At 44.9% G+C, this 144179-nt stretch overlaps 2 protein-coding genes across 3 annotated transcripts in view; one reads left to right on the forward strand and one right to left on the reverse strand.

Moving 5' to 3' along the window:
• The first annotated feature begins 1975 nt into the window (after positions 1-1975).
• On the forward strand, positions 1976-120832 carry LOC126525630 (nucleoprotein TPR-like). Of its 2 annotated transcripts, none has more exons than XM_055067771.1 (49): positions 1976-2212; positions 4526-4630; positions 6632-6705; positions 8283-8379; positions 12076-12179; positions 13717-13881; positions 18109-18282; positions 19595-19814; positions 23018-23229; positions 24399-24569; positions 29411-29556; positions 30517-30618; positions 38096-38267; positions 39974-40152; positions 45779-46001; positions 50252-50392; positions 51152-51235; positions 56860-57060; positions 57251-57293; positions 58210-58272; positions 59169-59306; positions 61073-61170; positions 63715-63849; positions 64138-64212; positions 64666-64866; positions 66253-66507; positions 67854-68176; positions 69694-70006; positions 72703-72912; positions 75584-75686; positions 77899-77991; positions 78982-79115; positions 80298-80362; positions 83564-83775; positions 85420-85761; positions 92483-92578; positions 92974-93088; positions 97238-97377; positions 97660-97775; positions 98482-98559; positions 102084-102192; positions 103033-103262; positions 106547-106650; positions 107280-107380; positions 110974-111069; positions 111569-111752; positions 112862-112998; positions 115168-115275; positions 117732-120832. In XM_055067771.1, exons 1-49 carry the CDS (start codon positions 2071-2073, stop codon positions 118349-118351), a joined length of 7749 nt encoding a protein of 2582 aa, XP_054923746.1. In that variant the 5' UTR covers positions 1976-2070; the 3' UTR covers positions 118352-120832. The 2 variants fall into 2 exon arrangements, with proteins under 2 accessions (XP_054923746.1, XP_054923747.1); XM_055067772.1 differs by having other exon boundaries at positions 92977-93088.
• Positions 120833-130428: 9596 nt separating this feature from the next.
• LOC126525631 (uncharacterized) overlaps positions 130429-144179 on the reverse strand; it is a 13777-nt gene continuing 26 nt past the window's right edge. Inside the window, exons 1-2 of the mRNA XM_072289909.1 lie at positions 144100-144179; positions 130429-136463 (exon numbers count right to left, since the gene is read on the reverse strand). The exon at positions 144100-144179 is cut by the window's right edge and continues 26 nt beyond it. Of these exons, the coding sequence (XP_072146010.1) occupies positions 136234-136463; positions 144100-144179 (310 nt within the window). The 3' untranslated portion in view covers positions 130429-136233. The remainder of the gene's footprint in view (positions 136464-144099) is intronic.

The following is a 144179-nucleotide window of genomic DNA, read 5'->3' on the forward strand; positions in this document are numbered from 1 at the left end:
GCTAATTCCACGGACTCTGCAGGAAGAGGTAGCGGTTTCGATTAAGTATGCCTGTTACAGAACTTAGCTTCCTTGCGAGATAATTTATGTGGTCAGCCCATCGTAAGTAACAAGAAATGAACATCGAGCATTTGTATACTTTTATCTATTTCGACCTTCACAGATCTTCACAGGATATATTGTCCTATGGTTGTTTCTTTGCTTCTGGGGTAAAACGTTGCCGCCTTTGTCATTTTCATGTTAACATACGTCTAATGACTTAGATATTCTAACACCATATCGGTCAAGTCAAATAGTCAGTACAGGAATAAGCTGGGACAAATCTATATGCTGGTGTCGTCTGCATACACAATAAATTTAGCACCGCGCGAACAGTTGACTTTATCATTTAAGCCTAGATTAAACCATATTGGGCTCTGAATACTTCCTTGCGAAACGCCTGAAATAGTGGTTTTAGTTGTCAAATAATATATTGTGAGTGATATAACCAAAGGCTTGTGCAAAATCGGTGGTGTCAAAATGTTTGATATCAGTCAATGCGGGGGCATGCTCTTCTGCTGTTAACGGAACGAAACATTGAGGACGCGTCCTTTCAACGTTCGCGCTGGATGGAGGAAAAAAACCAGTGCAACTGTTGGCGCTTTTTATGTGGGCTGAGCAGATGGAACTTGAAGACGATGAGCGACACGAGAACAAGGTGAAAGCAGGAGCCAACGTTTCGACAAGTGGACTTGTCTTCTTCAAGACCTTAAAGAAGACAAGTCCACTTGTCGAAACGTTGGCTCTTGCTTTCACCTTGTTCTCGTTTTGCTCATCGTCTGCTCACAGACCTGACAGATAGGGGACTCAACCATATATGAGTGCACGGAAGGCTCGCGCAGCGCAGGGCAGCTTCGGCTGCCATGCACCAGTAGTGAGGTCATTTATTTACCCTAATGCCTAAACACTCTCTGGATAACAAAACAAACGTGCTCACTACGAACAGAGAGCGAGCATGACTGCATAATCAGACCATAAGACTTGAACTGTGGCTGTAACATAAGTTAGGCACGTGAGCTTTCTAATGCGTGAATAAACGTAATGTGCAATTGGTTGCGTCATTTCTCTAGCCTGTGCAGCACGAACAAGATGTTCCATGTATACCCACTGCGGCTGCATTCCTGATACAGCGATATTTTTGTTTAAATGTCATCACGGCGTGGTCACATGACCACAATTAACAGAGGGTCCCTCAAAATTTAATGCCTTTCGGATAATCGAAGTCGTGTTTCTAGTTTCTTTAGTTGTCGAGTGTTTTTTCTGATTTTATTGGATTAATCTGAAAACGTACAATCCTATAGCTATAGCTAACTGATCTTATTTAATTGAGATAGGTGAAGAAAAGAAAGGCAGGCAGGTTAACCAGAACAAAATCTGCGATTAGTAAAATGTCATAACTAGCATGTACGTGTGCCATATCTCTATATTACAGTGTCATCTTCTTTACCGCCTCACTTTATTATTGGTATTATTTATTTATTTATAAATTTATTGCTTTTTTTTTTTTACTGCGGCAGCAGTTAAATACCCGAAACTGGGTTTGCCTTCTACGGCCGTCCATCCATACATTCCGTTACGCTGACGACGACCGTTCTATACTTTAATGACACGTCTTGCCATCACACCAACAACATGAGTCACGCACGTAAGGAGCATGGCTGGCACAGCCGACAAGGCTAACCTTTGTTAACTCACTTACTCTCTCTCACTCGCACACACACAAAGACAATCGCACGGTTATCGCGCTGGTAGAGATTACTTTATCGACTGCGATGTCCATACGTATCTGACCGGTGTCGTATAATCCTGCTTAGAGCAGAAAAACTTCGCGTACCATAACCAATTGCCGGGATTGCACCCAAAGCAAATTCAAATTTCGCGCCTCTACGATCCGCGTGATATTTTCCCCTTCTGCGCTTCCGTTTCCGCTCACCATTTGATCATCGCGAAGCCGGCGTCGCAGCACATGGCGGGCATTTCTCGCCGTTATTGTTAGTCGTTGCCGGCACTGGTGCCGTTGGTGTCGGCGTTATGTTGACAGATATTCTCGACGTCGAGGAGATAGAGCTCCTCGCGGAAGCCAGCAGGGCGAAGCTTGAGAGCTATGTCTCCCTGAGCACCAAAACCACCGAAGAGCTCCGTGAAGAAAATGCTCAGCTCAAGGCTCGATGTGGTAAGCCGGCGTCTCGTGAACGAAATAGTTCAATTGTCCATTTCGTAAGATAACGGCAGCTGTGTTTTTGTCTCACGAAGATAACTCGCACTTACAGAGTTTGACGAAGTTGACAACCGTCTTGGTGACAGCTAGCTTGTTGACAAGTGAAACACACACTGGCGTTACAATGTTTTCGGACTAGATTTGAAATTCTTGTGCAAAGATTGTCCATTACTTGTATTCGGAACTGGCATCCTCTGCGTTGTACTTGTTGAGTTAAGTGGTTAGATAAAAATAGAAGAGCATTGTTTGCTTTCCTCGATGCTTGCACTTTATTTAGTGAAACCGTTGACCTGTAACCGAACCACAATCCTGCCGCCAGTGACATTTTGCGCGTGACTCTTGTAGATTTTACGTAATGCTTTTGGCATATTCGCCGTGCTGCAAAAATGAAAACACGCTTTGATTGACTATGGTGCGTGGGTGGTCGCATGTGCGCGTCTGTAACTTCATTGAGAGATTGTAGCTTATGCTTACTGTCACTTTGGACTTAAAAAACACTTTTTTTTTTTTTGTTGCGTCGAGGTCATAGTCACCGGAAAAGGTCACATTTACACGAGCTCTTCCAGCCTATGCGTCACGGAACTTAAGGAAGGCAGTTGTCGATAAAATATTTGCAACCCGTCCACATTGGTTACTGTCTGGGAATAAAACGATACGGTCCCGAACCTCTTTTACGAAGTCCTCCGAACATTTCAAACCCGGCTAAAGTTCGCCTGTGTATTTTAAGCTTGTTAACTAGCTGCAGTTGAGCTAGCTAATCAGGCCACAACTGCCTAAATGAACCATTTTAACATCCTTTTTAGTGGACTTGTAGATACCTTTGATTTGTTTGTGCAGTGTTATTGAATGCTGTGATTGCCATACACACCATGAAGATTGCTGGCAAATTTTCTTGACCCGAAAGGTGCTGACCTGCGAACCCTTATATGGCAGTGGTTTCATCAGGCCACCGTTTCCACGCTTGTCATTTTCTCTTGAATGATTGCGACAACCCACCATTTATAAAACTTTTTTAATGGACTTGTGGGGGCTTTAGATTTACTTTTGCAGTGTTACGTGCTCGTGCGATTGCTGTAGAAACCATGACAATTGCCGGCTCATTTTCTTAACACGACAGATGCTGCAGGGACATGAGAATATTTTAGTAGAACAATCATGTTTATGTTATTGACTTTCGAGGTGACGTTTAAACGAGTATGAACTTTTAGTAAAGTCTGTGCTTTACGCAAACTTTGTGTGAGCACACACACCAGTGTATGAAGTCCGTGGAGACTTTCTTTTTTTTGAGATTGGCGATTGGTGGTAAATCTGAACATGGATGAAAAAAATAAATCCATTCACGGTTTGTGTGTTATCACACAAAATTTAAAAAGCATGTCAAAGGTCCGAAAGTGTTCATTGACTGCAATATAGTGGACTTAATTGTTGCTGAGTTCAGTTCTAACTGGTGACCTGCATCATAGAAATGCTGTTCGCTCTAAGTTAGCTGATTTTCTTCTGACTATATAGTTTATTTGTGTTTAGTTAACATGCTTAAAACACACATTTGCCTTGCTCTCATAATACCCTACACAGAACCTTCACTCGATATACACCCCAGTATGTGAAATTGATTAGTCTGATGTTTCTGTGCTATCCGTGTACCAACTGCTTTTTACTACTGTTGACAAACTTTCCAGCAGACCATTTTAAGAATACTTGCACCTTCTTTCTATCAGTGTTCAACACAACATTGTTGGTAATGCAACTAGATAAAGGATATGATGCAAAAAGAACTTTGAAACACAGCTGTTTTGTTTCTTTGTGTGTGTCTTACAGCATGACTCAGCATCTGTGATGTTCTTTGTTCCTCAAGTCCTCTCTTGCACTATTGTTTTACTATGTCAAACATTGTTACTGTGTATGAACTTTTAAAGTTGTCCCTACCTTCCATGAAACCCATGGCCTCATACTTCCAGCCGCCTTGGCTGCATTCTGATTTGCATGGAATGCAGACATGATCAAGTACTTAGATTTAAGTTCACATTAATGAACACCAGGTGGTCAAAACTAATCTAAAGCTTTCTGTTGGGGGCATGTGTTGTTTTGGAATAGTAAACACAAGCAGTCAGTCATTGAGTGAACCTGATTTTTCTTTTTTCACCAGTCCTTGTGCATCGTAGGTTTTTGAGTTGTGAACTGATTCACCTGTATAAGACTGGTTCCCTTGGTTGTTGGCATTGACTTTACTGCATGGCTCATTGGTGTTTTGCGTTTTGATTTGTGCAGAGCGCAGCTCCTTCCAGCTGGAAGTGGCTCTGTCTGAGCACCGAGCTCAAATCACTGCACTCGAGGATGCATGTGAGAAGGCCAAGCAACAGGCAGCACAGCTCGGTACAGACATTATTTTTTCCTTTTTTTAATTTTTAGCTTTGTGATGCTTGTGCATCAACTGCAGCATAAATGTAAGCCTGATGCTCAAACATAGAAGAGACATGGTACAATTTGGCATCCAGTCTGATCTGTGACTAACTGTACCAACAGCTGCATCCAAGTTTCCAGCAAGTTCCATCAGGTTACATTTGTTTGAGCAACCCATCTTTCACACATATCGCATCTCGTATTGAATGCCATGTTGTACCATGTGTCTCATGCCTAAGCCTCATAAAACAGGTGTCTCATGCCTAAGCTTAAATATAAAATGGGTTACTTACCACTGGAAAAAAATATACAGTCAAACACCTTCATAACAAAGTGCCTGAGTGTTAAAGGTTGCACACCACTCAGATTGCAATAGAACCAGAACAGAAGTGTTCCTTCATTATACAGGTAATTTCATTGTAGAGGTGCTCGACTGTACATTGCTGTTTTAGGATGTGTGTAATCATTTCTTTACAGTTATCTGGCCATTGTATGATTTGTTTATTTTTGGGAAATCATCTGATCATTCAAGTTGACAGCTTGGTCATGCTGCCTTGCTTGCAATTAAGCAGATATTTTTGTACACTTCATTATCAAACTAGCCGATAACCATTGCTTACAGCAATAGAGGCTGGTTTCGTAGGGATGCAGCATCCTTATGAGAGAGTGTTTCGTAGGACTCAGCTACATAACATTTAAGCATTACTGGCTTGCATAGTGTCGCTGTCCTTAACTGATAATGCAAAAGGTTCTTCTCAGACAATCGAAGCATGGCCATCTGACTCAGCTTAATGAACCAGTGATGATATTGCCATCTGAGCATTGGTTTCTGTACTTCATTTCTTAGGTACAAGTGTGTAATTAGAGCTCAAAAGGAATAACTACTCATGAAAATTTGTTGGCAAGACAGCCTATGTGCAGTCTTCTGCATGTTCAGCGTGTTAATGAATATTGTGCAAATTAGGTAGAAAATAAATGTAGCTTGGTCACATGAAGCAAGTGCACTGGCACGGGAACCAGCAAGGGTGTAAAAGATGAAGTACAGCATGAAACCATGATGGTTGCATATTTATGTAAGAGCCCGAAATCTCCCGTAAACTTTGTCAACTCATTACGCAAAACTTTCTACATTTTGGCATACTGGTCACCACGTTTTTGCATCAACGGAGTATACTGACACTTCATTTCGAAGTTGTAGAAGTTCTACTGTGCACTTCTTGCACATAATAGAATGGTACTTTGCTGGTACGAAAATTAGGAAACACTTGTACATTTCAATTGAATACTAAAGTTGGTCCCAAAATGCTCGACTTGGCATCATCAACATTATCCTGTCATCATGACACGCAGTAAAAGTTACTGACATTGCATAGCGATAAGGCTAGGTATGATGACGTGTCTCATAAGGAAATACATGAGAGTGCCACACACATTACTTCTGGGGATGTATTCTCGGACGATCACTTTCGGAGATAGTTTCACTATTGTGAGAACCGACATTGGACGCATGTGCACAAGGGTCAGGCAAATACGGGAAAGAAGCTCTCACTGGCTCTCATGGGCCAAATCTCCACAAAGTGAAACTAACATTAAAAGTGATATCCCGAGAGTACTTCTCCTGGTTGCGCTTGCATGTGGCAGCCATTGCGATTGCAAGAAAGAAGTGAAATCATGTATGATGACGTCACATTTTGTACACCTCCTGGGTATCAAAACCAAAACTGATTGGTAGAAACAACTATTACAGTAAAGTATTTAAGGTGCTGGCTCTGACTGATGTTTGCCAGTATTTTTCCTATGGCTTAGCAGTTCTGGATTTTCATTTAATGAAGAAAGAAAAACATTGAAAATGGCCTGTCAAATCTCCTTCAAGGTAGAAAAAAGAATTATTAAGTCCATCAATGACCCAGGAGTGAGTCTAGGAGTCCTTGTTTGTTAAGTATTTGAGAACCGCTGTTTTTGTTGTTCCTGCAGCATCTGAGCTGGGCACCTGCCGAGTGGAACTGGAAGGTTCCAAGGCAGCGACTGCGGCCACCAAGGCTGATATGGTGAGAATCTGGTTATTGCATTGAGGGCTATTCCTTTTCAAGTGTTGTGTCCCTTCTTTGGCAGGTGTGGTGTAGGCATCCTGCATTTACTCAGACATAAGCATATCCTGTTCTTTTTAATGGGCTTCGCTGTTAATTCAGGGGGTGCATAAAGGTCTTAAGCAAACATAGCATTAGAAGATTCGGCAAGAAATACATTTTTTTAATAAACTCAGAAATAGACACCTGGAAAGCTAGTTACGTATGTGAGAAAACAAACATGCATAGTCGACTGGGCAAATTTAAAAGATTTCAGTAATTCAGTTAACAAAAGTTTTGACTAAAAAGTATTAAGAAGCATTGAAATGTTAACAGAAGTGACATCTTGTAAGAATGTTTTGTTCATAGCTGCAGAGTGCACAGATTGTGGCATACGTTGTGCCATCTAGTAAAAAGTAGCACACATAAGAAATTGGGGCTGATTTTCATGCGTTTTAACCATTACTGTGTGAATTGGTACCTTTCGTATTGCTTGGAAATTGCTGGCTCGTTTGAGTCCCCATAGGCCAGTGTGTGTGTGTGTGTGCGTGTGTGTGCATGCACGTGTGTGTTGTAACTGCCACTGCAAGAAACATTCTTCCTAAACTATGAAGCCAGCTTTCCCACAAAACTGTTTGTCCAGCTAATGGCTGCAGCCAATCCTTAAATCGGTATGTACAGGCTGCGTGTGTGCGTTTTACAAGGCGGAAGTGCTAGCAGCAATGATATGACCAAGCGATAGCATGTGATTTGCACTGATTTGCACGTGATTTGCACCACCACCATAAGTTGGGAAATTATGGAACGTGTTGTAAATTAGAAAAGAAGTCCTGCTGCATGTATGCTGAATAGCTTAGCTTGTGCATTGCGCAAGTGGAGGAAGTTGAGTGTCTTCAAACTCGAGTTGTGAAGGATGCTTTTCACTCGACGAAGCTCAAAGTCCTTTTGAACAAAACTAGGCATGGGCTGGACTTTCATCTCTGCTAAAATGACAATGCTGACAGCACTGCTTTTGTATTCTAATGGCATACCTGCCAGCTGTCCCAGATTTCTCATGATGTTTAGGAATTTGGGCTTGTTTTGTGATATTACGAATGTTGCATCAAGTTCTATGAAAAATTTTAATCACAAAGAAGTTTTGCTCATGAATCACTGAACCTTCCATTGGAAGTCTTCTGATGGTGGAAGGATTCAAAACAAATGCTTGTTTCTAGCAAGCTTATGCAGAAAAGTTCCGGAAGCAGGTGAAATCAGCCACTACAAGTCGCTTAAAAACTCACTGTGATATAAAAGCCGTGCTGCGCTTGTCAGGATTTGCTGTGCCAAGTTTTTTGTTGCTTGTTTGCTGCCGTGTCTAAAGAAGGTAAATCACGTTTAATAATATGTGTATGCTTGCCTTGTAAAGGTATGTGCTTGGGGCGAGCTTCTACAAAAATGTTTGCTAACCCCCCTCCCTTTGGTGCTGTGTCTGTGTGATTTTACGAGTTTCAACGTTCACAGGTTGGCATGTATGTAATTGGGAATAATGCATCATTGTGTTTCTTTTTTGTGTCTCTCAGGAACTGAGCAAAAGAAACCTGGAGCAGGTGACAAAGGAGAAGCTGGAATTGCTACAGGCCATGGAGAAGCGAACTCAGGAGCTGTCGTCACTCAATGGTATGTTGGCCTGAACCTGCCTTTCCGAAGTCTCGCAATTACTGTGGTTCCAGCTAAGGGAACATCGACATGTTGTCCCAGGGGAATCCGGCAACATTACCACCATTGTTTAAGGCAGCAAGCTGGTTTTGCTACAAGAAAAAGTGGGCTGTACTAGTGATAACAAAGCCAGTTTTGTTGCTGCTTATGTTGGGTCACCCAACTATGGGGCTTTGTAGTTAGCGCTGAATGTGTTCCCGGTTCCGCACTTTTTGTGAAAACACGTCAGTAATATTGAAGCTAGTACATATAATGCTATGCTGGAAAAGAAGTGTCCGATATGAGATTACACGGAGGCACCTTTAATGAAAGGTTAGTACTGTATTCAGGCCGTGACCTACACTGACTTTCACATCACTTTGACCTTGACATCAAAATTGAAGGGCCATCACTGGCTTTAGGAACCTGTTCGTCTTATCAAAAGTTTATCTCAACAGATGTTCACTGACTAACAAGGAATTAAACAAATGACGATGAACTATTCAGCTTATCACAGAGTTCATCTATTTGTCTTAACAGAGGTTGTCTGGAAGGGAGTCCTCTGTAATCCAATTTTAGCCAAGTCGAAGAGCCACTTGGACAGCGTAGGTCAAGGACGGCCAAACCGTGGCTCACGAGCTTTACCCTACTCTTCTTGGTTTTACTTGCATATTGTGGCTGGCCACTGTGTAAGGCAATCAGTGCGATACAGTGATATTCTGCTAATATTTTCAAAACTGAAAGCTCTTGTGAACTAATGCTCTATGCCAATTTTTGAAACTAGCGCTGTGTTTATTAGCAGGGAGAGCAAGCTGTTGGAAGGCAGCCACTGGAATTGAAGAAACATTAAAGAGAAACAACAAATCAGTTTAGTTTAACAAAGTATTCTCTCAAAACTCTTTTTTTGCCAATTTTACAGTAGTAGTATGTTGACTGTTAGGAGAGAAAATGAGGGTTAGAATGTCAGTCACAAGATCATGAGAAGGAGGGCAGAACCTAGAATGTAGAGAAACAGCACAGCAATTGGTCATGACCTCAGAGACCTGGCAGTGGCCGTAGCTCACTGAACATTTGAGACCATCTTCTTCCATTTGCATTACATTTGCTAACCACCAGGTGTCTGTGTAGTCTGTAAAGGGGCCGGCCATTTCAAGGCTTAATAAGGAAATTAGGCAGTTACTATCCTCGAAAAAACTCAGAGCGCAGGAAAGACAAGACACAGAGAAGATGACATACAACACATTGCCTTCTGTGTATTATGTCATTGCTGCACAATTTTACTGCAATTACAATTCTATTGCTTTGCCAGGAATCCTTGGCTGTATGTTACTACTTATAACTAATTTAGACAAAGTGAACTTTCGTTGTTGGCCTTCAAGGTCTCACTCTCTCGCATTTTGCCACAGCTCATAATCCATGTGGGGAACTTTTTTGTGGCCCCAAATACGTCCTGCGACTCTTGCTGTGAAATAATTTGCATGCCTGTTGGCAGCGTCATTGCTGTTGAGTTGTTCTAACGCTGCATTAAACAGCTCTCCCCTTCCAGTTGTGTCTGGACTGTAGACTTGCGTGGATGAGACCTTGCAGTGTTCGTTGCATGGCTGCATGCTCATACCTACAAACACTCCGAAATTTTTCATAAAGCTCACGAATTTGGGCTTTTTCTACGTTTTTATCAATGTTGTGCCAATTTTATGAAAATCCTGTTTGCTAAAAAGCTTTTGCTCGCTGGTTTCTGAAGACAGTCTTTGAATTTTCTGATGGTGGAAGGACATTGGAAAGATGCTCGCCTTGAGCAAATTCCTAAAACAGGCAAAGTCAGGATCAGAAAAGTTGCTGCAAAAGACGCTGTTAACCCTTTGAGAATCAATGCCATTAATATACGACGCTGCAAACAAGTCTCAGATGGTTGATGCCTTTTATTTATGGCGCCATCTGTATGTTTGTAAAACACACCAATTTTTCAACTCTTTGTTGCCCTGCGAGTGCTGCCACCCTTTGTGGATACAAGAAATTCTTTTCGTTCCGTAAGCTCTTGGTTGTCATTCCATGCTGGCGTTTGAGCAAGTGCACGCGCGATGACGTGTGGTGACTAGTTGAGATTTCGTCTCGCAGGCTATTTTCATTTGTTGCACCCGTAAAAACTAATGTCTTATGTGGTTTCTGATATCTCAATGGGTCACCGCTAGATTCTCACTAGTCTGTTTGCTCACAGGGCTGCGATTGCATCTGCTCACAGGCGGGTGCTGGCATATACAAACAATGCCGCTGTATACGAACGATACTGCCATGCCTGCGTTTCTTTTCTCGAGACACGGCTCGCAAAAACTGATTGTCTCTCGTTTGCGACGGAACGAAGGATTAAAGCTAGTTTCTGACTAATTTGGCTTTTCTGACGTGCGCACAACCATTGAGTTTCTTGCATGTGCTCACATACACGGTTTGATTACGCTATGGGCATGTACGCTGGTTGCTCTGCTGCAAGCGAATTGAGCAGCGATTCCTCCGATGCGCACTACTTACTACCCAAGTCCCAAATCGGAATAATGTCTAGTTCAATATATCTACCTTTCTATTGTTATTTATAAGTATTTATGGAATCTCATCTGCATTCATGAATAAACAATGCATGTTTACCCACGTAAAATATTTTTTTGGCACTTCATGGTCACTCTAGAAAAAATTGCAGTAAATTCTTTTTCAATATAGGTCAGTCTAAAGATCTTAAATCTGCAGTGAAGCAATTTGATCCTGGGGGTTGCATTTGGTGAAAAAGTTGGCCCTCAAAGGGTTAACCTCAAAACAATGTGCTGCTTGTCAGTCTCTGCTCTTTGAAGTTTCTTGGTGCACGTAAAGGTAAATCATTGTTATTAAAGTGTGTATGGATACCATAAAAGGTCTGTACCCTGGAGGGAGGGGCATCATGGTTTTTCCTTTTTTTTTGTCATAGGTTGTGTCTGCAAGATTTCTTTACAAATTTTAATGTTCACCAATGGGCAGGTATGCTGGTGGCAATTATGTAGGGGTGTGCAAATAGTGATTTTTGAGGCCGAATCGAATACGAATAGAATAGTGGCAGAAGTGAACCGAATACTCAATATTTTTCTAACAGTTTTTGAATAATGAATAGCTGTTCTCACAATTAATATAAAACAATGTTCACATCCCAATATTCTTAAGGTTAGCAGGTTTCTGTCATTACATTGTATGTTATGAAGCATTGTTTATTAAAAGCCCAAATAGGGTAGTTTCTTTGCATGCACAGGGCTCTTCAGAGAGTGCGAATGATTGCTGTACAGCCTGGAAAGTACAGCTACCTAAGTGACGTAGCCTGTTCGACTACGCAAGTTCTCATGTATTATTTCTATACTGTGCTCGTGGGGTTAAAAATTTACTGTACTTTTGGTCCATTTGTAAGTATATTTGGTGCACTTGACGTTTTGAAATGTGTTAAAATTATTTGAAAAGTGTTTGCATTTATGAATGGTGACTATTTCATTCGAAGACTGAATCGAATAGCACTCTATTTGATTCAGTATTTAAAAGTTTCGAATATTCGCAAACCCCTGCAATTATGCTGTTTGAAAGGTCCATTCTTGTACATGATGACGATTCCATTGCTGTTGCTTCTTTTTGGGAACTGGAAGCGCTTTCTGACTGCGTGTGCTCTGTGTTCAGAACGTGTGGAGGCGCTGCAGTCCGAGTTGAGCACCAGCCAGCAGCAACAGCGGGAGCAGGCGGTGCGTCTTGAGGAGCTTCAGTTGCAGCTACTCACTGCACAGGTAAGTTCACATTGGTGCTTGCGCAACCATTGTGTTTTAAGTCGAATTTTAACTGTGCGGGTGCTGCATGAAAAATACAGTGCACAATAATTGGGCCATTGTTGACAAGAGAACAGAGGCTATTTCCTGGAACCAGTTCAAAAGAAGGCACCAACACTGGAAATGACATGCCTTAAGTCAATGACATGACATTAGTCTTAAGTAACCGTGCTCTGAATAATTCTAAGGCCAGGTTTGAGGATTAATATGCAGAAAACTAAAGCACGGTAGCGTGAGTTGCCGCTATCTTGACTTTGTGAAGGAGGATGTGTATATAGGCCAAGTAGTTTAAGGGGCCAGGATAATGGGCATGATATCTGTCGATAGGTAACATCTTTTCCTGTCTTTTCCTTATGTTTTAGAGCAGCTTATGTGTGGCACGTACCACCACACTGATGCATGGGAGAGTGTGTAAAGCATGGAAAAGGAAGCTTTTTGTTTAAGTTGGTGCGTGCAGTCTACAACTACAGTTACTACAATAAGCTGACTGTTTCTCAGTGTGTTTTCTTACATGTAGAAGCAGGGCCTTTTTGCTGAAATATGTGACTTTGAAAACTTGCTTTACTTGCTGGGACTTCTGGTGTAGCTAGGTGGCTCTCCTCACCACTTCTGGTATGTGTGAACGGCATGGCATCCTGGCTTGCGGTTCTTGCCTACTTTTACTTTGTTTTCTACCTCTTTTTTGATTTCTATTAATGTTATTGGTGCCAAAAACAATTTGCAAAGCCTGTCAACCAGGACAATTCTATATGCTCAGAGCTCATCATAATTATAGTTGTGAAATGTTAGCTCATGCTGGGCTGGGATACTGTCACAATTCTGTTCGAATGCTGTTCCTGTTTGCGCTTTTAAATAGTCCAAGCGGTGCTTCAGTCACTTTATCACCAATATCAGCTGACCACGAATGGTAGCTGATAAGAAAGGAATAGATTAAATGTTGGGGACCTTTGGCATCTGTCACTCCGGTGCAGTTAACCTTTGGCGTGTCATGGCTGCATCGTAATGTGCCCGAACTGGACGAAGACACTGTGTGAAAAATTTACAACACAGAACTCGCTTTAAAGAAAAAGAATGAAAGAAGACATTATATTCTGGTTACCTATACAGGGGAACGATTGCAGCGAAAGACGCAATGTCTGCTCTGTCAGGTCTCTTTAGAGCACCAGACCACACACATCTGCAGTCCCCCTGCCGACAAAATTTCACGCCACTTCTGACAGATGTAAACACAATAGGAGTGATGCGCTGCTGTTCATCAATCACGAGGGGCTAAGTTCACCTCTGCTGAGATGGTGGCATCCCTGCTCTTCATTCTGACTGATGAAGGGTCTATTTCACTTTCTCCAGGAAAGCTGGTGTGCACACATGCGGTGTGGTTTACGCTCTAGTACAACGCCCCGTGCCGGGTTACCTGAACATATGCGTAGTTGTACCTAGTTCATAATCACAGCTGCATGCTCACCTGTTGGGTTGGCCCTTTATTGCCTCTGTTGTGCAGCATGCTGAGAAGCGCCTGCAACAGGAACGGGAGCTGATACAGGCCCAGCTGGAGGAGCTGCGGGAGGAGGCCTCAACGCACCGGCAGGAGGCGGCACAGCTGCGCCGCAGCAAGGCAGGCCTCACCCTCGACCTACAGGCGCAGCTTGACCACCAGAAGGAGCAGGTTTGCCACCCTTTTTCCCTGCTTTCGTCTTTTTTTTCTTGTCACACGTCTGTGCTGTTCAAATGATATGTTTTACCCTACATGGCCAAATGTCAAGCAGGTGTGCCACAACAAAGATGGCAGATCGGGTCTTCACCTTCTTTTCTTTAGTCTGCTACACTTCAACTGCTTCTTGTTCAAAACACTGGCTTATAATGATGTATAGTTAAACCTCGATATTGCCACGATCTTCGTGGCACGGGCAGCCAGTTGGACCCGGCTTGCATGCGCCACGCGCACGAGGTGTCACGTGAGGAGAAGAGGAAGACGGTTCGTGCCCAGTTTGCGAACGCGACTGCCGCGGACTTCTTCACGACCGCAGTGACTTTTACTTGTGGGCACAAGTTCGCCTTTAATAAATATCGTTGTTTTACTAACATCGTTACAATATAATGAACTTCAATACAGTAGATTTCTGTTAATTTGACTCTGGTTAATTAGATTTTTGGGTTAATTTGATCTCAACCGAAGGTCCCGACTGGCGCCCATACATTTCTGTGGGCCCAAGTTTCCATTATTTCAATCTCAAAATTGGCCTTCTGCAATAATTGGAACTTGGCTGCTAAGTTTCATGGCAATACGGCCATGTTATTTGGTGAAGCTTACGCAGTTTACGTTAGTTTTCTACTTTGGGCACATGAAAGTGGGCATGTGCTTGATTCGAAGGTGTGCTAGGATGGGGCAAATACTGCCAAATGAATCAGTGGTGTGTTCTGGTTTTCTTGCTGCATTCCAATTTGACCTGGTGGATAATTCAATCAATTTTGTCGGTCCTGGCAGGGTTGAGTTAACAGAAGTTGACTTTATATATGTTCAGTACAGTCTATTGAAGGGAGCGTGCAGTCGGTATTCTGCCAAGATGCTGAGAGCGAGTGGATCTATACTAATCCAGGTACGACCAAATTAGGAAGATCCGCTAAGCTTCAACAAAAGACACTCCCTCAACAAAACAGGAATTGGCCTCCCTGGTGCAGTATTCGACCACTCCGTCCCAAATGACTAATTTGATCAACCTCAGTCTTCAGCAGCTGCGGAGCACATGACCAAGGTGGCGGTCAAACCTGTGACGCAGCAGAGGGTGCTATGAATCTCTGGACCCGGACAGGCCGCCAACGGAAACTGACCCTGGCAACCTTTAACACTCGAGTGAGGCAAGCTTAGCAGGACTGTTTGAGGAACTATCAGGCATTGTTTGGGATATCATTGGCCTTGTGAGATTAGAAGAACTGGTGAGGCTTATACAGTGCTGCCTAACGGCCATGTCCTCTGCTATAGAGGTCTCCCAGATAAGAAGCAATACGGGGTAGGGTTCCTAATCCAAAGCACATAACGGGCAACACTGACGAATTCTACAGCATTAATGAGAGGGTAGCAGTAGTCGTAATCAAACTTATTAAGAGGTATAGATTAAAGGTAGTACAAGCCTATGGTCCAACATCCAGTCATCACGGTGATGTAGTAGATCAGTTTTTTAAAGATGTTGAATTAGCGATGAGAAAAGTGCAAACTCAATATACTGTAGTAATGGGTGACTTCAATGCCAAAGTGGGGAAGAAGATGGCTGGTGAACAAGCAATTGACAACTACAGCATCGATTCTATTAATGTTGTAGGAGAGATGCTGGTAGAATTCGCGGAAAGGAATAAGCTGCAAATAATGAACACCTTCTTCAGGAAGTGCAGCAACAGAAAGTGGACCTGGAAAAGCCCTAATGGTGAAACAGGAAATGAAATAGATTTCATAATTTCTGCCGATGCCAGCATAGTGAAGGATGTTCAAGTGTTAGGTGGAGTAAAGTGCAGTGATCATAGGTTGGGGAGGTCTAGGATTCACCTCAATTCGAAGAGAGAAAGAGTAAAATTGGTCAGGAAGAAACTGGCCAACCTAGGCACAGTAAGGGTAAAAGCACATTTCAGGCTGCTACTTGCATACAAATATGCAGCCTTAGAATAGAGAGATGAAGATGACATAGTGGTTTTGAATGAAACCGTAACTACGCTAGCTTCAGAGGCAGCATTTGAAGTGGGAGGTAAGGCGCCAAGGCAACCAGTAGGCAAGCTCTACCAAGTAACAAAGGACCTAATAAAGAAACGACAAAGGATGAAAGTGTCCAACTGAAGAGATAAGATGGACTAACTTCAAAACTAATCAAAACTATCAAACTAATCAACAAGGAGCAACTAAAGGATAGTCAAAATTATAACTTGAGAAAGACTGAGGAAGTTGTAAAAAACGGACGCAGCATAAAATCAGTGAGAAGGAAACTTAGCATAGGACAAATGATGATGTATGCCCTGAAAGATAAGCAGGGTAACATCATCAGCAATCTCAAAGGTATAGTAAAAACAGCGAAAGAATTCTACACTCTGTACAGTACCCAGGGGACTCAGGATAACTCCATTCGAAATAGTAATGAACAGGATACAGAAACTCCTCCTATAACTAGTGATGAGGTTAGAAGGGCCTTGCAAGACATGGAAAAAGGGAAAAAGCAGCAGGAGAGGATGGAATAACAGTCGATTTAATCAAAGACAAAGGAGACATAATGCTTGAAAAACTGGCGGCTCTCTATATGAACTGTCTATCGACTTCAAGGGTCCCAGAGAACTGGAAGAACGCAAACATTATACTGATCCACAAAAAGGGAGACGTTAAAGAATTAAATAAATATAGGCTCATTAGCTTACTCTCCAAGTATTATATGAAATATTCACCTAGATAATTTCCAATAGAATAAGGGTAACACTGGACTTTAGTCAGCCAAGGGAACAGGCTGGCGTCAGGGATACTCTACCGTGGATCACATCCATGCCATTAATCAGGTAATCGAGAAATCTGCAGAGTGCGATCAGCCTCTCTATATGGCTTTCATAGATTACGAAAAGGCATTTGATTCAGTAGAGATACCAACAGTCACTGAGGCATTACGTAATCAAGTACAGGCCACATAAATATCTTGGAAATATGTACAGAGATTCCACAGCTACTTTAATTCTACGCAAGAAAAGTAGGAAGATATCTATAAAGAAAGGGGTCAGACAAGGAGATACAATCTCTCTAATGCTATTTACGTACTGTGTGCTTGGAAGAAGTATTCAAGCTATTAAACTGGGAATACTTAGGAGTAAGGATCAACGGCAAATATCTCAGCAACCTTCGGTTTGCAGATGACATTGTCCTGTTCAGCAACACTGGAGATGAGTTACAACAAATGATTGACGACCTTAACGGAGAGAGTGTAAGAGTGGGTTTGAAGATTAAAATGCAGAAAACAAAGATAATGATAAATAACCTGGCAAGGGAACAAGAGTTCAGGATTGCCAGTGAGCTTCTAGAGTCTGTGAAGGAGTATGTTTACTTAGGTCAATTACTCACAGGGAACCCTGATTATGAGAAGGAAATTCAGAGAAGAATAAAAATTGGCTGGAGCTCATATGGCAGACATTGTCAGCTTTTGACTGGAAGCTTACCATTGTCATTGAAAAGGAAGGTGTAAAGTCAGTGCATTTTACCGGTGCTGACATATGGGGCAGAAACTTGGAGGCTGACAAAGAAGCTTGAGAGAAAGTTGAGGACCGTGCAAAGAGCGATGGAACGAAGAGTGCTAGGCATAACAAAAAGAGAGCTCTTTGGATCAGAAAGCAAACGGGCATGGCCGGTATTCTAATTGACACAAAAAAAAAATGGAGCTGGGCAGGTCATGTAATGGATAAGTTAGGTGGACCATTAGGGTTACGGGATGGGTGCCAAGAAAAGGGAAGTGCAGTCGATGACAGTAGAAGACTAGGGGGGGGGGGGGGGCTATGTAATTGGGAAATTTGCGGGCGCTAGTTGAAATTGGTTGGCGCAGGATAGGATAATTAGAGATCTCAGGGAGAGGCCTTTGTCCTGTGATTGACATAATATAGGCTGATGATGCTGATGCTGCTGCTGATGATGATGACATAAAGGCCCACATAAAAATCTTTTATATGACTACGTGTTCACCTGGTTATGTCATCCACTTTTTCCCTATAAATGCAAAGAGATGTTCCAGTAACATTAACTTCATTGCTGGTTTGGAGTTTCCTTTAAAGTTGACTGTACTCTGCATTGCCCCTTAAACCAGTACAAGAAGATTCATTCGTCTTGTCTTGATTAGTTTGTGAAGCATGCACACGCACTTACTCGTCGCTCGTGCGCTTGTAGGTGAACTCTTTAACCAGGCAGTTGGAGTCCTGGCGTTCTAGCGTCACTGAGATGGAGGAGAGGTCAAGGACTACGGCTGCTCTTCTGGACGAAGCTCGGGAGGCAAAGACCAACCTTGAGACTCACTTCCAGAACGAGCTGCAGGCACAACGTAGGCTGGTCGACATGCACAAGGTGCGCCGTTCATCTTTACTTTGTGCTCCTGCTCTGCATTTGACTGTGAAGAAGGCCAAAATGGTGACCTTGCTGCCTGTATTATTTGCAAAACTTGGCTTTCATAATTTCTGTCGGTTGTTTTTGCTGTGCGTGGCACTGTTCACATACTGTATTTGCCAAATGCTGATGTCTCTTCTTTCCAAGAAAATGTTTCCAAAATTTACCTGCACCTTGCAATCTGATATTAAACCAAAAACTAAAACTGCACTTGTGGCACTGGCTATTGTCAGAGCCAGCTTCATTGCCATTGCCACTACAAGATAGTGACAGAGCAAGATTTTATACAGGTTGGTAGCGACGGTACACCACTTTCATTACCGAAGCTCGTTTTAAAAAAAGGTGTTTTGAATACCAAGCTTGCAGTAACAGAACAGCATCATATGTTCTTGGCTATTTTTTCGTTGTCCATGAGGCTCACAGCTGGAGCTTACATGTAGACACCTCTTCGAGACTGCTGGGAAATAAGCCCTACAGATGGTGGTAGAACATTCAGAGTCATTGTTTGGTTTGCGATGGCTTTTAGTGACACCCGCTTTGTGGTTGCCCCATGCCGTGCCCTCCACTCATGCCTGTGCTCCACTCTTCCACACAGTCTTCGTGTGGTCCGCAAGGAGGCTGGAAATTACCATTTGCCTATCATGTGCTGTTGGCTGATTTCCCATGAGCCTCCCTTCACAGTTTTTTGTGACTGGGCTTAATGTTGTCATGTGACACTCCCTCCTAGTCTTTTCTTTCTTCTTCCCATGCTGTTCAAGCGAGAGAGAACAGGAAAAGGTGGAAAGGTGGTGCTGCTTTTGTTCACCCTTATATTACCACTCCCGACTATACTCAATTTGTATTTTCAGCACACTCCCTGCCTCTCCAGAAGCAGCTCGTGCAAAAAAGAACACTGCGAGCGCATTGTGCAATTTATAGAGAGGTCATCCAAACACACAAAACACTTGTAAGTTGAGTTTCTGGCAGCAGGTGGAGCATATGTCTCGGTGCTCTGCCTTGGCAGAGTAGCCTTGGCAACCCAATGTGCCAGGTCTTTCCGGACTTTGACAGACTAAGAGATTTATGACCTCTTGAAATGTTGCAAATCAAAAGAAAATGACAGTGAAGAACCTGTAAAGTAGCATGAAATTTCTACTGAACCAGCAGGCAGAACATAAAGACTGGAAGTAAAATGGTTAATCTGGGGACTCAAGCTACCTGGAGGTTAAGCCCGCCAGGTGGGGCCCCGGCACACGATCCCGTGAGTCTCTATTCTCACTGGTGGTGCCTGCAGGAGCTGTCGGAGAGTCGGCGACAGCGCATCGATGAGCTGGTGGCCACCCTGGAGGAGATGCAGGCGCTCCTGCTGGAGACCCGGGCCGCGGCAGAGCGCTCACAGGAGGCCCTGAAGGAGTGCCAGGCCAGCCACGAACAGGAGCTGGCGAAGCGGGAGGCGGCCATCGAGGCGCTGCGCAAGGAGCTACAGCTGGCCAACTGCCTGCTCGAGGGAAAGGGTAAGGTGGCGTTCACACTAGCAAGTCGCAGTGCTCATGCGACGTTTTTTTAGTGATACGGTTGTAAAGTAAGAATTGCAAATGGTCACTTTGGTCGAAAAGTGACCATTATTGGCAGACTGGCATGTCTGTGTGACTGCACTCATTGCGCAGCTTCCATAGCAAACTGCCTGCATTCTGCTACCAAAATATAGTACAGTGAAATCTCAATATAACGAACTTCAGGACTCTGCTGTAAATTCGGTGTTCTGAAAGATTGTTATAGTGAAAGCCCCAAAATTAACCATTCCACCCATCAACCCACCAGTTCATAAGTTGTCACCATATGAGCTATCCACGAAAATGTCGCTGTTGGCTCTCGGGATGCACTGTTGCTATTTTTCATAGATTCCGACCCATACACCAACGAAGCACTGTATCAGGTGCTGATGCCGAGAAAACTACCGGCAGAATGGTAGCTACATGTCGGCTCCAAAGTTCAATGTTTCTTGCTTTTTGTTTGTTTCTCACATTTTTTGCCGTGGACACTGCAACTGTCTCGCTCGAGGCGGACCCCTGAACTATGCCAGAGCGCAAGCGGACATAAGCAACACCGTTTGGAAAGTGCAAAGTGCAACTGTGTGACATCCCCACGAGTATGGAAGTTACATTTCACCGCGTGCGTAGCTAGTACAGCCACAGAAAGAAGCACGAAAGAAAGAGACGTGTGCAGAAAGAAGGAAGAGACACACCTCCATTGCTAGGTGACACTTTTCTGGGCGGAGCAGGCGCTTGCAGAACCTGATGCATCATTGCCTCCGCTCACCTGCATTCCTTTTTTCTCGGGCGCCATCTCAGGTTTTCTGAACCCGTGCGCCAAAACGTCTGCTCTTTGCGCCTTGCCGTCTGCTAGCCTACTGTTTCGGCTGCCGTGAAGGATACGTAAGAATCCCCATACTTCAGAATATTAGTTCGTAGTACTGAGGCATTGTTAACATCACAGGGAAACTGAATAACGATCATTTTTCTAAAAAGTTTGCTATATTAAAGTTTGTAGTACTGAAATACTTTTACATTGAAACTATAAGAAGTCAGCAGAAGATTTCTGAAAGGTTTGTTACTGTGGTGTTCATAGTAGCGAGGTTTTCATGGTATCACATACTGTAAGCTCAAGGCATACAAACAGCATGTTAGTTGGCCTAACATTATCTCCATACGGCATACAGTTAAGCCTCGATCTAAATCGAACAAACTTCAATACTACAAAATTCTCGATATGACGAACTCTTTACAACTTGTGGTTCATAGAACATCATGTATTTAGAACCTCAATATAACGAAGTGTGTTTATACAGACATTAATTGAAGCCACTGTTGCTGTCATTCTGACTATCTCGCAGCCTCAAACCGGTGCTCTCGTACGCTATCTGCTGGCAGCTGTAATAGCCACCACTGCGGCAACGCTAGGCCTATCTGCTTCTACGTTCGCTACCAAGCTTCTTGCTGTTTGGTGCCGAGTTTTTTCATTGAAATAATTGCTGCTGTCAACAGTCCGCCTTTGTCATCCTTGCCAATGGCTTCAAAGCGTGAAAAGCACGGTGCATTGCAATATGCTGGTTCCCAAAAGTCAGCTTCGCTGCGACACAGTGGTGTTACGCGGTGAAGCATACATGATGTATTGCGGTGAACCATATTAGCAACAGTCACGGGACACCAATCTATATCTTAATCACACACATGTGCACCCGCTGTCTCATGTCGCTGTACGAGCACCGATACACCTAATAAGTGTACTGGCAGGCCTTCAGAGCTATTTCAGATGTGGCTGTGGCGACATGCTGACATTCATTCGGCATTCATTTGTTTTTTTGGACTGCCTGATTTTTCTGATCATTTTGTGGCCCCTAGGGAATCCAATAAGTAGGATGTTGACTATACCGACACAACAAATAGCAAAAGGGTTGAATTACAAGCGGCTGTTTGCGAACACACCTCTCAAATCACGTGCCACACGACCATGAGTGACTGCTGAAGTGGAGCAGCGTCATGTTCTGCATAAAGTTCAAGTTCAATAAGATCCTATCGCTCCCTGTGCACTGTATCCTGTATGTGCGAGTGAAAGTGTCCAAAGGTGAGCGGAGAAGGATGGTGGCTTGATGAGTGTCGTCTTCTTGCGCAAGCAAGTTGAAAGTAGGGAGGGGAGCAAGTTTGTGGAAATGCAATCAAGCACGCGCGAGTGGAGGGTGGGGGGGTGGGGGGAATGAGGGACAGGTTGGTGCACATCTTTTCCTAGCGCAGCCGTTACTGTGCATTGCTGTGAGCGCTGCTGAGTGCATACGCACCGCATGTGCCCCGTTTTAGAGGTATCCTGCAGCGTGTGAAAAGAGTGGGCATGCAGAGGTGGTGTGGCATCATGTGAGCAGTCTTCCCGCTCACTTAGTATTGGAGTTTGCATAATCTCAGGTTTCAGAGACGTGTTGAAGCGAGAGGCAGACGAAGCATTCATTCTCTGCTGCCGGCGCTTTCCATGATAGCGTTGTCCCACTGTGGGTGACACTATAAGCTGCTGGGGTGGAGTGGATGTGGAAGTGTGGCTGACTTCACATCATATCGGCGACATGAAGATATCAACACATCATGAAACTGCATCTTCCGTTGCCAACTGTAAAATTAAACAAGATAAATTTTTTGTCTAATTCAAGTTTGCTTTTTCCGATTGCCTGATAATTACGAAAATATTGCGGCCCTTCCACGTAAGAAAATTGAATCTGTGGCTGTGTGTTACTTGCATAAAATGTTGACTTTCAATATATCAAAATATTAGTATAACGAAGCAAATTGCTGATTTTACCTACTTCATTATATCGATGTTTAACTGTGGTTTTAATATGCCATATTTACTAGTGCATGGCCCACATTCCCACCTTGGAGTGTGAAAACTTAAAAAAATAGTTTCACTAAGCGTCATGCTTCACCCATGTGCTGGTTACTTTCCGCATGCTGCCACTAGATGGCAGTAATCATCAACGCTGATTCCAGATCGGAAGCCAGTTCACTACAAAATGAATTATGCATTTCACTACTTATGCGCTATGCAACTGCACTACTTACGTAAGTTCCATAGCATTACCTGCTGAGTGGGAAACAGAGTACAGTTCCTCATGTACCAATTTGCCCCCCATTTAGCCTTGTTTGTGTGCGTGCGTGTGTGTGTGTACATGCAGGCAGCATTGTGGAGAAGCTGTTCCCTGCTGCACACGTGTCGGGCCTGGCGAGGGAGTCCGGCCTGAGCCTGACGGAGCTGCTCTCGGAGCGTCTGGAGCAGCAGCGAGCGCTGGCGCAGGCAATCCGGGAGAAGGAAGCCTTGCAGCAGCAGCTTAGCGAACTCTCCCAGGAGTTGGCCGACAAGGTCCCCATAGTGGCTCGCCACATGCAGGTAACTATCCCTGCAAAACGTGCTGTTGCTGTGCGTATGCTGCTTGTGCGTGCATAATTTTGCATCCAATCTACCACGGTACCAAAATGGCATTGCTTCAGGTGACTGCTTAAAGGGACTGAAAGCCAGTTTTCATGGTATCCATTTTTTTTTAGTGCAATGGAAAGCTTACCAATCAGAGTGTCTAATCATGAAGTGCTAACACGGTAAACGGTGTGGAACAATTTTTATCAATGTTTTGATCTGCAGTGAGGATGTATTTGTTCACTGCTGCATGCTGAAAACGGTGATAGGTGAGTGCGATAGCGATTATACGCCAGCATTAGTTGGAGGTAGACGACAAGCGTGGCTGTGCTGTAACAAAGTATGATTTAGATGTTCCTGCAATTCGTGTTTTCCGAATTGTTAAATGATTTCTGCGATGATAGCCACATGTTTTCGTGGTTCCCTGTCCGACTGCTTTGGTATTTAACCAGTCAAAAGGTAACCAATCGAATCGAAAACGAAACGACACCTTTACACATGATACAAAGTTCAGCGTGTTGCCGTAGCCACGCGTGCGTTTTTGATTTCCGAAGTGTAGAATAATGTGGAAGTGTTTAATAATATACCAACTGTAGGCGCGCGTGTTAATGGTGCACCAAACGCGATTGGTTTTTCATTGGAATTCTTTTTCCAAATTTGAAGTTGCCGAGTTGGGAGTGCGGCCCTTACACAAGTCTATACAATATGTAATGCAAAACGTGTGAATTGTTGCAACATGAGATGTCGATATGCGCCTAACTAGTGGCACACAAGTGGCCCGAGATTCTCTTCTTCCCGAGGTACCCATGCTGTCGTCAGTGCCACTAGCATAGAAGCACTCGCACCATCTCTTATCATAGTTTCTTAACTGTGATGCCTTCTCCTGCCATTACGTGTGTGTCATGCGTGAAAGCTGAATGCCAAGGGATGTCAGAAGTCATCTTGTGGGGGAGACAAGTATCAGGTGATATGAAAACGTGTCAGACGTCCTGACAGTATGGGTCACATGCATGCAGCGTCATGATTATTAGTCCACACATAAGCAGGGAAGTTGAGGAAGAGCTGCGAGCAGAGATGCACTTGTGAATTTGGTGATGTGTCTTTATGGCTGAGAGTTTCAATGCCCAGCACATTCATGCCTGCAGGAGTACGAGAAGTGTGTGTCCAGCGTGGCCACTTTGAGGGAGCAGCTGACCAGTGCCCTGGTGGAGCAGGAGCAGCGAGCGCATGAGCGGGATGAGGCACGGGCAGCACTCGCCCATGCTGAGCGTGAGCTTTGCCGGTGGCAGCAGCAAGCGAAGGACCTCTCTCGACAGGTACGCTGTGTTTTGGTCACTACAGTGAAACCTTGTTAAACCGTAGTTGGCCAGAGCTCGGAAAAAGTCTGTACTAAATGGTCGTACTGTTTAACCGAATTAGCATGAGATCGCCAACTTACCTGTCGAAAACGGAACTCAGAGAGAGTGCGATGAAAGGGGAAAAAAAACATGCAGTACTTATTCACTTCGTGCGACAAAAGTGTTATTTTCGTTTGATGCCGGGGCGCCTAGCATGACGACAGCGGCCTCAAACTTACTGAAGCTGTGTGCCTGCTTTTCAGCCAGCCCCCTCTTCTTGGCAAACACTCGCATGGCAGATTCCTCGTTGGCGTTACGTATTCTCTGTGCATGTACGCAGTAGTGCTGCAGAAGTCCCGGGGCGCGTTTTTCATTGCCGGGTGCCAGAGTTTGGAATACTTTTCGTTTGGAATAGTTACGTTATTGCGCCCTGTTCTCGTCGCGACGATTGCATTCATAAGGCTGACGTAACGAGCAGCTTCTGCCACTGTCGGGCCTGAATTGCCCGTGCTGTCGCTTTCCGTGTCGTCCTCATCACTGTCGCTAGTCGACACTTTGGCAACAACAGCGGCAACTATGGCGAAAAGTCGAACCTTGTAGCCGACATCTCTTCGCCGTCGCAGCAGCGCTGCTGAGCAACTCCTTCGCATTCCAAATGCCACACACCGTAGTCAACAGCAGACCCCTGTCGCGTGCCAGCGCTGACTTCTTCGTGTCACGTTCGAGTGCACGCACAATGTCTAATTTTTCTTCTATGCTGAGCACCCGGTGTCTTTTTTATCTGAGCTTCGGCATGACGTGAGTCCTCGCTTGCACGACGCCACAACGCTCTCTGTCATGGCGTCAAAATGATGTTGATGTTGATGTGGATTCGCGCCCGAACGCACAGGATACTTGGAGGCCGTTGTTCCGATCTCTGAGGCTTGTTGTTCTGCTGGGCCGCCCGATGGAGACGACGCACCGCTGTGTTTGTGCGCCGAAAAGTGGAAACGCTACGTTTTAAGTGATGCGTACGCAATAAGCTGGTATGGTTTATGCGAATACAAAACACGTTATGTTCAATGGCCGCTGAGTCGGGGATTTGACTTTGCTACTTTTAAAACGAAACTACTGTTTAAGCGGGTACTGTTTAATGAGGTTTTACTCTACATTTCGATAAGGGTGTGTGAATACAGTGAGACTTCATTACTACGAACACTGTATTAACAAATTTTTCAGATTAACAAACATTTCAGAAACTCCCTGCTGACTTCTTATAGTTTCAATGTAAAAGTATTTTAGTACTATGAACTTCGGAATACCAAACTTGTCAAAATAACAATCTTTATTCAGCTTCCATGTCACGTTAACGCCTTGGTACTAAGAATTCATATTCCTAAATCTGGGAATTCTTAGATTTCAGTGTGTCCTTCATGGCAGCCAGAACAGTAGGCCAGCAGATGACACGGTGCAAAAAGTGCACGCCGTAGCGCATGGGCTAGAAAAACCGAGACTGCGTGGGAGGAGAAACTTTTCTGTTGCGAAGGCGACTACGCATCAGGTTTTGCGAGCGTGTGCTTTGCCCAGACGAGCGTCGCCTAGCAACAGAGGTGCACCTTTTCCTTTTTAATGCGATGGCATTATATGGCTCATGAAGTAGAAAATCCGGCGCCGTGGCTGGAGATGGTACAAAAAGTCACGTGGCCACAGAGACATGCTCATGCCACTGCTCGTGCATTCATCATCGTCTTCTTCCAGAGCTTGCTCTGATGCCACTCATCATGCCAGCGTTCCCATACTGCCCCTCCCTCTGCAAAGGTGCTGACGGCACTGGCCCACTGCCAGTCGGTGCGGTAATTTCAGTGAGTTCTGTTGTGCACTGTGATGGACAAACCTTTGACAGAGATGGTACAAAAAGTCGTGGTCACAGCGACAGACCATGCTGGTGGCCGGTCTATACATAGCGCTGCGCGTTGTGCCCAGTTGGTGCGGTGATTTCTGAGAGTTGTGCACTCCGATGGACGAACCTTTGACTTCGACTTCTCAAACAATAGCTGCGCCCGGCTCCTTTGGGCATCCACGCAAGCACTTGAACGAGGCTGAGGCACATGATGCAAGAAATGATACAAGGCAGTGTGAAAACAATACCATTGCATTTTATAAAACAAGTCGTCATTGGGAAGACGTTGCAATGCTTTCGCATTCATGTACGTAGGGATACCTAAGTGCCCCCGACTTTTTTTGTCCTTCTTCTTTGCGCACGTCTCTTCTTTCTTTTGTGCTTCTTTCCTCTGCTGTTACGTGTACGGAGAAATATAACCTGCGTGCTCGCAGGGATTCCACATGCTCTGCCCTTTCCGGACAGTGTTGTTTACATGCGCTTGCATTTTGGAATAGTTCAGGTATCCGCCTTGAGCGAGGCAGTTGCTGTGTCTGCAGAAAGGAATGTGCACAAAAAAAAGACAACATTCTGCTTTGGAGGCGACTTGGAGCTTCCTCCTTGGAGTGAGAGGCAGATAAAACATTCGCTTCCCGCTGCTGGCGCTTTTCCCGATAGTGTCGTCCCAGTGCGGGCGATGCTATCAGCTGCAGGGGTGGAATGCATGTGAAAGCGGGGCTGACTTCTCTTAATTCGCACGCTTTCATTCACACCTAAAGCACACAGTGTGAGGGCTGCGATAGGATCTTATCGCACTTGGACATAATGTGGAACATGATGCGGCTCCACTTTGGAGGTTGCTCTTGTCTTGTGGCAGGCGATTTGAGAGGTGTGTATGCAAACAGCTTGTAATTCAATCATTTGACCATCTGCGTTTGCGGAAGTTTCCATTTATTGTCTTGGCATTCCTTTGCGTGGGGCAGTGAAATCTTGTTATTTTGATATGGCATACAAGCACACTTCATTATATTAAGGTTCTAAATACATGGTGTTTTATGGACACGAGGTTATGAAAAGTTAAATAGTTTGTTATATTGAGAATTTTGTTATATTGAAGCTTTCTATATCGAAATTCAGCTGTATATAACTTGAACACAGTCGAACCCGACTATATCTAACCCGTTCAAATCGAATTATTCTGTATATTGAACAATTTCTGAACATGGTATGGTTACAATGAGTATATATAGCAAAAATTACGCTTACATCGAACAAAAATAGCAGCGACTCCCAATGTACCGAAGGTCAAGCGGCGCAAAAGGGCGCCCAGAATTTGGCTTTCCCTTGCAGCAGCGGGGAAGCCTGGCGGCGCGGCTCCATCAAACCACTCCCTACCGTGGCTGAGCTACGTCGGGCGAGCCGTCGACACCCCCCTGCAAAAAATAATCCTGGCCCGCTCACAGTGATTGCTCAGACAGCCAATCAGATGCTCTCGTGCCCTCATTGTGCAAGATGGCGCAAGTGCGAGTTGTCTCACTGCTTTTCTGGTTCATTGTGTTGGCACCTTGTGGGCCTTCTCCCGCAGTGTTGCCATGATGAAGCGGCAGAATTCGCCTTTTGCCGTGAAGCTCGAAATCGTAAATAGGGCCAAATGTGGTGAGAAATCGGATGTCCCCGTAGTGTGCAAGATTCAGAGGAGCACTCTCAGCATGGTCTTGAAGAATAAGGGGGAGATTAGGGCAAAAGTGGGACAAACTCGTGACCCAGTGCCCGTGGCGCCTGACGTGTATGCACAGCCGTGTACAAGTGGTTCATCCGAAATTGCTTCAGACGTACTGGCTTCCGTGAGCTTGGCGATGACTGTAAATTCTGATGAGTGCGACGAAGCCGTTGCCGGTGTTGCCAAGGTTTGGAGGGAGCTGTCAGAATTTCCGGAAGCCATTGACGAATTAATGGTCGACGAGTTTGTGAGTGCAGATGATGGTGTCGTAACCACAGGAGAGCCCAAAAACGAAGACTGCATTGCTGACATCGTACCGAGAACTAGTGAAAGTGGGCACAATGAGGAAAGCAGCGACGGTCCTTTGCCCACATCCTTCGAGGTGACTGGTGCACTCGCACTAGTCCGGTGCTTCTGCGCGAATGTGGAAGGTTGCGGCCTCAGCTGCTCCGACTCTTTAGACAATGTGGAGAAATGCATGCGTTATGAATGTGAATGATTACATCTTGTAAGAAAACGTCTGGTTTCCTGAGCAACGTTGCGTGCTTCACTACATACCTTCTCATGTCTTTTTTGTGTACTATGGCCACCAGGAGAAAACATAGCCACTGGGCGTAGATGCGACGTGGACGAGTCGTGCATCCGCAAATGGAGACTATTTTTGGCACCATTTGAGCACTGTTGTTTGCAGTTATTTCCGCAAGTTATAAGTGCTGATTTTTTTTTTTTCTGGGCTGGTGTAATTGGGGGGTGCAGGTTATACGCGGAGCCAGATTATACACAGAAACATATGGTAGTTGCTTGTTCGTTTATTGTGATTTTTTGTGTCGTGTACTGTATGCTTTACACGTGTGCAGGTTAGATAGATGTCTGTTGCAGAATGGACAACTGGGCTAGTTGGTTTACTTGCATTTTGAAACTGTAAAAGTGCACAAGGACGAGAACGAAGAGCGAAATGCCTCGTCCTGTCTTCTCTCTTCGTTCTAGTCTTTTGTGTGCTTATACAGTTTCAAGATGTCCGTCACAGATTCATGCAACTCAAACACATCATGACATGATATCTGGCAAAGTGTATGTAGTGAATTCAAGATCACTTAATCGAAAGCTACTGCCTTGCCATCTCATTGCCAACTTGAAGTGTGTGTGTGTTTGTCTTCTGGCATGTGTTATTGCCAGGCCATCCCCATTGTCTTCTGTCAGGCATGTGAAAGAGGGTGCAAATAGAAGGTATCAATGTTGCAGGTGTGTGCGCTGGTACGAGAGGTTGAGGATGCCCGTGGTGGTGATGTTTCCATGTCGCAAGAACAGGAGATCAGCTCATCGAACGAGGATGCCTCACCTCCTATCACTGCCTCCGAAGTGATCTCCAAACATCTCGTCACATTCAGGTGTGTAACCAGGATGACCAGGTCCACTTATTACAAATGCATTTGGGCTAGTCACTTATCCCACTTTGTGGGCTTGCTGGTGTTAGATCTTCGAATAGAAAAAAAAATTTTTTTTTTCAGTGCTTTTAGACAAGGGCAACAGGATGTATACACACAGCACTAAACTAACAACTGAATTGATTTTCCTGAGCTCAGGTGTAAATGCACTGTGCACGGTGAAAATAGAAAAACACAACAGAAGCAAGGCACAAGAAATGCAATCCGGAGAAAACATTCTGCTGCATGTGCGACTTATTTTGCTATAGGAAATTTTGAAACGGGACAAGTGTGCCATTATGGCTTTGCTCTCCTTGTCAAGAAACCAGCACGATTTCCTGTCACAAAATAAGTGACATGTGCAGTGGGATGTTGGTGTCATGATTAGGGGCTGCCACGTGCTCCACAAATGCATTGGAAGTTTGTGTACTTTGGTACAAGCGCTGTTCTTGTTGTCTCTTTCGTTTCTCTTGCTTGCATGTTTTGTGTGCCTGCCTCTTGAAACCACAGATCCCTACCAACACACTTGTTGGGGTCAAAATGGCCCAAAAGCACACCGGACAAGGCCAATGGCATCCACAGTGGTTGCCCAGTAACTGTGGCGTTGCACTATAGAGCTAGAGGTTGCTGGTTCGAACCCACCCGCAGCAGCCATGCCTGATGGGCGTGAGAGGCAAAAATGCTCGTGCACTTAGATTTAGGCGTGCACTAAAACATCCCCAGCTAGTCAAAATAATGCAGAGATTCAAATAATCCAGGCGCGCTCTGGCGTGCCTCATCATCATATTGAGACTTTGGCACTTAAAATCCCAGAAATTACGGCAACGGCCAATGCCCTCATTCACTACCAACTTGTTCAGCTTTCAGTCATTAGCCAGGTTGCAGGGCTGGGTGCAGTGTTTCCTGTATCATTTGCGTGTGCAGGAACATCGAGGAGCTGCAACAGAAGAACGCCGAGTTGCTGGCAGTGGTGCGAGAGCTGAGCGAGAAACAAGAAGAAGAGGAAAAGAAGGTCGCGGAAGAGAGGTGAGTCAGTGCAAGCTGCCATGCAGCCAAGGCAGCTCTGATGCCTGTTTGCAAACTTGCCATATATGCTTGTGTACAAGCCAAGCTTTTCTATCGCGACATACTTGCAGTAGAATCTACTTAAACGAAACACGAAGGGACAAAAAAGGTTGTTTTGTTTATCTGAAGTTTCATATAAGTGAATGGTGCAATAATCAAGAATGATTGTATTATTTGAAAAGAGTAGAGCAATTTAAATTTGCTGCTGTGAACAAACCGACGTTATGGTGCTCTGTTTCAAATATTGTCAATCTCGCCTAAGTCTTATTGCCCGTCTTAAATGCAAATTTTGCTGCCTTTCTTTTAGAAATGGGGAGACACATAGGAAAACTGGCACTGTATCGTCGCTTGAACCACAGGCATGGTACCTTTTCCCTTTGCTTGTGTCGAGATGTATGAATCCACATCCGGTCCTTCAAAAAGCTGCTGGTCTGGGCAGCGTGTATCTTCTCTTGATCTTTTATTATCCGTGAGAACAAGGACTTGCAGAATGCGACTTACGAAAAGCTTGCCACGCTTAGCTTCTCTCATGATGTCCATTTTCGTCGCCAGTGCGAGTGCTTTGTACTCTCACTTTTTCACTAGCGCCACCGTGCAGCACAGTATATCAATGCTGCGTGGCAGCCGTTCATGTCGCAATACTGCAACTGCATGGTGGATTTGCCTTGCCGTTTAGCATCACCATTTTACATCGCTGTCAGACTGTTTGCGTCTTGTGTACGGTATAGTGTCCTATGAAGTAGGTGGTAGTTTCAGTTCCAATTCCCTTAAGGGGGGAGGTGGGTCCTAAAAATTTTTTTCTTATTTTTGGGTGAATCTTTAATAAACTCCACAGCCTGTGGTAATTTTTCATGCTGATTTCAGATCTGTAATTAGATTTTTGATAGCTGTAGCAGTTCAAAAAATATTGAGGTCTGAAGTCAAATTAATTTCAAACTCGTTACGGGGCTTTTTGATGATTCTGTCTTGCTAAACCAAAAACTAAATGCATGACACCATTGCTAAAGGCCTACTGTAGGGGGTGATGCTATTTTTATTCATTTGGAAGCATTTTGCAGACAAGAAAACAATCTTGCATTTATTATGAACATTTTTTTCTAATTAGCAGCGATTACTATACCTGAATGTAATTTTCATGATGGTGCAAGAGTAATAAAAATAGCATCACCCCCCAGATCATTTCAATACGAATAAAATGATACCACCCTTGTCATTTTTGGCCAAAAACAACCCAGAAAAAACACCCGTAAGGCGGAGTACAGTGTGCAAAAACATCGAACTGAAATAAACGCATTTGAAGTTTCAAACACATGTAGCTTTTGCTGAAGTGAATCTACAGCAATACAAATGGCACCATTTTGAAGCTCTATGTTTTGTAAGAATGGCCATACTAAATGCGTGACTGCACACTCTCAAAATAATAGCACACTGGCCACTGAACTAGCACAAGAAACTTTATTAGGCACCATGCTCTACAAAGAGCATGGTGCCTGGGTTTCAAACCGAAGTGTAGAACTCTGTGTCGGCATGAATATAGTTCCAGTGTTGTACAGGCAGGCTGCCTGATTGATAGCAGTCTCCATTACAATCGGTGAGGCATTTTTTCATTTGGTAGAATTGACCATGTTACTGAATGAAGGCTCTGAGTGTAAGTAGCCTTCCAAGTCATCTTCACCTGACAGTGGGTGTGGAACTTAGGATCAGAGAGCCAGTGATAGATATGTGGCTGCTAGGTGCTTTCCAGAATTTTACTTTTGTATGATGCCTCGATCACTTCTGCAGCCAGGTGTGTGCCAGCCCAAGGGGCCTAGTGAACAGAGCTTATGATGAGGCTCTCTTTATGAAGGGGTGGTATGATAGATATTGTTACGAGCTATCGTGACAATATGATAATAGAGTGAACGCGCAATGCGCTTGGTTGCGAGTCCGAAGTGCCGATGTGCGAAATGCATAGCCGCAGATACAAGGAGCCGGCGCCTAGTCGCGGGCTCGAGGAGTCGACCCTCGATGCGCTTATTCGCGCAGTCCTACGTGCCGACGCGCCAAATTCCTAGCCGCGGGCTCGAGGAGTCGACCCTCGATGCGCTTATTCGCGCAGTCCTACGTGCCGACGCGCCAAATTCCTAGCCGTGGGCTCGAGAAATCGACACTCGATGCGCTTATTCGCGCAGTCGGAGGTGCCGATGCACAGAATGATTAGGTGAAGGTCTGAGAAGTCCGCGCGCGATGTGCATGATCGCCGAGTCGGAGACTCCCCGCGAAATGTTAAGCCGCGTTTCTGAGGATTACGTGCGCGATACGAATTTGTCACGAATTCGAAACGCCGACTGCTGAAAGGCTTAGCCGCATGTCCGAGGATTTCGCGCGCGAATCTTGGTCGCGACGTCCGCGTCGCCGATGCTCGGAATGCTTAGCCGCGAGTCTGAAACGTCCACAAGCGTAGGGATCGGCCACGCTACTGCGATTTCCGCGTAGCGCCCGTTTTGACACGTCGAGATTACGGCGAGTGGAGACGTCAAACTCTCGAGGTGCAAAGAGCCGAGCGGACGACGCGAGCGCCGGACCAATGGCGAACCGCGCTGGAGTCACGTGGCGGGCGCGGCCAATCGCAGACTCCGGCACGACCCTCAATCATTTGTTTATTGTGCGCTTGTTTCTGTATGGAGGAGATCGCTGAAGCGGCAGATTTGAAGACGGAGAAATGCGCTTTCCAACGAGACCAAGATGGTGGCGCTCGGTCGCGCCGTTCCGGAGATATTGTGGCGTGAAAAACGCTGTTCTTTCTTGATTTCCGCGAGATTTTTCGCCACCTTGGCTGATGAAACGATTTTTTTAGAGCACTTCTAAGTGGTTTACAGTGATGATATTTGGGTATCAGATAGAAAAAAGGTTATAGAAACTGAAAATGTTATTTTCAAAAAATCGAATTTTTGGCCATTTTTCGCGATGTAAAACCCGCGTCCCCCCTTAAACTGTAGCTAAAAAAAAAACATAAAAGAAAGCATTCCGTTTAAGTGACATTTAAGCGAATTTTTTTTAGCACTGGGCTTATGGGGCAGTCAACCAAAGTCAGTACCCTCGTTCCGTTTACCCAGCATTTTTGCTTGGTCAGAGTCACTGTACTTGTTTGCACGTTTACGACGCACCCTTGGTGTCTCCAACATTGTCGCTGTTGCCACTGCTCAGTTGTAATGCCACAGCACAGTTGTGCAAACGGTTTACCTCTGTGCCATTCTAGGCTTTAGATATGCCTGTGACCTTAAAGCTTTTAAACAAGGGCTGTGCGAGTACCTAATAGTAGATTTCGAATCGAATATCAAATTTAATCAAGAAAGAAAAGCGAAATGTTGAATAAAAATAGAATATCAGAAAGTTTATCACAAAATTTCATACTTATAAATTTTCGGCAAAAAAATATGGTGCTGCACATGCTCGGGAGTCTCCTAGCATTGCACAACAAAAATATTGCAAGCTATCTTAGTAACTTAGATATAGAGAAATCAAGATTTACAGTGCAGTCTACTGTTAAAGGGAACATCAAAATAGAATGCCAGCACTAGTTGCAGCATTGTTCTGGTACAGAACCTCAATATAGTCACCGACCAATAAATCGGACACTGATAATCCGGGCATGATCGGTAATTCGGACAGCTTCGTGGCATCGTCAATGGGCCCATAGACGTAATGTGTAAAGAAAACCAATATTTTGGACAGCTGCCAGCTCTACATTCGATTATCCGAACCATGTCTGTGGCTGTAGCGTATGCCGACTCTGCCGCGATTACTTTCTCTGGCAATTTCGACGAGACATCAAGTATGTCCTCAGAGATACAAGACATCAAGTATGGCCTCGGAGATTACATGCGAGATGGTAATCGCTAAGGCCTTGCCTTGGTTGCAGCACTGCGCCTCAGAGATTTAACTGCAAATGCCAATCTTGGAGGCTTTGCCTGAATTGTGAGGTCACATCAACATTGCGATCATCACATCCATTCCGGCACCACCGTGCATGGCCTGCTCTTGTTTGTTGAATTTGTCTTCTGGACAGTGTTCCACCATTCTGTGCTTGTTTGTTTGTTTAGTATACGTTCCAGACAGCTCTTTGCTAGCTCCAAGAAGTCTTTGTGAAGTTATTGACAGTCCACTTCAGATGGCACGAACAGTGCCCTCACAGTCCGACTCTGAATGTGCCTTGAGTCGCAGTCAGAATTAGCGATGTTCTGCAACTGAAGAGCCTGAACTGCCGCCTACCACAACGAGCTCAGATGCAGACATCATTGATGACCTGCTAGGCTGCGGTGTGCCAATTCCTGTTGCCGTTACATTTGATGACTTTGCAGACGTTGACAGCGCGGTGTCGTCGTGTGCCGAACTGAACAATGACGAAACAATTGAGCAGGTTCTCCCATCGTCAAACTGCGACTCTAACTTGGATGATGATGGTGATCTGCCGTGGGCTCCAGAGCCTTCACATACGGATCTGACTCAACCTTTGCAGTCCTTGCATCGGCATACAGAGACAACACAAAACTGGCAGAAATACAGGTAGACAGTGTGACAACCAGCTATGACCGCTGGATACATGACAACAGATTCCACAAAACACTACTTCAATTCATACACAACACAGGCCTCACAGCACACATCTAATACACATATACGCATCAAGAATTATGCCTTAAAGGCAAGTCTTTATCGCAAAAAAAAAAAAAAAAAAAAAAAAAAACAGGTGGACTTGGTTGCACGTAAGCGGAAGTGTATGCAGCAATGAATTGACCACTTCTTCCTTGCACAGGGGCCTCAAAACCTAAATAAAGTAATCTTTTTTGGATGCATTTGTTTTTTCGGACATTAGATAGTTCGGACTTGTTTACATTCCCCGTGGAGTCCGAATCATTGGTCGTCGACTGTATATAATGAATTTGTACTTGCAGCAATAAACCTCGTTAAATCATGAATTTTGTTAATTCGAGATTTTAAAATTTCAGTAATAAAAATAATTTCACAAATTTCCAGAATATTCCTGATAAATAGTACTTTGTCAGTAATCACTATTAAACAAATCCCCAAAAAGGTCGGGTCATAGTACCGTGGTTATGAACACCAGCGCATGCGGTGCCGATCGGGCTGAGAGCAGTGCAGCAGCATGGCTCCCGGCGTCTGAGACTAGCGGGTTGCGTTTGTGTGCTGCCGTAAATCTTGGATGCCATGGCTGTCCGCGCTTAATGCCCGCAGCCGTCATCAAATGGTGCTCTTGAATTAAAAACAAAAGTGTAAAAAGATGCGGATATTTGACTCAAGAAAAAAAAAAAAATCTCGTAGTTTCGCCAGGAAGGCTATCGCCTTGATGGCGATAGCAAAGAGACAATTACACGAAGAAAGGTTCGTAGTTTTAGTGGTGCCACGTGCGCTCAGGCAAAGATCACTTGATGACCAAGAACACTCGCTGTCACACCATGAGGGAGTGCTTATTGTGCCTTGAAAACTTGAGATTATGTGACTGCTAACACTAGACGCGTGGGAACAGAATGCACATGAAGGCCCTAATCATATCGGCTCGACCATTGCACTTGCCGAAGATTACCTCCAAGATGCAGCGCGTGGCCCGCATATGCACAGCCCTGCGCAGCTACAGCAAGGGTCGAGGAGAGGGGACGCACGCGCTACGGGGAGAGGGTGGATATGCGCGACTCCCCTGCCCCCCTTGCCCTTCTAGCGCGTTCTTGATCATGTCATCACGCACTCATCCCTTCCCCACCCCCAATGTGCTGAGGAATCGTCAGCTCTCGTGTTTCTCCGAGCACTCTGAGCTGCCGCGTGCCACGCGGCCTCTGCAAGTTGTTACGTGACAAACGGCGCAACGCTGTTTCTTGCATAATATAAGCAGGGTGGCCAAAGTTTAATTCTTCTGCGGTCGAGCTTGAGCAGATGATCGTCGGCTTCCAGACTTGTTCATCGGAACCAAAATTTGCGGAACTTAACAACAAAGGCAAGCTCTAAAGTATATTTTTTAAGGAAAAGGAAAAATCTGATTTTGATTTTGTGACACCAGTCTCTCTTGCAGAAAGGGGTCCTTAAAAATCTAAAAACCTAAAAAGCTGTGGCATATACTCAAGGAAGTGAAAATTTGATCTGGACATCTTGGCGGCACTACCACTTGCTCCATAGGTGGCCAAAATAAGAACGATTGAAATTTCAGATCTCTTACAGCGTGCTGTTGGATAATTCGGACTCTACCAGCATGGCCTTGGGCTAATTCAGCCATTTAATCGAGCAGTCGGAGCGATGTTATTGCTTTGATACATCGCCAGTGGCTCCTCTAAATCAAAACTAGTGGATCCAGTCAATCCAGAAGTCGCCTACTGTGCTAAGAACACTGGACAAACTAGCTGCTAAATTGACTTCTTTATTATTAACATGTCTAATAGTATTAAGAGGGTGTATGACATATAGCGCTAGTGTAATAAATAGAGTGTATTATTATTTTATTGATTTCAGATGGCTCTTGGTTTGTGATGTTAGCAAGGAAACATTGCAAGAACATCACACTACACACGCTGTTACAGTTTAGTTGTTACAGTTGTTACTCTCACTTTCTAAAATAACAGTTGTAGTAGGTTTTGTTTCCTATTGTTCTTCTAGCTGTTAACTAAAAGATGATATCATAATGGAATTTAAAAAGCGCATTTGGCTGTATCGAAATCACTCAGATGTTTCTAGTGCAATGTGTTGTTCTTCATGCACATAAATCAGCTAACAGGGTTTTTGGGGTGAAAGTGTCAACTAGCTCATTGGGTGAAAAAGCTGCCGTCCCGTGTCTGTAGCAGCACCCAAATTCCCATTGACTGCGACGCCATGGCACGAGTGCACCTCGACTGAGCAGAGCGGGGAAAGCGAACACCTCCTGCCGCAGTGTCGCACCAGGTGTTGCGTGACGAGAGAGGGCATCCCCACGACACCACGTCATCCTTGCTCTCACTCTCGCTCTTGGAAGCCTGTGTTATCCGCATGGTCCTTGTCCGTGCAAGCTCTTGCCTGTGATATTACTGCGCCTCAGTAAGGCCAGATCAAAGTGCGCCAAGCATCTCGATGCACTCACTTGCTTGTGAGGAGTTCATAACTTGAAGGACCGCTCAGCGGCATTCAACTGGACATTGATGCTTTAGCATTAGCAACTCATAAGAAGTGCTTACGTATCCTCGGATTTTTATCCTTTTGCAATTGACTCGCCACAGGGCCTTTAAAAATTGGCTTTCTTTGTCACATGGAAAGTGTTAGTCTGTAAGTATCGCAAGTTCAACATGGCGAATAATTAGTTTTCTACGTGTGTTGTAGTCGGGTTTCGTTCTATAACATTTGACCTTGTAGACAAAGGCTTGCGGAATGCGCACTGTGGGCATGTTCATGCCTAACTTTTTTTTTCTTCTTTTTTGTCCAGGAGTTCGGAGATACGAGAGAGGCTTGAGGGTGTGATGGCCCAGCTGCAAGAACTGGAGCAGGAGCGAAACCGCCAGATGGCGCTGGTGGCCTCCATGGCACGTCAGCGTGACATGTACCGCGCCCTGCTCACCAGCAGTGGCCGCAAGGACATCGAATTGCCACCGCCGATGGTGGGTGCCAGCCATTTTCTCCACAGCTGTGCATGTTCTCCTTGCAGTATTTATTCTGTAGAGCATTTGCTCAGTTCTGTTGATTCAACTCTGGCTAATTCGAATTTTTTATTAGTTCGATTCCGGCCAAGGGCCCCGGCCTGTGCCCATGCATTTCTATGGGCCCAAACTTTCGTTATTCCCATTCTAAAGTTGTTCTTTGTCGGACAGTTCAAGCTCGACCATCTCAGCACGCACACGCCTGGCCCGTATGGTCACCTCGCTAGTGACCCTGTTAGTGGCATTGTCTGTCTCGGCGGAGCTTGTGGGACAATGAATGCATTGAGCATATGTCATCTCTCATCGAAAACGCCTCCCTAGGGAGGTTTTCAAGGAATAATTGTAGCTCAGAATGCTTGATAATGGTACATACCTGATTCTAACGCATGTCTTTGAGTGGAAATGGGTGTAGTGTGACGAAGTGGACTGAATATTGTGCTGCAAAGCTGACTTTAGAAAACCAGGCGCGATTGAGCAACAATACTAAACATCGGCTGCACATTAGATTTCTTCGTTTAGGAACTTCAGTGTCATTTCTGTGTTAGCTTACATAAGAAGTGGGCACACATTTGATTTTTAGGTAGACACACAATTTTTAGAAAGAGTTGTGTTACACCACCTGTCTCTCGTGTCTGCTTGACTTCTTTCGTTTATGGGAGCCCTTGACTGATGTTACATCTCAATACGACAATGAGCATTCCTTAGACATTTCCCATGAGGCAAACCCCATTAATCAGGGCCTACCCAGAAGTCAACACAGACCCTACATAGACTGTGACGCACAAACACAGGAGCTCACTTCCAGGTGACAGCTACCGCGAAGATCACTCTACCTGAACCTGACCCTCACTAGCTGAACTAATTGATGAAGTGGGCCAACGTCGAAGGCTACCATGGGAACAGCATCGACCTTGGATTCCCAGATTGCTTTGCGCTTGTGCCATATGCGGGGTCAAAGGTGCAACATAGGAGGGGGAGGTGGCAGGACGATGCAACGTCATCGGAGGGATTTTGTGACCAATTTGACGATTGTGCACCCTTGTCTGCAAAACTGTAGCCCTTGATACTGAGAGGCTGGCTTTCCCGCAGTTTAGCTTATTTTAGCGGTTAAGCATGCTTTACAGGCGAAATTTTGCTAGCAGCCAGAAATCGTCATTAAATTTAGCACAACGTCGCCCCAATATTCTTGGAATAGGTAGAAATGAATGCTAAGAACCGTTCTTGCTCCTGCACATTTAGCAATATATTCAATTTGATTTAAATATTCGTATCCAACCGAATATTTTAACGTTTTCGAATATCTATTTCTTGCATCACATATGAATATTAAAAATATAATATTTGATGAACTTTTCAAATATTCGTACGCCCCTACTAAATTTCCAACCATTCATAGTTTCTGTAAAGACAGAAAGACAATTAGTCTCTGCACAGATGCATAATCATGGTGAATTGTGCATTTATAACACAATACGTTGTCAAAAGCCATCAATTTGCAAAGTCACGATGCCCTTTGCAGCCAGAAATACAAAGTTTAGGCAATTCCATCCACTGCCCGTCATTCCCATGCTAGCTGAACTACCATGCCTGTAGTCAATAGCGCCAGAGTCCTCTCTAGTAATTTTTGTAGGAAACTATATTTCGCTGCCCTCTATTGTTCTTCACAGGAAGACGAAAGTATCTTTGAGCCACAGGCGGCATCGACGCCGGCCGTAGGTGGCAAGCGCACGCCCGACCAGCTGCCGGGCAAGCCCTCCAGGCCGGGGCCTCAGGACCCCAAGGCAGCCCTGGCAGAACTCCAGCAAGAGTTTGACACCTACAAGAAGGAAATGGCCGAGAACCACAGGTGAGTAACACACAGTCTGTCGATTCTCGCTTACCTTGCTTGCTTTACAACATTGCACCTTGTCGTTGTACTTTAAGTGGTATGAAATTAGCAGGGGAATATACCAGGCACCCATGTTTGGCTCTTCATCGTCATCTTGATTCATTGCAGTCGTCGTTGTCGTCGTCGTCGTCATCATCAGCCTATTCATGTCCACTGCAGGACAAAGGCCTCTCGCAGCGATATCCAATTACTCCTGACATGCACCACCTGGCATTATTTTTCTCATTTCCTAGTTCTCTGCTGTCCTGGAGTGCACTTCACTTCCCTTGGCACCCTTTCTGTAAATGTAATAGACCACTGGTTATCCATCCTACGCATTACATGGCCTGCTCAGCTCCATTTTTTTTTCTCTCGACGTGAACTACAATACCAGCTACCCCCGTTTGCTGTCTACTCCACACCAGCATTTTCCTGTCTTGTAAAGAGACACTAATGGCACATATTAAGTCCAGCTAAAGTGATAGATTAGGGCTTGAGAATGTTTAAGGCAACAATATTATCACGAACAGAGCTTTAGTAATCGAGAAATAGAGATAAATGCAGGACATGATTAAGAGACTCTCTTGGGACATACAAGTACTAGCCCGATTTCGAAGGCACTCCTCATTATATATTCTGCCACTGTTACTGAACCACTCATAAGATAAATGTCATTGTATTGCACTATAAGCCGGAAGTTAATGCGATTTGTCCAGTCCTATTTGATTTTTAGAAAAATGAATTAATTGATGTTACTCTTGACAATGTCGCAGTCGGTCGAAAGTTTCTTTTTCTACCCTCTGCGCCCACACTTTTGCATTTCAGTAGTTTTGTTATCGCGTTGTGCTTCACTGGTTTTGCTGGCTCGTGAAACTCGCACAAACTGCAAGTAGCAAAGAATACCACGTCCATGTGATGTCACGAGATTCCCAAACGGTTCATGGCATTTGACCAAGAGCAGCTGCAGTGGCGAATCCAACGCTCTGTCTTGGCTCGGTTTCTCCATGGCCACGCATTTTCATTTTGCACAGAAAAGTGTAGTACCGTCTGTTGGGCACCGTTTTACTCGCTGACGGCAGTAAAGGGCAGTGATGGCGTATGCAATGACATCATTCCCCACTCAGGGGCGGGTGATTTGAATTGCGCTAAAGGTATGCAGACCTGTCATTCACAATTTTCTTGTAAACTAAGTCTTTTCTTGGTACAAAACAAGCACTGCGAAGTTTCTGGAAGGGCATTCTTGCAGTACATTTCAACTTAGTATTGGTCTTTAGTGTCCCTTTAACGTTACTTTTATACTTTTGCATTCCATTGCTGGAATGTGTCACAAACAATTGCTTGTGGGAAATATGTTGCTGGTGCCTGCAGGAGTTTCTTACGTGGCAATTTCAGTTACCTTAGTGATGAATAAAATTCCATGAATCATAATAAGCTAGACGTTGAGCATACTTATGTTATCTGGTATGGTGATAAAAGTTATTCCAACAGCATTAAAAGATTTTCCACTTGCAGCCACTTCGTCTTCGCTCAGCTATTGAAGCAAGATTGTATTTTTGGTTTATGTTGTGCAGTTTGGTGTGTTTGCTTGCCGGGTTATCTTGTAATGGAAAAAAGCACCATTGCATGTGAAACTCGCCATGACAGAAGTGAGTTGCCATTGAAATGTGGACAGGTTCTGTTGCTGGCCGACAAATACAAGTCCTGATGAATCAGGCAAAAACGAAAGTAAATTTTTTTTATTGTAAAGGTACAACAAAAATGAGTAATCTAATAAATGAAATGAATGAAAAAAAAAGAAGATTTAAATGGAAGAAAGAAAGCAGTGGTAAGTTAAAAATCTGTGCTTGGTTTTGTTCGAATAAGAATGCAAACTATTGTAATAACCTTGCTGGAGCTAATGCTTCATCAGAAATATGTAATTGAACTTCAGTAGAACAGACAGGGATATAACCATGGAGAAAGGAAAGAATTAAGAGAGAGCATTGTGCGACATGATTGAACTTAAATGTACCAGCCCAACACGTGATCGCCACGTCAGTGCGCGTGGAAGGCTTAGTGCTCCCGTACTTGAGGCAGAGTTACGGCAGGACAATCAAACAAGAACCGAACATGCTGAGCCTCATCGGTCACTTGGGCTTATACTGCAAAGGAAAGAGCAAAGGGAATGGCTTCACCGAGAGCTCACTTGCCAAGGCTGGCTGCACGAGGTAATGCTCTCACCTCATATTTTGTTCCTCCATGGATATAATGAAATGTTGCATATAACAGTAGATCTAGAATTTGGTTGGCAAGGCTTTACCCAAAGGAGTACTTTGCTGCTATAACAAATGCGTAACTATAAATTCAATACGATATCGGTTATAGTGAAGCAAAGTTTTGCTTCTGCTTGGTTCAAATACCAAGCAAGCCAGCAGCAATGTGTGGGAACGCCTGTGAAAGTAATTTCATAAATGCACTCTGTCATAATTCTTTGCCTGGCCCTGACAGTGATTTGTTGATGGTGATATCTTTTCTCTTTTTTATGATGAATATCAGATGCAGTCGATCCCGAATATATCAAACCAAAACTTGCGGAATTATTGTTTATGTCTAGCAGTGCTAACATTCCCTTGGAAATCTCGTACAAAAGTATAACCCTGCACTACGCTTATATCGAGGCCCCGTTCACTGCCACATTCAGTATATTGAATGCTGCGCCATGCTATGCGCCTGCAAGTGTGCTTCTCCTAGTGGGCGAGTGACTTGCGACATTTGTCTGCAAAAAACAATAAGTAAACTTTAGTGTGTTTGGCATGGCCTTGGAGAAACAAATTGGTAAATATACCCACTTTTCATGATCTCGGGAGACTGTCTGAGATGTGTGGAGGGGTGTAGATAAGCTTTTGATCGGCATATTTTATTTTGAATTATTGATAGTGTTACATTGCGAAAGACACATACAGGGATATATATTTACATAAACAAGATGCATAAACAAGATGGCTGTCGAGACTGATTACACCTCCACACTTCAAATAGACTTCTGACTGGTGCCACTCTTGGTTAGGCTGTAAACAATATACAGTCGAACCCGACTATATCGAACCCGTTTACATCGAATTATTCTATATATCGAACAATTTCTGGTCACGGTATAGTTACAACGAGTATATATAGCAAAAATTACGCTTACATCGAACAAATATTGCAGTGACTCCCGATATATCGAACGTCAAGCGGCGGAAAAGTGCCCCCAGAAGTTGGCTTTCCCTCGCGGTAGCGGGGAAACCCGGGGCGGCGCGGCTCCATCCAACCGCTCTCCCTACCGTGACCGCGCTGCCTCGGGCTGTTCGGGCGAGCCGTCGAGCGAGCCGTCCTCCGAAGTGATTGGTGCACTCGCATTAGTCCGGCGCTTCTGCGCGAATGCGGAAGGTTGCGGCCTCAGCTGCTCCGACTCCTTAGACAACGTGGGGAAGTGCGTGCGTCGCAGTCAGCGAAATTGCCCAAGCAGAAGAAAATGCAGGACTAATTTATGCCAAACTAAGCTAGTTTCGTTAATAAAGTGATTTTATAAATGACATGTGCTTTTATGACATACAATTATTTAGCAGGCTTATATCGAATTATGCTCTATATCGAACTGATAGGCGTTTTTTTGCGAGTTCGATATAGCCGGGTTTGACTGTACATTGAACATCTGATTTTTCAGACTCCGTAGGGGCTGCAAAAACATCCGGAAAATTGGGCTGTGCGAAAAGATGAATGCATGCCTTTTACTGCCCCCAAGAGCTAAAATCACCGCAGACATGACCAAAATAGCTATGAAGACCTACTGGTACACTTATAGGCCTATCAGTGTTCATACTGTGACTGGAGACGGCGAATGCATGCTTGTATCATTAAAGGACCCCTCACCAGGTCTGGTCATCTTGAGCTGACAAGCGCAGAGCATACAATGCGTGCTAACGATCGTGTTTGTAAAGAATTATCTCGCCACACACTGCGGAGAGCTCTGAAATTTTAATACGAACACCGTTTTCCCTTTCCCTCACGGCGACTACGCTCCAAGCCGGACGGTGACGTACTCGTGTGCCTGCGCCTACGTACTCGTGTCCGCAGTGTGACGTCGCTCATGGTGACACGTGACTTTGAGAATTATTCAAGGCAACATCTGTTGTTTGTGTGTTCTGTTGCTTGAATTGATTAATTGAAGTGCAGAGAAATTGTGAAACACACAAACGGAATGCCTGCACATTTTTTGTTTTACTTCGCACCGAATCAAGAGCGATGTACTTCCGCTTCGTCTGCTTGTTCCCATGGTAATGCAGTCACGTGCGCAGGTACCAAAATTATGCCATTTTCTACCGTGTTCCAGCTCGTGATCATGCTTTGCGATCCACTTGTTCTGCCTCAGTATTCGTGTAGCACTGAATTATACTGCTATTCATGTGTTCTTGTGCACAGAGTGCAAAACCGTGCGCTATGCGGAACCAGACATTCAGAACAGCTCGCGCGTGACGCTGTCAGCGGAAGTGTGCTGCGTTGGAAAAAAATAAAAAAGCGAGGAGAAAAAACAATGAAGGCGGGGCCCGTGACGTATGCGTCACACGATCTTAGAAGTCCTTTATGGGAGAACGCAGGGAAGGAATTTCGCTTGAGAAGGCTAGACGGGGCGACTGGAGAGAGTGTTTTGCTTGGCAGTGGAGCTTGTCTCCTGAAATCATGGGTTCGCGGCACTGAAATATTTCTATCTCGTCTATTAATGAGTAGAGTTAAAATATTTTTGCTGCGGAACGCCCCTAGAGGACACGTAACAACTGCCAGCGTATAACCAAAATTTGCTATGGGGCCTGATGAGGGGCCCTTTAAGGAATGCATATCGTGTCCCATGACAGTTGCCCCCTTTCCAGTCTTGTGCTTCATCGCAATACATTGCTTAGTCTTCACTGTGTAACACTACTGTTAGTCTTCACCGTGTAACACCACTGTATCACGGCGAAGCTGTCAGAACTGACATTATGCAATGCGTTGTGCTTTCCGCATGCCGAAGCCACCGGTGAGGATTACAAAGGCAGAGTCGGCGCCATTGCTGACAGTGGGGAATTTTTTCAATGAAAAATGCGGCAGTGAAGAGTGGGGAGCATGGTAGCAGACATCAAAGCAGCTAGGCCTAGTGTTGCTGCGATGGTGACTACAGCTGCCAGCAGATCGGCATGCGAGAGCACCGGTTTGAAGCTGTGAGATAATCAAAATATCAGCGGTGGTGGCTTCGATTAATGCAGTTTCAAATCTACATTCACTGTAAAAAGCAGGGTAAATCAGATGGCGATGGGTTTTTGCGTCTGAAATTTCGGACATTATATTACATTGCGTCTATGTGGTACGTGCCGGTGCCACGAAGGCATAAACAAAATCAGTCATTGACTGCATCGAACTATTTTGTGATCCCCTTAAAGTTCGATATATCCAGGACTTTTTCAGCAGGTGTGACTGTTGTATTATTGAGGTTCAATAGCACGGGGAAGCTCATAATTGTTTTATGATACCAACCGTTGTTCATATCATGGTGTTGTTCGAGCCACCTCGCCGCTCCAGAACAGTGGGCTCGTACGTCATTGCCATGCAGGATGGTGACGGAGCAGCTGTCGGCAGCCCGCGAAGAGACCCTGCAGCTGCGACTGGACGTGGCTCGGAAGGAGGCGGAGCTGACGCATGTGCAGGAACGGCTGAAGCTGGCGCAGAACAGCCTCGAGCCGCTGCAGCAGGAGGCCGCCACACTGCGCGAGCGCTCTCACCACCTGGGCGACAACCTGGTGCAACATCAGCAGGCACTTACAACCCTCAGACAGGTTGGTGCTATTCTGTTGGTTGATCTTGCGGTACGTGTCGGGGTCACAGATATAAGAGGGACACTGAGAGAAGCTCTAAATAAGTTAAGACTAACGAAGTTGTGTTTCAAAACTGTATTTGATCAGTTATTAGAAGAAAAAATTGTGGTGAAACTTCAATTTTGATAATTTCTAGCAGAAATCCCTGTACCAGCACGTCAGGATGAAGTCGTGGATTTCAAATTATTTTCTCTTATTGGATCATTGTCTTGCAGTGCAAGTTCTCTAAACTTGCCAAGTTCAGTCTTTGACTCTTTTGGAATACAGTATAGTTCATCTTTACTGATAAAAAAATTAACTAGACGTGAGTAGATGCCGTGAAAATTTGTGATGTCATGGCGAGATGGTGCAGAAACATCGAGGTGGTGTCGCCACTCACCTTTCGTTTTCTCGCAGTAGCAATTCCACGGACACTTCAAGCGAATGTTTGCCTGTCGCAATGGGCATTCTCACAAATATTACGTGCACAACCCTGACTCCACAACGTTATCACTTCTAACTGTGTTCTGCAAATTTATCAATTAGGAACATTGTCCACATGCGAGCGTTTGCCATTCCTACCAGTATGCACAGGTACAAACATTTGCTATAGTACATCTTTGGGTTGCTTGCTGGCTGATCGCCCATGAGCCCTGCTTCATGCGCTGCCGTCAGTGCAGCCTGTGCACGTGATCTCATGCCGATCAACGTGTATTTGTCTACGGGTATGAACAAATATCTGAGGTGAGCTTCCTGCGATGATGGGCCGCTTGACACCTACACCGGCTATGCCTATGCAATAAGTGAAAATAAATTTTAATTCTATGAGTGTAAACTTACTGGTTTCACCTTTTTCCACTTGTTAGAATCGGAGGCATGCTAAATTTTTTTTGCTAAGATATCAGCCGCATATTAAGTTTCTACATTGTTCAAGAGCCCTAATGTCATACAATAGACTCCCTTTAAGACGAACTCAAAGGAACCATGAAAATTTATTCGTATTATCAGAAGCTTTTCTTATCAGAAGAATAATTCACATGACCAGGTGCATCCAAATATCTTACTTCAACACAGTAAAGGAAGTAGACTTACAATGGGGGGGGGGGGGGGGTAAAATGACATAAAAAGCATTTATTTAGCTGAACTTAATAGAAAACTACCTTCAAGTGGTACACTTGTTTCGGTTAATCCAGTCCGTGATGGATGTTTGGCGCTTCTGCGCAAATCGGCGAGCAGACACAAATGATGTCATGTCACCTAATGACCTTAAAAATCCTTCTGTGCCTTTGTGCTGCTGGAAAAAGTTCTTAGGGAGTTCGAGCAGGCATCTGCCGCCTCACAGGTCATCAGTGCAGGCTCCGAGATAGCTTAAGTACAAAGGAGCTCGCTGAGCACGTGGCAAAGCAACAAAACCTATAGGAAAGCCTAGGTGACGTTGACCGAAGTGGGGAAGAAGAAACGAGGCGAAGAGTGATGGAGGAGGAAGGCAGGCGGAGGCGTGCTGAGCTGACCTCCTCTGGCAATTGCTACAGGTTTTGTTTGCTATACGAACGTACTGGGTTCGTCTCGTGATAACATTGTCCTCACGTGCTGTACGCTGTGTGTGCATGCGAAACCGTGCGACGGTGAGCCGATGATGGCAGCCCAATCTTGTGTGCGCAAAAGAGGGAACGGAGGTGCGGAAGTCTGCCGTCATCCGTCACGCGCATGGCACCAGGGGGAGGGAGGGAGGGGGTTGTTGTACTTCGTCGCGCAGGCTATATCTTGAAAGCTATCTGCTTTGGGGGCACAGTCGAGGTGGGCCGAAGGATCGTAGCTTTCCATGCACTGTGTCCTTGTCGCTCAGTTTGTGTTGAAGTGATAGACAATGTGAAGGTCACTTTGCTCGTTGCCTCTGCCACGATTCCTTATGCCAGCGTTTTGACAGCGAGCATCCGTGGTCATCAAGTGTGGTGGGTGTTCATGTTCGTCTGTGCGCGCTGACACTATGTTTGTAAGTTTAGTAAGCGAAGGAAAGACGCATTCTACTCCGGTGACTGCTGCGTACAGTGTGGCCGCGTAACCATTGTCTTCAATACGACCTGCGATGCGGACAGTCCAGGCGCACCGAGAGGCGATAGCTTTGTGTGCACTATAGCACCCATACACTTGCGTGTTACCCGCTTTCATGAAGTGAAACGTCACTGTCACTTTTTGTTTCATTCTCTTGTTTTCGCCTGTTCATGGGTAATGTGTGCTGCAGTCTTCCAGCAGGGTCCCTTGATGCGTGTGCCCCCTGGCGTGGCGCATCGAGGGACCCTACCCTACAGGATTGGTAGTGGTGGCAGTCACTCTGAATGTTCGTCTTAACCGAAGAGTGCCTCTAAAGCGGTTTGTCTTAAGCGGATTTTTTTTTTTTGCATTGAGTCTTTGGAAAATCAAAGAAACATTCCTATGTTGTTTATTATATGCGAGAATTCGGCTTAACCGAGTTTGTCTTACCGAGAGTTCACTGTATTAACATTTGTTTTCTATTTCAAACCCTTAAAAACCTGTGTGCTCGTTAGATTCAGGGGTATATATGGGAGCTTTTCCTGCCTCTTCTTTAATGTGATCCACTGAATAATTTCCGTCAGTTTCATTGTTCCTGTCAAGGTCAAATTACTGGAAGCCTAAAAAAATATACCATTAATTTTCAAATGGGACTTTGCATAATTCGCATAATGATTTCACCTGAGCTGTAGGCGGACACATTGTATATTTGCCCACTTTTGATTACTTGACACAGTTTACATAATTGAGATATCTGTTCTTGGGTGTGTAGTTACAAAGCTGTAAATTTTATGCCTTTCTTTAACTTCCTGTTTCTTGCCAATTTTATTAAAAGATTTCAAGAGCCAAATCAAAATCTGCTTCCAACAGTTTGTAGAATTAATGAATCAAGTATTTAACTGATAATCAGCTAAAGAATCTCTTAGTCAATCAAACCTTCTTTCTTTTTCTTTTTTTTTTCTCGCACATGCGTCTACGTAAATGTCCTTTAGTAAAGACCTGAAGAAACCCAAAGAATTTGTTGATGTTTTGGGTGTGTAGCTTGACAAAAGATGACTGGTCCCCAGAGCAAAATATGTGAGTCTCAAGTTACTCAGCTTTTTAAACTATATGAAGTGACAAATAATGAAGCCAGAGAATGCATAGGGGCTGTTAATTGTTATGTTTAATTGAACGATCAGGTAAAGGGAATGAAAGTGGACGAAGAGATAACTTGCCACAGGTGGGGATCAACCCGACATCCTCCACATTATGCGCGTGGCTACGTACCAATTATGCTACTGCAGTGGCCATCATCCCGCCCATTTTCTTGGGTGTTTGTATGCAACAGTAGCCCTGGAAGTATTAGCCAGTGCCGCTCTCAGCCTAGGCGGTGAACGTGGAGTGCCCTTTTAAACACAGATGTTAAGCAGTACGTGATCTTAGGAGGAGGCAGCCCCTAAGGTTACTTGCTAAGATAAGCACTTACTGTATTTTCGCAATTCTAAGCCCTCCCCCCCCCCCTCTCCATTCTAAGCACCCCCTGCTATTTCCTAAAAGAAAACCCCCAAAAATTGGACAGAAGTTTGCATGTGAATCTAAGCACCCCTTTTTTGTGAGAAAGCACATAGCCAAGGCTGCCAAGCGTGCTTGCTCACTCTGTTGTCGAGCCGAAGCCGTCGGAGTCCAGAGGGGTCGCGCACCGATCCAGGTGGCCGTGTCTTGCATTGTTGCATTCTGACACTACATGACAGATGGCGGCACAGACTGCCAAAAACTACGCCTCTCCCCAAAACTGACTGGAAGGGGCCCCAATAACTATTAGCATGCTGTCACTTGGGCCTGCATCGGTGGCACTCAGCAGGTTTCGGGGGCATCGCGGGCGCACATTGCTTTGTGAATCCACGCAAGCGGTGGGTTCACTATGTGTGCATAGGTATCTTTCTTTCGAATGTTTGCCATATAACATCTTATTTCTCGCTCCCGTCTCTTCGAGATATCGCCGTGAAAAGGAGGAGGGGGGGGTCATCTTAGAGTTTCTGAATCTAAGCATCCCCTTTCACTTTCGGCATCGTGATCATAAGAAAAGGAGGGTGCTTAGAATCGACTAAATACAGTAATCCATTTTGACAGTCTGCCATGAAGGAAATCCGTATTAAATATTTTCTGATATTGGTGCAACAACGTGGCCTCTTCTTTCGATTCCATTCTGTTTTGTGCAGGAACTCTCGTCAGCACAGGAGGTGGCGTCCCGTGCCGAGGTGCTTTTGGAGAGTGCACGGGCTGAGCGAGACCAGCTGCGTGAAACGAACCTGCGCCTGGAGCGGGACTTGGAGTCATTGCGTCATGAGAAAGGGTCCCAGGTAACTCTTGTCAAATGCAGTTAACATTGCCAAGCATAGCAGCATGTCTTCCATTTATGTCGTAGATCAGCATTGCCAACTGCATGTTGTAAGACACACGCACTTACAGTTGTCGCCACAAATACAATCAATTTCCTGTGGATGAACTTTAACCAGATCTTATTTTCATTTTGCAAACTCCCACATGGCTGGAATAATCAGGTGCTCCTTATAATTTCATCATATCAAGTGTTAGCTTTTTCTTTATGGGAGATGATCCCACTGTGTGTCACTGTACACTTCACAAAGGACAAACTGTTGCTAACTTGAGTGCATAACAACCATGTTGTTCAAAGCACTTGACGCATGTGAAGTGTTGAAACCCTTGCTGACTGTGCACATCTCTCTCGTTTGAACATACATTTTTTATAACATGTAATATTATCTGTGCACATTGATAGGTATATTGTGAATTTAGGCATATTTTACATGAGGTGTTTGAATATATCAGGATCTATATGCATAGACTGTGTTACTCTTTTTATTATGCTAATTTATGTGCACATATAGTATCCTGTACATTGCTACAGTTGAGAAGTATCAATGTGCTGTTTATATGGGTGCCCTCTGCCAGATTACAGCGTTGACTAAAATGTTTTTGTTGTGGTTTACTGTTCTTCCATCTTCATAATATACTGTCCTTGAGAAGGACATAGTGCAAAAGCACAGTGGACATATATTGCTGAGGCTTATTAGTTTAAAGTGTTATCTGTTTTGCAGGCACGCATCCTTAACAACCTGCAGACGCTGCAGCTCAACTTGGAGCGTATGGATTCCGAGCGTAATGCTGCTGACCAGGCCAAGGTGAGTGAGGTCTTTAAAGACAGCATTTCTTAGTGAGTTACCACCACTTTTTCGTATTCGGTATGTTTCTTGCCTTCTATCGTGGGGTAATCCCCGAGATAGTAAAACCTAAAAATGTGGGCCGCTATGTGCTACTGGGTATGTGCCCCTGGGACCATTGGTTGCCATGATGTTCCGAATAAATGTATATATCTAGTACATATACAGTCTGCACTCGTTACAATGGAGCCGTGTACAACAGACTTTTGGATATAACGGACCATATTTCAGTCTTAGTTTGTTATACCTATTTTATTAATGCAACGAAGTTCACTTTTAACGGGCTACGCTACAACAAACTATCGGCTACAGCAGATGGAATTAGTGGAAATGTTTTTCAAAATCAGGCATATAAAACGGACTTTGGCTGTGTCGACACGGGCTGACAGCTGATTTGCTGTTAATAGCGGCTCAATATTGCATGCACGAGGGAGGAAGGCAGGGCGGAAATGCACTGTTTTCTTCCGCGCTTGAGGTGCAGGGGCTGGATGAGGAGGCAGGTGGAGGCGATAGAGAGCAGGTTGTAATCTGGTGGCTGCGGCTTACGGCGTGGCCACTGTACCTTGAAAGCGATCTACAATGCGGACAAAGTGCACCCAGTGCCTGTAGCCTCGTATGCATTGTGCTTTTGACATTAGTTAGCATTGAAGCGAGAGACAGCGCGAAGGTCAATTCGCTTGCTGCTTCTGCCGTGCTTATCTTGTTTAATTTGGTATTGCAATCAATCCTTCGCCTTTTGGGCGAAACTGCAACTTTCTTGTTTGTTTTTACTTTGGATGTTCGTCACTCACTCTTTGTAATAAAGTTGTTAAACATCGCGCCGAAAGCTTCAGAAGTGAGGTGTTTTGGATATTACGAACTTCGGATAAAATGGACGTATTTTGTCGGATTATCAGGGTCTGTTGCATCGAGAGTCGACTGTATATAGTCATACCATAAAAACCCAACAAGCAACGACACCAAGAACAAAAGGGAAATTATCTGCAGTTCTTAATTGAATTAAAGAAATTATAAATGGAAATAAAAGAAATGAAAAATGTATGAAAAATGAACTGCATATTCTCGTGTATTTGAAGATAATTGGCCTGGTCTTCACAAGTGCTTCCATGCTTTACACATGTGCTGCTTTTGTTCCCTCTGTTCGCGTAGTGTTAATATTTTCGATTGGTCCGGTCGACTTGGTGAAACCTTGTACAGATAGAGATCGTGCGCCATGGGAACACTGCTGGCGTCAAGTACTGACCACGGCTGGGTCATTCACCGAAGCTACCAATATACTACGAAAAATTGATTATTAGATATTTGGTTTGCAAACCGAATTATTAGAACGTTCTCAACACAATTCAAAATCGAATATTTGAGTATTCGCACACCCTTTTAATGCAGTTAAACCTCGTTAATATATAGTTGACAGGGAACGTGAATCTAATTTGCACTAAGCGATGTACTAATTAACCGACAATGGCAGATGAGTGGCTCTAGGCTTACCAGCCAAAAGAAATGTGTTAATTCTCAATCAAACACACATGCAGACAAGTTTTATTTGTGAGCAATCAGAAAAAGATTTTGGATTTTCACTTGCCACTATGGCAGCTTTGGAGCGAGGGCAGCATTCTCAAACTCAGCCAGGCTGGGAGCCAGTTCCTTCATCAGGCCCCACTTCTCTGCAAACGTCCTCATGACGGTCAACGCACTAGCTGCGACGGATACGGAAGGGCGATCATCCCAGTCATTCGTGATGACAACGTGGGAGTGCTAGAAGCTATGGTAGCAGGAAACGCGTCATAGCTACAGTCAAACCCACTTATAACGATACCGGTTTTAACAATATATCGGTTGTAACAATGAGAAGCTGCTGCATCGTCAACTTTTGTATGTTTTTCATGGTGAAATAACCCGCTTACTGCAATGCTCCAATGCTGCATTATCGGTTATAACGATGTCTGGCTGCTGGGTGTCCATGCTGAAGGGCAGTGAAATGCGAAAGTCTTGAAAAAAAAAATGAAAAATCTGAGCTGCTGAACAATGGCCTTGACATTTTCCAGCATTCTCTGCGCATTTCCTTTCGCCCTTCCACCCCTCTGAACATGACTGGGCTGTGCCCATAGCTCTACGTCGCGCCACCCGCTGAAACATGAATGGACTGCGCCAACTGCACTGCTCCCAGATTGCTCGCTGGCTCCTCATTCAGCGCAATTCTGCAGACAGCTCAATTGCTCGCGTTTGTCTCTGTTTTTGCGTCGAAATTCTGGCCACGTGGTTTCTCGGCCTTGTTTGACATCTGCCCGCTGATCATCGGCAATGCACGGTGTTGCCAGTGAAAAGAAAGCACATGGCTATAAATTTGGAAACTAAGTGCTTCTAACCCACGAAGTGATCGTCGCGAACGTGCTTGTATAGGATAACGATGGCAGCGGGCGGCTATAGATTTGGACACTAAATGCTTCTAACCGATGAAACGATCGTCGTGCTCGCATCGCCTCATCGGTGCTCTAATCGGATAGCGATGATGGCGGCGATGGCAGCGATGATGCAGTAGAGCAGGTTGCCTCAACGTTGTCCTCACAGGAGGTCTGGCAGATGATCCACTCCTTCCGGTGCTTCGTTTTCGTGAGGAAGCTTCCGCTGCACTATGTGGAGCACCTGGATGCCTTGGAGAAGGATGTCGGCAAGCTTCTCATAAAGCATGCAAGGCTGACGGACATAGGCTTTTCTCGTGCAAGCCAGTGAGAAGTACGTGGCGAGATTGTTGTGGCGACCTTGCCTCAGCATTTCTTCTGGATTTCTCAAGCTGACAGGCTGCCGTGGCAACCTTCTCGCAATTTTTAAAAGGCCCCTTTTAGGTCCACCAAAGGGATGCCTCGGAGATGCTCGCATATCACTTGCGACCCGTGACCCTCTTTGCCTACAGCCGTGGCTTGTTACATGCGATCAGAGTGCCCAGTAAGCAGTTAAACAAGTGAACACAACCAGAAGCTAGATGGATAAATGTGGTGGGTATGGGCACTGGCCTCCCCGCCATTATAGTTTTCTTCCAACAGCCCTGCCATCCCCCTATTAAGATTTTTTCATGCAACACGATTATAACAATTATCGGTCATAGAAATGAAATTTTCGTGTCTCTTGAATATTGTTATAAGTGGGTTTGACCGTACCGCATTTTGATGCCACTCACTGCCAACTGCGATTCAGGAAAGGTCCGTGCGCTGCAATTTCGTTATCTATGACCTATGTGCACTACATTTCACCGATTCCATGCTTGTACATGCCAATATATGAAGTACAATGAATGACCGATTTTTCCGGATGCCTGATTTTTCGGACATACCAGATAATTCAGACTCCTTTGCGGCACTGATGTGTACCGTATAAGTCAATGTGTAAGAACGTCCGAAATTTCGGACGCCAAGAACCTTTGCCATTTTATTTTCCGGACATTTTACCATGACTGCAGGTACAAAATGGCAATAATCGAAGACACTACCGCTGCTATTTTGAGTATCTTGCCGCCTTGAACTGCTGCTCTTGCACGCAGATCAGGTGGCAGCCATAGCCACCACCGCGGCAATGCTAGGCCTAGCTACTTGGACGTTTGCTATCGAGTTTCTTGCTGTTCGGTGCCGTGTTTTTTATTGAAACGATTCGCTGCTGTTAGCAATGGTACCGACTTCGGCTTTTTAATCCTCACCAATGGTTTGAAGCATGGTGCATTACATAATGCTGGCTCGCAAGTCAGCTTCGCCTCAATACAACATTGTTGAAGCAAACATTAAGTATTGCGGTGAAGCTTACCAAGAGTGAGAAGGGGCAATTGTCACGGGACACGGTATGTATTCCTTATTTATATATGTGTGCACCCGCCATCTTCTATCACAGTACGAGCACTGATACGCCTAATAAGTGTACTCGCAGGCCTTTTCAGACATGCCTGTAGCGATTTGAACCCATGAGGGCAGTAAAAAGGCATGCATTCATTTTGTTTCGGAGTTGCCAATTTTTTGGACGTTCTCGCTTTGCCTAGGGAGTCCAAAAAATCAGACGTGGACTGTAATTACTATGCACTAACCATTTGGCATGCCTTATGCAATTATGACTTAAACGATTAGCCAATACATTGACTCATGGCAACAGGGCTGGGGATTCATCGCAGCTATACTTAAACTGGAATTATTATTGAGGGGGTATGTATTAACGAGGCTTTACTGTATATGTATATATAAAGTGTGTGCTGAACTGTAGAAATAATCATGAAAGAAATATTAACCCGTTTAACAACAAAAATGCAGTTAAACTTCGGTTAACAAAGTCTAAAATTGGTAATTTGCTTCATTATATTGAAATTTTGTTGTATTGAAATTCGACCTTTTATGCAAATAAGTACAGTTGCCGATAAATTTTTCTCACATGTCAGCTGCGAATGATACGGTTTCATGCTACGTCGGCGATATTGTCACATCTGCACTATGAATTAAGCAAAGCCAGCCATGCTTTCATGCAATCCACCCTAACGGCTGATAGCGTCGCCCGCATTGGGACGACGCTATCATGAAAAACGCTGGCAGTGGAGAGTGAATGCTTCTTGTGCTTCTCGCTCCAATGGCTCACTGTAACTTGAGATTATGCAACCTCCAATACTAAATGCGCAGGAAGATAGCTTACATGATGATGCGCTGTCTTGGCACACCAACTCTTTGCACATGTGGCAAATTACCTCTAAAGCAGGGTGTGTGACTGTGTATGCGCTCAGCCATGCTTACAGCCATGTGCAGCTACTGCCGAAATGCATGCCAGAAACCGAGACGGTGGCAGTGAAAGCTCATTATATTGGAATCGCATACAAACATGCTTCGTTATATTGAGTTTCTAAATTTAAAGTGTTCTATGGACAAGAGAATAAAAAAGGTTAAATACTTTGTTATATCGAGAATTTCGTTATATTGAAGATTATTATATTGAGGTTTAACTGTACAATAATTTTACTAACATTTTGGCCAGTGGCCTGGCCTTCATCAGAGTGAACCAGACAACAAAACCTTTTCGTCCCCAAGGTGTTTGGAAAGGGAAAGGACACATGGGAAAGACATGTGGCTCATGAATCATGGCTCTTTGAAGCTTTCCCTAAAGATAAATGATTAGGCAACTAGAGCCATTGGACTTTTACTCTGTATGACTGTAACCTTGAAGCTGCTCTATATGCAACCTGGTCATAGAGGCAAGACCCGTAGTTTGTTTGCAGTTTGCAACTTGCTGTTTGTTTAAAAATATGTTAATGCCTGTCAGGTGCAGGATCTTGTCGTCTTTGACTGGTAGGCCTGTTAGTTGCAATACTGTTGAATATAGTTGTTTTGATACTTTTTAAGTGTAGTCACATTGCACATGAAAACCAATATCCACTTCCACTGAGTTGTCAAACAAAACAATTGTGTGAATGTTTTTTTGAAACACAATCCCTCGAATTGTAAAGCATTCACTTCTGTACCGATAGAGGTACACCGCTATCCATTCATTCGTTGTGGTCCAAGCTCAAGTTTTTAGTGATTTTTGCGTAGTGCCGCCTGGTGTCAGTTGTCTTACTTGTGGTGCAGATGTCCCACCTGGAGCTTCGGTGCGAGTCGCTGCAACGACAGCTGGAGGCACAGGCGGAGCAGCAGGCTTCGCTGGCAGCTGCCTGGGAGAGGCAACTGCGTGAGGCCCAGGAACGTGCCGTGGCGGAGGCAGAGCGGTCGCGCAAATCCACTGACGAACTGGTCGATGCATATGCACAGCTTCATCAGGCACGCCAAGAAGTATGGGTGCTGTTCTTCAACGGCTCGTCGTTCGTAGCGATCAGAGCTTGTGGGAATGTCTCGTTTGGCTGCTTGGTGGAATATCTGCATGAGAAAATGATCTAGCTGCTCAAGCAATATGAAACACTCGTGTGTCCCGAGTTTTGACGCTGCTATACTGAAACTGCTTTTTGTTCTGTTCTCTTTCCAGCTCTGTGAAAAGCAGTCGCATCTAGCACGCAGCGAAGCCTCAGGTGAGCTCCACAATTTTATGCCGAATTCTCCAGTCGTTGCTTTCTTCTGGAGCAACTGCAACAAAATTTTGGGCTCTATCGAAAGCCTAGTTTCAAATTGTGTAGGTACTAGAGCAGCCTCTGCGCATAATTTTGCATTTAAAGTACGAGCTCATGTGTTAGGACAAGACCCCCCTCCCCCCCCCTCCCAAAATAAAGAAACAGAAAGAAAGAAAGAAAAAAGCAGCCATACTGCTCTCTGGAAATGACTTAGGCCTTCGAATGTTGAGAATCAGCACGGTGCTTGGGTGTGACCTTGGAGACATACGATGCCAGATGCTCATCGAAAATTTTTGAGGTCATGTTTTGGGAATCTGAGTTATGTACATGTATATCTGTTAACCACCTGAGGAGGTATTCTGTGAGAGTCCACCTAGTGGGCACGTCTATTTTGTCTGCTGTTGAATTTGTGATTGGCTGGGCTGGGCTGCACATCCGCAGCAGCGAAGTGCCACAGCCAATCAGCACTCAAGCAGCAGACGAAATGGACATGTCCACTAGGTGGACTCTTACGGAATACCTCTCCAGGTCCCTGCACCGTCTACTATAAAGGCTGGTCATAATAAAGGACCGAACAATTACCAACCCTGCAGCTTTGCTGAGATTGCTTTGAATGTATATAGTACAGCTAATTTATAACTCTAGCCGAAGTGATATTCCATTGCTTTTGGCCTTTGAGGTCTGTGTGCCTGTTCTCTGAGAGGCAGTACCTATCGGATCAGCTTATTATGATGTGATGTGCAACATTGTTGAACATTTCGGATGGTGCAGCTAACCACATTTACTTTGCACGACGAAGTTTGTGACGACATTCGTTACTGATGTTTTCATGGCCCTTGTGACCTTTTGGTTATGACAACATTCCTCTGCATTGCAGCTGAGTCAGCAGAAGTGAGCTCACTCAGGAGCCTCCTGACCAAGACCCAGGAAAAGGTCAAAGGTGAGCCCCTGCATTGCTTTGCCTCTTTAAATGGACCATTTTCCAAATTTGCGAATGTGCTTCCTTGCAATGTTTAATTGCCCAACTAATGATGGCACTAGTCATGGTTAGATGAAGGCACAAATGCTAAACGCGCAGGCTGGGGTCCTTCTATTGTATATGGTCTCATCATGACAGCCACGCCTACGTTTTTCACGTCGTAAGACAAGCAAACTGTGCTCATATGCAGGAATTGCAAAAAATGACTGTGCTGCCATTAGCTTGGCAAACTGTTTCACGGGAACGCTCTGTACAAATATGCAAAGGGTCTGGTCGTTTATTACAATACTGGTCATGCTAATTGGGTATGGAAAACAGTCACAATCTACCTGCTGATGTACAGTAGACATCAAAGGTTAGCAGGACGCTAGTTTCCATGAAAAGGACCAATTTTAGAGCAGTTTTAACTAGCTGTTAGTAAAACGGTGCAACACACTTTTGGTTGTGTGCATAAGGGCAGGTTGCAAATCTGAAACTAGGGCTGTGTATTCTGACACGGGAAACACAGTTGCCGACTAATTTTTTGGACTCCAAAAAATTTGAACTTGATGGATATCCCTGACTTAACAGATGCATCATCATGAGGTTTACGCAAGCCAAGAGTCAAGCTAACCTAATCGGATTCGCATCATGGTGGTAGAAAGCCGTCTTTTTTGTGGTGGCTGGGGATGGTTTACGCGGAAAAGGCTTATTGAGCATTTCTTTGAGCAATTACTTGTCAGGGCCTTGAAAGGCCTTGTAAACGTTTGGAATTCTTTCTGCAAATGCTATTTGAGCCCTGCTTGTTGTACCTCTTTATTCCTTTGTCACTTTTGTGCACGGTGTTTCATTCCCATTGCATTTACTCGTGCTTCCAGAACTCCAGGCAGAGCTGCAAGCTGTGCAGCAGCACTCAGAGTCCCTACAGGCGGTGTGCACTCAGGCTGAAGCACGCCTTGCTGAGCAAGACACCCTCAGCGGTCATTGCCGTGAGGCTTTGGAACAGGTGCAGCAGGGTGAGTTGTTTTCGTTACCACGGCTGTGAGAAGAGCTATGTGCTTATTCTGTTTTTGCTGGTGTTGGAGACTTTCTTACGGTACATTCAGCTGGTGGTTCTCTGAGTACTTCAGAGTGCTCTGGTGGCACATGTTACACTTGGTTGGTCGGAATCGAGCACACAGAACACATTCACCTGGTTCTTTCAGAGCACCGTGCACCAGCTCAGGGTACTCGGGGCCTCTCACTTTAAAACATAAGAGTGCAGCTGACATCTGGCTGAGTGCCGGTCACATGGCCTAAACAGCTCTTGTTTGTAGGCATGGCGCCAGCTGCAGTGGTAACAGCGATAGCAGGTACTGCCTCGGCACCTGCGCACCTTGTTTACAACAGAAGCGCTGATGCGTTTCCTCTCATCATCATCATCATCATCATCATCATCAGCCTAGTTACGCCCACTGCAGGGCAAAGGTCTCTCCCACACTTCTCCAACTACCCCGGTCTAATGGCCTCTAATTTCTCTGGCGAGTGCCTGAACATTCGGGTCAGGCACACTTTCTCCTTTTTCCAATCTAGTATGGGCTCCACATCGTTCCGCTGTAAGTTGCAGTGCGGTAGGAACAAGCCGAATGTAACATACTGCACTACTGGGGCGCTGTAGACCCTGCATGTGGCTATAACGAGGGTGATGAGCTTCTGTTCTGGCCACGCACACAGTTGTCCCACAATGTATGCTTGACCTGCAGTGCTGGTCAGTAAAAACTGTGGGACGTTTGGCAAATAAGGTAATATGATGCCGCATGCTTGAGGCAGTTTTTCTTTCCCAGTATTAATAGTGGCACGAATACTGAAGCATGCCAGCTCCGTAAACAAAAATTACAAAGGGGGTCAGGTAACTCCTTGACACAAAGCTGCTACGTACTTGATGAGCTTGTCTACTTGTGGGACATAAGGACAAATGCAGGTAGCTTCAAAATGGGTATTTAGTTAAAGAATTAACATTAGTTCTTGAGGCTATTTTTTTTTTTTTCAATCTTCTAGGTTCGGCTCAACAAGGAATCTGTCCACCCACCACGTTATCCTCAGTCATGATAATGGTGATGCGCTCTTTGATAACCACATGGTGAAATGCATATGTAACAGGGAGAGGCGGGCTATATGGTGGTCGATATTGGAATGCATTATGTAACCGCGCAAACGACAACGGACGAAGAAGGAAACACACAGGACAAGCGCGGATCTAATGATTGTCCTGTGTGCTGCGCGCTTGTCCTGTGTGTTTCCTTCTTGGTCCGTTGTCGTTTGCACGGTTACATAATGCATTCCATGGTGAAATGCAGCCTGGACTACTTGTGACCGGATATAATGTGGTGTTTTCTGACTCCCATTTACCCTTCCATAGAAGCCGGCTATATGCATATCACTTATGATGTAGCTAAGCGAAGTGAAATACTAGTCATAATGCAGATGTGCATGGCTGCCTGAGATACATGTTTTGCATGGGTGCACTTTTTGAAAACTGCTGTTTTTGTTATAGTGGAAGTGCCTCTCATATCGCATATAATTGTGACTTTGGCAACTTAACATTATATGCAATCTATAATGTACATTTCAAGACAGGCCTTGAAGACAGTTCGTGATGAAATAAGGCTGTTTAATGAGTGACAACGAGGCATTGCCTTAAATTTTGGTAGCTCTGGGCTCGTTTTTACGTTCACCCAGAAACAGTCTAATGAAAGGTACCTCAACAGATTTATTACATTGTACATTTGCACGGGCTCTGCAGCAAAGCGTGATCTGGAGGACAAGGTGGCTCAGTTGGAGCAGCAGTGCCACGAGTTGGCCAATGAGAAGGTGCGCCTTCTCGAGGAAAACAAGGCCAAGGTGCGTCATTGCAGAAATTTCCTACGCGCCCCCCCCCTCTTTTTTTTTCCTGCTGTCTATTCTTGCCATTTACTGTGCTGTTTGTGCCAGAAATAGACAGGTCATGGCACACTTGACAGGATGAGTTTTCAGGCCATGCGGGGCTGGAACCGAAATGAAATGAAATGCTAGTGTTTGCCTGAAGTTTGTTCTTCTGGCTTTGACAGAAGAACCAATTGTCGCACGACTGGCCGCTTTAGGTACTTTGCATGTTTTCGCGGGCTTCTTTTACGCTTGGAAAAACAATGTTATGTAGCACGTATTGAGAAACAGAAAGCTGTATCGGGAGTTTTTCATGTTGCTCTACAATTTTCTCATTGACACTTTCATCTAACTATAATATTTGACAAGTTTATTAATTAAGACTAATTATCTATTTAGGCAGAATGAAAAAAATAATAATTTGAGTATCTCCAAGCGACAGCAAACAACATTACCTTGGTTCTGTCCAGCTACGTGGCATTCACATATTTTTAAACTCTGGTTAAAGTTAGCTGGGGCACCCTGTATACCCTTCAAGTGTGAATTATAGCTTGTTGATAAATGTGTTAAACTTACGTAATTTTATTCCAAGGTACTTGACACTGCATTGCAAGAAAGACAAGGTGGTAGGATGTTGTTTCATGCACTTTCTGGTGAGCGATCATAATTGGAGAGTAAATATCTGTTGACTATGGCAGCCAGTGATGTTGCAGTTTTGCATAAAAATAATTGAATCACAGGCCTGAAATACATTTAGAATGTAATTATTGGCGGCATGCATTACGAGAAAAGAAAAATGATTTTTCAACTTTGCTGCCAGACTATGGCACATAAAAATTCTTATAAAACATGGTATAGTAGCTTTGGCAATGTAGTCATTTGTAGCAATACACAGCACTTTGAAGTGAAATGAGGACAGCTCAGTATCTGTTGTATTTTCTTAGCCACCACTGAATGGCAGTGGCCAAGTGAAGCTGTGTCCACAAATGTGGATGCTCTACCTGAAGGGGATGTAGCGGGTCAGCTGAGATGTTAATTTGTTCCACTTAAGGGGGGACGCAGTCCTCGAAAACCAAAAAATCGCGAAAAAGTCGATTTTTGAAAAACAATATTTTTGGTTTGCATGTCTCATAAACTACCTGTTCTGTAATTATCAGCACCTAATTCAACCGCAAAGTAGAAAAAAAAAAACCGCTACTTTTGAGGCCACCGCATCCCACAAAACATGCGCAAATGCCAAAATGAAGTCAAACTTGCGCCATTTCCAGTCCATGCGGCTGCCCGCACCATCTTGGTGTCGTTTTGACCGTGAATTTGTCTGTTTTGCCGCCTTGCAAAATGGCATCGTCTACACAGTTGAGGCGCTATTGGCGTTTTCCCGCGATGCGATGCAGAGCGCTGATTGGCCGAAGCAGCGCGTTCAAATCCCGCGGGCTAATGCATGCCTTGCCATTGGCTGCTGCGCGGGTGGGGGCTCTGGCTGCTCCCTTCGATGCCGCGCCCGCCGCGCTCGCGTCGTCGTTGCCCCTTGCTCTGTCCGCCTCAATAGACGCCTGCTTGCGAGCTGCCCATCGCCTTGCGCTATCTTTTAGATTATTTTCTCTGCCTTTCTTTTTTTTCGCTAGTTCTTTGCTGCACGCGATGCTGGCAACGAAGCCCAAGACGGTGCAGATGTTTGGTGCGTGGAAGCACGATATGAGACTTGTACGAGCATCAAACTTCCTATCTTCCTCAGCGAGTGCCGACTGCGTAGACGCTTTCAGCAGCGGAACTGTGCTGTCGGCTGTCGCCAGTTGAAAATCCGGCACATTGAGTGTGCCTGAAGCTGTAAGAGCTAATTAGAAGCTCCGCAGGAGCTTCCTAATAAACACATATGTTGAACTTTAAGGCCTGTTTTCTTGGAATAATTTTTTCGCTAGTAGTAGTGCTGGGAAAGGTGATATCTTAAGAACCGCTCTTGTGTGCTATTTTTTTTATTCTGTTCCTGAATGACATTGCCAGGGGGGTAACAAGCTTCTTTTTTTGAAAGCTAGTGTAGTTATTTTATAATAAGCAATTAATTTTTGATGAATATGGTCATTACTGGCTACATCAAATTCAATGTTATGTTAAAATTTTTTGGAGGGGAAATTAAAGAAAAGGGCTTTGTAGCCCCCTGGGATGTCTATCGAGGGATCATCACAGTGAATTTCAACTTTCTACGATGTCCTGGCATTTCTCCAGGCTCTTCCTCAGGCATACACATGAACCACCTAGTTAGACCTCAATAACTCTGGAACTAATAAACACACCTTCATGAAACTTTGCTGTTCCTCATAGTTCGGTGGTGCGAACGTACCCTGAAAATTTCATCTGGATATATTAAAAAATTAAGTTCGATCTCTGCCTTAACCAGAATTTTGAATAATGTAAGCTAAAATTACCACAAGTTCCTGTGTTTTTACGACCACTGCTCCCAGCTGTTTTGCTTGTTGTGTCATCCTTTCTCGTGAAGCGACACGCCGCTGTATCCCTCTTGCGCAGGTTGAAGATCTGGAGAAGCAGCTGGCAGCCACTCGCAACGAGCTGGTCGAAGCCCAGAGCAAGGTTGCGGACAGAGCACGGAGGGACGCTGAGCACGTCCTTGACCAGGACGTGCAGCATTCGCTTGTCAAGCAGGTTGGGGACTTGTGTGCATTTGTCATTCTGCAGCAGTTTCCGTTATCCCAAGTGGGTTTGGGCTTGTGGCAATTTTCACAAAGTTGCTTGGGAGGTTATTCATTCGCTTCTGCAGTTATCAGACCTCACAAACCTTAGTTCTGTAGTGCTCATTTAGTTAGAGCTACTCTATGAATATATGTGATGACTAAAGTTTAATAGAAAGAAGTGCTGTTCCTGTTGTTTCATATATCGTTTAGCCTCACTTCATCATTGCTTTCTTTTTTTTTTGCTTTTTTTGGCATGCAGGCCCAAGAGAAGTATGAACGAGAAGTCTTGCTGCATGCGGCTGACATTGAAGCCCTCTCGGCAACGAGGGCAGAGGTGTGTACAGTCGACATTCTGTTTTACTGTATTATCTTGTATCTGAGTGCGCCCCCCCCCATCCTAAAAGAAGAAAAGAAAGAAAGAAAAGTTCTCTAATGTAAGCATTTGCCCCTTGCCCATTCAGTGCTTTGTTTCTTTATATGTGAGCTGCTCGGTTGGAGTTGATGGGAAGTAGTCGCTTACAAAGTCCAGCATTGCACAACAAGCTGTTTATTGTGGTTCCCTTGTCAGGATAATTGCTCCATACTCCTTATTGTCATGCCATTGTCAGTGTCATCGTTTTACCATTGTCACTGCTGCCATGCACATCATCAGTGCAATCATTGCACCTTTGCTCCTGTTGTCATTGCCATCATCTGCATTCTTATCATCAGACCTGCTATTGCGTTTTGTGCAGCACTTGAAACTTTCCTTTGAGTGGCCCTCTGTGACTTTCATTGCCGCATGCAGTTGGATCAAGTGCGGCAGGACATTTCTCGATTGGAGCAGCAGGCCAAGGGTGCCGAGGACACTCTGACAGCTGCTCGTGAGTCTTGGTCTCAGCAGGAACAGCAGCTACGTGCCGAGAAGGATGCGCTGGCCAAGCGGGTCGAGGAGCTGTCGCACCAGAACTCCCTGCTGCACCAGCAGATGGAAATGCTCAGCTCTCAGGTGCGTGCGTGTGTGTGAGAGTTTAATATCGGTGTAACATGGGCACTTCAAAAGCCTTCGAACCAATAGCCTTTCAAGTAAAATATGGCCGCTGAGTCAATAGTCTATTGAGTTGATAGAGTTGTACCGGAACTGTATCAAAATCTCAAAAACCTTCATGCAGAAGCTCAAAGAAAGTGTGTTTTGAAGAAATATAAACTTAATATTGACTACTGACATGGTAAACTACTTGGCTTCATCAACTACAGGTAAACCTCGATATAATGAATTTCAGTAGAACAAAATTCTCGATGTAACAAAGTATTTTAACTTTTTATAACTTCTTTTCGATAGACGCCATATATTTAGAACCTCAATATAACAAAGTGTGTTTATACACAATTTAAATTCTGTAGACTTCTATTAACTCTACTCTGGATAATTTGATTTTTCAGTTAATTCGACCCTGACCAAAGGTACCGGTAGACGCCCAGGCATTCCTATGGGCCCAAAACTTCTTTTATTTCGGTATCAAAATGGGCATTTGCCAAATAATTTGAGCTTGACTGGTCAGTTTCGCTGCAATACAACCATGTTATGCGGTGAAACATACCAAGACTGGAAAGGGGTCATTGTCATATTACATAGCATGCATTCCTTAATTATGCACGCGTGCACGCAGTCTCCAGCCACAGTACAAGCACCTGGACAGTTAATAAGCATACTGGCAACTATTCAGAGCTGTTTCTGATGTTGTGGCTCTTTAAGCTCTTGTTTTGCCCACTATGTGTGTCTCGTACTTGAGACCGTTAATGGGGCCTAGTACGTATTTCTTAATTATACGTGCACACGCGCTGTGCACCAAAAATGTAGAAAAACCATCTGTGTTTGGGGAAAGCTAGCGAAAATGAGGGCAGTAAGATGAAAAACTTGAAAAGTCAAGGGGATGTTTAGGGTCTAGCAAAAATTCTAAAGCTTGCCAGTAAACTTATCAGGTGTCACAGAGCTCATACTGTGACTTGTGAAGGCGCATGTGCGTGTGTGAAATGAACGCACGCTATAACAGTGGCACCTTTCTTGGTATGCTTCACCGCATAATACCGCTATGTTGTGGCAAAGCTAACTTTAAAAGCAAATATTGCCGAGTAATTCAAGTGTGTTTTGACATTTTTTCTGCCATTTGTTTAATTCGAGCCTGCAGAGACTGCAGTTTCGTTGGTCCCGTCAGCATAGAATTAACAAGCGTTGACTTTACAAGGAATTCCCACTGTTCTCCAGGAGAACACCAAAACGTCATACGAAATTAATTTGTTCATATATATCAGCCAACATAGATTGGCAAGCTGTGCTTATAGTCTGCGAAGAGGTGACTTAATTCCATTGTTTGCTGCTGTTGGTTGTTTGCAGGTGGCGGTGCTGCAGCAGAAGACATGGCCTGAGACACCGGTAGCTGACGGTGCAGCTGGTGCCGTCGGTGGAGACCGCAGCATGGAACAGCTCCGCGAGGTGGTGAACTTTCTGCGCCGAGAGAAAGACTTGGTGGCAGCACGAGCCGAAGCAGCCGAGGCAGAGTGTTCAAGGCTCACCGTGCAGCTGGAGCATCGGTCAGCCAGTCTACGACAGGCGCAGCAGGAATTGCGCACAGAGCATGAGCGGGCACTGGTACGAGGCAAAATTATCAACTCTTTTAAGTGTCGTGCCTGAGCATACTTGTCTGTCCACCGATGCACACTCCTGCTCATACCCAACATAATTCATGAATATGAAACATCCGTAGAGTGGTTGCACTCTCAACTCAAAAGTTGGTTAAAGTGTTACGGCCGGTTTTGTTTTTACATCACAGATAGCGCGGCAAAGCTTATAGACTGTCAGTGTTGCTTGTGTCTCATTTTTCGACATATCTGACCATTGCAAAAAGCCCACATGTTTTTTTAACTACACAGAAATTCATGATGTTGATTGTAATGACAGTGATGAGAGGCCATGTTGCCTAAGGAACACTAGTTATCCTAATTTAAATAATTATCATTTCTTGATTTTAATTGCAGATTCCAAAAAAAAGGGTAAGTGTGTAGCAACCTAACTTCAATAAATAGCATTTAAATTTAAAGCCTCGTAATGTGCTGCTTAGACAGAAGTTGAATTTGTTGCGCTTTTGAAAAACTCCACGCACCCAATAGGTTAAGTGGCACAGGATGACTAAAAACCACCATTGTGACCTTTCTTTAAAAAGTCCACTACAGGACAAGAGGAGCCTCATCTAGAGATCTCCATTCAGCAGTTACCCCTGTCCTGCTTCAGCCATTCCTATCTTATGCCTGTAAATTTTATAATGTTGTAGTTTCATTTAACCCTCTGCCACCTTTGAGTGTGTTTTCTTTCTCTTGGCGCCCCTTCTGTTTCCTAACAGATAACTGCTTATCCATTACATGACGTGCAGAACTCTGCATCTTTTTCTTAGTCTCGACAGAATATTATCAACCCTGACTTCATGTCTATCGCACGCCAGCATCTACCTCACGACCACCCCGCTGGTGGTTTTGGTTAGGATGAATAGTTGTGGGCATGTAGGTGATGTAGAAAATGTGATGGCCATGACATGTTTCTAACTAAGAATAAAAACAACGCAAAAAACGGGACAATAAAGAGAGACAGACGCAAGTGTTGTGTCTGTCCCTCCTTATCGTCCCGTTTTTTAGACTGTTTTTGCTCTTAACACCATATATGAACTAGTCCAACAGCAAGCTCTACTGATGTTTCCAACTCCTGCAGTAGGCAAAAGCCTGTCCTTCAAGATTAGTTCCCATCACTCTGAAGGAGCCATCGTGGAGGGTTGCTGTGATTAGAACCAAATTTAGGCTTACTGCTTTTTCTGAGTGGTTTTTGAACTCTTGAATTGCTTGCTAGGGACTCCTTCACCTTAGAGAACCCATACCGATTATTTGGCTATTGTATTTGAAAGGCTGTCTCCCTGTTTTCCTGAGTTGACCTGGTCACCCTGCATCCAGGCCCGTGCCACCAGTGACGCCCAGCATGCAGAGCTTCTCCGCAAGGTGGAGATGGTGCAGTTGCTAACAGAGAGCAACCGAGCGCTCCGGGACGAGCGCACAGAGCTGGTGGACAGCAAGCAGCAGCTGGAAGGGCGGTGTGCTCAGCTCGAGCGGGAGCTGGGACCCCTCCGTGAGGAGGTCCGTTCTCGTGCCGCCCAGGCCGAGGCTTTGCAGGCGGACGTAAGCTTCCTCCGGACTGAGGTGCAGCGCTGGCAGCAACGCACCAACCAGCTGCTCGAGCAGTCAAGCCGTACCGACCCAGAGGCCTTCCGCAAGCTAGCGTGAGTTTGGAGCAGTGCACCACCTGGCCAAAAGAAAAAGAAAAACAATACTCTATTTCATGATTAGCAGGCAACAGCGCAGAAGCTACAAATGATACAATAGAACTTCATTGATATGTTCCCCTTGATGTTGCTTCTACCCGGCTGCTATGTTGCATTTTCAGTTCCAACCTAGAGGCCATTGACTATTATGTATTAATATGATACATTGTATCATGATACGTTGTATTATGATACGTTTCCATTCTTTAATTTTCCCACATCTTACCTTTGCATTTGGATGCACCGGTCATGTAAACTTAGTCGTGCAGAGGCAAATTCGAATGTGCTAAATGTCGGATGTGTACATTCGTTTGTCCTGATAAGCATGTCATGGCACAGTTGTAATTTTTGCCTACTTTCTCAACTCAGCTTTGCCGCAATACAGCGGTGCTATGCGCTGAAGTATGTCAAAAGTGGGAAGGGGGGTCCCTTTTATGGAATGTAGTACATGTCCCTTATTTATTCAATCCACGCTGGAAACGCGTGGCACTCCGTCCATCTGCACACTGACATGCTATTCACGACTGCGTTCAAAGCCCAATACCTTGACAAGTAACTTGACTCAACCTGGGGAACTTGCAGCATGGGTGAGCCAGCCACAGCACACCATCTGCTATGGACATGTCCTGGTCTATCCTCGCTGCTAAGAATCTGCCTTGTTGGGCTTCAGAGCTCAATCGTTGCACCAAACAACTGGATCCTTCCAAGAGGGACCCCTGAACACTGCAAAGCTATATGTGACAGCTTGCTGCTATCTAATTAAGGAGTGAAACAATTCACCTAATCTTGGCACCTCACTGGAAAAAACCACTGGGGTTGCCTTTTAATATGCATAACTTTTTTGTTCAATTAATAAATGTTTTTCTCTCTTTCCCCCAATTTATTTTGATGCACGGAGTTATTTATGATGTTGCTGTGGCAATTTGGGCCCTCCTCACTGCTGTGCTTTCCCAACTGTTATGTTTTTTTCTGCAGTGCCTTGGAAAGCATATCAACAGGATTCCACTGTAGCACAGTCATAGATGTTTTACTCCGCACTTTTTGTAGCACAGTTATTTTTGCTCTGCGACGCTTTCTGTGGAATGACTGTATATAATGAAGTAGCTTCCAACATAAGAATGCCATTGCTAAATCCAATACCATTTTTTATGAACATACACAATAGCATACATAGGATCACCCATGCTTCTTCGTTGGCATGGCGCAGATGACAGGAATGTCAATCTTGTGAGTTTGATATCGGCTGAGGTGCCTTGTTTATTCTGTGCTTTTGCATTATTTAATCTTCTTGTGACAGAGATGATTTATCATTACTTGTTGCAGCTGGGTCGTGCTGCAGGTCTTGGTGCACCTAGGGCTGCATCAACTGATGTGTGCTGTAAAAATGCTCTTACCACTCAACAAAACCGAAAGCTGTTTTTCTAATTGCAAAAGCAGCCGTGCAAGCAGTGTTCAACCATAGTTAATTCACGCAGGGAGGAGAACACCAGCCTGAAGCGGGAGACACACAACCGTGGCGAGGAGCTGGTTGCCGTAAAGCGGCAGCTGGCAACATATCGGGACGAGATAGCGGACTACAAGCAGCGACTCAACGCAGCCGCGGAAGAGACCAAGGCTGTGCGTGCCGAGCTGTCGTCACAGATTGCTGCGCTGCAGAGGGACACACAGAAGGAGCTTCAGGCAGTTCGTGCTGAATCCGACCAGCTCAAGGCCGAGGCAGAGAAGGCAGCCGCCGAGCTGCAGTCGCTCCGCACAGACAAGGAGGAGAAGCTGAAGACAATTGTGCAGGTGCGACTGTGCAACATTGCAAGTTGTTGTTAGTGAAAGTGAAACAAAATATATGCCACCTAACCGACTCTGGGGGGTGCAGCAAAAGCTACGGGTCACGTCGGCCAACCAGTATAGAGAACCAGAAGGGCTCCCCAATTTTTCACCTCTGATCACCTACCCGCACAATGCCCACTGAATGGAAGCCTCGCAGATGAATAAGTGGTGTACTACAATTGCAAGCCCTCCCTCCCTTATCAAAAACTTGCAGCCGGCTCTCTCTGCTGATTGGCCAACACAATACCTAGCCTTCACTGCGCGGAGTTGGTGGGGCAGAGTGTTATAGGGTCTACAACCTATTAATGCAGTGGCAGATTCACCACCGTCCAGTTGTAAGAGAAATTGTATAGATGGGCCAGCCAATCATGCTTGTTCATTTCTGTGAGGTCGCGACGAAGGCAAACTTCTTTTCAATATTGGTGTCCCAGAAACAATGTTTGGGTGTTTGAAGTCACAGAGAAGAGGGGGAGTGTGGGCTTCTGAGTGGAGCTTGCTCTGTATTCTTAGATTGTCACAGAAGATAGAAAAGCCAATCAGTCAAATCACGATGACTTCGTTAATTTAACTTTAGTTAGTTCGATTTTTTGGTTAGTTCGATCTTGAGCCAAGGTCCCGGCTAGTGCCTGTGCATTTGTCAGCCCAAACTTGCTTTATTTCAATTCTAAAATTGACCTTCGTTGGAGAATTCGATCTTGATAGGTCAGCACACACGAGCTTGACCACTATTGTGACCACAATAGCGGCCTCTTTAGTGGTAACGTCTGTCTCAGTGGAGCTTAGAGAACACTGAGTGCATTGAAACACCTGCCATCTCTCATCAAAAAGTCTATTTCCGGCCAGGCCTAGGAGGACTTTCAAGCAATAACTGCAGCTCACAATTTTTGATTGTGGTATTTTTTTTGCGAGCTTTTTTTTTCAGGGAAATTGGGCCGAAAATTGCCTGCTGCATAGCCAAGACTGCCTTTACACTGTTTGTATGCTTTACCGCATTACAAAGATGCCTTGCGGCGAAGCTTATTATAGGAAACTGACTGCCATGGTGCAACACATATTACTCCCTTGCCCATTTTTCTTGCGAAATATTAGGTGCATGTTAGATTTATATTTTGTTTAGGAGCTTTAATGTTATCTCTACATTAGTTTTTCTACTTTGAACACATAGATAGTGGGCGTGCATTTGATTGTGAGACATGTTAGAATCAAGCAAGTACTGCCAAATGGATCAGCCATGTGTTTTAACATTTTTTCTGCATTTTGTTTAATTTGACACGCAGGATGATTAGATTAATTTTGTCGGTCCGGTCAGGGTCAAATTACGTACATCGACTGTGTAATGAACATGGATATAACGAATTATTGGATGTATCGAAGTAATCTAAAAATGTTTCATGCTGATATTGCCATGTAATAAATACATGCTTATGACGAATATTAGATACAATGAAAGTATTTTCAGGTTGGAGGAGCCTTCGTTAGAACAAGGTAAAACTGTATAATTTAAGGATTCTTTGCCTTCAGTTATACTCTTTTCTTATGCATTGCACTGAGATGCCAATTCCAGTGATTAACAGAGGTGTGGCAGCTTGTAAATCAGCAGCAGGTAGCTTGAGTGAATAATGTTCGTCCATGTTGGATTCTGTGGCCAAGGTCGTTTGCTGTTTGTGGGTGTGGTGTGGCAAACTGAGGCGTGTCTGAGTAATCTTGTTTTCGGCCATCCTAGCACCATGCTCCGAAGCCGTACGGAAAGCCTTTTGCAGGCCAATTCCGTGAAGTGCACCGACGAGTGTCGATGAGTCCTGCAGCCAAAAAGCCCAGAAGTGGCTTCTTGCACCCAAGCTATCCACACCACTATCATATACTCACTTACAACTCTCTGTGGCAATGAAGAAAAAGTTACAGCGATGAAACACACGCAAGTAACAGGGCTTCTGAACAAAACTTTCCACGTTTTCGTCCATGTTGGTTTTAACTGGGGAAAAGAAAACATAGACACCTTATGCAAAGTAAGACAAAACGTAACGCCGAGTTTAAAATTTTGTTACATTTGTGCTTTTTTTTTTCTTTCGCACTTGGGCAAATGCGAAACCATCACACATGGGAGCTACACAGATTGAGTATCTACGAGAAACCAAAAGAGTTGTCAAATGCTGCCTAACCACTTGGCCCGGTAACATGTGTGCAGAAGCTTCACCCGCGTAGCTTTCTCTTAATTTGTCTGCAAGCATTTGAACACTCGCACAATCTTTTGTTATAGCTGGGTAAATACGGCACCGACTCCCGTTGTCACGAGTTTTCTGCAGGCAAGCCGAACGTCACAAGACGCAAGTGTCTTGCGTGAAATCTAATGTTGGGAGACTCACAAGAGAGTTTAGCATTCCCAGAAGCTTGATCTCGCAGAGACTGCTGTCAACATGACAAGGGTCCAGAAATGAAACACCCGTACAGTGGGACCTATTATAGGATCTGAAAGGTCTCCATGACTGAAATCCTGGAGGATGTGATGTTGAGATTTATTAAGTTCTTGTAGTCTTTTAATAATGCTTAACACAGTGATCTTTCTTTGTAGCATGTTGTCCTTGTTCGTGCAGTCTCAAGAGAAGGAAGTTGTCAACATGCACTGCAATTTTTGTATGTGCGGTGTCCACTGTGGTGTGCAGGTGAAGAAGATAGCACGCCACTACCGCAGCCAGTTTGAGGAGTTGAAGGCCTCCAAGGAGGCCCTGGAGAAGCGTTGCTCCGAGCTGGAGGAGGCTCAAGCGAAGGCCGAGACCGAGGGGGCACAGGCGCGCTCCGACCTGGACACCAGCGTGCGGCAGCTCCAAGAACGCCAGGTCAGCCTCACCCAGGAGCTGGACCGTGCCAAGGCCGTGAGTATAGAGCTGCCTTCCTGTAATGGGACTCTAAATAGAAACACTAAATCTGGGCCGGTATGTTGTAGTGATGCCTTTTTCGATGTTAATGCCTTTCGGCACTTTTCGCATATGTGAGTGGCTGCATTCGGCACTCCACCCTGGGCAGAGCATTAAATGACCACTCTAAAACGCAAAAACCAGCGAAAGGCATTAGCATCGAGAAAAGGCATTGCTACAACATTGTAGCCTAGTTTAAACTGTTCAAACTGATAAAGTGCTCTTTCAAAACTCCTTAGTGCATGATTTCATAGTGAGAGGTAGGTTACTAGAGGAGAAAATTAGGGCTATACTTTCATTTGTGAATATCAAGCAGAAACCGCATTGCTGATTCATGTCATTGTGGCATAAATTTCAAAGAACTTCTTTTTTCAAATTTGGCTCATTATGATGCATTAAATGTTCTCGAAACTTGCTACAGTCTTTGGCTCCTCTATTATACCATGTAGTCCGTGAAGACTGGTAAAGGAATAAATAGACCTGAGGAGCAAACGCCGTCAGCGTTTATGATGTCATGGTGAGCTAGTCCAAGAACTTTCAGGTGGTGTCGTCCTCTGTCTTTTGTTTTTACGTCTCTTATGGTTATTCAAGTTTCCTCTCATGGTAACAATGGCTTTCTTTGTATTATAAAAGAGTAATTTACTTGTAGGGGTGTCTAAATCCATGCCCCTGCGATGGCTCTCTCTGAATAATGCGAATAGATCTTGAAGGCTATGCTCTCGCTGCCTGCATGCGCCAGAAGCAATTAGGGAGCCAGAAACTCGTCATAGATGTCATGCTCTGGATATCACCTATAGAACTCAACTTAACTTTGTCCTTATTGTCCCTTTAGGTCAGCATAACACCACTGTTTCAAAACATGCGCACTTCTTTGAGACAATGAGGTCTATTATTAGCGGAGAAAGTGAGGGTCAAGGTCGCATGTTTTGAATTTTGAGACTAACTTACTGCCACCCATGATGTCAGTTCTAATCCTTAGGATACTATATATATATATATATATATATATATATATATATATATATTTTCTTTTTTCATAAACTTCCTACAAAGCACTTTGATATTGTTGCTATAGACACCGGCAGACATCAAATGACTAGGGGAGTCGGCCCATAACAGCTGTCACTTTAAAATTAGGCACCATAAGGAATGCATAACCGTAAACTCTCCTAAATTTTTTATAAAGTGTGCTAATTTGGGTTGGTTTTACGATTTTACAAATGCTGCGTCAAGTTTTATGAAAAATAAATTCTTTTTGTGAAAAAGTTTGATTTGTCCATCCCCGAACTTTGTGTTGAAAGTCTTTCCATGGGGAAAGAATGCACGGGGAATAAAGTAGAACCCCATTGATACGTTTTTAAAGGGACCTTGGAAAAGAAACATACCAGACAGGAAAATGTAACTGTGAGGAAGGGCGAAATTGGCCACAGCACAATGTCAGTAACAGTCCAAGTGGTTGCCAGTGCAATTACTAGATGTCTCCATGCTTGTACTGTGACCTGGAATGGCAGATGCACGCGTGTACAATTAAGGGACATGTGCGGTGTTCCGTGACAGTGGCCTCTACCACAATATGTTGTGTATGTTTCACCGCGTAACACGGTTCTACTGCGCCAAAGGTAACTAAAGAGAACGGTCAATTGTGAAATGCAAATAAGACCCTTGCAGGCCCCAAAGTAAGTGTATCCCTGTACTTGGCAGAATTGGCCCAGTATACGCAGTTCCCGGTAAGTATTAATCCATGCGCACCTTTTCAGGTACTTCGCCAGCTGCTCTGTGCATGCTTTCTCCCAATGTTTGTGCAGTGCCAGGCTTGTGCAACTTTGTTCATTTATTGTAAACTTTGTTTGTTCCTTGCAAGAATTAGTCCATTGTTGCTATGAATTGGTAGCTTGTTGCAACAAATTGGTCACTTGTTGCAACAAATTAGGCGCTTGTTGCAACATCTGAGAGTCAATATCTCCCGGCACCATTATATTTGCGTGGCAGCCACTTTCAAATGCAACACGAGATGAAACAAAATGAAACAAAAATTATGAGATATACAAGATGTATTCCTATCTAATAAGCACTATCCCCTCAAAAATCTAAATTTAACTGCGGGCATGCCGGGTTGCAGCCGCAGATGTTCAGGGCTGGTTTGCGTCATCATCGTCACTCACAGAGTCAAAGTCCGACAAAAAAGCAGCGTCTTTAGACTCGTTGCTGCTCAGTTCATCAATAAAAATCAGCTGCAGATGCAGCGTAATCATGAGATTTGCGATCTTTCGAGGTACACGCACTGTTTCCAGAGATGGCCATTCTTGCTTTCTACTTTGACAATCTGAAAACTTCGGAGCGCGTTCAGAATTTGATGCCTGGTGGAGAAAAAGCTAACTGCTTAGCAAACAAAAACATAGTTCTCCTTTAATATGTCTGATGGCACAGAGTGTCTGTGAGCGGCGTGGAAGGTCTCAAAAGCGGCATTTCAAACCATCGATAGCTGGTTGGCATGGTAGGGAAAGAGTTAATCAATGTTTTGCTGACAGATTAATCTTAAGTGCTTGTGTACTATCCTGACGGAAATAATTTACTATGCAAAGCTGTTGCGAAAACTTCTGAATGCGCATGCTTGTTGCCTTGTATGCAGGAGAATGTGCAGCTTGTGTCCGAGAAGGAGCAGGCGAACAACGCAGCCAACCAAGCCAAGGGCCTCATCGTGCAGGCACGCAAGCGCATTGCCGACTTCAACAGTACGTGTGTGACGTTGAAATGAATTCTCTTGTGTTTCATTATCCTTTCAGCCAGCTTTCCATTAACTCTTGATTCACAGACCTCACCGTTCGTCGGTGCACAAGGCTCTGAGGGCCACAAAGAATGTTGTTGCTCTGTTTGTGGATCAGTGTCAGTTGATCAGACGTTGATCGAATGATGACGAGACGGATGGTGGAACATGTCCTGACAAATGCCTGAGCAAAGCATTTGTCTTATGTTGAGTACAGAATATACCTTTTAGTGTGAGGGAGCATTTGATTGGTGTGGTTATTGTGTCTTCAATATTCCTGTACTCGCCTTTGTCACCTGCTTATTGTTGCAAAGATGAATTATTGCTGTTCACAGGGGGACAAGCGGTGGAAACTGGAGTACTTCAAGAAGAAGGTTTTGTCGCGGTCACTGTAATTTATGCGGGTTCTGTAGCTTAGTGATGTTTGCTACAGTGCAGTCCACTTATAACGATATCAAAAAGAACTAAACATCCTATCGTTATAACCAGTCATTGCTATATCTGGACTGCTGCAAGAAAAGAAAAAGAGAAAGCTGCCAAACATACCTTTATAGCTCCGAAACCAAATTTGCTGCTTACGATAAAGAATTTACGCTTTAGAAAGAAGGCTGTGAAAAATGAACTGTTTAGTTATACCTCTAAACAGCGTGTCAAGCGTTAGGCGCGCTGAAATAGAAATCTGCACTTGCTTTCGCGGAAGTTTCAGGTTCACTACTGCGGTGTGCATCGCGTCCAGCGGCTGCGCAAACACTGGCGGCTATAATTTACCGTACATGAAATCAATGAGCGACTCTGTCGACAACAATGCACTTTGCATGAACATTGGGGTCGGTGTCAAAGACAGGCCACCGTCAATCTTGTCGCCTCCGTCGCACAATGCCGCACAATGCGATCGACAGCGATCGCCCCTTTTGAGATTCTTCGTAGAATGAGGCAGTGCTATCCGCACTCGGAAACTCCTCCATCGAAGCACTGCCTATTTTATTGCCAGTAGCGACGTGCTCCCAGAGTTCGGTAATGTCAGTGGCTGCCGCCGTGTTGGTTTCATACAGGGGAGTTTCACCCTGGTGCAAAAAGCCCGCCGTTTCCGTTCATCAGCATGGTCACTGGTTTTAGATTTCATGATTGTGGCATGAGCTGGTACTTTGAGTCTTGCAAAATTTGCAGCTTCATCTCAAGCAACACAGCTTTGCACTTTGTCGGGGCATGCACCATTGCTTCCTCAGCGCATTTCCGCGCTCGTTGAGGAAGAGAGGGAGGTTGTAGAAAGAGAGCACAGCCGTGGTTCACTGCTCACTGCGTGAGTTCACTCTCTGGATGCTCACTGGTGATGACGTGAAATAACTGGCACCATGTGGTGGCATCCTGCGCCAACTTGCGATGCTCTCCGTGGATTTCGCAGTCGGTGCGCTGCCGGGACACGCTGCGCGGTAATGGTGGCACATACAAACTCGTGTAGGCAAACGTTTTGCACCATCTCGGTTAAGGGGAACTTGGCAAAGCAAACGTCACGATTATTCTGCATGGAAAATGTTGTCCATAAGGTAAAATTTTGATCATTATATCCAATATGCGGTGAATAATGTTGTTATATATGTTTTTTTTTCTCTCATAACCCTAACGCATAAGTTGATACTTGAAGTCACCTCATTGTTATAACCAATATATTGTTATCGTTATAAGTGAGCTGCACTGTATATGAGCAAATGTGTAGAGCAAACTGATAATTTCTGATAGCAGCGTCTCACTTTTATGCAAAGTTGTCGCTTTCAGTCGCTTTTCACTTTGTTTTTTGTGGCCTTCTCTATAATGACTTGCCTCATTTTCTTCAGCCAACCTAATTTTCATCTGTATTTTTCTTCTGACTATAATTTTCACTGCTTTTTCAGCAACATACAACAGCATAGCTTTTGCCTCTTCTCAATACATAACCAAATGGTCTTGGGTACTGAATGTTTTATTGGAAAATGAAACTCCCTGCAATATGGATTTACCCTTGCCAGGGGCATATTTAGTCTGGATTTCATAAATGCTTTTCTCTTTCTTTGTTTGCATCACATAATAACTTTTCTTGACTCGGGCGCTTTCTCTGTCAGTTTTACTCCTGGCTTTGTGGTGAAAAATTGCAGTTTCGTTGTTCGACTCACTCGTGTTGACTCCGTGTCCTGTTGTTCATGCAGCCAAAAACGAGGCCTTGACCAAGGAGAACCAGACGCTGAAGCAGAACCTGGAGGGTCTCAACCAGCGCATCACCTCCATGGAGCAGATGAAACGTAAGCCACTAACTTCATTTACATGAATGCCATGCCAGCACATTCAACTCACCGGTGCTCCATCTTAAATACTTCAGGACTCATTTTTGTGTAAAAATGTTACCATTATGGCTCATTTTTTCTTATGCAAACAGCATGACCCTGGCACACTAGGATCACCTGCTACCATTTAGTTTTGAGAATCTTAATAAAAACGACTGTAGAGCAGCTATTGTCATCTGCGTTGTAAAAGGAAAAACTTCATCTCAAGCCATTCAAAAAGGACCGAGATACCCATGATGAGCATGGCAAGGGTTGAGCCCATCATAAGCCAAAAAGTAGTGATTGCCTGTGAACAGGCTGAGGTTGTCCAGATTTCTTAAGGGGCTATTGTGGGGCACCAGTGTTTTTATTTGGTGCATGTTGACTGTTTGCGCCAAGGCTCATGGTGTTACAGATGCGCATCTTGAAGCCAGGAGGATCCAAAAGAACGATAACCAGGTGATTGTGTAGTCAGAGAGGCTTGAAAAAAATGCCGCAATCAGCAAATGGGCTTGATGGCTTTGCTAAAGAGTGCAGAAGTGTTTCTGGGTACTTTGGGTTCGAAGTCGAAGGGGGTTTAACTACTGGCAGATGATTATGCTCGTATGGCCTGCATGCTTATTATGAGTTTCAGGGTGCTGTTTGCAGACCCTTTTCATATTTTGCAAGTGGGCTTCTCCACACTGCATCCAACTAACTAATGGTGGCACCTGTCACCATTCAGGTGAAAACGAAGGGCTAGCTGTGCATGCAGGGGCTTGTCTCCTGCACCATCACAAGAGCCACATCTATGTTTTCCATGTTATAAGATGAGTTAACTGTGCTTGTACACTGTTCGTCAAAATGACTATGCCGCCATTAGTTGGGCCAACTGCCTCGCAGGAAAGCTGGCTTCACACTTATGAAAACCTTAACCCATTTGGCTTAAGGGAATCAGTCTGAAAGGCTTCCTTTCATTGCGTACTGCAGAGGAGACTGCGTTGCGGGAGAGCAGCCTGCGGTCGCAGTTTGAGGGGAGGCTGCTGCGCCAGGAGAAGGAGATGCGCGACACCCGCGACGCCCTCGACCGGGCTCAGCGCCAGGTGGATGAACTCACCCAGAAGGTGAGCTGCAACAGGAACTGGGATCAGTTGCCTTACGGAGTTCACAATGAACTGTAGACTGATTTTACTGCATTGTTGTGTTGCAGCATTCCAAAGAGATATTTGAGGCACCCAGTTGTGGGGTTCACTGGTTTATTCTTTATTTTATTGAAGTGTGCTATTCTAAATGCCAGAACACTATTTGTCAGTCTGCGATCGATTTAAACAGTTGTGGCATGTCGCGCCTTAAATGTGAAAGGCTGCCTCGGCAGCTGGATAACTGCCATGGTTATCCGTACCCATTGTTACGTAGCTTGGTTTCTGAATAAACTTGAAAAGTGTGTTTAATGCATTCTGTAGCACATTCTTTAAGCTCTTGACATTGAGTATTGAGTATCCTTTAGGCATGATTTGAAGCATATTTAAGTCAGTATACAACATTGTCTTGCGAGATATGGCTAAAGGCATTGATGCCTGATTAAGCCCTGCTACCCTGAAGACAACAGCGACAATACAATTTTTTTTCAGGTATCACGATTAAAAATAAACGGAAATGTTGGTGATTGCACTTGTATATGTGCCCCAGATTTTTTAAAATTCACATTATTTGGAGAGACAATAAATATGAAATGCGATTTACACAAGTTTAAAGCAAGCTAGACATTAAACAATATTTAATTTATAGGGCAACTAATAGATTGAATAAATAAATTTCAACTATATCACTGAGTAAAAGATCCTTCATAAAATTCTGAATTTTTTATTGTGAAGGTAAGTGTTGTAAAGTCTGTAAAATAGCATTTAATAAATTGGCACTTTGTGAGTGTAACATTTGCTGACCATAGTTGGTGCTGAGGATTTGTTTATCAAACTATGCCTGAAATTGCTTGGGCTGTCTTTTGCATGGTATTTGCTGTTAAAGGAGGATTTATCAGCATTCTTGGTAATATGTTTCCAAGTCTAACTTATATTTATACAGCTTCTTTTTTATGTTCAGTAGTTGTGTTTTACGTTTCCTTGTTACTTTATTGTTCTGTTACTTACCCAATGTTACTTTATTAATGTTTTTAAAAAAAAATTACTCTTCAAAGCTTTGTGAATGTGCTATTACTCATATTATCATGTCAGGCATGACTCATGCCAGGCCGTTTGATTGAGCAGCAACTAAATATGATTGATTCATTTCTTGGGAAACTGACGCAGCTGAATCAGCAGCAGCAGAAGCAAGCTAAACCTACCATGGTAACTGCACCTGTGGAGAGGACAAGGTGAGTGCACTCTATTTCAATTCAATTTCAATTCACTTTATTTCAACACCACAATGTTTATTTCAACACCACTCTACCTTGTGCTTTTGTCTTATGCAATTCACTACCTCTTGTCCATGCTTCCATGTGCACACCTGGCAACTCTCAAGAATTTTCCATTAGGTTTACAAATTTGGGCTCGTGTGGTTTTACGAATGTTGTGTCATGTTCTACAAAAGTTTGGTTGGTCTGCAACCACGTTCTCGGAAGTCTTCAGATGGTGAAAGGACACCAGAGGGATACTTTTACGGGGATTGAGGCATTTTGCTTGGCTCGTGTGGTGTCTTGAGCCATGTGCAAACCAAAAATGTGCTTCGCTGTAACAGATACCATGTCGGATTCCACATTTTAGGTTTCATTATATCTGTAAAATATTCACTGAAGTGAACCACGGCCAAACAGATATTACATTTGCTTCATTAAACGCAATATTTTGTTGCATTCGTGTTTGCTTATTAGTAGGGGTGTGCCAATACCGAATATGGTAGATTTCGAATTGAATGTCAAATCGAATCAAGAAAAAAAAACGCCGAATATTAAATCAAATGCCAAATATCAGAAAATTTAACACAAACATTTATGCTTCCAAATTTTGTGCAAAAATCGCAGTGCTGTGCATGCTCAGGAGGCTAACCACATTACTTAACAAGAATGTAGCCAGCTACCAGTTACTTGGGCACCTATGAATCAAGATGTACAGTAAAAGCCTGTTAATTCACAACTGGTTAATTCGAAATTTCAGATTATTCGAAGTAGCTGTCGTGGTTCGTCCAACAATGTATTGAAAGCAATATGTAACGCATCCCGCTAATCCACGCTAAAATCCGCTCCGCCACCAATAATTCGAACTCCGCGCCATCGTGGATAAGGAGAGTGCTAGTGCGCGGTAGCACGTAGGCGATGGTGCATGGCCAATGCCTCTGTTGCAGGTCAGTTCTCTCCCTCTCTCAAGACCTTCAAGATAAATACGTGGATGCGGTGCTGTGTGTTCCTTTTCTTCCTTCTTTTTCTTTCTTTACATCTTTCTGTTACATCTTGGAGGCTACGCTCTTTCTGTATGAGGTGTTCTGCCGAGAAGCAGCACCAGGTAATGTTTGAAACATGGTAGCCATGACATTTGTTGGTGCTCGCAGTACTAAAAAGCATAGCCTTTGGGATTCGGAGACCAACATCACAGCAGGTTGTGGTGCGTTTCACGGGTGTGTTTTAGAGCGCAACTCGTGTTCCTGTGGCGAGCGTGGTTATCATTAGCTTGTTATAAGGCCAATCTGCGCAACAGGCAAAGGTGGGGAATGAGCATCATGTCACTTATGCCGGCATCATTGTGTGTGGTCATCAGGGGAGGCCTTCTGTAGGAGTCCATCTAGTGGACTGTTTATTTCGGCAGCTGATGATTGGCTGGGGCCCTTGTCTCCTCCTCATTCGTACAGCTGAATCCAATCAGCAGCGGCCGAAATGGACAGTACACTAGGTGGACTCCTACCAGTACACTAGGACTCCTACCAGTACACTAGGTGGACTCATACCCCCCCCCAGAGCTGCTCGCATCGACTGTGGTCGGCAGCGACGGTAAAGAGTTCTAAAATCAGGAGGACCATAGCAATGTGGTAATCGGTAATGAGACCACGCATACGGGTTATATTGATGGCCGTTGAAGCGGCGTTTGGGTCCGCAGTTGACCAGCCGGGAACTATACTGCGAGCACATGTGCCATGTTTGTCTGTTTGCTCTCATGTGTGTAGGAAGCTCCAAACTGCGTGAATCTACTTGCGTGAACACTGAACTTGCATATTTGATGCAATCGGCATCAGTGGCTAATCAGCCCAGTCTTCACACATGCTTCCATGCTTTCCACTCGCACTGCTTTCGTTGTTCCCTCTGTTTGCATAGCGTTAATCGTTTTGGTCGGTCTGGTCCACCTGGTTGAACTTTTTACCTATAAAGATTGCGCGCCTGGGAACGCTGCGCAGGTCAAGGCAACGACCATGGCCGGGTCATTCATCAAAGGTACTGATATTTGAAAAATCAAATACAGTGAAAGCTCGTTAATTCGAACTTCAATAATTCAAATTTATGGATAATTCGAACTGTACGATTTGGTCCGGCCAAGCTCTACAGAAGTCTATGTATAAAAAAGTCTGTTAATTCGAACGCGAGAAGGTTCCGCCACGGATAATTCGAACTAGGCGCCACCGTGCCAGCGGCTTGGCGCCTGGCACACAGCCAGAGAAACGTGCCTACTGCCTACACACAAGGCTGCGTCGCCTCCGGAACAGAGAGAACGGCGAGAGAAGGCAAAATCGGGAAAAATCTAACCGGCGCGGGCTCGGCCAGAAGGTAGCAGCGGCTGCCTCCTCTCCGTTCTACGTGACCTCCGAGACTTCTTGCCTGTCGCGAATCTTGGAGGCGTTGCAAATCTTGTGTAGCTACTAATGTGCGGCAGATAACGCGGCAAGCACCAAAACACAGCGGATCAAGTGCATCGCAGCTGCGCTTGCAATCAAGAACCGATGAATTGGGGCCTTTGCCACCTTCACATGTTCAGCGTCTTTGTCTTGGCAGTCTTCATCGGTTGTGCATGTCTGTTTTCAGCTTGGGAAGTACCGGCCGTCGTGATTCTTTGTGATGGTGTTAAGCCTCGCCTAACGTTCGTTTCGGTGGACATCGGTGGTGTGGCACAGTCGGGGCCCAGAGCTGCGACTTGAAGATGGCGTGTGCCGCGGGCACACGCCCTCACTTTCTGATGCACCAAATTTCTGACATGCCCTGCTGCTTCCAAATCGCAGTGTACTGTTTTTCTCCTTCACTTTCATTAGTTCGAACTTTCGTTAATTCGAACTGAAGCGGCTTCCCCTTGCGGTTCGAATTAACGAGCTTTTACTGTATTCGAGATATAAAATATTAGATATTCAACTCGCAAATCAAATTATTTGAACATTAACTATTCGTTTAGAAATCGAACAGTTGAGTATTCGCACACCCCTACTTATCAAGGCTCGATCCATTCAGTTTTGTTCAGTGAACCTGTATGTGGTATTCTGTCACCCTCTTCTTTCTTGTCTTGTAACGCTGCAGTTGACTTATCACCAGAGCCAGTATGTAATGTCGACTGTCCCCATAATCCATTCTGATCTGATTCCTGTAAATTATTTGCACGTGCAGTGGCCACGGAAGCGGCGCACTTGGCGAGCCAGTGACGGCCAACGTGCGCCCGCTGACGCCACCTCCGCAGAGTGCAGCCGCGCTGCAGCGCCCAGGACCCAGCGGGGCGCGGCTTACCCCTACTGCTAGCATCCGGCCCATCACCCAGGCTGCTCGCCTCGCCGCCGTGGCACCCACCGCGGCCCTGCCCACAGCTACTCCTCCTCCAGAAGGTGAGTGGCTGGGGCGCCTGCCTGGGTTTGAATTCCTTCCTCATCGTGATTATGTTGCGTCTAGTGTTACACAGACGAACGATAGGGACAGCACGCAGACGTATGTAGCGCAAGTCGTCTGTATAACACTAAACGCAATATAATCATGAACGTCCACCAACAAGCTCCGTTGATTGCTTTACTAAATACTTCCTCATTCCCATTGTACGTGGCATCATTAGAGCACCAGCCAAAGGGGCCAAAGGAGATTGCACGAAGCAGACAAGCAGCCATGGCGCTGAGATACTAGTGGCCTGGTAGTTGATTTTGAGCAGGAAAACTGGCAAAAACAGCCTGGAAGTTGATGAGCAGCCTCGTGGCAAATGGGGCAGAAGCAGCCTGGACAAATGGGCATGTAGCAGACAAGGCAAAAGCTCAAGGAGCCGTCTGTTTTGCATAAGTTAAAAAAGAAAGCTTGTTTATTTTTGCAAGTAAAAATAATTAAATTATGGGGTTTTATGTGCCGAAACCACTATCTGCTTATGAGGCACATCGTAGTGGGGGACTCCGGAAATTTTGACGACGTGGGGTTCTTTAACGTGCACCTAAATCTAAGTACACGGGTGTTTTCGCATTTCACACCCATCAAAATGCGGCCACCATGGCCAGGATTCGATCCCGCAACCGGATGCTTTGCAGCCCAATACCATAGCCACTGAGCAACCACAGTGGGCATTTTTGCAAGTAAATGCAGTGTATATAAAGCTATGATTTCGAGCATCATTAAACCAGAGCTGTGAAAAAGAAAGAAAACTGGGCAAATTGGTAAAAAACTAACAGAAAAGCAAGAATGAGGACAAAGGCAAGTGACACAATGCAAGCGCTCATGTTGTAAAGACAACACTTGTGTCATTTTCTTTATCCTCGTCTTTGTCGCACTGTTATTTTTACCTTAAAGCAGAGCTGTTGTTAAGCTTGGGTGCCAGTGAAATCAACTGTTCGCAGTGTTGTGTTGGGTGGAACTCCTAGTGTAAAGCTGTTTTGTCTTCAGAGGTAAGTTCGTAGCCTTCATTGACTGGGTGTTTAAAAAATGAATAGCTTTCTTTGGGTCTTTCACCTGTTGTGGTCAATGGCCAGATTTCTGCACCAATGCAAAGAGCACATGCTCTCGTACAACCAACTCCGGGGTTCATTTGTCACCTAATGCCCACTAATTCTTTGAGGCACGCATGTTGTCCTGCGAGTGCTTTGTGGCACCTGAAGGTCTAGATGCTGTGGCTGATGGTGGCACTCTGTCATGTTTCTGCGCCGTCTGGGCTGACGATTATGGGGCATGTTCGTTGCCGAAGTCCACTGCACATGATTCTTTGAGATGCACCATTTTGTCTTGCCAGCTCACCGCATTTCACTTTAGCCGACTTCCACAGTGCTCGGGATCTCGTAATCGTTGACATAAAGCATGTTAACAATTCGTGTTGGCATAATCAGACACCATTATCAGCATGGGCAGTATACTTCTGCAGTACTGCCAGTGTGTCCATATGACTTCTGTGGTCCACGGAAGCTATCTGCTTGCTTTGACAATCGTATTTGCTGCTTTCAGCAAAATTTTTTTTTATCCAACGCCTACACACTTGGCTGATGTGTCATGCTCTCTCGGTGCAGTGGAAGTACAGAGCCCAGCAGTGTCAACAGCACCGGCAGCAGCTTCACTAGCAGCGGCAGCTACAGTTCCCACCGTGACGGCATCCACAGCTGTGTCCACTGCAGTGTCTGCAGCAGTGTCTGCGTCGGTCCCTGCAGCTGCGTCTGCGTCGGTCCCTGCAGCGGTGTCTGCATCGGTCCCTGCAGCAGTGTCTGCGTCGGTCCCTGCAGCTGTGTCCGTGTCGGTCGCTGCTGCAGTGTCTCCTACGCCTGTTGCGCAGCAAGCCGAGGTGCAACCAGCCACGGTGGTTGTGACACCTGTTCAGGAGCCCACCTCTGCAACATCCGACATCTCATTTCCCGGTAGGTACAAGGATTTTAAAATGATGCCGACTTGTACATTTGTATTTAGATAATTCAAAGTCTGGTAATCAAGTGAGATACTCGACACCACACCAGTTCATAGGTGTTTGTGACAGATAACCCAAATGGGAGCAGATGAGGAAACATTCGTGGAAATGGTATCTGTGGGTCTAATTTTGTTGTCCATTTCGATTTTTTCGTGGGTGTGTGAAGATACGAAAATATTGAGTATTATTCAGTATTATCATTTATATTTTTAATACAGTCAAATCTCGATATAACAAAGTTGTACTTGCAGTGAAAAGCTTTGTTAAACCATAAATGTTGTTAATTCGAGGTTTTAAAGTTTCAGCAGTAAAAGCAACATTACAAATTTCCAAAGCAATTCTGATGGATAGTATCAGGTTAGTAGCACTTATAAACATTGCAGAAGGTCAAGTCATAATAACAAGTTTATGAGCGCCACCATGTGTGGTGCAGATCATGCATGAGGACAATGCATCGACGTGGCTCACGGCGTCCAAGATTTCCATGTGTTGCATCGTGCAGCGAGGAAATCTTACTCTATGGCTGACTGCACTTGGTGCCCACAGCCGGCACCCACAAATTAAAAACAAAACTGTAAAAAAATATGAATAGTCGTCCTTAGCAAAAATTTAAATGAAAGCCAATTTCACCAGAAATGCAAGGCATTGATGGTGAAAGCAAAGAGACAACTACACGAAGTAATGTCCATAGTTTTATTGGTGTCACACGAGCTCGGGCAAACATTCACAGATCTCACTCGATGACCGCAAACTCGCTGTCAATACTCGAGCGAACACTTCGCACCATGTTTAGGCTACTTGAAATTACATGCTTGATCATGTTGCCATACATTTACTACTTCTCCATCGCCCTTGCACGGAAGGAATTGTCGGCTCTAGGGTTTCTCCAAGCACTGCAAGCTGTTGCGTGCCCCGCGGCCTGTGCAAATTGTTTACCAACAAGCCAAATGGTGCAGCGGTGTTTCATGCCTACCACATTGCAGTGCACACACTTTGACAGCATATTTGTTGCTCTAACTTTTCATGCAGAAGAATACTTAAAATAACTTTTGCCTCGGCTGACATATTTATAGCTTTTTGCTACATTTACTAGCCATACAGGATCCAAGTACAGGCTTGAAATGGCCGAAAACTTAAAGTTAAATTGAAGCCGTGTCACTAAATTACTTTGTTAACTCGCAAAAAAGAATACACTGTTTTCAATGCAACTAAGATAGGGAAATGAAAATATTTCGATATTTAGCAAATTTCGTTAAATTGGGGTTTGTTATATCGAGCTCTGACTGTATTCATATTCTATTCAAAAACTAAGTATCCAGAAATGTTCAAAATTCAGTTGGATACGAATATTCGGAACAAATGGAATATGCTGCTGGTTATACGGGAGCGAACACGGTTCTTAGCATTTGTTTCTATGTTATCTAAGAATATGTGCGTTTTCTTGTGCTGAATTTTGTGATATTTCAGGCTGCTAGCAAAATTTCGTCTGTAAAGTGCGCTTAGCCACTGGACGTACAAGTTTGCAGGAAAGCCAGTCTCTCACTAGCAAAATGCGCAGGTTTGCAGACAGCAAGAGTGCACTCTTTTGCAGATGCCACCCCCAATGCTGAGCTTATTGCTTGACAGCAAATGTGATGAGTGACGGCTGGCACAGGGTCAAATGCATCCAAGTTTATCGGCAGTTGATGCTGTGTAATAAGGCTCAGGTTGGTGAGAATGGAGACCTAGTGGGAATTACTCAATCTTCTGCGTTAACATGAGCCTAGTACACAATCTTTGAGTATAATGGCTTACTAGTCTAATTTTTCACCAATGACAATGTAATTTCAAAGTTGCAACACATGAAAATAACTGAACTTTCTAATTAGTGCTTATCATTATTCCACATTCGATTCAATATTCCAAGCTGAATATTTGTATTCAATTCATAGTAGAAAATTTTAATATTGGCATAACCCAGCTTTTCTACATCAGTTGTGTGCCTCTCATAATGTTACCCTCTGTTAATATGACCATGTTTGAAACATGCCCATGCTTTTTAAACTCTTGCAATTCAAATAAAGTTGACTTTTGTTAATTAAATTTTTCGGTTGATTCGATCCCGACTGAAGATCCTGTTTAGTGCCTAAGTACCGTATTTACTCGCATAATGATCGCACTCGCGTAATGATCGCACCCCTGAATTTTGTCGTCGAAAGTAGATTTTTTTATTTCCCGTGTAATGATTGCACCCTGAACTTGCCGCAGCGATATGTCATGTGCCAAGTCTAGCTAATAATGATCGCGCTTACCATCTGTGGAATGCTACAAGAAAGACTCTTCAAGACAAACCAAACAGTCTGCACGCACCAACCATTCTTAACCCTTTCGCTGTCACGGACGTACCGGTACGTCATCGCGCTTCCCCCCCACGGTGTCACTGACGTACCGGTACGTTCTCTATCATGTGTTCAAAATTTCGCGCCTGAGCGCAAAGCAGGCGCTCCTGGATTGGCCATGCCATCTGTAGACTCTTTCTACAAGTTCGTATATTCGCTCCGACCTGTGTTAGTCCATGTATTGAAGAGTACGGTGCGACTGCCACTCCCCACTTTCTCCCTGCTGAGTGGCGCGGTGGCTCCGCGTTCGCTGGATCATGCGTCGCGCGCGTGTGGTTATGGGTTCAAGGGTTGTTCTGTAATCTCCGCTGGTTTGAAGGTTTTTATTTTTCTTCTGTTGGTGTGCCTGCTACGGCGCATCAAGTTCAGGCGCACGTGCCGTTGCCTCTCCAAAAAGGGTGACTCGATTGCTGCTTTCGCTCTCTCGCCGCACCCTCGCTTCCGACTTGCAGCAGTAAACGTAAAGCCCTTTGAACTTTGTTTAGCCTTTTTCCATCTCCCTCTGTCTTCTTGATCACGCAACGCCACATTTCTCTCCGTTGCGCGGGCGACTGAAAGCGCATCCTCCCTGCGCGCGGTTACTTTGGGATGGCTCGGCGCGCGGGACCTTCGTCTGCTCATGGGAGCGGTGGCTGAATTCCGATTCAGAATACGAGCCGAGCTCGGATTCGGACTCGGACAAAGTCGCATGAGAGGAAGAGGGTTCCGCATCGTCAGATTCGGATGTTGAACGGATCTTATAGTCAGGCTGATGATGATGAGGATGTTTACTAACAACAGCTGCAGAACACTGAAATGTGCATATTGCATTGACTATGTTATTTGTATACCAATCATAATCAAAAATAAATTGCTATGTTCATTCCCTGTTATGCTTGTTCCCTGAAACCAAGCCGACACTGGGGGTGCGTCACGGCCAGAAACGTCCGACAGCGAAAGGGTTAAGTAGATGCCTCATTTCATTACTTTCATCACTTTCCGCACTTCCATGACTAAAAAAAAGCTGCAACCAAACTTGCCTTTATTATGTGTAGGCATTATAATCGTTCTGGTCAACAACAACAAAAAAGGCGCCTTTCGGTTCTTCTCATCTGCACTAGTGGGCACGCAACAAATCGCGAGCGGCAACGATAGTTGTAACACAGCCGACGCTTGTAACACAGCTAAGATATTCACCCACCCTTAGCGGAAACATGCCGTATTAGGATAGTAGTGAAGACAGATGCCGCAGTTTCCGCAGCATGCCGGTCATGTGTTTCTGTCACTGGCAGCTAAGCGCGCCCATCTGTTTTTGTCCCCTGAAAGGCAACCTTGCTGATATTAACAAAATTATTCATTACTGATACGGAAGAAACTGTCTCAATGCACATAATGTACTCACGAGAAGAAAAAAAAATAGCGTTCGGCTTGCTCCGTCGGCCGCCATTTTTGTTTTGGTGTCCAGCAGCAAATGCGGGACGAAAACAAAAAACATTTTTCTTTTCGCATGAAATTTAACCCGCGTAATGATCGGACCCCTGATTTTACGTCAATTTTTCTGACAAAAAAAATGTGATCATTATGAGAGTAAATACGGTATTTCTAATGGCCAAAGCTTTCATTATTTCAGTCCGAAAATAATAGACCTTTGGCAGATAATTCGAACTTGACCGGTCAGCAAGCATGCACCTGACAATTATGAAGACCCCAATTGCGAGCACCCTGTAGTGGCAGCATCCGTCTCGGCTGAACTTGGGGACAGTGAATGCGTTGTGCACACGTAACCCCCTCCTGAGAACGGCTATTTTGAACTTGCCTTAGGAAGTTTTTCAAGCAATGATAACAGCTCCACAATGCCTCATTATGGTATTTACCCGATTCCCATGCGAACATTTTTTTAGAAGAAATTTGGGCTACAAATTCCCAGCACGGTTCATTTGAACACGATCCCTCAATTGCCTTCTTGGCGTTCGTATGCTTTACCACTCAACACGGATTTATTGCGGGAAAGCTGACTTTGAAAAAAACCTTGTGGCGAAGTCGACTTAAAGGGGCCCTGAACCACACCTTGGGCTATGTGGAAAGAACACATTCTGCAGATAGCATATGCTGCTGTGAGTATCCAAGACCAATTTGCACTCATGTGCGGCATGTGGGGCTAACAAGTGGAGTGCAAAGCCGCCTTTTAAAGCGAAGCTGTATAGCTCTACCTCCTAGTGAGTCTGTCATCTCCGTGGGCAAACACTCGGGAGGGGTGCGCTGCGTGCGCCGCTGGTTTCCTTGCAGCACCAGCAGATCGCCCCCGCCTCTGCTCATCCACGGCACCTCCGTGCAGAGGGAAAAAAAAATCAAAAACCAGAAAGTTCGCCTTTGTGGGTAGCATTCGCCGTGGGTGTTTCCTGGTTAAGATTACAGTTGCATATGCTGCAATTACTGGGAAGTGGCAACTGTAGCACACAAAGCAGGGGCTGACGTAATTATACTTTCGTATGTAAGAGAAGAATCCACCTGGCAGCTGATTTGTGTTGTGACAGTGCTATGGGAAGGCCACGTATAGTGAGGACTCCTGAAGAGCAGTGTGCATACAAGGCACAGCGAAAGTGTAGTTAAGCGCATTTCTCTTCTCTCTGTTCCATTCTTTGCAGGTGCACGAAGTGAAAATGCAAGTCATGTCACAGGCTGTTGAAACGTTTTAGGCTAACCATTAGATTAAGCACATGTTGATGTCGCTATGTGAATAATTTATTCAGGCTACATTGCAATGGGTGATTGTTCTAGTTGTTGTTTACAGCTTTGCTGTCCAACCACAATGGGGATTGGAAGACTTTTTTTTTTTTTCTCTAACACTTTTCAACAGAGGCCTCCTCCTCACCCTTTTGGGGCTGCCATTGGCCAATGGCTGACGTTAATCAAAAACGGTGTTTGGATCAGTGCACTTCTTCCTGCTGTTACTGTGTCTATTTGTTGATACAGTTTACTAAACAGGCTGAAGTAAGCAAAAATCTGGGTGTTGAATTTCGATAAGAATTCCGTACTCCCAGAAGGAGCCGATGATCGTCTGCTCATGCTCGTCTATGGCCGCCTGCATAGGAACTAAACTTTGATCACACTGCTTGTCAGTGCCTTAGCTGTCATATCTCGCTAATTTTTATTAGTTTTGAATGCTCAACTAGCCTGGAACCATGTGAAACTTGAGGTCAGGCCACATGTTCGCTTGCCAGTGCATGCTTACTCCTGGAACCTCCTTGCTAGACATCTTGGTAGCCATTGCTTCGTATTGAGCAGTTAACAGTGCTTCTAATTGCACAATGTAGATGTGGCTACTATCTGTCGGTCAAGCTGGCGCAGGACAAAGTCGGTCTGCATCACATAAGCGGCCAGACTGGAGCACATGAGCGTGCGTACGTACTCCAGCCCTATCATGCACCTGGCAAACGCACTACAGTTGCATGTAGCCATGTCTGCTACGTAACATAGATTTTGCAGCTGATGCGGGGTGCCACAATGAGCCTGCTCGCTGCTGAGCACAAGCTACCCGTATCCTAGTTATGCCAATCCCGTATGAAGTCAGCTAAGACGGCGCTAATCGAGGCAAAGGTAGAGGGTGTCTGTGTTCGCAGTGAATTACACCTCCTGAAAGCATGGCAACACAACATTTTGCTTTCTCCTATCTGCTCTAATAATAAACTAATTTGAAAAATTATTGTGGTAAGATGCTCCGAGGGATGCTTTACACCTTCTAGTGCATAACCAAAATTTTCAGTGGGGCCTTCGAGGGCTTCTTTGAGCACGAATAAATGTGTGTTTCACTTTCTCTTGCTTTGGCTGTAAAAGTATGAGCAGAGACATATTATTGAGATGAGCTACCCATCTGAGAGTGACAGCCAAATGTGTCAAATCAAGTATGTGAACCAGCACTTAATAAGCACTCTCTGAAATGTCAAAACTACCATACTGTGAATTAACTCACACATTCCTTTGTTTTCTACTTGTTGATGACACAGAGGGGTTAGCTTCAAACATTTTAGCAATTTAAAGCCGTAGACTCAAGGTATAAACGACAGAAAGTTGAGCTAGTTGGTAAGGATCCATTATGCAAGAAAAGGTTCTTGCATAATGACTCAAGGTATGCCTTGGCGTCTGATGCGGTATACAGCTTGCTTTACCAACAGCCTCAACCAACAGGTTTCATTAAGTTCCACTGGGTTCGCAACTGTTCTGGCACCAATATTTCAGGTAAATTGTACATTGTATCAAATGCTGTGCTTATACAATATAACATGTCTGATCACATTCCTTCCCACCTTCTTTGCGCAGGGACAGACTCTGGTGTAGAGCTTGTGGTGCCTACCAGCACGGTGTCAGTCACCGTCACACCGTCAGCACAACCAGCGGAGCCCAGCACTGCAGCTGGTATGCACGACATCATGTGCACGTTGGTGTGATGACAGCTACTTGACTAGTGCAGCTTGTGCTCCTTAACATTAATTAACCAGCTTATACCGCAGACTTGTTGGTTAGAAGTAGTGCATCATCGTTTGGTACGATTTATGCAGGCTTATTTGTCAAGGAACATGCTGTTAATGCTACTTCAACTGATTCCCACAGCGCGCGGGATCCGCACATATTTTTTCTATGGCTTTCAGGTCCAGGACGCACAGAAATTAAAATTTGGAAACGTCATGTTGATACTGCTCTAGGTGGAAGCTTTAGCTCACGCCTTTAGTATTAAAGTATCTGCAAAACACAGTGCAATATCCCATGAGTGAAGCTGTGCATGATCAAATGTTGTGTTGTTCGTCCCTCAGCAGCACCAGACGAGGGCCCATCGTCAGCCTCTGGAGGAGGAGGAGCAGGAGGAGGAGGAGGAGGAGGAGGAGGAGGACATAAGCGGCCTCGGGATGTGGACCAGGAGCCATCCAGGTGGGGGCAGCTGCCTCGTTTGCTAGACCGAAAATGTTAACCCTTTGGATGCCAGGTGTCATTCTAGAGGGCAACAAATGCAATTTTTGCCTATGTAACGCATTAGCAGGCTCTAAATTGAAATGAGATTTATTGACGACCTGGTACTGAACTTTTTACAAATTATTCTGGAAATTAGATAAAGAATTACGTAAGACTTATGCTAATTAGTGAACTTAATTAGTATCCTGTATAGACTTCTGTAGGGGTTGCACTTTCTTTTTTTCACAATTTTGGCGAGGTGCGGCCGCTACACAGAACCGAACCTTTTGGTGAAAATGGTGCCGGCGGAGCCGGTGACTTGTGCACACCCCGGATCCCCGGATATATCATTGCCTCAGAGGTCAACTCACAGCCCTTGCCATTTAGTGTGAGCATGCGGAAGTAAGCAGTGTGCCAAAATTAGCTGATGCGTGCGTGCGGCATCGGTGCATTGAACACAATTGCTTCTCCATTGCAAATTTTTTTTCTCATGTCTTGGGCTGCTGAGTTGGGGGTGCAGCCCTTACATGTATCTATATGGTAATTAGTGTTCCTATGGCAACGTGGCTTCTTTCTCGTCATCATTGTCCTTCAAGACAAATGATAACCGTTATAGAAGTCCCTTGTATCATAGGAAGTTCTTAAATTTCTGCATCGTTAAAAAATGTGTGTGCATTTTGCACTGGTTTACCATGTCAGAAAATAAGAGACGCGAGCAGCATTGACAATCAGTGAGCTATGTCGTGCCATCTGTTGTTAAAGGGACGCTAAAGGCAAATGTTAAGTCCGCATGTATTTTAAGTGCATTCCATAAACCTTGCAGCGTTTCTTTCATGCCAAGAAAAGACTTAGAGAAAATTGCATCTGAAGGGTCCGCATACCTCTAGGGCAATTTAAATCGCCAACCCCGGAACGGGGAGACGTGACATTGCGTACACCCATCACCACCCTTTATTGCCATTGGTGAGTAAAATGGCGCCCGACAGCCGGCGCTATGATTTATTATCCAAACGAAAAATCGTGGCTAGAAACCGAGCCAAGACAGAGCCAGTGACTGAACCAACAGCGCAAAAGAGGAAGGGAAAGCATGTGCTGAAATCATAAGCACAATCTTCGACGCTCATCATGATGAGCCTCGTTCTTTGTTACTTGCAGTTTGTGAGAGTTTCGTGCCAGCAAAACTAGTGCAACACTATGCTATAATGACACTACAGTTGACTCTCGTTACAACGGACTCTGATAATCTGACAAAAAATGTCTGTTTTATCCGAAGTTCGCAATATCCGAAACGCCTCGCTTAATAAACTTTCATTGCGATATTTAACAACTTTATTGCAAAGAATGAGTGACAAATGTTCAAAGCAAAAAATAAACAAATGAGGTCGCAGCTTTGCCCAAAAGGTAAAGCTTCGATTGCGATAGCAAAATTAAGCAAGAAAAGTGCAGCTGTTGCAGCGAGCGAATTGATCTTCGTGCTGTCTCTCGCTTCAGTGCGAACTAAACGTCGAAAGCACAGTGCATACGAAGCTGCTGGCACTGGGCGCACTTTGTCCACATGGCAGATTGCTTTTAATGTATGATGGCCGCGCCGTAAGCAGCAGCTGCCGGAGTAAACCCCCCCCCTCTCTCTCTCTGCCTCCCCCCCCGCGCCTCACACGTGAAAGAAGACAGTGTATTTCCGCCTCGCCTTCCTCCCTCGCACGCGTGATATTTAACCATGATCTTTGGCTGACCCTCGCAAGTCGTTGTCAGCCTGTGTCGACATAGCAAAAGTATGTTTTATATGCCTGATTTAAAAAGAAATTGCTGCTAATTTCATCTGCTCTAGCCGATAGTTCATCGTAGCACGGTGCGTTAAAAGCGAACTTCGTTGAGTTAATAAAATAGGTAGGACAAACTAAGGCTGAAATGTGGTCCATCATATCCGAAAGTCTGTTATTCGTGGGTCCCTTGTAACAAGCGTAGACTACTGAAACGTGAAAGCACAGGCAGCGCAGAGTCTAGTGAAAACGAAACGTTTCAATCGCCCGCGTCATTGTCAAGGGTAAAATACAAAAGTAATTTTTTTCTAAGACTCAAATAGAAGTAAGCAAGTAGCATTTTCTTCCATGTGATAATGCAATGAAATGATTTTTTACAGTGAAGTCCCGATAATTCGAAAGCTCTTAATTTGAATCGATGGATAACTGGCACAACAATTTAGAACAAATTTCCTCACTCCCATGAAAGGCTTTTCTAACAAAACGGAGCCAAAGGTGAAGGTTTGATGCGTTGCTAGCTACTGTAACATCATATGCCGTAAAAAGTTAGTGACATTTCGCTTCGTGATCACGGGTTATGTGCAAGCGTGTGTACACCGCGAACGTGCACAGCGAGCACTGCAGCGTTGAGGCACGAACGGAAAGGGCGTGAATGCGGTTGCGGATGCTACATTGATCTCGACAGTGCAACACCTGCTGTGACACAGGAAAAGTGCAAGTGCTACACGTGCAAAGAAGAGACTCCGCGAACATACGCAGTGAGCACCACGGCATCGAAGCACAAATGGAAAGGGTGTGAACACGGCGATTCTCTTCTCCACCTCCAGGCGTCTCCCTCCTCCGGCGCTCGCTATCTACATGGCTTCAGACATAATCACGCCGATTTCACAGACGGTCACCTATGCTTACGTGTTAAATGATGAGGAAAGATGCACTGGAAGCGTAATCGAATCAAAGCAAGCAGAACGGTGTGTGCCCTCCTTTCCTATCCAGCTTAAATGGAGCAGGAAAGAACCCCCTAGCACATGCTTGATCACGTTGTCGTGCACTCACCTATGCCCCCTTCCTAGTGAGCACTCGATTGCGTTGTCTTCAACAATGGGCACTCCGGAGGATGGCGCACATGAAGCCATTATCCTTCTCTGCTCACTCCCTTTCATTTTCCCTTGCACTAACAGCAAACGGCTCGTGAGGCGTGATCTTATTGCACTTGGACTTTATACGACACCTAGGCTTCTTCCGGTACACGTCGTCAAGCACTGATGGAGGAAATATACCACTTTTTATGTGAGCCCAGTGACGATATTGGTTTTGTGCTCTGTATAGTGCAATTGATGGGGTGCTATATTAAATGGGGCGCTCCTTAGTTTGAGCTGAGTTTGATTCGAATAAATTTTTGTCCGCTTGGAGTTCGACTTAGCAAGATTTTGCTGTATTATGGGTCGTTGAGTACCAGTGACAAAAATATAACGATGAGTCACTTCGTCATCAGGCTAGTACTTGAATGTCCCGGTCAATTGTCAAATCGTGTCCTGCATTTACCTCAATTTCTATTTAACTAAAGCTCTGTTTATGGTGATATTGATGCCTTAGCTGTTCTCCAGCATTAATCTATCTCTTTAGGTGGACTTAAGTTTGGCTTTAGTGTCTGCTTAAAAGCTAAACTTACAGTAAAATTTCAATTTGGCCATCTTTTGAGTAGATGAGGCAGACAGTCTGGGGATGTTTTGCATCTGTGAATTGCCTTAGTTCAACTACGAAGTGATGGGAGAGAGAGAGAGAGCACGTGCAGTGCAAGCACCTCACGAATGTCTTGGAAGCTCGGGAAGCGCGGTGCGTTGCATAATGCTGGATTCCGAAAGTCCGCTTCGCCTCTATACAGTGTTGTGCAGTGAAGCATACGCAAAGTATTCCGCTGAAGCATATCAAGAGTGGGAAGGGGCAATTGCTACGGGACACTGTATGTATTCATTTCTTAATTATACATGCGTGCACTCACGGTCTCCTATCACAGTACGAGCACCGATATGCCTAATAAGTGTATTGGCAGGCCTTCAAAGCTATTTCAGACATGCGTGTGGCGATTTGAGCCCTTGGGGGCAGTAAAAAGCATACATTTGTTTTTTACGCTTGCCCGATTTTTCGGACGTTTTCGTGGCCCATAAGGGAGTCGGAAAAATCGGATGTTGACTCTACTACTCATATATAACCAATTTAGGCAAAGGGAAATTTTGTTGCAGTTGTGTTTCAAAAGCTGCATCTTTCTTCATTCAAATGTATTTGCTATTCTGTGCAACCTGCATCACTTTTGCCATCTACACTTTGGGGCCAATAACGCGAAAGCTGAAAAGTAGTGGGGTTTGTGCAGCTCGGACACACAGAGCAGCCTGGGGTCCGCAGCACCACGGTCCGAGTCACCGCTCTCCAAGAAGCTCAAGCCGTCTGTGAGCACTGCCGAGGTTGTCTGCACCCAAGAGGCCTCATCCTTGGTTGAACCTATCGAGGAAGGTGGGCCTTTCTCCATCTCACTGACTTTCATGCTAAAGATTGCTTCATATTTTCGCACGTATTGTCCACCTGCAAAAGCAGCAAAATTTCGACACCGCTCTCCCCCACTTGTTGAGGTGTGGAGTGGTGTCATTGTTATAGTGTTTTACATTCTGACTTGTAAATAAGGACAGCACCTGGTTTGGAATATTGCACACCTTGATTATTCTTTGCTTATTCTCCTGTTGTGTGTTTTGGATCCATTTTTGTTTTTTTCATCTTTATTATTATTTTTATTTTCAGGCGTGTCGAGTTCTCTCGCCGGAACCAGTGCAGAAGAGCCGCAGCAGTCCACCACGGTGGATGACGTCATTGTTGTCGAAAGCGACGATGAGGCAATTGAAGAGGAGCAGCCAAAAGTGAGAATGTGCTCTTGCCCTCCGCTGGTTGCGTGGCTCTTTCTACTAGTAGTTATAAGCTGCTACTCTAAGAAAAATTTTTGCATTGAAGCAGTGTGAGGAGAGCATCATGTGGGCTGTTTTACCAAAAAAGGTCCTAAATTATGCATATTGTTGTAAAGTATGACACAAATTAAATGTTGTCTACACTCCTATATTTTCCATTGCATTTCTTGGAGCTTCTTAAAGGCGGTGATGTGCTTAAAATTGAGGAGTGCTAGTTATGCAGAGAATAATTAAAACCAATGAGGTTGATCAAACTAGCAGGTTGCTAACGCTTATCCTAAATACCGATATTATTTATTCATTTTGACGGAGAATAGTGAAGAGGGTTGCCCTACTTGCGTGAATGGAACTGTGATGGCAAGCAAATTTTTTATCTCAACTACAGTTTGACATTAGTCTAGGAAGTAAAATCCACATTATTTGTGCTTTAGCAGGCACATTTTATCTTTGTTTCTGCTTGAACTGTTACATCACGATTCACTGTTAAGGCACCAGCCTAACCATGTGTGGCTCACTAATGTTGTAAGCACTCATACTGTGAACCACTTTCTACAGAACTTTCCCAGTCGAAGCTGCTAATTAGTTACAGAAAGTTGAGACTGTCGAAATTAACTGTTTCTTGTAGACTGATGTTTCCTGTGACTATCATTTTGTGATACAGACCGAACAGTTGGAGGGGGCCGAGTCTGGCATGGAGGACGATTACGAAGACGAAGAGATGAATGTCACGTGTGGCACGGTGAGTCACTAGCAGCTACAGCCTCTCTTAATTCGCAGCAGATACTCTTGTTCCTCGTTATCACCCATGCGCTCAACAAAAGGGATTTTTTTTTAAAGCCAGTTTGCTTAAGTATCAAATAATCTGGGACTGGCCAACTACTGAATTTACCTGAATTTGGCACACACCCAGTTTCAATGCGTTTAAAGTAAGCTATTGATGTGCACCCAAATCTAATGCACTCCCGGCCTTTATAGCACACACACACAAAGAAAAGTAGCATTCCTCCGATTTCCTGCAATTAGAAAAGGATGAAACACATAGAATCAATTTTGCAGGATGCAAATTTATTGAAACCTAATGTTCCTCTTTATCACTGTCAGACAGCTCTTTATCGCTGTCTATGAATTGCAACCTGTCATCCTCCATTTAATCCACTTCTTTTTGTAGTCTGCACTCCTTGAATGACTTCGCGGCAATTGTGAACAGGGCAGTGGCCCATGCCTTGACCTGTTTGTGTTGTGACACTGGCAAGCTTCTCGAGCACCAAAAACATTTCTCTGTTCTGCTTAGCTTAGCATGTAAAATAATTGTTCCTTTAAGTAATTTATTTAAGTAGTTTAACTCTTTCATTACAATATCAGCTTGTTGCCATTGCCAGGTAGTGCATAAGCTTGTTCTATCACTGTATTATTATGACAGTGGCACTACAGTCTGGTATATATTGGAAAAATGACTAGTTAAACCTCGACACAGTAGAATCTCGGTGATATGATCATGCCTGATACGGATTGCGGGATGATACAAATTTTTCAAAAGCCCTGCCCCAAATCCAGTAGCTTACAGTGTGTTAAATTTCTAATGTTGCAAACTGGTTTTTGTGTCGGGGCAGGTGATATGAATAATCGAGCTGCTGCACGGCAACCAATGTCACTCTGGCTTGACTCCACCCTGCGCATCCCCACCCCCAAAAAGAAAAAAAAAAATGTTTGCTGTGTGCAGTATCATGCAACTTGTCGGCTATTATCAGACACCTTACAACTTTATCAGGAGGCTGCAATCACTTGCAACCCAATCTTGGCATGTCAGCAAGATTGGTGGCATTCGCTACCATGGGAGCCTTATCTATTGCACGCTTTGCATCATCTTCAAGCCCCAGTGACAATTTGAAACGTTCCTACCTTTGCACACGTCAGATCGCACAATACTAAGTAGCTTTGCCGCTGCAAAGGGAAGTAAACATATTACCTTATCGTGTGAAAAATGATGTCTTTATCACCATCAGGCAGCAGCTAGAACGCAGCATTGAAAGGAACTTGAGGTAACCAGGCAGATCTTGAAATGTCTGCCACAGAATCCGAAAAATTCACAGCTCATTGCTGCCAAAATGTGTGCGAAACAAGCACGCCAATGATTCAAATTTGCATCGGCCAATAAGAGCACTCCCTGCATGCCATGTGACTGCAGTAACGAATCGTGACGCTGGTATTCTGTTTTCTTGTTCTCTTTTGTTATACACTAAAACCTTGTTCATATGTATTGAAAAACCGAACGAAAAAGCAAACTAACTAGTAAACGTACGATCCGAAGTAACTAAAGAAAGGACAGACAACTATTGTTGACATCTACATAATGCGAAGCGTACACGTCATTGCGGCACGAGACATCAACGCGTGTCGAGCTGGTGGCGCTCAGGTGGCCCGAGACGCATTTAGTTGTTTTCCTATTGAATGATGTTTTAAGAGGGCGACGGGAAACCGTAACGAAATCAAGCTGGTAGGCGACGCCGGATGCCGCTGAAGCGAAACTCAGTGCCCACATCCTGCCATTTGCAGCAGGGAATATATTATATTATATTATATTATAATAATATATTAATATATATTAAATATATATTAAATATATATTAAATATATAAATATATTAATATATATTATATTAATTATATTATATTATATTATCGCCTGCTAAAAGTGTGCAGTATGCTACCAATGGCACTACGCACTATGCGCTGTAAAAAAGATAGGTTACGATGCTTATTGCAGTAGGTTTGGCAGCAATAGCTATGAATGCGGCGTGCGACGACCCGGGCAGAGATTTGCTGGTACTGGAATAAGAAACTGTACGCGCCATCGTTTTCACATGAGATGGGTGGCTTATTACTGTTCTCGAATGCGCGCGCCTCGCGCCTTTTCTTGTTCACGTGAGATCTATTGGCCAGAAAACAAATACGATTGCAGTCTGCAGCAGGGAATGGTGGCCCGTATCGGTTATCGTCTATTAAAAGCGTGCGCTACGCTTGTGACGGCACCATGCACTGTGAAATAGATAGGCGAAAATGCTTATTGCAATAGGATTGGCAGCGACAGCTGTGAACGCCGCGTACGACGACCCCGGCGATTTACTGGTACTGAAATGAGAAACCGGCGGTTTCACATGATACGGGCTGGCGAGTATTGCGGTGAAGCTGCTGCGGTGGGCAGGGCCATACTTATACTGTTCTTGATAGCGCGCGCCTCATGCATTTTCTTCCTTACATGGAATTAGCTGCCAAAAAACCTATCATATTATCACAGTTTGGCGACGTACTGAACGTTGGTGCCGAAAAATCATGTTTTTTGGGAACGTATGAACCGATCAAAAATGAGCGTATAATTGGCTCATTTTTTGTGTTCTTGATTGTGAACATTAGCTCCTGGAAAATGTACGTAATGGGAACGGGTCAGTGAGGTTACACTATTTATTTCTGCATGGAGAAATACAGCCTTGCGACTGCTTGAATCTCTAATCTCTCGTGTTTACTGTGATACACCTGTGCGCATACACCCTGGCACCTTAAAGTGTCACACTTAAAAACACCCAGTGTTGCCAGTAACTTGTAAAGGCAACCTACCGCTATCTTCTCTACTCCTCAGCACACGGTCGTGGTTTCAATACCCTGCTGTAGTAGCTGCATTCTAATGAGGTAGTGGAATAAGTTTATCTGTGTGCTTAGTTCTCGAAAACTAAGTTAGGCATTGTAAACAGACCGGACATATAGGAACACAGATCACTATGTACGTCTAGTGCTATGTACGTCATATTCTTATACCCCTTGCCTATTCATCCTGCACAAACACAGCTTTCAAGAACAATGTACCATGAACGAATTCTTTTGTGTGCTTTTTGATTTAGGTGCACAATAAAAGCTCATGTTTCACACTTCTTGCTCTCAACTGCTTTTTAAACTTGCCTGTGCAAAACCTCGTTATCATGGATTAGATGCTCAGTTCCTGATTTATTTATTTACTGATAGATTGATTGATATTTATGTTCATAGCGCAGGAGAGCCAGGGGCAGGCTTTAATTGAGTTATTTAGTTTTGTGTTCCTTATAGCGCTGGGGGAGGGGGGGTAAAGGGGGCTAGGGGTAGGTCCTGCTTTAATTCTAGCGACGTAAAGGAATTATCACCATGCATTGAACTCTTTTGAGACTGGCATTCTTGCACATGACCCTTGCGACCAGGAAATGTCAAAATTGAAATCGTGGCGGGGGTCCGTTTGCAGAGTCGTGGCCCCGGAGAAGCAGATGTGCCGGAAGAGGACATGGCAGAGCCAGAGTCGCTGGATGACAATGAACGGGACATGGACGATGCCAATGAGATTGAGATCGTAGGTCAGTGCTTCCAACGAAAAGCGGGCACTGCTGGTGTTGTGCACTGTAAACTCTGGGCTTCGGATATTTGCTACAGTTTGGTAGTGCTTAGTGCCAGAAATGTGTGCCCCATCCCCGAAGAGATGTTGTGCTAGCTTCACTCTACTTGCTAAAGCATGATGGCTAGCACTTGAGTGATGGCTATGTGAATGGCATTGCTTCTGAAGGTTGGTAGTTCAGCAGTATGGGTGATTTTCATCATTCAGTGCAATTAAGGCGATCACAAGACAATAGGTTCTTGCTGCAATCTTCAGTTAACTGTGTCATTTGTCAACCAGTAACACTCTGAACCTGTAGATTTCTGTTAATCCCATCATATTTCTCGCGCTTGGCCCTTAAATTTGTATTTCTTTTCGTGGCCCTCACTTTGCTACAATAGGGCTGTGGTCATTAATTCAACACATTGTGCTATCAGCCCAACTCCGCCACTGCCTCTTAATTCAACTGCCAGTTCAAATAGCTATGCAATAAGAAGTGCACATATGTTTTTATTTGTCTTCCAAAAGCTTCTGGTAGCTGGTTTCTTGCAAAAGTTGGCAAAAGCAAGACTGGGAGCTGGTGAAATTTTGTCACAATTTTAGCAATCTGACTGAAGACATGCATGGTGTTCTTGTCCTCACCCACGTGCTGCAATTGTTCCCTGCAACTCCTTTATCAGCCTCGTCCCAGTCTACCCTGTAGCTTGTGCTTGGGATTGTGGCAGGCGCTCTGCATCGTTGCTTTATTTATTAATTTGTTTATTTACTTATTTACTTATTTGCCTATTTGCCAACTGTTGTCAACATGTGGCGCTGTGTGCAGACCTCGGCGATGAAGTGGGCGAGGACAATGAAATGGAGGAGCCCCTGGCTGAAGATGAAGATGTACAGCAGGGCTCGTCTGAGCCCGTTGAGGAAGAGGAAGAACTCCAACCGGCCGTCAACACATCCTCCGCGGCGGAGGTGCCAGCGTCCTTACTGGTAGCGCCTTCGTTGCTGCAGCAGCACAGGCCTTCCCTGCTGCCCCGAGTGCGCAACGAGCGGCTGGCGTCGGTGCGTCACCTTTCCCATACAAGATGTCCCTTCTTCTCATTCGTGATGCAGTCAATTTCTGTTAATTCGATCGACGGGACCGACGAAATCGATCGGATTATCGGGCGGGGCGAATTAAACAAATGCAGAAAAAAAAACGCCGGAACACCACCTGATTCGTTTGGCAATATTTTCCCAGTTCTCACACGCCTCCAAATCAAATGCATGCCCACTTTCTAAGTGTCCAAAGTAGAGAACTAACATAGAAAGGACATTAAAGCACTTAAACAAAGTAGAAATTCAACGAGCACCCGATTTTCAGCAATAGGCAAAGGTCTAATGCGCGTTTCACAACGGCAGCTGGTTTTCTAAATGCAGCTTCGCCGCAATACATACCTGTGATGCGGTAAAGCATACGACCGCCGCGAAGACTATTATCGTATCGGGTCATGCGGCCCAATTTTTTCGAAAAAACAAAAACAAAGAGGCGCGCGTTAGAATCGGATTAATACCGTAAACAGATATTGTGAGTCATGGTGGTTGCTTGATAATCTTCCTAGGGCAAGCCGAAAATAGGCGTCTTCGACGTGAGATTTTTGATAAGCAATCAATGCATTCACAGTCTCCTAAGCCCTACCGAGATAGACGCTGCCATTGAAGGGGTCGGAATTGTTACCATAGGAGTCAGACGTGTCCATGCTGACTGGTGAAGTTCGAATTATGCGGTGAAGGCCAATTTTAGGATCGAAATAACAAAAGTTTGGGCCCATAGAAATGCGTGGGCACTGGCGGGGGCCTTTGGTCGGGATCGAATTAACCGAAAAATCAAATTAATCGAGGTTGAATTTACAGAACCCTACTGTACATGCTGCCAGTGCTAATACTAAACGGTACAAAGAGAAGACGTAGAACGCTGTGCACATCTTCTCTTTGGGTGCTGTTTGCACAGGTATCATGTGTCATGAATCTAGCAGTCAACAGACCTGCTGCGGTGGCTTAGTGGTTTAGGCGTTTTTGCCGCTGAGCATGAACTTGTCGTTTTGATTCCCAGTTGCAGCAGCTGCGTTCCGGTGGGGTCAAAATGCAGAAGTGCTTGAGTATACCTGTGGCATCTTCGGATGGTCGCTATGATTCTCCAAATCTAGACATACCATATCCACAGCCACTCTGAACCAAAGTAGAAAATATCTTGCACTAACCAAACAGCTGGCTGCTTTTCAGACCAGTGAGAGGGAAGGAAGCAATTACATAGGGAAACTTCCGGTAATGTTGCTCATGACTGCTGGCTAAATTTGGATGAGAAACATGCAGTTATATTGGTGATTGTCAGTGATAATTGTAGTCTGCTTGAATGGAGAAAGTGCAACCGTGGAAACAAGTGCAACCGGGGGAATGGGTTGGGTCACGTAATTGGAGACTGACCAGATTTCTTTGCAGCTCTGATACGAAGTAGGGCGATTGGAAAAGGCCATCTGAATGTAGTCGGAGCACTGCATTTCAAATTTCTGAACATACAAGATGGGCCTTGTAGGAGTGCTTCAGAGCACTTGAGAATGACCATCCAAGGATGCCATTAATTAAAATGCCAGTTAAAGATTTAGGCACTTGTTAATACATAGCTACTGCATTGTTTTTTTCTCTTGTTCATTACAACCAGCTGTCCAGTAATCACATATATCTATGTGCTGGGCACGATACTTTGGTCGATTGTATATTTCGAGGAAGGCAGCGCCAGCTTGGAACTTTTCCAAAGGGTCCATTGGAGGCAGCATAGGCAACCTAGAAAACAAATTCTGCTCCATTTGTTGAGCAGAAAGAAAAACTGTTGATTTAGTCTTGTGATGGGGCTTGTTGAAATAGCTTGATTGGAACACAATAATGCAAGGACTTATGAGACACGCAACAGGAACATGAACATCAGTGGTGGGACATAGATATAACAGGCTTAGGCTAATTATTATAGAAGTTTACATTGTTCTTTGAGAAAATCGCTGTCACTTTGTGAGCACACTCTTCATAGCACTTTCCTATAGACAAGTCTCTATTGAGGATGGCCAGTAAAATCTGGAATTGAAGTCGAGGCTAAGTGTTAGGCGATAAGGTCACACATGGGAATTATATGTCATGCTCTACGATCCATCAATTGTTTCGCACCACTTCCTCCTCTTTTGTTTTCTTTTTTCATGTTCTTCACATAGCTCTCTGCACGGGGGCATTTCTTTCCATGCATCCACTTCCCATGTGTTTCTTCATGAAATGAACCAGTTGTAACAAGTTCACGTTTGTGCTCCTGTAGTGCGTCCTGTAAGCCCTTGTACCGTTGTTCCCCAATCAAGCTTATTGAGTTGGTCTTTATAGAAAAACTGTCGAGCTTTTTCTGAAGGTCATCCAGGTAACAACCTGAAAAGAACGTACGCAAACCATGCCTCTAATTTCTGGCTTTTTTCAGGTGTCTCTGAAAAGAAGCCATTATACGTAAGGCCTAGTTTTCGTGGGCCTTGCCCGACCAGATGCTAAACACCAAGGGACTGCAGCATCTGCTCAGTCCGTTGTTACTGCAGAAGCACTGCTGTCGCTCGACTCTTAGTCCTGCTTCTGCAGGAGTCCGACTCATGCGTTGAAGCCATTACTTTAGACTGTGTCGACTATGTTCGGGCAGACTTCTGTTCAGAGCAGAGATTTGCACCTTGGCGAGGTCGTCTTGTTTTACGTTCATTGTTGGGCCTTGTAAATGCACAGCTTTGGCAGCTCTTGGAGGGAACACTTAACCAGTAATAAGAACAATATTTGTTAATCTCTGACAGGAAAAAAAGTGGCCGACATGAGGTATTGACCAGATATCTAGAAACCTAAAAGCGGCCTGCAGGTCTTCATGTTATAATCTTGAGCGTAACTAATGGCGAAATACTGAGTCAGTGTCTCTTGTAAAGGTGGACTATACTGTATTGGCAGGTCAGATTGGCACTCTGCTATTGCAACATTGCTTATGTGTGTAATAGCTGTAAGGTAGTCGGCATGATATAAGGCTTGAGTGACTGGCCTGTCAAGGACCTGAGGGCCTGTGTGGAATGTGATTGTGTGGGCATGACTGACCTGCATGAAAAAATGAGGCCCAAAGGACGTCGCTATCAAAGACACCAAATGCTGTTACCTTAAGGAACCTCCGTGTGAGTGGGGACATGTGATGGGAAAGTGATGCAATGAATATTTTAATTGCTTCTTCATGGAGGACCCTATTTAGCGAAATTGTGAATATCATTTTTTCAGTGACAATTCTTTTTTATTGCATCGTTTGCTTCCTGCAGAGTCAGAGTGCTGCAGGCTTTGAGGAAGGCGATGACAGCATCGTGCCCAGCACACCAACCCTCTTTGTGCCTCGAAGGACTGACGGCTTTGCCGAGGCTGTTGGGTGAGTTGATGTGCAGGCTTGTGGCTTGACTTGCGTTACAGTTGACGCATGACTCAGTAATCAGGTTTAGTAGTTCGGTACAGTTGAACCACGGCATAACAAACAAGGATTATCAAAATAAAATGAGCAGTCACCTAAGGTTGAAAGAAACAAAACATATAATTGATGTTTCTGTGCTGCTGTGGGTTCTTTGTTCACCTTGAAGAGCATGGCAATAGTGTCCGACTATTTATGCATTCAGTGTCACAGAGTCTGAGTGCATATCCCGGGAACATTATTCTGCATCTGGTTTATTGATAAACCGGTTTATCATGCCCTTACTAGACAGGTTCTCTAAAACTGTTGTCCTGTGTATTGGATAGGACTGGTGGTGAAGGGTAGCAGGATCTAGTTATACAGAATGTTTTTAGCGCTGGAAGGATGAGTGACTAGTGAACTAGTGAAAAAAAACTTATAAACCAAAAACCTTATAAACCATACTACTTATAGTAAATGTTGATGCAATGAAAGTATTTTTGTGTCAAATGTGACTTTGTTATAACAGTGTTTGACTTCATTGATAGCTGACCTCACTTCTGTGCTGTTTTACAAGTGCGTTCAATCAGCATAGCATGTTTATTTGTGTGCAGCTCTCCTCACGTGCCCCATGGAGGCTTCGTATTCGGCAGTGCATCCGAAGGGCCATCTGCACCAGAGCCATCTGGCCTGTCGCAACTTGCATCTCAGGAAGGTACGTCACAGTAGCACTTTACATGATTTCACCTTTTGCTGTTGACTGTGATGCAGTCCAAAACTTGGCACGAATTCTTGAGATTGGTCAGCCAGTGGAATGTTTTAGCCTTGTCGTCACTGCCTTTTCCAAACCATACCATTAATTAACCATGCCATTTACCATGCTTACCATTACTACAGCAATTCAGTGCTGTGGAAGTCCATAGGGAAAATGTAATTCACCTGACAGTAGAACGAAGCTCCAACGGAAACCCACATGTGTTTCTCAGAATAATTCAGGAACGTCAAAGATTCATGGGCTGCTTGAGCTTATTACACAGAAGTTGGTTAAACCAAAATTTTATGATTGGTTTTTGTTATATGACAGATGGCGTGACGAAGCTTTTTTCTGACATTGCAGACTGTGCAAATAGCTTGCATGTTTTTTTTTTTTAACAGTGCAGAAATTCAAGAACATTTACGAACTCTGATTCAGAGAACATTGATGATTATGAAGTGTTTCTAAGGGGGCATTGAGAGTTACAAAGAGGCTGTGTTGCTTGAGGAACACTAATTACCTAATAGAGTTGATCCTGGATATATCTAACTCAGATACAGTCGACTTCCATTGATTCGATTTTGACAAGGCTGATGAAACTGGTTGAATTGTCCGGTGAGTGGCATTAAACAAAAGGCAGAAAAGAACACCGAAATTCCGCACTTGGCAGTATTGCTGGTAAAGTTAGCTACACCGCAAGACTGTCATGTTGTGTGGTGAGATGCACCAAGCGGGGCAAAGTGCCACAATTACGAAACATAGCACCTGTTTAATTTATACGTGCACATGTGCCATCTCCCGTTGCAGTACGAGCTCTGAATGGCTGCCAGTATGCTTATTAGGTGTCTAGGTGCTTAATCAAGAAACACATACTGTCTCGTGACAGTAGCCCCTTTCCATTCTTGGTATGGTTCACCGCAATGCATTGCGTGTGCTTCACCGCATAACATGGCTGTATTGCGGTGAAGCTGATTAGTCAAGTTCAAATTATTCGGTAGAGGCCAATTTTGAGATCTAAATAGCGGAAGTTTGGGCCCATAGAAATGTATGGGTGCTGACCGGGACGTCTGGTCGGGATCGATCCAACCAAAGCCGAATTAACAAAGGTCTTCTGTATGTCGAATTATATATAATAGCTGTAAAAACCTCTTGAAGATGCCATGCTAAAGTATAGCAATGTGTATTATGCGTACGTCGAACACACGTCATCTCCAGTTGAAAACGCCTATTTACAACCTGCCTTAAGATGAATTTTAAGCAATAACCATAGCTCACAATGTCGGATAACGGTGTTTACCCGATTCTAACGTGCACCCTTTCCCTTTTGGATGTATTGAGCCGAAAATTGCCTGCGCCGGTGCAATCGGCCGCAAAAACAAAACCGCCGTCGTGGCGTTCGTACGATTTACCGCAAAACACGGATGTACTGTGGGGAAGGGAACTTCAAAAATTGTTCTGTGAAGTTGACTTTAAAAACTGACCAGCGCTGTGCTGCACATATTAGACACTTACCCATTTTATTGCTAAAAAATGGGTGCACATTGAATTTCTACGTTGGTTTTCAACCTTGGACACATCGAAAGTGCACGCGTTTAGTTCGGCGGTTTGCTAGCAATGGGCAAAAGCTGCCAAATGAAAAAGCAGCATGTTTTGGCATTCTTCTTGCATCTTGTTTAATTCGACCCGCCAAATAATTTAGTCACTTTCAACTGTACTATCACATTCGCAAGATTTTGCCTTACTCAGGGCATTGGACTTGTCGAACTATCCAGCCGACGATGTTGCTGGCCCTGGGTGCAGCTACCAAGCTTGGCACAGCGTCGGAAATGCTTGTGGCTGAGTACGCCGATGCATCCAGTGCCGAGTCACGTGAAAGCTGGCCAAAGTGGTAGTATTTCCATAGATTATTGGCTGGGAATACTACTCCAGATCATAGTTGAGAACAATATGAACTCGCAGCAACCTTTGCGAAAGCGTGCTCTGTCACCATCTTGTATGGTGAGGACACTGCGTTCTGATGGTAGGCTGTTGTAAATTTCGCAAACACGATTTTGGTTTCAAACCGATTTACTTGCTAAAAAAGTGTGCATCAGATTCAGGCAAATACAGTATTAGTTAGCATGTATTAGTTGTTTGAATTTTTGGGCAAATTTTTTTTAACATTGAGCAACGTATTGCCAATAAATAGTGTTTCAACTTAAAGGGGTCCTGAACCATTCCTGAAAATACATAGCCTGCGGATAGCATACGCTGCTGTTAACATCTCAGCCAAGTTTTGCGGTTGTATGCGGTGCATGGAGCTCGCAAGCAGAGCGCAAACTCACCTTTCACTCAAACGCTCTCTTTTCAACAAAAGTCTGCTTGCCATTCTTTTTTGAATGCTTTATTTGATGATACAGCAGATTCCCATATGCTGCTGCTATTAGCCAATAGCTGACATCAATCAAGAAGGGTGTTTGGATCACTGCGCTTCTTTCTGCTGTTACTTTGTATATGTAATGACAAAGTTCAATAAACAGGCTGAAGTGAGCAAAAATATGCTTTTAAATTTTTATAATAATTACATAGTAGCAGAAGAAGCCGATTAACGTCTGCTTACGTATGCTCTGCCGAGGCCGTCCCACATAGGAATTAAACTTTGGCCACCTTGCTTATCGATGTTGTAGCCGACGGGTCTCACTAATTTAGACAAATTTCGAATGCTCAGCTAAACTTGAACCACGTAAAACTTCAGGTTAGACCACACGCACACTCACTCCTGGCCACTCCTAATTAGACGCCTTGGTAGACTAATTGATAGCGCTTCAAAAATGCGCAAGTTGGATGTGGCTGCTATTCGTCGGTCAGCTGGTGAAGGAAAAAGCTGGTCCGCACCACATAGCATGGTCAGACTGTGGCGTATGATCATAAGCACGCACTCGGGCCCTATCGTGCACAAAGCCAACACTTTGCATATGCACTACAGTTGCATGTAGCTGCAGTCTGTGTAGTGTAGATACTGCGGCCACTGTGGTGTGTTGCCACGAGTCCACTGGCTAAGTGCACTGCAACCCACTGAGGACAGCCGGATTTGGCTAGGGTTTGGCGGGTCATTGGCACCAAAATCAGAAGTAGTGGCATCTACGTTAACACCCAAAAGCAAATTTGAACTGCGTGCCACGGTGCCATATAGAAGGCGAAGCATTGTGGGCACGCCCCGCTCTGCCGTAGCCTTCGCAGTGCCAGCCATTCAAGAAGGAGTGGAAGCATTGCGAAGGCCATGTTTGATTGCCAATAAGTCCGCTTCTGCTGAACGCATTGAAGTAGTTTTTGCGGCAAAGTTTTTCTCAAATAGCCTACTTTAACTACCAATGCATTTCTACTCTTCAATAAAAAGTGGTTCAGGGCCCCTTTAAAGCCTGCTAATGTGCTACTTAGGCATAAATTTAGTTTGTTGCATTTTTGAGGAACACCTGGCACCTAAATAGTAAAAGAAGCTTCCAGGTGTTAAAAAAAATCCGTAAAAATTTATTTGTATGGCAAAGTAGTAATAGCATACATGGTTATGCTTGCAGGTGTGGGAGTAGACGACACACGGATGGACCTGTCACACTTTGAGGAAGGTGGTGGCCGTAGTGTGCCATCAACGCCACTGCAAATCTCTCCAACTGGTGAGCATTCATAATAATTGCATTTAAAGATTGGTGCATATAAGATTACTAATAAGCCATGCTAAAACATGGACACACAAAGGACATGGTGTCCTGTGCTTGTGTGTGTGTGTGTTTGTGGATTTTCTTCGCTTTTCATGCACAAATTTTATTTTAGTTTGTGCACATCATCACACCCATGTTCGTTTTATTGAGTTTTGACTACCATTTCTTTGCAGTTACAGCTTTGTGCCCAACTCATGTGACGTGTGTGCTGTTTCAGGCTTTTTTTCAGGCTGGAAACGGGATACTTTCGATCATGATCAAGGCTTATTAGGATTTAATTTCTCAATCGCAATTGGCTTCCTTCTGTAGCTTGCGCAAAAGAGTGAATCGTGATTTCTAATCTCTATCCCATTAGGGCTCGATCGCAATCGAAATAGTATCTGAATAAGCGGTATAACCTCATTTCATGGCATAAAGATATTTGAAGGACACTCCTTGCATTCCTGCTGCACAGAATCGCGAGACACGTCGTTGTTCCAAGGAGAGACAACTGTGGTGGAGGAACCCCCCGAGGAAACGCCCGAGGAAGCGGCGGCTTCCCAGGAAGAGGAGGAGGAGGGGGAGGAACAGCCGGGACCACTCGTCGTGAGCAGCCCACCTACTGTCCTGGTCATGGAGGCTCCAGAGTCCACCGAAGGGTACGGGGCCGATGTTTTACCAAGTAACATTCTGCATAACCTGCTATGCCATCGCGATAACAGCAATGCATTTGTCTCGAAGTGATGATGGAAATAAGATAGTAATACTGACACATTTATGAAGTTGTAGGAACTCTATCCCACATGTTTCTTGCATGACATTAAACAGTCATAAAACTTTGGAAACGTCAAATATTTTAATTTTATACTAAGATTGGCCTTGATATGCCGTACCTGGCATCACAAACACTGTTGTGCTGTCATGACTTGGAGTGAAATTTGTCGACATTGCAGAGCAGTAAGGCTACATATGATGATGTTTCGCATAAAAAAAGAAAATTGAGTATGGCAGCTACGGTGATCACATAAGTGGAGCAAGTCAGTATATTTTGATGTCATGATGCATGAACCTTCTGGATACTGAAACCGAAACTTGGTCATTGAACCATGTAATGCTGTAAATTATTTAAGATGCTTTCGCACTTGGCAGTATTTTTTTAAGGATTAGAAGGTTTGGACCTGTATATAATGAAAAAAAAATACACAAGTAAGAAAACATGTCATCAAATGGCAACATCTTTTAAAGCTGAGACTTGGTGGCTAAAATGCCACAAGAAGCTATGGACTGTGCTACTAGTGTTGGAATGGAAAATGATATGTGTTAACTGCTGAGGTGTAGTGCTTAGATACAGAAAGGCAGTTGTATGGATTAGGGATCACACAGGATGAGGTAATAATGAAGGGGAGTTATAAATGCTGTGGATGCGTAGTTAGGTAACCGATGATCGTTGACGATGGCCAGATGTATTTCATCGGAGGAAAAATGTAGTTGAGGATGCCAGATCATTAGACAGTGATTAGGATCTGAAAACAAGTGTGTAGGGTTGCTTCAGTCAACGCAGAGCAAGGAAGCAAACAGAAGTATTTCAAAGGCGCACAATGATTACGATGATGTTGGAGAACATTGGTGGCGTTGCAGTATTAGTTGCAAAGTAACTGGTACTAATAGTTTTTGATTTCAGAAGGAAGGTTATTTGCACGTCTCTCTTCATGCTCTGTGACTGCATTGATTTTATAATAATGCAACATGCGTACTGTACTGTTTCTAGGCCTTCATCTGCCGTCGAAGTTCTTCCGATTGTGGAAGAACCTGCAGAGCCAGAAGAGTCACCAGCAAAGGCAGAGCCAGCAGTCATTCATTCATCACCACCCACTATTGTCATCTCTCCTGTGCCTGTTCTTGAAGGTAAGTGTGTGGCAGTGGAGCCATTTCATGTTCCGTTTCGAGTCTCTGAAATGTAAATGTGTGAGAGCATACCCTGCAAGCACATAATTGGTTTTGTTCACTTCGGCACATATTCCGACAACCACAGATGTCTGCATCAAGTCAGTCCCTGAGGACATGTGGGAGGCATGTGACGCTCATCACTGTGCTACTTGACTCTACGGCATGATGAGAGTTGGATGGCACAGCTGGTTTGACTATAATGGCACGACCACGAAGGCATGATGACAGAGCTCTGACAACAGATGCACGATGGCAACTGTGTGATGATTGTGGTACCACAGGGGTGACAGAATCATGATTGAGGACAGTATGATTATGATAGAATGATGCAGAAAAATGATGTCAAAGGAATGATGAAAGTGGTAAGATGACGATGGCAGGACAACAATGAGATGGCGTTACTTGAATGAAGACAATGATAAAACAACAGCTAGACAATTACTTTATGACTACGACTGTGCGACGATGATGGTGTGATGATGACAGCATGATGACACTCTGATGTCAGCTGGAATGACGACGATGCAATGACCACAATGGCATCACGACCACAAGCACATACCTAGTAGCCCAAGAAATTAGACAACTTGGACTGCTTGTTTAGAGTGGAAGGCATTGATTGCATTGAATGAAGGCATTGAGTGATGGCAGCATGATGAGAGTTAGGCCACGAAGCTGAAATGGCCAGGATTGAACCATCTCAATAACATCAGGATGGCGGTGTAACAAGGAATGCGCGACAACTGTATGATGGGAGTCTGAAGACAAATTTGTAATGATGGCCATGCAATGGCCGTTAACAACGGCATCGCACCCCGAACTCCTACCTAGTCCAAGCTATTAGACAAATGGGCCCACTGGGTTCGAGGTAGAAAGCATGACGGTGATGGCATGACGAGAGAAAAATGGTGAAGCTGGAATGACGACGATAGAAAGACCATGGTGACATGACGACCAGGAGCACATACGTAGTGGTTCAAGCAAGTAGACAACTTGGTCCACTGGGTCTGCCACATAAGAGGACATACGGACAGACAAGACAGATAGGCTCGAAACTGCTGAAGTAGGCAAGGAATGCAATTAAAATATTTTTTTAATGGGCAAGGGTCTAATGTGCGTTGCACAATGGCGGCCGGTTTCTGAAAAATCAGCTTCGCCCCCATACGTACGTGTTATGCGGCAAAGCACACAAACGCCGTGAAGGTGGTTTAGGTTTCGTACCCAATTGCATCGCACAGGCAATTTTCGCCCCTATTTCCTGTTAAAAGAAATATGCACCTTAAGATAGAGTAAAAAGTGTAATAAAACATTGTGATCTACAGTTATTGCTTAAAAATTTTCCTTTGGCAGGCCAAAAATAGGTGTTTTTGACAGGTGTTCAAGACATTCACAGTACTGTCCCCTAAGCTACGCATAGCCAGACACTGCCATAAAAAGGGTCACTATTGGGGTCATCATAGAGTAAAGCGCAAGTGTGGAGTGGTCAAATTTGAATTATCCGATTAAAGCCAATGTTAAGATAGAAATAAGGAAAGTTTGGGCTCATAGAAATGCCATGGGTGCCCGCTGACACCTTCAGTCGGGATCAAATTAACCGCAGGCGAATTAATGGAAGTAAACTTTGTATGCCTATAAAGAAAATCAAATATATCAAAGGTATTTTCGTGCAGCCAAAGGCTCTACTGATTAGGAGGGGTTAGTGTTTTACGGTTTCACCGGCCGGCAAGCGCAAGCAGCTCGCAGAGTCAACTTACATATGGAACTCACGCTGCATAATCTTTCAATGACAATGTATAGACATGCATATGCACCCATGCCTCTCTCTTCATGCTTCCTGCACTGACCTGTTGTTCGTCGCATTTAGTGCACTGCTTTTATTTACTGATCACTCTGGAGCATGTCCCATCATACTGCAATGAGTTTCTTGTTTACTCAGATACAATAAGCTAGAAAAACATGAATACGAGCTTCCGCTCAGTGTTATCTGTCATTGCAACCTTGACCTATCGGCAGCTACAGGTGTGCAGTTGCTGTTATCAGCCCTTGCTGCAGCATAATTTTGACATTGTGTCAGGATGGTGTTTCTCTTTTGAGTGAGCACGTGTGCCATTCCTCGGTCTCTCTCAGTGACCCCAGAGGAAAGAGAAGAGCTGCTGTTATCGGAAGGGGAAGCAACCGACACTGGAGCAGATGCTGGGTCTGAGGCGCAGGCTTCAGAGGAGCCAGCACCCTCAGGTGAGTTTCTGTCAGTGAGTTGACGTTTGTCGAACATTTTGTATTCTTCCACACAAAATCTAACAGTAATATAGTACTCTTGTTGCATCAACATGGCAGCCAATGTTTGCGTTGTTCTTCAAGGGTTTACGATCTACTTGGTACTCTGCTGGAAGTGTTTTCAGACTGAATATTTGGGTGTTTGTGAACCCATTGGTGCTGCAACATTCTAGGGATTAAAGTGACTCTGGCGTGTTGCGAACATGGTAAATTAGCCCTCCCAGTCATTAGGTAATGCTCTTGTGAATTTATGGGCGATATATACTTGCCTTTATGTCGTATGAAACCTGTAATAACTTTATCAGTAAGTAGGGAAACCATAGCATGGTTGTTAATGTAATACAGTGAACTCTCACTTGAGTGAACTTAAAGGGACCAAAGGAAATAGTTCACTTAACTGAAAGTTCACTAAACTGAATATTCACTAGACCAACATAAGACATGGCATACAGAGTCAAAAGTTTGAAGTGCAATTCATGGAGCAAAAGACATGGCATCCATAGTGTTAGAAATGTGTGAAATGGAATTTGTATATGTCAATGAAAAACACACCACATGGGTCGTTTGTGTGCACACGCGGAACCGACGAGACTGGAAAGAAAGAGACGGACGACCATGCCACGACTAGCCTGTCGGAATAAAAAACACACACCCCGTGGTTTATGATGTGACAGATCGCCGCATTGCTCTGGCGGCGTTGTAAGCGCCCACGATGTTACTTTGTTCGTGGCCTCCGAGATTACATGCTTGCTCGTTTTGTGCGGGCAATCTCGGAGGCCATGCCTCGTTGCCGTTCGTTTTCCGCGCCGCTGCTTTGCCCCAGGGGCACTGTAGTGCCAGCGAGTGGCGGTTTGATGAGGGCAGGCATCGGTTGCGCCTGCAGTGCGGTGCAAGCCTTGGTCCTCTGAGCGAGTTTGTTAAGCTGAAATATTGACTGTTCCAAAATTCGTTTAAGTGAAACATTTTTGCATAGAATCTATAAGAAAACTGCCGGGGATTTTTAAAAAGTTCATTATTCTGAAATATTCGATAAAATGATGTTCGTACAACTAAGAGTTTACTGTAGTAGGATCTCTTAGCGTGGTGCCCTACTCAGTAAACTACAGCCATGCATATGCCTTGCTGCCTGTGCAGGTGCCTATCATGTGAAAGGGTCACTGTCAGAAAGCCATGGTGATTGCCTCGCGTACATTGTGGAAACTGTCGATATCACCGCTCTCTTTCTCATTTATTACTCTCCCTTGCAGACATACGCCACGTCCCGTACACGCACATTTGTGTATTCAATCTTGGGCATAATTTGGCTTCTTTGTAAAGGTTAGTTGCATGGCGATTAAACCTGCCACATTGTGTAGCCAGAAACTGGGGAATTAAATGTATTGTGGCATCCAAACAACTGCTGTTGCAGATGTTTTTTCCTTACGCTCTCGCTTCCTCGCAGACATGCATCATGTTCCATGCACGCACATTTGCATATGTACAGCTGAACCCAGATATATTGAATTTGAAGGGGTCACAAAATAGTTTGATGCATTGATAATTTGAAATAGAGATTACACCTATCGAAGTTTATCTGAAAATTCCGTACGTCTCGGACAGTCTCTCGGGAATGTGGAAAGCAGGAATTAACTGATCCCGTAACCGGAGCCACTCAATGAGAAGATCGAGTGCCATCAATTTCTTGAGTGGCGTGTGTATCGGACCTGGAGGTCTTTTGTGGTCTTGAAGCAGCATGGCAATCCTCTTTCCCGATAACAAGTGAACGCAGGTAGTATGGTTCGCTGCGCAGTGGTTAGTTTTTTTTTTTTTTGTTAGTGTTATGGTTCACTACATTGCATTCCTGTGATGCAGTGAAGACTAATAAAGCTAATTGACCTGGAATGCAAATTCCAGGTCAATTCCAGGGAATGCAAGACCCTTGCTGCACGAGCCCTCGGCATATCACAACATGTACCTTGCTTATTTTTTCTCAATGGCATGTACTGCCTTTCATATTCAATGACTGAACATGAAAAAGCAGACTTAATGAAATAAGTCTTTTTTCTTTGTGCACATTTTTATTTTTTGTCTGACGGAATCTGTGACTGCAAAGGGAGCTTTTCTGCAAATGTTAGTTATATGGTGGTTAAGTTTGTTGCATTTTGTAGTATGAAAGAGGGAAATGAAACCATGTTGCATTACATATGGGAAAAAATTATTTTAAAAAAACTATTATTGCTTAATTAATGCCAGTTGCCTACAGCACTGTTGCCATTGTTTTTCATGCCTGCCTTGTCTTGAGCACTATTTGCTTTATATCTTCCAGTTAGCTAAATTTGGCATAAATGGCAAGTATGCTGACTTGATTGCTTGCTATTTTTATTGCACCAGCATCACCTTAAGTGCATTGTCTTCCCGCAATTGGGCATTGTACACAGGTGGAGAAGCTTCTGTAGCGACATCACCTGGAGGGCCATCGCAACAGCAACAGCAGTCGACGCAGCAGCAGGCACCGCCGCAGCGCCGGCGCATTGTGTGGGAGGAGCCCGAGCCGGCCTCGAGCTCAGTGGCAGCAACGCCGCCGCCCTCTGTGGCGGCGGTGCAAGCCGCAGTGGGCGGAGCCCCAACGTCGCCGAGCCCCGCCCACTTCCCATCACCTCCGCATGCGCACGCGACGGCACCTACTGCCGCGGCCGGCGCCACCAGTGGGTCAGCCATGGCATCAACACAGCCGCAGCAGCAGCAGATGCAGCAACAACAACAACATAATAGGAGTCCCAACATGGTTCGCGGTCTGCGCAGCCGCCGGGTGCGCCTGCGAGGCTCGTTGCCACAGGGCCGAGGGGCTGGCCTCCAGAGTAGAGGGGCTGGGCCTCAGGGTAGAGGGGCTGGCCCCCAGGGTCGAGGGGCAGGCCCCCAGGGTCGAGGCGCCGGCCCCCAGGGTCGAGGAGCGGGGCTTCAGGGAAGGGGCCACCCAGTGCGAGGTGCAGCGGGACTCATGTGGAGTCCGAACTGGAGGGGAGGTGGCCCTCGAAGCCGTGGTCCACACCCGTTCTGAGCTGTGTGGGTGCGTTTCAAGGCGGGGCCAAGTAGTCGCCGAACAGAGATGCAGGGGATAGGTGTGGGTTCTTGATGCGATAGGGAAACACATAGAGGAACTAAGGGCACAGTGATTGCTGACACTTCAGAGGAGTGGCAACAGTTGCAAGCACAATCTTGCAACTCTTTCTGTGAGCTTAGCCCATCATCATTTTCATGAGTGCTTGTATAGTATTTTTTTTCTTGTTTACCGAGGAGCACTTGAGAGAGGAAAAATATTGTTTGTAAAGGAGTGGCAGAAGTGTGGTTTGTGTGAAAGGAAGCTCGCATTGTTGTGATGGCATTATTTCACAGAAGTTCTGAATGATAGAACTGGTCTAAATGACAATGAATGCATGTGCCCGAAGATCAAACTAAATGAAGGGCTCGTACTGTTGGAAGGACTTCGCAGTTAAGGGGTGCAAGCTAACACAATGCACCATATCACCAATTTTACCCGTGGGCCTCATATGGTACTTCAGCAGCAGTGATGCAAGCCTTCAGTCTTTTTATTCATTGGTGCCTTTGGTGCATGGCAACTTTCCAGTACCTCCGAGTCACGTGAATGTAGGTCCACGCGCAAAATTGCTAGAGTGTTTAGTTGTGTGAACTTACCCTTAAGGAAAGCAGTTAGTGGCACACAACAGGACAATGTGAGTAAATTCACAACTGCTTTGAATGGCTGCCGTGTTTTTAATGCGTGGTCGTGGCAGGATACAGTGACACGCCAATTTCAACCTAGCGGGTGATTGAGCGAGTGATTAAGGTGAGCAGCTATCAGCTAGGTGAACAGGTTAGCAGGTGATTAAGGTGACCAGCGATCACCAATCATTTCTAAAAGGCTAGAATCCAGCCATGTTTGAAACCATTGCCAACCAAGTAGCTGCCCGCTCGCCGAGTTTTGTTGGCATGCACAACTGGCTGTCACAGACACCTGTGCAATCAGTTGTCACAATTGAATGCTCATGTTAAGGAGGTCTGCACTAAACCACCCAAATAGTTTAATCTCCCATTCTGAGATCTTCCTCAACATGAGATACTTCCTTCACTCCTGTCAGTAGACAATGTTGCCACCTCTTGGTTTAGAAGAAGCAAAGAAATGTTCCGATAACCCTTCATGTAACAAGCAGTTTGCTTGAGAAATACTTCTCTGTGCCATCACGTTGGAGTTGACGCTTAAGCTGTCTGGTAACACAAATATACGTCAGGAATTACTGCGCTGTAATTTTGTTCCTAGATACTTCCAGTGTGTGCTCCAAGGCGATGACTTAGAGGAGCGTCTCTCAAGCAACTCCTCATGTTAGTAACCACTAAGTTGCATTATTGAAATGCATGGGGTAGTTCAATCAAGGGGGTGCCTCATGTTCTGGTATGTTTAAGAACGCAAAGAGGTGATTCACCTGAGAAACCTGTTGCTTTCTCCATGCTTTGACACTCATTTGCTGTACAGCACAGTCGCTTGTCTCTCCATTTATTCTGTTGTGCATTCTTTTATGCTGATTCATGCTCTTTCCGAGACACCTGAGCACCGTGCTTCATACCATATTATTCTCCAGCTCCTCATCTATCATGCTTTGTTTGTCCCAATACGCCAAAGCTTTCTGAAACTTGCTATCACTAGGTTCTTTCTTAAGGCCAAGGAAGGGCTGAGATGAAAAAAATGTGGCAGTGACCAATACATCTTGTCTTCTTTTTGTTTCAATTCTTGCTTTTTTTGTTGTTGTTGTTCTTTTGGAACTGAAGACATCACCTCTTTTTCCTGGTGGAATTACTACTACATTTCTGCATAGTTCACATTCTTTTCACCACAGTTGCACTTCTCAGGACATAATATCACAAATTTGAGGCCTTTTCGATGCATAAGTCTCATCTCTCATTACTTAGCATTCAATCTGTGCATATTTTAAATTGGTTTGAAAAGTATGTATGTATCTCCTGTTGGGGTGGCTATTACAGATAGGTTTAAAGAGAGTCTAATTGTTTTAGTTGTTACCTAAACCTGTGTTCATGTTTCTTTCCAGCAGTGAGAGTTTTTACTTTAGAAGGGCAGGTGTTTTCTTGCTCAGGATGATTACAAGGCTATGTCTTTAGAGCTGGCTGCTGCAGTAGTTCTCGCAAACTGTCAGCCTCTAGGAACTGGGTTCTTGGAATATGTTTACCTTCTTTTTTTTTTATGTACAGCACAAAACTTGAGTGTCCTGTTGACCAGGGTTGCGCTGATCTTCACTTGAGTGCATTTCATGTGATGTCACAACTACTGGAGCCAATCAATGCCAATCAATGTGCAGTTTAGTGTAACAGGAGATGCTGTCTGTTCACATGACTTTTTGGTCAAGTAGGTCTTGGTTTCAGAACTTGCAGTAGTAAGGTGCTCTCATTGCTTCCCAAGTGGTGTATGCCTGATTGTGTTTGCGGAGTGTTAAAAAAAAAGAAAATTAAAAACAAAATTTTTGGCACACTCCATGCTGTCTACGTTCCACTGTCTTTGATAAAGCAGCAGTCTTGTGCTTTCAGATGTATGTTCTAATGTTGTAAAAGGTGACGGCATGGATGTCCTCGGGCCACTGAACCATAGCTCCACTAACATAACATCTCATGGTGCAACGCAACTCATATGGCCCAGTCCTTTGCTAACTCTTTGCCAAATTGAACTGCTGTGTTAGCTCCTCCGTCGTACTATTTCATGCTGAATAGGGAACAGTCTTGATGCAGCCGAGGCCTCAACAGTTCTCACACAAACAAGCCGTAAGCCGTTCAGTGCACTCTACAACCTGGCTCACTTCCCTTCGTTTTCTTTAACTTATCTCTATCTTACAGTATGTTGTTCATGGCCTTCACTTGCACTGCATTTTCACCTTGTGCAAGGCCATTAATGGACACAGGTACAAAGCCTAATGATGCCATGTCGTTTCAGCTGCACAAACTGCTTGCAGCAAAGTTTCTATTGCATGAGGTTTTTTTTTTTCCTGTTTTATTCCTAGCTTGAGAAAGCACTTCGTCTTATATTTAAAACAATCCTTTCTGTTTTTTTTAATATTGCACATCAAACTGCGGCAAGCTTAAAGGAGTACTGACTGAAAATTTTTGTCTAGCTTTTATTACTTTATTGGATAGCCCTCAACCCAGTAATTATGTTATGGAGTCTCGATCACCTGAGGGTGCAGCTAATAATGGAGTATGTTAGCGTTTAATGTGACCACTTCAATATGCACCAAGAGCAGGGCGGCTTCGGATCGAGAAAGGCTACCCATTTCGTCAATGAAACCTATCGTGGTGTTCTTGTACCTCATACCACTGACACACATACACACACAAACTGTGGCCATAATGACTAAAGCCAAGTCTATTAGCATTCCCTTGTGTTTCCAAGTGACGCGAACAATTGGAAAGGCCAGTTTGGCAACTTTTGGCTATATGGTAATTCTGTGCCCTCCAACCGCCAAACCTGCAACCTATGCTTTCACTGACATGACAAGTAAGCTTTGTCACTTCTAAGGCCGTGCTGCACGGCCTTAGAAGGGAAAAAGGTTACAACCGTAGCACGACTTCAGAAGGGGGAGGGGAAGGGAGGGGCTGTACAAAATGTGCTGTAATTAGTATCGATTTGTGACGCTCTCAAGGAATTGAGGCTTTGCACTGTAACTATATATATACATATATATATATATATAGTGCAGCGGTGGCGTAGAGGTAGAACACCCGCCTCGCGTGCAAGAGGTCCGTGGCTCGAATCCCGGTGCCGGCAATTTTCCACCAGATTAAAAAAAAAAAAAATTCGCGTGTTGATAAAATTGCATAAACAGGCCTGGAGTGTGGCCTGATCCCGGTGACCAGAACCGGTAACGCACTCCCTCACCAGAGCAGGATTGGCCACCCTGGGGCAGTACTTGGCCACAACCTCCTATATGAACACAATAATCTAACCCCGGCCCTCAGTCCCCAGCAGCTGCGAAGCAACTGACCACGGCGGCGGTCAGACCTGCGACGCAGCAGAGGGTGCTAAGAATACCTGGCTCCGGACAGGCCGCCATTGGAATATGAACCTGGCAACGTTTAACGCTAGAACGTTATCTAGTGAGGTGAATCTAGCAGTGCTATTGGAGGAATTAGAGGGCAGTAAATGGGATATAATAGGGCTCAGTGAAGTTAGGAGGCCAAAAGAAGCATATACAGTGCTAAAAAGCGGGCACGTTCTGTGCTACCGGGGCTTAGCGGAGAGACGAGAACTAGGAGTCGGATTCCTGATTAATAAGAACATAGCTGGTAACATACAGGAACTCTATAGCATTAACGAGAGGGTGGCAGGTCTTGTTGTGAAACTTAAGAGGTACAAAATGAAGGTTGTACAGGTCTATGCCCCTACATCCAGTCATGATGACCAGGAAGTCGAAAGCTTCTATGAAGACATGGAATCGGCGATGAGTAGAGTGAAAACAAAATACACCATACTAATGGGCGACTTTAATGCCAAGGTAGGCAAGAAGCAGGCTGGAGAAAAGGCAGTGGGGGAATATGGCATAGGCACTAGGAATAGCAGGGTAGAGTTATTAGTAGAGTTTGCGGAACAGAATAATATGCGGATAATGAATACCTTCTTCCGCAAGCGAGATAGCCGAAAGTGGACGTGGAGGAGCCCGAACGGCGAGACTAGAAATGAAATAGACCTCATACTCTGAGCTAACCCTGGCATCATACAAAATGTGGACGTGCTCAGCAAGGTGTGCTGCAGTGATCATAGGATGGTAAGAACTGAAATTAGCCTAGACCTGAGGAGGGAACGGAAGAAACTGGTACATAAGAAGCCGATCAATGAGTTAGCGGTAAGAGGGTAAATAGAGGAATTCCAGATCAAGCTACAGAACAGGTATTCAGCTTTAACTCGGGAAGAGAACCTTAGTGTTGAAGCAATGAACAACAATCTTGTGGGCATCATTAAGGAGTGTGCAATGGAAGTCGGTGGTAACTCTGTTAGGCAGGATACCAGTAAACTATCGCAGGAGACGAAAGATGTGATCAAGAAATGCCAATGTATGAAAGCCTCTAACCCTACGGCTAGAATAGAACTGGCAAAACTTTCGAAGTTAATCAACAAGCGTAAGACAGCTGACATAAGAAAGTGTAATATGGATAGAATTGAACATGCTCTCAGGAACGGAGGAAGCCTAAAAGCAGTGAAGAAGAAACTAGGAATTGGCATGAATCAGATGCATGCGTTAAGAGACAAAGCCGGCAATATCATTACTGATATGGATGGGATAGTTAAAGTGGCTGAGGAGTTCTATAGAGATTTCTACAGTACCAGTGGCACCCAAGACGAAAATGGAAGAGAAAATGGTCTAGAGGAATTCGAAATCCCACAGGTAACGCCGGAAGAAGTAAAGAAAGCCTTGGGAGATATGCAAAGGGGGAAGGCAGCTGGGGAGGATCAGGTAACAGCAGATTTGTTGAAGGATGGTGGGCAGATTGTTCTAGAGAAACTGGCCACCCTGTATACGCAATGCCTCATGACTTCGAGCGTACCAGAATCTTGGAAGAACGCTAACATAATCCTGATCCATAAGAAAGGGGACGCCAAAGACTTGAAAAATTATAGACCGATCACCTTACCGGCAGTTGCCTACAAACTATTTACTAAGGTAATCGCAAATAGAATCAGGAACACAGACTTCTGTCAAGCAAAGGACCAGGCAGGATTCTGTAAAGGCTACTCAACAATAGACCATATTCACACTATCAATCAGGTGATAGAGAAATGTGCGGAATATAACCAGCCCTTATATATAGCTTTCATTGATTACGAGAAAGCCTTTGATTCTGTCGATACCTCAGCAGTCATGGAGGCATTATGGAATCAGGATGTAGACGAGCCGTATGTAAAAATACTGAAAGATATCTATAGCGGCTCCACAGCCACCGTAGTCCTCCATGAAGAAAGCAACAAAATCCCAATAAAGAAAGGCGTCAGGCCGGGAGATACCATCTCTCCAATGCTATTCACAGCGTGTTTACAGGAGGTATTCAGAAACCTGGATTGGGAAGAATTGGGGATAAAAGTTAATGGAGAATACCTTAGTAACTTGTGATTCGCTGATGATAATGCCTTGCTTAGTAACTCAGGGGACCAATTGCAATGCATGCTCACTGACCTGGAGAGGCAAAGCGGAAGAGTGGGTCTAAAAATTAATCTGCAGAAAACTGAAGTAATATTTAACAGTCTTGGAAGATAACAGCAATTTACAATAGGTAGCGAGGCACTGGAAGTGGTAAGGGAATACATCTACTTAGGGCAGGTAGTGACGGAGGATTCGGATCATGAGACGGAAATAATCAGAAGAATAAGAATGGGCTGGGGTGCGTTTGGCAGGCATTCTCAGATCATGAACAGCAGGATGCCATTATCCCTCAAGAGAAAAGTGTATAATAGCTGTGTCTTACCAGTACTTACCTAGGGGGCAGAAACCTGGAGGCTTACGAAAAGGGTTCTACTCAAATTGAGGACGACGCAATGAGCTATGGAAAGAAGAATGATGGGTGTAACGTTAAGGGATAAGAAAAGAGCAGATTGGGTGAGGGAACAAACGCGAGTTAATGACATCTTAGTTGAAATCAAGAAAAAGAAATGGGCATGGGCAGGACATGTAATGAGGAGGGAAGATAACCGATGGTCATTAAGGGTTACGGACTGGATTCCAAGGGAAGGGAAGCGTAGCTGGGGGCGGCAGAAAGTTAGGTGGGCGGATGAGATTAAGAAGTTCGCAGGGATGGGCCACAATTAGTACGTGACCGGGATTGTTGGAGAAGTATGGGAGAGGCCTTTGCCCTGCAGTGGGCGTAACCAGGCTGATGATGATGATGATGACTGTAACTATGGTGCTGACAGCTACCTAAAACAAGCAAGAAAAACGGGACACCAAGTTGTCCATGCCAGTACTCTTTTTAACAACCAGGCAACCGAGGGGTACAAGAAAATGAACTTACTATGTAGTTTGGAAAATACGGGGTTGCATGCGTGATAGGAGGTGGTCGATCAGCGAGGAAGTGGAAGCTCAAATAGACGCGCAGCGTGGCTTATGTGCATTGCTGTTTACAAACTCTCGACCAAATAGGTCGAGAGTATGCTTTTACCATTTGCAGAATACATAAACAGGGGTAGGCAGCAATGCACAGTTCTACTGTTGACCCTCAATATAATGAACACGGATATTACGAATTAACGAATATAAAATAGGTAATATGAAATTTCCTTCATCATGCTTTGATTTAATAGAGTTCTCCTGCTACAACGAAATCGAAAATGCAGGATCCATCATGATGTCGGTTATAGAGAAGCAAATTTTTTTATTGTATGTGCCAGAAAATACTCTAGTAGCAAGAATGTGGAGTACAGTCGCTGAACAACTTTCCAGACACCCATTTTTTTTTGGACCTGCGTGATTATTAGGACCTATACTTATGGCATCGCCACCTACCAATACCACTACAGCATAACCGAAATTTCGGACACCGCACTGTGTTTTGGACGTGAGGAGGGCGCGATACCACAGATATGGCAACCATGAACAAAGTTGCTGCCATGTCGACTGGGTACGAAACCGGAACTTTGGTTGTGTATTTTTGACCAAGCGGCACTGGTTAAGCCTAGCAGCCGAAGCACTGGTGCCAGCGAAGTGACTGATGACAAGCCGTTGAGGCAAGCTCGCCGTCGGTATGTTCCCACTCGTAGACTTTACCAGCGATAGAGAGTGAGGTTAGACACATGGGCTGGACTGATGGTCGTAGTAGCCGAGTAGGGATCCACGAGTAGTCACCTCAGTATGCGACAAGTCTGGCGATGGCAGCTTGACTTGGTCAGACTGCAGTTGGCAAACCGGCGTACCGATCCCTTGCGATAGCACCGATCACCTGGTTGCATATATGCGGTGGTGCAGAGTGTGTATTTTATTGTTCCCTTGTTTTGATCATGTCAGCATTGTAAGATGCCCACGGGCCTTAAAGATCTGCTGTAGACCCTTTGGTGGCACGTTGAAGGCACCCCGCTTGCATTTCTTTTGCGTGGACTTTACTTATTGCGACTTTTTACAGCGAAGCTGTATATGGCTAGGTTCTGGAAAAAATTGTGTGTGTCTATCGAGCCGTGCAGATAGAGAATTTCTCTGCATACCTTTCTCTGCGTACTTTCCTGCAACGAACGGCGTGCGCGTTATCAGCATAGTAGCATTCCCTACAGGAAAGTAGCGGGCGCGGCGTTTTCAAGAAAGGAAACGCATCAACGCAGATAACGATTCTTGTTGTGTGGCAGAAGGGGCATTCCAAAGGGTGTAACTTTGCCTAAGAGTGTAAGAACAGTTGCACCCTTTAGAGTGTATATTTGCCGCACAACTATAACCGTCATCTGTCCTGCTTGCGTTTCCTTTCTTGAAAACGCTGCGCTCGCTACTTTCCTGTCGAGAATTCTCTGTCATGCTGATAGCGCGCATGCCGTTCTTGGCTTGGAAGTACCGGGCTCGTAGCGTTAAAGACAGGAAATGTGGGCAGGACAGATGACGATTATCGCGAGGCAAATATGCAACCCAACCCGGTTGGCACGGAGCGTCGATGATTCAGGCTATTGCACAACTCGTAATCTGCTGATCTGTAGGACTTGCAAAACAATCATCGTCCTGCACAATATCTCGTTTCTGATAGCTGGCTGGTTTTGACGATGACCTCGAAACAGTCATGGCTTACTTTTTATCGCACATAGGTATCATAAAACGTAGCGGCGGGGACATCAACATTCGAACAGCGTAAACGAAATACTTTACTGCCATTTACCGCACATAAAAAAAGCACGTGCCCATAGTTAATGCGTAAAGAGCTCATAAGCGCGGCGAGAATTCAATTGTGGTCCGCACGCGTTTTGCAGTAAAGACGCACTTCAGTAAAGCCTACCGGTGAGAATGATTTTAGAAAATTAAATTATGGGGTTTTACGTGCCAAAACCACTTTCTGATTATGAGGCACGCCGTAGTGGGGGACTCCGGAAATTTCGACCACCTGGGGTTCTTTAACGTGCACCTAAGTCTAAGTACACAGGTGTTTTCGCATTTCGCCCCCATCGAAATGCGACCGCTGTGGCCGGGATTCGATCCCGCGACCTCGCGCTCAGCAGACCAACACCATAGCCACTGAGCAACCACAGCGGGTCCGGTGAGATTGGTCGCGACACGACTTGACAAGAACTTTATTTGAGTCCTGAGGAACTGAGATCTAAGGGAGCCGAAGGCTCCCCAAGAGGGGCTTTACCCAAGATCAAGTCGGTGGCTCCACCCACTATGGGGCCGGGAGACGAAGTCCCGCCGCAATGTCGCGGGCCCTCTGGACAGCCTGGAGTGGAATGTGGAGGTTGCTGCTCTTGACGGATTCCTCCCATTGCTCTTTCGTGATGGGTGAAGAGGCGTTAACGGCTGGGCACAGCCAGAGCATGTGTTCAAAAGAGCATGAGTCATTGCCACATTTGGGGCACGACTGTGAGTGGTCAGTGTCTCTCCTGTTATGGGACCGAGAAGTGGGATACGAACGTGTTGTCAGAAGTCTGAACGGGCTAGCCTGAGGTTTGTTCAATTTGGGTTGGGTGGGTGGGGGGTGGAACTGCCTTCCTGCCCAGTCAATGATGGGAAACAGTTTCGTGGAAAGTACGTAATGGATCTTTGTGGATGTTGACCGCGTTCCAAGCCTGGCTACCCGCGGCAGCGCGGTACGTGAAATCGCGCGCTCTCCGGTGAGCCTGCTCGTTAAGATTACATCCGAGCGGGTTAACTGAGCCATATATATGGGCTGGAAAGCACGAGATGTGGTATCCTCCTTCGCTGCTCTCCTGAGTTCTTTGAAGTGCTTTGTTCACAATACTGTTCGCCTGTTCAGACACGAGGGCGGACTAGAAGGATCTAACCGCCGTGCGCGAGTCCGAGAAGACGATAGGATAAACTTTTGACCTGTGAAAAGCCAGAGCGATCGCCGCTTCCTCCGCCACATGGGCAGACTTCGTATAGACAGAGGCTGCATTAACCAGGTTGTCCCCCGCGTCTACAGCCGAGACAGCGAATTTATCCCCACTGTCATATCTGGCAGCATCGACAAAGAGGGCACCTAGTTTCTGCTGATTGATCTTTTTAAGGGTGGACTTGGTTCTCGCAAATCTTCTACCCTCGTTATGCATTGGGTGGATGTTTCGCGGGACGGGGTCAACCATGATGCGAGTACTGGTCAAGCTAACTTTGGTCGCCGGTTCATGTCTGGGTTGGATGCCCGCTTCTTATAAAATCTTGATCTCTGGCTTAGTGGATGATAGTCTGATTATTTGAGCCGCTGTGTTAGCTTCTATTAGCTCATCGATAGTGTTATGAAGTCCTAGCTCCAGCAGCCACTCGGTGCTCGTGGAATGCGGAAGGCCGAGCACGCGCTTGAAGCGGGAGACACATGGTGCGATTTTCCGTGCGATTTGTCGTACGGCGCGTCGTGTGCGACTTGCCGCATGCGGCGATTCGGGACACATGGTACGAATGACCGAGCGGCGGGTAGCTCCGCCCAGAACCGGCGCCCCTGCGTGGAAGCTCGGAATTCTGCGTAACTTCGAACGGAAAGTGAAAGCAAACGTATTTGCACAGCTCTCTTGTTTGAAACAAACGATGACAATATAAACACGCCTATGCAAGCACTGTAGACGTGTTTCCGCAAGGCCGCGTCAGCAGTAACGGCTCCTTTGACAGCCGCCGATGGCTATAGGAGCCGGCAGGCACAGCTCGCTCGGCCATGGAATCTGACACCGGTGGCGCTTGTGACACGATCGCTTGCAGCTCGTATAACGAAGCGTCTGTGTTAGTCGCCACAACGTGTACACAGTTATCGTACGCTTAATTTGCAGCACATTTGATTTCATTGGCGCCGACGGAAGCGAACGAGCATGCCAGGCGAGCTTGCGATCGCTGGGAGACTGTAGGCCTAGCTCGCCGGCCGGCTATCCGAGGACGAGGGCCCATGCCGATGCGTCCGCAGCTCGTAATAAAGCGCCTAAATTCATCAGCACAATCAATGCCTGAACATTTATGTTTCTCTTAAGTGAAAATACGGTTAGTTTTCTCGGTGCCGTTAGTAGCGATGAGTAAACACGCCAGTCAGGCGAGCCGCTTCGTATAGACGATTGCTGGCGCATCTGCGCTGACCGCGTCCGATTGCAAATCGCGCTAACTATTTACTATATCACACAACGTTTTATAACATTCACTCTTTCGAGGCCACTTTATTCTATCAGTTATTTCGTGTCAGAAACAAATTGCAGCTTATTTATGTGCCGCCGTCACCGGCGAAAAAGGCCTTCGTTTCGACCAGGGAGAAAAAAAAAAAACAGACATGATCGGAGCGGCGAGGCGCTTGCTCGCCGGCCCCGCCCCGTCGGGTCTACGTGGCCGTGACGTTCGCGCTACCGGCGCTGTCATTGGCTGCGGCCGCCCGACCGATGCGGCAGTCGCACGACAACATTCAGCGAGTTGGTCGCATGCGGGGCGTGCGATTCGGCGCCGCGTACGGCGGATTTGGTTGAAAACCTGTTGAGTGCGGCTGCCGATGCGAATGGTCGTACGGCCGATCGCACCCAAAATCGCACCATGTGTCTCCCGCTTGAGGCCGGTTCTGATTAGGGAGTCCAGTTTGACCTTTTCCGCCTTACCCCAATTAACGTACGGCGTGATATAGATAACATGACTCAGGAAGAATGCCTGATAAGCTCTGAGCAGATTGTCCTCTTTGAGACCGCTTTTTCGATTTAAGACGTGGGCTACCAGTCTTAGGACATTACTAGCCTGTCCAGTGAGCCTGTTGAGGGCCGTCGAGCTACAGCCCTTGGCATCAATGAGCAGACCTAGAATGTTGACCGATTCCATACTTAGCTCGAAGTTCTATCGGCAGAGTTTCAAGAGGCCCAAGGTTTCTGACCCCTTGTCTGGACTGTCGGTATAACAGTAGCTCTGATTTAACGGGGGAGAGTTTCTTTTGTGTGTTTGAATTCTTTATTTAGAGAGAGAGAGAGAATGAAACTTTTATTTGAAGTAGTGATTTGTCAGTCGACGTGGGAGGGTCCCTTATTCCAGGAGCCCTCTGGCTTGGATCGCCCTCCGGGCCCGGGCGACTAGTTCGCGCTGGTCGACCAGGTCCGGCTTGGAGATCGCAGCCTCCCACGTTTCAGCGAGGTGGTTTGGATCTGCGTCTGCTGCTATTAGTTGTGTCGCTGTGATGCTTTCTCGGGTGATCTTGCATTGCAGGAGGAGGTGCGCCAGGGTGTCAGGCACGTTGCAGTGTGGACAGGTGTAGCTGTATAGCGTCGGGTGGAAGTGATGCAGCAAGATTCCGTGGGTAAATGTATTGCTCTGGAGTCGCCTGTAGTCGGTGCCTTCGTTTCTTGTTAGTTTGGGATGTGGTGGAGGGTACACCCTGCGTCCAAGCCGATAGTGTTGTAGTAGTGCTTGGTAAGTTAACGGTATTGTTTCCGTTTCCTCCGCTGATTTGTGTGGGTGGGACCTTTCTCGAATACCGTGCGGGGAAGCCCGGTTGACGCTTGCGCGGGCCGCGGTGTGTGCCGCTTCATTCCCCTCGAGTCCCTCGTGTCCCGGAACCCACATGATGCAGGTGTAGGGGGGAGGAGTATCGCCACGTTTCAGTAAGTTGATCGCTTTGGTGGAGACCCTGCCTTTCATGTAGTTGCGTGCCGCTGTTTGAGAGTCGGTGAAGACCACTATGGCATCCTCGCTTGTATGGGTGGCGATAAAAATGTATTTAGAGAATACATTTTTTTGGATGTAAGGGCTAAAGGCAGATGCAACTGCCTGACAAAGGCCCCCCTACCCGTACATTGCTCAGGGGGTGGAACATCATGAAAATACAGTGCAACAATGTAGAAACAAGAAAAGGAACAAAATGTGTGCGGCAAGCAATCAAGTATAGAAAGAAGTAAGATTTTACACTTTACACATAATATATCATCAGTAATGCGCGAGAACAAGGAAATATTTAAACAAGCAAATAATACTAATAATAATGATCGGTGTTACAAAACATTATATAGCAAGTAGGATAAAAAATGTAAGAGAAAAAACGACTAAAAGAGTTATCGAGACCGCAAGGACATTTAAGTATCACTAGGAGCTTAGCAAAAGATAATTCCTAACCTTTTTCTTTAGACTGTAAGCAGACCTGCATTCCTGAATCATAGTAGCGATTTCTCGATTATTATTTAGGAAATGAGGTACTAGGTAGGGCGAGTGCCTGAATACCCCATTTGGTTCTAAACATAGGTGTTCTAAGTCTGTTATGCGTAAGGGGATATTGTGATAAGATGATAGGTGATAAGATTTGGACAGGGTATTTGGGTTATGCAGAATTTCCCTATGTGTATTCAAGGGCCATGCTTGAAATAGTCTTCCGTAGCTTCCAACGCGCTTTGTTACGAGTGTTCGAGCATGACTAGCGATCCGCCAGGCGCCCAGATCGTGATGTCCGCATAAATGGCGTGACCCACGTTCGGGATTTCGGCGAGGCGAGTGGAGAGCTGGCTGTGTTGAATAAGAGAGGGGAGAGGACTGAACCATGCGGGCTGCCGCAGGTGCCTGGCTCGTAGGGTCCTCCCGAGACCGTGCCTAGTCGGAGGTGTGTCTTGCGATCCGCGAGGAAAGATTTGGTGTAGTCACGAAAACACTGGCCCAGGTGAATGGAGGAAATCTCCGTCAAATTGGTTGTGAACTTCAATATTTTTCTTGCTTAAAACAAAATTTACTCGAATCAGAATTTCTAAATCACAAGCTGAAAGGCTGGTGCAAATATTGAGCTATCAAACGCATATTTTTTTATCTGGAAGGCCTTAATGTTTAGCTTAGGTCTGAACATATAATCAGAAAGTGACTATTTGACAACTCGGAAGTAATTTTGGGGAAAAGTATTTGATTTCATAGTAGAACATCATTTCTAACAGAAACTATAGCGACGGGAAAATATAGTAAGAAAGTATTATGGCTGGAACAAAATATTTTTATGCAATAAATCTGGAGACGCACAATATTTTTTTTTTTTTACGGGGCCAATTCAAGACGATCAGCAAAACGAGAACATGGTAAAAGCAGGAGCCAACGTTTCGAGAAGTGGGCTTGTCTTTTTCAAAGCGCGTACGACGTCACATGAAAGAACCACGCCAGTAGAATATTCTAAATACGATTTGACATTGTACCTAGTTCCACACTTGATTAAAACATTTGCCTCCAACCAACTTTTGCTTCTTTGCGAAAATTCCAAAGAACGCGTACGTCACCAATTTTTTTTTTCGTGAGAAATAGTTTCGTGAAACCTTGTTCACACGATTAATTTTTTATTATTTATCATACTCTCAGGGCCAGAGGCATTACAGGCAGGTACAAAAGAACATGTGGTACAACGGAAGTAGACAAAACGCAGCGATTAATATGAACAAAACACAATGCTAGAATACAAGAGGTTTCTTTCTATACAATGTTAGCTGCTGTGTCAGAAAAAAGAAATTCCTAGTTATACAATGTTAGCTAAAGTTTCAAGAAAAAGGCTCTTATCAGTAGTAGTTACGACATCAGCGGGAAGGTGGTTCCAATCTATACATGTGCGAGGGAAAAAAGACTGGGAAAAATGCTTTGTGTGGCAGAGATAGGTGCCAACTTTATGACAGTGATCAACACGCTGTGATACATAATGGGGTCTTGTAAAGAATTGCGTGTGGAGTGTAGGATGATGATAAATCATGAAATAGTGCTTGACGTGCAATTCTGCATCGAAGAGACACCAAAGGAAGACTAAAATTATGTTTCTTGGAAGAAATGCTCGCAGTTCTATTTACCAACTAGTCCCAAGTTTTTTCAAGGGAATCGGATATGGTCTCTTTTGGGGTCTGGGACGTTGCGCGTGGAATGACCTAGTGTATGGAGGGGCGCTATACTAAGCGCAACTCTGCCCCCTTTGGGTACACTGTACTTTAAGATCTTGTACAAGGACACTGCACGATGGATGGATAAATGCCGCACCAACCTAATTACACAAATTGGCAATGTAGCGCCATCTCGCGATAATGCCAGGAAATTAGCTGAATGATGATTGACGTAAATGGACAGACTTTCGCTGGAGATCGGCAGAGAACACTTTCGTGTTAAAAATCTCGGCAACCTAGAGCTCCAAAATGTTTAATATAATAGATTTCTAGAGACAGTCTCGGTTTCGTTTCGCAGATCACAATTGTGACGTCACGACGCAAAAGGTAGTCACATGGTAGTAGAACATCTCGACGTGTTGATACTCGCTGCAGCTCGCGTAGTCGTCTGCTATGCTGCAGCCGGCCTCGCAATGAAAATCAGAAAAGGATGTGAGCGCCAAAGAGTCGCTCCCACGTAATGATGACGTCATGACGTCACGACAAAACCACGCGATAATCTCACGAGCCTAGTGTTGGAGCTTGCGTAATCAAGTTTCGGAGACGTCTTGAAGCGAGAATCAACACGAAGCTTTCGCTAGCTTGCCGCTGCTGCCACCCTTTATCAACGTCTTCTAAATGTCATCAGTGTAATCGCAGTGTCATCGTGTCTTTGATGACATGCCTTGATGACATGCCTTGAAAAAGACAAGTCTACTTGTTGAAACATTAGCTCCGGCTTTCAGCTTGTTCTCGTTTTGCTCATGGTCTTGAATTTCCATCTCACGCATTCTCCGTGTTTTCCCTGGATCAGTGTCTTTAGTGTATTCCACTGTTGCGCCAGCCGCGCTCAGCGCTGGCACTTACGAAAAAAGAACGGGTGCCACAGCAACTTGCGGTTTCACACGTTGCAGCGGAGGGGATAAACGTATACGTCAATACAAACGACTGAGGTTGCGCAAACTTATCGGGAGAAAAGTGCACATAGGTTGTGTTCCACTTCTGGCCAGCACTGGAGACGTAGGCAGCTAAGGAGACAGCTTCGTGCCCCAGTAATGGAACGCGTCTGTCTGGAACCGTCTCGAAGACAATGGGAAGGCGCCTCTTCGACGTGGCGCTACCTCGCGTCGACGAAAAAAAGAAAGAAAAAAAGAAGCCATACAACGCACATATTTGCGTATTTGCAACTATTTGCGCGCGCACGAAGCTATATAAAACACGACGTGAATTACATCAGGCGTATATGTAAGCTTGATTACATATGATTTCTTGTGCGCACACGACCTTTCCCGTCGAGTTTCCAAGCGTCCTGCTGAGCCACCATCTTGTTTAGATGGGAAAATAACCTGCACCGTTTTCGACTTCCACGCTGCCTTCGCGAAGCCGCCTTCTTCGAAGTCTTCGTCAGAATTGGAGCAAGACTTACGATGAGCTCTGCCAGCTTAGACGTCTACTTTGTCGTTCACGGCGAGTATTGGAAGACAGCCATAGGGGTTAGAAAAGCACCAGAGCAAGTGCGCATCGATTGAAACCTAACGGGAAACAAGCATGTTTGCACGGTGCCGACTTCGTTGGGCGCAGGGTGACGCGTTGGGCCGACTGCTTGAGCGAGAAAAGGCGAAGGGGAATGGCTTGATGAAGAGCTGGCTTGTGAAGGTTGGCTGCTTGATGGGAAGCTCCTTCCCGATTTATTTCATTCCTCCATGCTCACATGCGTAGAAAAACATACACGTGCATGCGCGAATTCCACGAACTCGGAGACGTACTACGCCATGGCTCTGCCGTTCTACTCGTTGCCTCTAAGGCAGCGCAAGCCAAGCTTTCCTTGCATGACCACAAGCATTACAAGGGGTGGTAGACACAACACTATAGCATACCAGTTTCACCGTAGGTTGCCGCAACATACCGTTTTTCACGACCTTCTGTGCCGATTTAAAGTTGGAATCGCTATTTAAATCTTGCACAGCGTGTTCAATTTTATCACTGCAAATCATGGAACTTTCATTTCCAACAAAAGCTCTTAACACGTTCTGGCACTTATCGGTCGCTTACGAAATAAATGAAGTTGGGAATCGTTTGCACCTGCAAAAAAAAAAAAAAAATAATAATAATAGTAACTAAGTTGGCGGCGGGTATCCATATATAGACACAGCCCCCAACATAGTTCAACTTGGGACTCAGTTGGCGGTTGTCATGCGCACAAAAACCACCCTTAAAAATGAGTGTTGCCTACTGTGCGGCATCGTACGTATTGTACGTATCGTACTATTGTACGTATGAGTGTTGTAGTGTACGTCCAAGAGGCACGCTAACTTTGAGTAAAACATCACCATTACAGCCTACGTACAGCAGTTTGGTTTAGTGAAGGAAACCTAATCGAGTATATATAGTATCTGCACTTACAGTCCCTAACTCGTGGCGATGGATTTTTCGTGAAACACTGCGTAACTGCAATAGGCAGCAATAGGCGTAACTGCAGTCACATGCGTTATAATTCATTCGCAGCTTTTATTAGTTCAGCAGCACGGCGTCATGGCTGTGGGCTTCGATGTGAAGAGTTAAGACGCTTTAAAAAAAATAGCACGCACTTGAGCGATTGTAGCTGGGCCTATATGCAAAATAGTGCCACGGTAACAGTTTGCACTTACGATCCGACACACGCCCCGCGTTAGCGCGAAAACGGCGATGGCGTGGGTTTGGAACATGACAGTCATACGGTGACGCCGCTTCGCTTACAAGGCGCGCGCGCAAGCAAGAGAGGGGAAGTGACGGCACTGTTACGTCATTTCTGACTTCGCGAAGTCTAGCCTCAACTCCGGACGTTCGTCCGCGTCACAGTGGCATGCTCGGATAATGCCTTATATTAGGCAAATCAGTGATCAAGTGTTCCCGCGCTTGAGTCTCGCCGTTCACTCTCCCGGCAGGGATTCCACGTAAGGCGGCGGTTCAGACTCTTGCATGATGCACTGGTCGTACGGTGGGGGTTTCGAGTCTTCTATGATCAGCACGACTTCGGGCGATCCATCGACGCTTATGGTCCGGTCATCGCGGTACGACGGAGTCATCTCATGGCAAGCGTCGGTCAAGGTTCCGTAAGAGCCGGTCTGCACCGAGTGAGGCACGTTGGAGGGTAACATTCCTGAAACGACACGACATCGTATGACCGTCAAGCAAATCGATTCAGAAAGATATTTCGATGCTAACGCTAGGGGGGCTACCAATGTGCCCTGCTTCAAACCCGTCCAAACAAAAGTAGTAAAATTTGTACCTCCTCTCCACTATACAGCGCATCGTGACTATGCAGAAAGGTGCACTATGCCGCTGCATAGTGTATATTGAAATATCGTATATAAAAATATATATCGTAAATTGAAATATCGTACATAAAAAATATATCGTATATTGAAAAGTGGAGATTCGCGGCACAGCAGCACTTCGCCTTATCACGGGATATTGAACGATTAAAAGGAACCATTGAACAAGTTGCGTTTATAGAGAAGCCGGCAAGAGAACATTTATTAGCACTTACAATTTAATGAAAACAAATCTATCCCTAAGCGGCAATTACATAATTTCGCAATTCTCAGATTGTTGTCTTCAAAAATCGATGGGTTGCAATCAACTATACAACTACTGGACAACGTTGGCGACGCTACCAAACGCGCCGTAGCGACTATACAATGACAATTTGAACTCGAAGCTTAGACCGTCGTACGTGAAAGGTTTTAAAATGATTTTACTCGAATTTTGTGTGCTTCTTATTCTGCCAGGTTTTGCCCCATCGAACTCGGCCCGACTTTCCTCAGCACGCCACAGTTTCGCAAGCCGATAACGACACGCAATGGGTGCAATCTGATATGTCCCACGCATTGCCGATAACGAGGCGGAATGTTACGTCACCGCAGTAGTTACTCGATCGCGGAGAGACACGCTCGCTTGTCTTTGATAGCGCGTGCCACATAGAGTGCAGGAAGCAGTTTTGCTTTGAAAGGAAAAGAAAAGCTGAAGCAGCTCAAATGTTGTGGCCTGCCCGGCATAGCCATATAGGGTGGAAGTTCACTGTAATGCGTGAATTAAGCACTTGGGCTATTAGGTAAGGGCTGACCAGTTTCCATCAAACGTCTTGAAAACGAAGTATGTTCTGTTTACTGCTTGAAACAAAAATTATGATCGGCATTACGTATGAAAATAGCTGTTATTGAGCGCGCTAATGCACAAAACTTTCTTGATGATATAGCTTCGATTAGCATTTCAGCCGGAATGAGCACGTTGTCGCTTTTAAGGAAATATAAACGCGAGCTGCCTGTAGGACCTAAAACACTTATATCACAGCCTTATAGGACCCCGACTGCAATATTGTCCCTTGGTTTGGGGGGGGGGGGGGGGGTTCAATTAATACAGCGAAATAAAGTCCACAAGGGCGGCAGTTAGGGCGAGCTGGTGTTCCGCAACGTTTTCATCAATCAGCACGGAGAGAAAATTAGTCCCCTTGTTTGCAGTTTTCGTCGTGTTTCTTTTTTCCCTTCACTCTTGGTGAAATGCACTGATTTTTGCAAACAGCGAGATATTGCTGCTCTTCACATACAAAAACGCGCAACACGTGCTATTTGTTGCCTGAACAGATATGAGCATTCCGTGCTATATCTCTTCGATCGAAAATATACTTCTTTTTCGACACCTAACCCATCTTAAGATTTTTGCGCTTGTTTTCATTGAATTCGTGATCGCCCTGATGCATTTATGCAAGTATGCGTGAAATGTAGCATACCTACAGCTTCAGGGAGACACAGTTTTGTCTACCTCGCAGCCGAGCTGTACTGCGGTTCTCAACTAACTCAACATGCCATGGGAAAATTTCTTGATCGTTTTCCTTATCTTTGATTATGTTGTCTCTAAAGATATTAAATCTATTAAGCTGTTTAACGTTGAAATAAATCGCACTTTTAAAAATTAAATTATGGGGTTTTACATGCCAAAACAACTTTCTGATTATGAGGCACGTCGTAGTGGAGGACTCCGGAAATTTCGACCACCTATAGGGTTCTTTAACGTGCACTTAAATCTAAGTACACGGGTGTTTTCGCATTTCGCCCCCATCAAATCGCACTTTTTAGATTGCATCGAATAACATTCATTATTCTCACATTATGCTAACGATTTACAACATATGTAGTGTTATTGCTTGCCACTGTACTTGTAAACTCTGTTGTCGCTGTCTCGTATTGCCGTGTGTGAAAGTTGTACTGTTTTTTTTCCTGGCTGTGCGAGTGGCCTCTCAGGGACCAGGGACTTCGTCTGGCAAAGCTGTATGTTTTTAGTCCCGGACTTCTGGCCAATTTTGTAAACGTTCGAATAACGTTATGTTCTATTTCAAACCTTTCAGGTGGACCTGAGTGCCATATATTTCATGTTAATTGGCTCGACTGTCCGCTGCGATTACAATAGCGTTTTCAGACAAGTCTATCGATTGATTCTCAAGAGCACTGACTTTTGGGCTAGTTGGTAAATGCCCAACTTGATGCAAATTTGTAAATACACGATCAGTTGGAAGTAAGCGCTTGTGTTGACTACTCGATCCTCACTGTGTCCTTGTTTGCGCGTGCTTGACCGTGATCTGCTATCGACTGACTGACGGGATGATATAATCGAAAAGCAAAACAGGAGCGTGGGAGGCGCTGCGGTGAAGGGTCCTGGCTCAATTCTGACCGCTTGACCCTCTTCAACGTGCGACCGGCTCACCCCAGAATTTGGCCACCGTGGCGAGGATTCGAACGCGTGAATAATAATATAATATATGGGGTTTTACGTGCCAAAACCACTTCCTGATGATTAGGCACGCCGTAGTGGGGGACTCCGGAAATTTTGACCACCTGGGGTTCTTTAACGTGCACCTAAATCTAAGTACACGGGTGTTTTCGCATTTCGCCCCCATCGAAATGCGGCCGCCGTGGCCAGGATTCGATCCCGCGACCTCGTGCTCAGCAGCCTAACACCATAGCCACTGAGCAACCACGGCGGGTACTCGAACGCGTGACGTCGTGTTCAGCAGCACAATGGCGTAACCACAGCTGAGTCACTGTAGATGGTGAACATGTGACCCCGTTTTTGCGTAGAATGCTGTCGATGACGTCAGGTCGGTACCGCGCGTAACTTGGCGAGCCTGTCCCTCAGAACGAGTCCGAACGCTGCGCGCTTCGTGTAGAGATTATGAAGGTACAACTATACGGAAGTTGAACATCAATAAAGGAAAGAAATATGTACATATACATAATAAAGAAAAAAATATCGAGCTCGTGTCACATGTGCAAGGCGTTCTCTTGCGCATAGCGTATCGACGACCACGAAAGCCTTGACCGACTGACACGTGCGAGCTATTAAAGCGACGGAAACGCAAGAGACGGACACGACGAAGCCTTCGGCTCAGCAGATTTTCCTGCTCCCACGCTAGCATTGGCATAAGGCGGGACTTCAAGCGGTCCGTGTATACACTATATATTGCAGGAGCGCCCGGTTGTCTGCATGCCTTCACGATACTTGTGAATTGCGAACCGTCAACTGCTCGACAGTTACTACAAACGCTCAAGGTGTTTAGTCAGGAACTAAAGAGGCACGCTTGTCTTTGCAGTACCATAATGTCTGAACTAAAGCTCACGAGGAAGAAGAAGAAAAAAAAGCTATTACCATCACTCAGTAGGGTACCGACAAACCGATTTGCACGAACTTGCGCTTCAAAGCATAGCCGGCTTTTAGTGCCGGTAGGAGTTGATTGTGTTTGCACCCTCGAATATGGAATCTTTCGAAAATGCAAAGGTTAACGCAGTATGTTTACAAGTTACAACGAACTGGACACTGAAAGCATGTAAATTCGTTCTCTTATATAGCGCCTAAAGCGGACAAGGTTGACAAATCTATACGTGACGCTGCAAAACGTACAGCTTTTTCTGCGACAAGAAAAATTTTCATAATGCTTTCATGGGAAGGGCAATCTCAGATGTTCCTTTTGTCTGCTTTGAATCCCCACCAAGCGCAGTTTACAGACTGCTTATAATTGCTTTCTTGCTTTGTGTTTATTCATTCTTTCTGTGGTGGTGTATAGTTGTAATCTATATGTTTCAATTTCATTGCCTAATATTGCAACCTTACAAAATGTTTTTTTTTTCAAAGTCACTGCCTAATCAAAATTTGCTACTCTAATCACTATATACTCCGAATTTTGCGCGTAAATGCGATATATATTAATTATGTTGCCGTGTTGGGTTGCCCAGTGCATTCGTTTCGTTGCCGCACACCACTAAATTGAATAGAGAGACTCCAATCTATAGAGCTTCCTTTGCAGTAGTCGTATAGACATACATACGTTGCCGGGGGTAATCGGACAGAACATGTCAACCTGTCTAGACTGCTCAAGTGGACGGGCAGATAAAAAACGAAACCTGACAGGCAGCGAGTCTGCATACGAGTGCATTGTTTCAATCCCATCAACTGAATGAAAACATGTATTCGAATAATTGAAAGTTGAGCAGAATGATTCATGTATACTGAAAGCCAGTACGCCTCCGAGATTGAGCACGGTGCGCTGTCACGCGCTGCCCAATCTCGGAGGTAATGCAGAAGGATAGATTTGCCATCACGGACGCGAGAAAATTACGATTACGATACATCCAAGGCGAAATTTGAGCGCAGCTCTGTACGTGTTTTCATTTCGCGATATATATTGGGGCAAATAATTTTAGAGAGACGTGTAGCAGAGAAGGCAATCGTCGAAAACCTGATCTGCTGGTCAAGCGCGTCCGCTTTTATACATGACTCGTCGAAGGTTCCAGTGTAATCGCTGGTGCCGCTTGGCTTCCAGAAAGTGCTACACAACTGGCGTCGTGCATACAATCAGATTACAAAGCAATCGCAAACCATGACAATCGAAACAAGCGTGAACGAGACCAAACCAAACAAGCGCGAGTGATAGCTGACGCGAGCAGACGATAGTACGAAACGAGCTGGTTGAGACCAGAGACCAAATCTGGCTGAGACCGGATTACGCATCGAGCGGTCTGGCCGGTCAGCATGAAACCAGTTTGTCGCGCGCATGTCACTGAAGGGGCCGCTTTCATTGGTCTCCGCCGTTCGCGGCTCGCGTCTTTCATCTGCCGCTCCGCGTTCACGCTTTCATCTTTCGATGTTGCGCTCGTTCGCTCGCATACGCCGCTGCTGCCGACGTTCGCCGCAGGAACGGGTCATTAATACACTGTACCATTAAGAGCTGCACTTAAAAATGGCAAAGGAACGGCGTTTGTGTTGTCCTCTTCGTTCTTTTCGTGTCCCGTTTGCACGCCTGCCTGTCAGCAGTATGTATTGATTCTCCTCGCTTTGTCGCGACCTGCTCAACCGCGGTTTAGACAAGGTTGATACCCTCTGTAAGCAGTCGTGGTGAAATCTACAGGTAAGTCGGTCGAAAGGCGGCCCTGTCAGGCACACTTCCGTCTGGCCCGCCTTTGAACGGTACGCAGCAGGTCAAATTGAATAGAAGGTAAAAAAAAATGAATTCTGTGGTTTTACGTGCCGAAACCACGATAAGATTGTGAGGAACGCCTAATTGGGGGAGACTCCGGATTAAGTTTGACCATTCGAGGTTCTTTAACATGCACCTAATGTATGGTACACAGGTGCTTTTGCATTTCGCCCCGTCGAAATGCAGCCGCTGTGGCCCGGATTCGATTCCGCGCCGCCGAGCTTAGCAGCGCTAAGCCGCTACACCACCACGGCGGATTGAACAGAAGGTGAGCTGACAGCATCCGCAACTCCACCAACCAAGAGATAAAAGAAAAATGAGATGGGAATGGTTTGTATCCTTGACTGGGCAGCCGAAAGGGAAGGAAAGCATATCACTCAACTCGGCACGATTTGGTTGTTGCCGCGTAGTGTCCAAAGTATTATGTATGCTACACTAAGTGTGTCCTAAAAAAAAAAAGGAAAATATGAATTTAAATGCGGGAAACTTAACGCAAGGACCATAGTTGCCTTTTTGATACGCTGCAGTAAAATTTCAGCTGTGTCTAGCTAAAAAGAAAAACACCATACTATTTATTACTGTACTAAACAGGTGTTAAAGCTCAAATAACATTTCATATTTTTTTCTACGATTGTAGTCTTTGTGGCCAAATATACAGGTGCACAATTTGTTCTATTTTTCCTTGATGTGGAACCGTGTTTGGCGTTTACAGTGTTGAGAAAACTGCATAATTCCACAGGGATATGAAGTTATGCTAGGGTGTCGTGATCTTGAACGACGCACATATTGGTCGAGAATAGTGCAAAGCTGAAACAAGAAAATCAAGTGACTGCGCTGTCTGAATGGTTCCTTGCGCAGTGTCCGTCCATTTTGCTTGAAAGATGTTTGTCATTCAAGGTGTACACAGAATCAAGAAAGGGGCTGATAGATGGAATAGCACACTGTGGTATGAAGGTTATAAACAGATTGTTTTCTTGTTCTTTTTTTCCCTCTTGGTGTCCTTTGTTTCTTATTTTTTTCCTTTTCTTCCCGCCTTCACACTCTCCCGCTTTTGTCCCCTCATTTTGGAAACCACGCTCACAGACGTCAGGAGACAGCGCTCATTCTCTTTGATGTCTCTCCCTTTACAACCAGCCGCCACCGACAACAACCGCACGTGACGTCACTGCACTAACCCTTTAAAACTAACATGCCGAGGATGACGAGGCCGCCTTTGACGAAGATAGGTCCTCCTATCGAAACGTTGGCCAGCCTTGCTGAGGCACATTATGCCTGTTTATAACCTTTATACCACAGTGTGCCATTCCATCTGTCAGCCCCTTTCTTGATTTAAGATGTATACAGAGGAACCGAGGTGCGCAGCGCCCGGATGATCAGTTGTAACAGAGGACGCCAGCGACTGCTGTGGGCTATGAGTGGCCTCTTAGAAGTGACGTGGTAAACTGATTGGCAATACGTCTACGTGACGGCGTCTGCGTGCGCGAGAGCATTGTTTTCATTCCAAGCTCGGCGGCATCGCTTTTGTGCGCTTCGTAGAAAAACGAGCGCCAGCTTCAGGCGTGGGAAGCGGCCGTGCATTTGCACGAATTCAAACCTATAGCTATACTATAGCTATTATTAATTTGTTTGTGTATCACTTAAAAAATAAAGAAAACGTTTGTCCCTCTGTGGTGTTTAACAACCCCTCCTTTTCGCCACATCGAACCCTACAACTATCGAATCGAGCTGCTGGCTTGAATTTCAGGTTTTAGGCAGGAATGCGTAATGAATACAGGACTTTGCAGTACTGTAGCACACATGTTGTAACAACAGAAAAGTGTCCATGCCCTAAGCGTCATTAGGGCTGCAACATGTAGAAAAAAATATTTATATACGTAACGAAGAATATGAGGGTATCACCTCAAACGCATATAGGAAATAAAAGATGGTCAAACCACTCTCTGAAGAACGCACGCATTGAATATGGGGATAAACAATACGAGGCGATGCCTATAGGAATGATCAAAGTGAGTAACGCAAGATACATTTGGGAAAAGTGGCTCTGTTATTGGTGTTATGTATATATACAAGAAATTATATATTATAACGTCTACAGTAGAATGGGCAGTCACAGTTCAACGTTTGTAATCGCTTCTAAGAATTAACCTACCGTTCTTAATCTGAAGTGCAAAGCGCAATGAAGGGTAATCGATTTCGCGGGGTGTTAATTTAATGCGACGCGCCAACACGTTCTTATCGCAGCCAACGGACGAAGCGAAGAAGCGCTCACCTTCGACGACGCGTTTGGAGCACACGTATCGCAGGTAGGCCTCAGACACGCACCAGACGGTGGCCAACGACGCTGTGACG

This window comes from Dermacentor andersoni, chromosome 8 (genome assembly GCF_023375885.2).
Source record: "Dermacentor andersoni chromosome 8, qqDerAnde1_hic_scaffold, whole genome shotgun sequence".
Taxonomy (NCBI): domain Eukaryota; kingdom Metazoa; phylum Arthropoda; class Arachnida; order Ixodida; family Ixodidae; genus Dermacentor; species Dermacentor andersoni.

What these genes read in the sequence shown, in the direction of transcription:
- LOC126525630 (XM_055067771.1), top strand. Translation starts at nt 2,071, where the DNA reads ATGTTGACAGATATTCTCGACGTCGAGGAGATAGAGCTCCTCGCGGAA. An exon ending in CTGCCTGCTCGAGGGAAAGG is followed by an intron (nt 19,815 to 23,017) that starts GTAAGGTGGCGT and finishes GTGTACATGCAG; the next exon opens with GCAGCATTGTGGAGAAGCTG. An exon ending in TTGAAGAGGAGCAGCCAAAA is followed by an intron (nt 97,776 to 98,481) that starts GTGAGAATGTGC and finishes TTTGTGATACAG; the next exon opens with ACCGAACAGTTGGAGGGGGC.